This window comes from Schistocerca gregaria, chromosome 7, assembly GCF_023897955.1.
Source record: "Schistocerca gregaria isolate iqSchGreg1 chromosome 7, iqSchGreg1.2, whole genome shotgun sequence".
NCBI lineage: Eukaryota > Metazoa > Arthropoda > Insecta > Orthoptera > Acrididae > Schistocerca > Schistocerca gregaria.
The window spans coordinates 210,495,005-210,639,183 of record NC_064926.1 but is presented as its reverse complement, the minus strand read 5'-3'; positions in this window follow the sequence as shown (position 1 = coordinate 210,639,183).

The window sequence follows — 144,179 nt, the reverse complement described above, 5'->3', positions numbered from 1 at the left end:
TAGCGGATATGCCCCAAAGAACAGGCACCTCACGTACAATTGTAACAACATACTCTTCATACACAATAAATAATAGGTTTTCAACATGTAATTGTTTTGCATTGTGGACAGACTCGCTACACGAAACGCAAATTTAGCGATAGTCCGACAGATCTAAAATCTAACGGCCAAGCCCAGAAACACTTTAACGGTCCCTTACAAGACTTAAACTGATCTCACCGCCTGCGAGATCGCTCACCCCCCAACCCCCTCCGTTGCTCGAAGGGAATCGTTCGTAACAATATGACAATGCATTAAGTAACTGGGGTTGTTCATAACTTTCTCAACTTTTATGTGTTAGTGTTAGATTACTTTCGTTTATTTTGACAAGTAATAAGCACTCATCTTATGATTTGGTCCACATGGAGCACCCCAAAAACCAATCAGAGTGTAAGAATGCAAGGCCAGGAGTGTGACAGACAGAATCCCAGTTTCGAATCAATGGGAGATATCTTCCAATCCCGGCATTCACTTGATAATCAAGGGAAACCTCTCTAAATACTTCGTGGGAATGGGGTGATTAGGACTATTTTATTTGTTGGACAATTTCGTGTACTGATCCAGATAAAGTTCAAATTTCGCGCGCGCGCGCGCGTGTGTGTGTGTGTGTGTGTGTGTGAAGAGTTTTGTTTGTCATCATTTCTTGTGAAGAACGCCATTTTTAATGGAATAAAAATTGTGTAATACTGTTCACTATCTGATTTACAAATAATATTACTATATCTATTTATAGTATCTGTAACAGTGAGCTGTAGAAAAAGTAAAAAGTAAATGGAATCAGTTGCCTGACCCGTAAATCATGGAGAAGCTGTTGTCAGTAGTCTGCTGCTTTGTTTCACAGCAGCCGATCGCAGCCTAAATACGGCCTTAACCTGACTGTTTATTATTTAATTATATTTTTCAAGTTTCAGACAAAGGATTCCATAAATTTTAAAACTGAAATCAGTGTGTGATAGAAAGAAGTTCAAGAATGTGTAAGTTCAATTCTTATGGAAGTAGTGTTCACATTTAATGCATGAATAAAGGTTTTTAAAAATTATTGTAACTGTTGTCACATTGTTATTATATACCCGTATAAAGAACAGACATTCAGCTTCAACACGAATCCTAGTTCACTAAAAGCCGATATAAGGTTCTTGAGTTACATGGCAGACAAATTGTCGCGATCAGAAATATTCGCAAAATTTACCGAGATTTAACGTGCTAACTAGTAAATTTGAAAGAGATTCGTTTGTGAAAGTTGTTTCTTTTACTCTTTTACAGTGCTTGACGGAAGAAAAAAATATTAATAATTTTAAAAAAGAAGACGTCAGTTTTGTATTTTTCGTCCGATTTGAAATGGGACAACTCGTATCTGCTGTTTGTTGTCGCGCTTGTGTGTGTGTGTGTGTGTGAGAGAGAGAGAGAGAGAGAGAGAGAGAGAGAGAGAGAGAGGGTGGGAGGGAGGGATGGAAGGACAGACAGACCACTGCTACAGCACGTAGGATTCTTTGAAAAGAAATGAAATACTCATGGTTGCAAGAGCCGGAAAGCGCAGCTCCCGTTGTTCATCAGGCAGTTGACGCAAGGAACGTGTCTGTCGAGAACAACACAGTTGCCAGCGACGCGAGAAACGCCTCCGCTAGAGCGCCCTCGTCCACACCGCTGCGCGTGATTCATTTAGCACCGGCGACGGCCGTTTCGCTGGCGGAACACGGCTCGCGGGTCTTTTTAAACGCCCGCAACCGTTCGATCGCAGGTGCGCAAGCTCGCTTTCTAAACGTCGTGTTTCATTCTCTCGATAAATAAATTGCGCGGCGCCAAAGCTTACGTGCGTGCCTTGTCTAAAGCCGTCGGCACACGGACCGTGCTGTCGAACGTCAACGTTGGGCGTGCTAAGTTCAACGTGCTGCTGAACTTTCCGAAACGATGCGACTTGTGCATACGGTACGTGGGTCCCAACTTGGTACACGTGATCGCAACGCACTCCGGCAGCAGTTTCGGGAAGTTTCTAGTTCGTAAATCACACTGTTCACTAAACTGGCGCGTGTAAAATTCCCACGTAAGCTCTATTAAAACGCACATTTTCTCCATTGTCTACGAAAAGGCAAGTACCATGCCCAATCAATAAGGACAAGCTGTCCTATAGATTAAGCCATTTGAACAGTCACCCCTCAAAAAGAGGTAAACTTATATTTACATAACATCAAATCTTATAGTACATACTTATATTAAGCTAATAATAAAGTATCAAAACCTACTAAAAACACCAATGTTACGAAAAAATTGACAGTCACAAGACGCGAACCATTGTCGTGACATTCTCTTGACGCTTAAAGCCATCGGCACACGAACCGTGCATCCGAAAGTTGAGTGTGCCGAGTTACTAACGTCATAGCGTGGAATTGCACGTTCGGGAGTCTTCCCGAACGTACAGAGCAATATCTGCCATGTCAGATATCCTGAGCGTGGGTGTGAGCGTAGACCAATGAGATGGGTCAACGCCACCTACGTCACACGCACGCCGTCTCCCTTCAGTACAAAGTTGTGAGGCGCCGTATTGGACTTCACTTCAAGCCTATACATATATATGCCGTTTCTGAGCACCAGTAAATTGAAAATCACTGAAAAACCGGTTGTTAATTGTGAAATTCGTTCCAATACAATAATGAGAAACATCAGATTAATGGCAAAAGAATTATTGTAACTTGTGTATTATGAGAGAAGGCTATTTGAAGGCAGCGACACACTGACGATCCACGCAAAACGCATTGTTCTTGGTACAATTTGTTATAATTAAATTTCAATTAGTAACATAATTATCTACGAATAACCTTTTTAGGAAGGGGTAATACAATATGAATAAGAGCAACACCTGCGATGTTGGTTTAGCGTAATGAGTAGTGTTTCTGCCCAGTGTTGGGTTTTTTTTTGTTAGGGTGGTTGTTCGCTTCTTAGCACTTCCAATTTTTTTTTCCTAACATTCACGTATCATTAGGTTCTGTTACTTTATTATTAGTTTAATATAAGTATACGTTATAAAATTTGATGATATGTAAATATAAGCTCACCTTTTTTTGAGGGGTGACTTCCTTCGATTGGCTTAATCTACAGGACAGCTTGCGCTACTTCTATAAAGATATTTTGCACCTTTTTCTTTTACGCTTCGTAATTCACATGTTGCAAAGAATCAGCTACTGGGTAGAAGCAGTGATCAAGTAAGACTGACCTTGGGGTTTTACTGACATGTGGGAATGATGAAATAATGATTTTCTTATGTGGAGAAGTATTCAAAATTTGTACCGCACTGTTTGTAATGGAACTTTTATAAGCCTGTGTCCTTATTGACTGGACATGGTACTTTCCGTTTCGTGGAAGATGAAGGAAATGTGCATTTTAATAGAGCTAACGTGGGAATTTTACGCGCTCAACGTTGACGTTCAACAGCACGTGTGCCGACGGCTTAAAGCTAGGTCTTACGTGACTGACAAACGAGATCTAATCCAGGAATGCTTCAACGTACGGCTTGCAGACAGCACTACCAGTCGACATGGTTAGTTCGTTGGTTCATTCGAGGGCCGAGACCAAATAACGAGATCGTCGCTACCACTGGGTTAGGGAAGGACGGAGAAGGAAGTCGGCCGTTCGCTTTCAAAGGAACCATCCCGGCACTTTCCTGAAGCGATTTAGGGAAAACACGAAAAACTTAAATCAGGGATGGCCGAAGGCAGAATTGAATCACTGTCCTCTCGAATGCGAGTCTAGTGTGCTAACCCCTGTGCCACCTTGCTCAGTCCAGTCGACCTGTTTTGATGTCCTACGTGCGAGAGAAAAACTCTTGTTGCCAGCTGACTGGCAATTATAAAATGTAAACCATTTAACAGGGTCTTGGATTGAATTCTACATGAGATGTGCAACAGTGAAATTCCTATACAGTTATTAGGATCTGTTTAGTCTTGTTTCATGTCGTCCACCTTTACAAGTGTCCTCGTCAGACTGACTAATATGTAGACCATTTAACAGGGTTTTGGACTGAATTGTACTTGAGATGTGCAACAGTGAAATTCCTCTATAGTTATTAGGAAGCCGGCCGCGGTGGTCTCGCGGTTCTAGGAGCGGTCCGGAACCGTGCGACTGCTACGGTCGCAGGTTCGAATCCTGCCTCGGGCATGGATGTGTGTGATGTCCTTAGGTTAGTTAGGTATAAGTAGTTCTAGGGGACTGATGACCACAGCAGTTGAGTCCCATAGTGCTCAGAGCCATTTGAACAACTTTTTTGTTATTTTTTTTAGTTATTAGGATCTGTTTATTCTCGTTTCATATCGACGGGATACATTAGGGACGAATTACATTCGTTTGGTACCTTTCCTTTTGCTGAGATGTTTTCGATGAATGTGTGTCTTTTGGAGGTAATGATTTTGTGATATAATTTTCTGATGTCCGTATTTAATGCACGTCAACCAGATATATATTGCAGATTAACAGTGTTGCTCCAGTAGGAGGTAGCATTGATATTCTAAATTGGAAGTGCGAAATTGTCATCCTGTTTCGCCAATATAGACGTCGCCAAAGTCACAGCGAAATTCGTAGACATCTGCAGCCTGGAGGACGTCTACGGAAACCTTCGTGGACCTTGGTAGTTCCTGTATCTTGTGGCATTTCAGAAACATTGTCTTAGTTTCTCCGGAGTGTGGCACGCTGTCTACTCGCTCACTTACGCCTATAACTTGAGTTTAGCGAACAACAACACAGTTTTTCTTTGTCCCTTGGTGAGTTTGGTCTTCACTGTACACCATACATCATTGCATGTTTCCGTCTGTCTATAAGCCTCATTTGACGAATCTTGTTATTCGAGACTACGGGAGGAAACTTAACTTTAAACAAGAGAATGAGGTGCCCTGGACGTGAAATATATCTTCGATGACAGTTTTACAGTTTACATACGCAACAAAGACCACCATCACACACACACACACACACACACACACACACACAGAGAGAGAGAGAGAGAGAGAGAGAAATTCGCTCACTCGGCCTTTGCAATTCCTCACATGTGCGAGCAACATAAAACTGTCACAAAAATCGTCTTGCGCATATTTCGGACAGCAGATGGGAGTTAAAGATTGACAATCAGGCAACACTGTAATCATGAGTACTGTAACTATCTCTGTCAAAATACACCGGCACTGCTGTGCAGCTGGCGCAGTTCATACCGTTTTAGGTTAGTATGCAGGAAGTCGAGGGTTCGCTGCTGTGTTGAGGCTTGTTTCTTTTTGCTTGCTATAAGTAATCTGCGTGGTATGGTATTTGGCGTCTTAATTGTCATACAGCGATTACTGTGGGTCTTCTACACAACATTTGCAGCTGCACACTACGAACACTGAAATGGAAGCACAACCGTTTTCGTTGATCAGCTACTGAAAAAACTACAGCGATACAACAAGCACCAATACAGCCACCTAAGTAAAAGATTCTAACAACTGTAGGCTGTAACTACTAATAGGCATGTGGTTAGCCCAGGAAAGTGGTATTTAGCCAATTTATCTTAATAATGTGACATCCAGTCGAAAGAAATTATATAATTGTCCGTGACATTCAGTTAAAAAAACTATATAATCATCAACAATCTTACATTTCCATGATGGACACACGTCCAGACCGTCCGCTCTCGCCAACACTTCAAACCTCTAACCTTAATCGCTTACTATTAACATCCAGCCTCCATCACTGCTGGCTATTCACCTCCTACTGCCACCACTGTTAACTATTCACCTCCAACTGCGAGTCCGACCAGCCACAGAGCCTCTTACAGAGGGGCACACAGTGCTGTCGGCGTTATTAATGCAGCCTATCGTGGTGCCAACATACACACACATAAACAGGCTACTTACAAAGAGACTGAAGTCAAAATTACTCTGACGGGGTGAGTGTTAGGAAGAGTGTGGTCTGTGCTAATCAGGGAGGTGAATGGTAGACAAGAGCGGATCGGCACCTTGTGGTGATTCCCTGAAGAGAGACTTTAATGTTGCAAGACAGTTCTCTTGTGACCACTTGCTTATACTGTGCAACCCGGGTCTTGTGGAGCCGGTGAATTCATGCGCCCCTTTCGACTGAGATTGCTACAGCTAGGCCGTCGGCAACCGCATGCTAACGCTGTTGGAGCGTCTCATTACTTCAGTAGCCTTGTCACGATGGGCGTTAAATAAGTGTTGAAACGCCTTGTTTCTCAGCCAGTTATGGTTGAAAAAACGCAGAATTTGTAGCAGCACATCGTGGAAAATTCCCGCTAACCTATAGTTCCAAGAAGTTCCGATAGGTGGCGGCGCTGTACGTGGCCTTCAAAATGGCACCTTTAATGGGGGGTCCAGGCAGAGCACTGTCATTGCATTTCTTTTGGATGAAAACCAGAGCTTCGCAGATATTTAGAGGCGCTTTCAGGATGTATACGGGGACCTCGCAGCGAACATAAGCACGGTGAGTCGTTGGGCGAGGCGTCCTTCATCATAGCAACAATGTAGTGCAAACCGGTACGATCTCCCGCATGCCGGTCGGCCACACAACTTATGACTTCTGCAATATTGGAACGTGAAGACACTCTCAGTGGAGGTGACTGACGGATGACAATGAAACACCCCATTGCCCAGCAGGACGTCTCTGTTGGTAGTTCTGACACTCTCTTTCACCAGTTGGTGCTCGATGGTGTGTGTCCAAGGATTCCTCGGCGCCTAACAGAAGGCGATAAAAAGCAACAAAGGACCATCTGTTCGGAATTCCTTGCGCGTTATGAGGCTGATGGAGACGATATTTTTGCCTGACATGGTGACAGGCGATGAAATATGTGTTCATCACTTCGAACCGGAAGCAAAAGGGCAATCCATGGAGTGATGCTACGCCACCTCTCCTCCACAGAAGAAGGTCAAAGCCGCACCCTCACCCAGTAAAATCATGGTTGGAGTCTTCTGAGAGTTTTAAAGAGTTGTTTTTTTTATGTCCTCCCTCATTGAGCGCTGATCTATGAATTGTATTTTGCTACCCCTAGTAAACTCAAGAAACGAATTCGTCGCTACAAAAATGTAAAGGAACTTCTCCTTCAGCCCCTCAACGCGAGGCCTAACACGAGTCTGTGGACCCGAGAGAGGAGCTCACAGAACTTTATTGGGTTATCCTGCTCCATCACCCTACAGCCTGGATCACACCTTCCGACTTCCATCTGTTTGGCCTGACGGAGAATGCACTGCGCGGGAAGCAGTGGGTGGATGGTTGAGAAGTTATTGTTGCAGCAAGACGTTGGATCCGAAGAGGATCTGTAGAGTGATACCAAGCTGGCATACGGATACTTCCAGTAACATGACCTACGGCCGTAACATTGAACGGAGATTAGTCTGAAAATAGGGTTTCATATTCAGAAGTGTAGTGAATAAAATGGTGTATTGGAATCCTGAAAAAAGAACCTGATTTCAGAAAAAAATAATGCATTACATGTTAAACGCCCCTCGTATTTTGCACTGCTGCGTCCATAGCTGCCATCCAAGAACGAGAGGTTCTTTAAATTTAATAGATAAGGCATAGTCCACGTGGCGCTCTGATGTTGCCGATTAGCTGGGTTGCTACAGTCACAAGTGGCTTTCATATCGTGCAACGAGAGTGCTAATCAATCACCCTTTTTCATCAATATAGACGTTGCCGAATTCACAGCGAAGTGCGTAGACGTCTGCAGTGTGGGCGGCATCTACGGAATCGTGCGTGGGCCTCAGCAGATCTCAGATCTTTTGGATACTCTAAAACATAGTCTTACAAAGCAACAAAACCAACTTGACACCATATTTTAAGGGAAAAAAAGCTCAACTGCGAGATATCAGCCTCGATAATCGATCCTGAGCGAAAATTTTGTCCATAATTTTGGTAGTACCCGGTTACGACCGTCTGAATGTACACGTTTCAGATTTCACGCACACCGCTTGTTTGTCACTGGCCCCCTGCAGTGCAGCCTCTTGAATCCCGAGCGCGAAGTTTTTTACGGTGGAGTAAGAGGTTCGTGGAAGCATGCTTTGTTCATTAGGTGAAAGTGCTTGTTTTCAAACCCTCAGCTTTTGCCAGGGATTTCTTGGCTCTGAACATTTTCGTGTTGCAATTCACGAACGCTGTCCATATGAATAAAATGAATGACTGTGTCATTAAAGAAGTAAGGGAGGACTAATTTAATTATTAACATCAACGTTATGCTTTATTTTCCTTGGATTTTATAGCTGTCAATGGTAAAGTGAACTACATTTGCAGCAGATGCAGTATCCCTGAACGTGACTGGCATGATTAAACTGCTCATCGAAAATTATTACCTAGCTCTTTAGACACACAAGGTGCAGAATGTCAGTTCGAGAGTATTGTTAAACTGAACATATATGTGCTCAGGTTGATACATAAATTAATCGAAAATCCAGTTCACCATAGAAATGGAAAATGATAATAAAATATCTTTCTTGGATACTTTAGTTATGAGACGATCCGATGGAAGTTTGGGACATAAAGTTTTTCGGATAGTAACACATACCGACAGATACTTGCAGAAAAACTCGAATCACCATCCACAGCAAAAGAGAGGTGACATTAAAAGTCTTGTCGATAGAGCCTAGCAGATATACACGTGGACGCTGAAATAAAACATTCGAAGCAAGCCTTCGAGAAAAATGGCTAGTCAGGGAGAGAGGTAAAGAGAATTTTACGACGAAGAAACAGAAGCCCGAAGGACAAGGATGAACCAAAGCAACGGAAAATACGGTTTCTCTCCCTTTTCTTAAAAAAGTAACGGATCAGACCGGTAAGGTTTTGCACAAACATAATATCAGGCCGGTCTTTAGACCAACAAAGAAAATAAGTCAAGTACTACGATCTGCGAAAGATAAACTCCTTCCCCCGTCGACAAGTTGTGTATACAAAATTCCGTGTACGTGTGGTAAAGTTTATACTGGAACTACCAAGATGAGCCTAAATACACTGCTAAAACAGCACAAAAGTCTTTGAGGACTAGGAAAAATAGAAACATCAGCTGTAGCAGAGCATGCTCTGCAGTCAGCAAACCACGAAGTGAAGTTTTCTGAAACAGATATTTTATCTACAACGTCAAATTGTTATCCACGACTATGCAGAGAAGTCATAGAAATTTATAAGCACCAGGATAATTTTAACGGAAAAGCTGAGGCAATGAAACTAAGCGACATATGGACAGTAGCTCTGCAGAATCTCTAACCAGTTTTATCTTTGACAAGACGACAATCGATAGTAAAGTTTTAACTTTGACAAGACAATCGATAGTTAAGTTTTATCTTTGACAAGGATTATCTTTCCTTATCACGTGGTATTTCGACCATGCTCCCTTTTTCTACAATATACACTCCTGGAAATTGAAATAAGAACACCGTGAATTCATTGTCCCAGGAAGGGGAAACTTTATTGACACATTCCTGGGGTCAGACACATCACATGATCACACTGACAGAACCACGAGCACATAGACAAAGGCAACAGAGCATGCACAATGTCGACACTAGTACAGTGTATATCCACCTTTCGCAGCAATGCAGGCTGCTATTCTCCCATGGAGACGATCGTAGAGATGCTGGATGTAGTCCTGTGGAACGGCTTGCCATGCCATTTCCACCTGGCGCCTCAGTTGGACCAGCGTTCGTGCTGGACGTGCAGACCGCGTGAGACGACGCTTCATCCAGTCCCAAACATGCTCAATGGGGGACAGATCCGGAGATCTTGCTGGCCAGGGTAGTTGACTTACACCTTCTAGAGCACGTTGGGTGGCACGGGATACATGCGGACGTGCATTGTCCTGTTGGAACAGCAAGTTCCCTTGCCGGTCTAGGAATAGTAGAACGATGGGTTTGATGACGGTTTTGATGTACCGTGCACTATTCAGTGTCCCCTCGACGTTCACCAGAGGTGTACGGCCAGTGTAGGAGATCGCTCCCCACACCATGATGCCGGATGTTGGCCCTGTGTGCCTCGGTCGTATGCAGTCCTAATTGTGGCGCTCACCTGCACGGCGCCAAACACGCATACGACCATCATTGGCACCAAGGCAGAAGCGACTCTCATCGCTGAAGACGAAACGTCTCCATTCGTCCCTCCATTCACGCCTGTCGCGACACCACTGGAGGCGGGCTGCACGATGTTGGGGCGTGAGCGGAAGGCGGCCTAACGGTGTGCGGGACCGTAGCCCAGCTTCATGGAGACGGTTGCGGATGGTCCTCGCCGATACCCCAGGAGCAACAGTGTCCCTAATTTGCTGGGAAGTGGCGGTGCGGTCCCCTACGGCACTGCGTAGGATCCTACGGTCTTGGCGTGCATCCGTGCGTCGCTGCGGTCCGTTCCCAGGTCGACGGGCACGTGCACCTTCCGCCGACCACTGGCGACAACATTGATGTACTGTGGAGACCTCACGCCCCACGTGTTGAGCAATTCGGCGGTACGTCCACCCGGCCTCCCGCATGCCCCCTATACGCCCTTGCTCAAAGTCCGTCAACTGCACATACGGTTCACGTCCACGCTGTCGCGGCATGTTACCAGTGTTAAAGACTGCGATGGAGCTCCGTATGCCACGGCAAACTGGCTGACACTGACGGCGGCGGTGCACAAATGCTGCGCAGCTAGCGCCATTCGACGGCCAGCACCGCGGTTCCTCGTGTGTCCGCTGTGCCGTGCGTGTGATCATTGCTTCTACAGCCCTCTCGCAGTGTCCGGAGCAAGTATGGTGGGTCTGACACACCGGTGTCAATGTGTTCTTTTCTCCATTTCCAGGAGTGTATGTGTCGCTCTCGGACATCCGACCAGTCAGTTGGCAAGAGTGGAATAGCGTCTCTGAAGATGTCCAGCGCAGTCCTGGACGAAACGTCAGAAACGGAAGAGTTTCCTGGACCACGACCTCGCATCCCGAGAGGCTTAACAGCACCTATGTTATCTGTGATTTCATAGCTGTTTGGGAACACGAAGTCCGTGAATGACTGCCAATGGGCTCCAAGTAGCCGAACATAACCATTTCCATTCCACGATCAGTTCATCACGGCCAGAGGACCAGGTCGAGTCCACGTAAACGCAGCCCACGCCAGTATGGAGCCATCACCAGCATGCACACTGCCTTGTTGACAACTTGCGTCCATTGCTTTGTGGGGTCTGCACCACATTGGAACCTTACCATGAGCTCTTTCCAACTGAAATAGGGACTCATCTGATAAGACTACGGTTTGCCAGTCGTCTAAGGTCCAATCTATATGGTCACGAGCCGAGGAGAAGCGTTGCAAGTGATGTCGTGCTCTTAACAAAGGCACTCGCCTCTGTCACCTGCTGCCATAGCCCATTAACGCCAAATTGTGCCGCACTGTCCTAACGGATATGTTTGTCGTACGTCTCACATTGATTTCTGCGGTTATTTCATGTAATGTGGCTTGTCTGTTAGTACTGACAACTCTAAGAAAAAACTGCTGCCCTCTGTCGATATGACCGTCGGGTACCTTGTTGTCCGTGGTGAGAGGTAATGCCTGAAATTTGGTATTCTCAGCACACTCCTGATACTGTGGATCTAGGAATACTGAATTCACTAACGATTTCAGAAATGGAATGCGTCTAGCTCCAACTAAAGTTCTGCGTTCTAAGACTGTTAATTCACGTTGTGCGGCTGTAATCACGTGGGAAACATTTTCACGTGAGTAACCTGAGTATAAATGACAGTTCCTCCAATGCCTGCCCTTTTATATCTGGTGTAAGCGTTAGTACAGTCACCTATATATGGGCATATGGCTGTCCCATGATTTTTTGTCACCTCAGTGTAATATAGACCTTTTGCACCGTCTGCTGTTAGTGATTGGCTGGAGGTGCGTCACGCGATGTATCCGACCTTGCTGCGTCATACTTACACGTATGTGGCATAGGAAGCATTATGGGTGGTTGTTTAGCGAAGAGACCAAACAGCGAGGTCATCGGTCTCATCGGATTGGGGAAGGCCGGGGAAGGAAGACAGCCGTACCCTTTCAAAGGAACCATCTCGGAATTTGCCTGGAGCGATTTAGGGGAATTGCGGAAAACCTAAATAAGGATGGTCGGACGCGGCATTGAACCGTCGTCCTTCCGAATGCGAGTCCAGTGTGCTAACCACTGCACCGCATCGCTCGGTGAACCGTTATGTATTTTCGGCTGTACGTTTCGTGGTCAGAAGGAAGGGAACACTAAAGGATTCCTGCGAGATGAACAGATGCCCCAAGGAAAGATGAATTATAACCTAGGCAACACCACTGATTATCATTTCGTAGTTAATGAGAAATTCTTGGAGACTGTCACATGCTTTTCTCAGACTTTTACTTGAGTCATGTATCGTTACACCAAATAAACAAGTAAAATATGAAAACGCGAACATCAGTACATGCAAATGTAATCGGAATGGTAGAGTAGAAATTTTGATTCCTCGGTATTTTACGGCTGTTTATACCATATGCTAAAAAGGCTCGAACACAAATTCTAGGTACAAAGATCAATTTATTTTTTGAGAGAACTGTATAAGGGGTACTGTTCCTTGCATACCCATTATCCCTGGGGCATTAATATTTTTCATCATACATTGTGTCGGTAACAATTCATTGATAAAAATTTAGCGTTGTTGCTACAAACAAAATATATAAAGAATTGAGTTTGGTTATACAATAAACGTTTTCTGCTACAAGCTGCGATTTCCTTTTTATTTATATGTTGCACAACCGACTTTAGGAAATGATTCACATGTTCCAGCGAGACTTTGATGTGCTAAACCCTTTATTTCTGATGTTTCGCATTTGTAAGGTTCTACATTTTTCTGTTGTCTTCACCGTAATATACAAAGATGCAAGCAATTTTGATTTATGATCTAGCTCTCATAGAGTCAGTGACTAATTTGGAAATGATCTCTACTTATGATGTTCTCATGGCACACTCTTACTCACAGGCGCATCTTGTCTGTTATAAGGAGCATTCATATGAGAAAGGCATGGGTGGAAGGAAAGTACATAAACTGTTCTTTTTTTTCATTTTAAAAGTATTCGCCATATTTGTTACTACATTTATCGCACTGTGGGACAAGACAATCTGTGCATTCAAGGAATTAAGTTTGTGGTTGCCTGGCAAATTATGATTGCACCCAGGTGTACATCCCCTCGTCCACAGCAAATCGATGTTCACCAGTCTCTTCCTTCAGGGCTCCAACAATACGGAAACCGCATGGCGAGAATTGTGGAAGGTACCGAGGACGTGTAAGGTCTTACCAACGAAACTTCGGCAGCGTACGCGAAACAAATTTCGCAGTACGCCTCCTAAGTTTCGCTGCGGTCCCCTAACACTTATTCCACACTTTCCTGATTTCTTCACATGCTAACGAAACACTTTCGTGGCCTTAGATTTGCTTTGGAAAAAGTAGTGTACGCCTGGATACCATCATGGTTCCGTCAGCAACTACAAACAACTTTGAACGTAATGAGACCCTCGTCTCACGGTGGGATAAATGTTTTAACAGTTATAACGACAGCATCTGAAATAATAAACAATTTCTTTACTTTACTCCGTGTGTCTCGTTTCCGTTTGACTACCCCTTACATTTAGCGATATAAATTTTCAAGTGGATTCGTTATTTGGCATCTTAACTCTGTATCTGTCCTTGATGATGCCAAACCCATTCTGGACGGGTAAATAAAGTTCCGATATTACCTCTTCAGCAAAATGTTCTATTTTATACATCGTATCATTTTCTGAAAACTTTGATTCGGTCTGTTGATAAGTTTGTGTAATAAGAGTTAACGTTCTGTATAAGCTATGGCTGTGACATGTTGCGGCACGCCCAATCGCCTCTAAATAAATTAATCTAATGAATATGACACAGGGGGAGAGAACTCTCCATCCTGGTCTCAAATATTTTTCCATATATTTGCTCCATTTCGAACACAAAAGCGCATGATTTAAAGGACGCCGAATGACAAAGTTCCAGCAATCTCGTGGTACGCTGAAAATTCTATAAATGACTTTTGGTGATCCATTTAATCTCAGTGTGGAGAAGTAAGCGTGCACAGTATCGAAAAGATAGCCAGTTCATCAATGCGCCGTGATTTGAAATTATGAGATGATAAAATATCAGTTTCTCTTGCCGTTTAGTTTGCTTAAAAATTGGTTTTGAAAGACGGCATAACGACAAAACATATGAATACGAAGACCGGGGCATTTAATAACGTCTACAGAAAGAAAATCATTTCACGAAAGAACAGACCAAACAAATGTACGTCGTCGTGTTTTATCTGCATTGAGTGGTTTTTGTAACAAAGCAGCAGGTTGCACATCTTTCGACACTCCTTCCGCGTAGCAACCTCGCAATACCACGTGGTCGCCATTCTGAAGGCTTGATGCATTCGTGATGTCGTCGTTAGAGGAACATTCACAATTAGTTCATCATTAGGATATCCTGTACGTGATTGTCTACATGATGGTGAGAACGACCAAAAGATTGAATAATCAACACTCGTAACACGCAATGTCAACAACCTCAATGTGATAGGGAAGATAGAAAATCTGAACTGCGAAATGCAAGGACTGAATATAAATGTACTAAAATCAATCATATCGAATGAGGAGAAAGCTGACATTTCAGAAAAACGAATTTATTTTAATGTTAGCAGCAGTAGACCGTTCGCCGGGTGCAAGTTCAAAAATGGTTCAAAAGGCTCTGAGCACTATGGGACTTAACGTCTGAGGTCGTCAGTCCCCTAGAACTTAGAACTACTTAAACCTAACTAACCTAAGGACATCACACACATCCATGCTCGAGGCAGGATTCGAACCTGCGACCGTAGCGGTCGCGTGGTTCCAGACTATAGCGCCTAGAACCGCTCGGGCACTCCAGCCAGCCGGGTGCAAGTCTTTCGATTTGACGGCACTTCGGTGACTTGCTCGTCGATGGAGATGAAAGGATGATTATTAGGACTACACCACACCCGCTCCGTAAGCGGAAAAAAATCTCCGACCCAGCCGGGAATCGAACTCGGGCCCTTAGGATTCACATTCTGTCGTGCTGACAACTCATCCACCGGAGACGGACCGTAGTTCAGTTATAAACCTATTCTCATCGGAATCGACAGCAAACCGACGTCCAGGACAGCAGTTCAGTTTTAAACGCGAACTCGGGACCTGCAGATTCGCAGGAGAGCTTCTGTAAAGTTTGGAAGGTAGGAGACGAGGTACTGGCAGAAGTAAAGCTGTGAGGACCGGGCGTGGTCGTGCTTCGGTATCTCAGTTGGTAGAGCACTTGCCCGCGAAACGCAAAGGTCCCGAGTTCGAGTCTCGGTCGGCGCACACAGTTTTAATCTGCCAGGAAGTTTCATTTCAGCGCACACTCCGCTGCAGAGTGAAATTCTCATTGTGGGAGGGGAGGTTTATTTGAGAAAGACCAGGGAACAAAACCAGATACCAGCAGCATCACATACTTGTGTGCCAGAGATCATGAAAACAGATGTCAGACTGTAAAGTGTACGGAGGAGCATTTATACTGACAGATCACCATTTTGTAATGATGAAGAGAAGACACAGAGAATCGTCCAAAAGAATGAATATGGGAAATGTACTGTGATTCTGAACAACGAAGTAGATACTTGAGCTTAGGAGCCGTGCACGTCTCTAAAAAGGATATTCGCAGATGAGAGAAAGAAAAATATTGTTAACGGTTGGGACTGGGTGTGGGCGAGTGTTTCTCTGGTGGAGGTGGAGAATAGGAGCAGTAGACGAAGGCAGCCAGTCGTGACGCATAATTTATTGACGTCTACACTGAAGAACGAGGAAACTGATACACCTGCCTAATATCGTGTAGGACCCCAGTAAGCGCGAAGAAGTTCCGTAATACGACGGCATGGACTCGATTAATGTCTGAAGTAGTGTTGGGTAAACGGACACCATGAATCCTGCAGGGCCGCGCGGGATTAGCCGAGCGGTCTGGGCGCTGCAGACATGGACCGAGCGGCTGGTCCCGGCGGAGGTTCGAGTCCTCCGTCGGGCATGGGTGTGTGTGTGTTTGTCCTTAGGATAATTTAACTTAAGTAGTGGGTAAGCTTAGGGACAGATGACATTAGCAGTTAAGTCTCATAAGATTTCACACACATTTGTACAATCTTGCAGGGCTGCCCGTAAATCCGTAACAGCAGGAGGGGTTGAAGATATTTTCTCACTACCACGTCGCAAGGCATCCCAGATTTACTCAATAATTTTCATCTCTGTGGAGTCTGGTGGAGAGCGGAAGCGTTTCAATTTTTAAGAGTGTTCCTGGAGCCACTCTGTAGCAATTCTAGACGTGTGGGGTGTTGCATTGTCCTGTTGGAGTTGCCCAAGTCCTTCGGACTGCACAATCGACATGAATGAGTGCAGGTGATCGAGTAGGACGTTTACATATGTGTCACTTGTCACAGTCGTATCTAGGCGTCCCATATAACTCCAGCTGCACACGCCCCACACGATTACAGAACCTCCACCCGTTTCAACAGTCCCCTGCTCACATGCATGGTCGATGGATTCACGAGGTTGTCTCCATACCCATACACGTCCATCCGCTCGATACAATTTGAAAAGAGTATCGTCCGACCATGCAACATGTTTCCACCGATCAACAGTGCAACGTCGGTGTTGACGGGCCCAGGCGAGGCGTAAAGCTTTGTGTCGTGCAGTCATCAAGGGTACACGAGTGGCACTTCGGCTCCGAAAGCCCATATCGTTGATGTTTCGTTGAATGGTTCGCACGCTGCCACTTGTTGATGGCCCACCATTAAAATCTGTAGAAATTCGCGGAAGAGTTGCAATTCTGTCCCGTTGAATGATACTCTACAGACGTCGTTGGCCCCGTTCATGCAGAATCTTTTTCCAGCCGCAGCCATGTCGGAGATTTGATGATGTACCGGATTCCGGATATTCACGGTGCTCTCGTGAAATGGTCGCACGGGAAAATCCCAATCCATCTCTCATGTGGCGATTATAACACAATGTCCAAACTCACTTAAATCTTGATAACATGCCATTTTACCAGCATTAACCGATCTAACAACTGCGCAAGACAATTATATAAGCGTTGCCGATCACAGCGTCGTATTCTCCTTGTTTATAAATCTACGTATTTGAATACGCATACCTATACCAGTTCCTTTGGCACTTCAGTGTATTTGGACAGGCGTAGATATAGCATTCACGGCAGGTGGGCATCATTGGTTAGGCGTTAAAGCCAGGCCATGATGGGCGACGGCCTTGCTAGCTGCACATCGTTCGGCGTCAGGAGACAATACACCTGCTCTTGTAGTTCCGGTCCAGCTGAGCCAAAACCCAGCCGAGTGGCAGATAGCTACATTGCCAAGGTTCAAATCGCGGACTGATGCCTGGAGGGTTATGGCTGCAGCTTGCGAGTACCGTTGGTTTGGAGCTGAGAGGAAACACGAAATAAAATATGTTCAAAGTAGAAAGTAATACAGCAATATAAGCCAGTTGTAAATGAAATGAACAGGAACTGCTGGTAATTGTTGAAGGACCTTGTCAATAAATCGAAAAGGAAGGTAAAATTCAGCATACCATAGCAATGGCGAAATTGAAGAATCATTTGGTAGTAAATCCTCATAAATAGGTGTATCCGTGAAAGATAAACGCTGGTAACATACTACGTTCACAGTAACAAAAACGAATCATTAAAAATAGAAAACTGAGAGACGAAAAGGTCATAAATGTGGGATGTATTCCTACTCGTGTACTGTCGAATATATTAAAGAAGAAATAGTAAAACGGTGGGAAACGAAGGAGATGGGGCCTGGATAAATTGTACGATCCAGAGATTGTTGACAATTTCAGATTGAGCATTAGGCAGTGACTGAATGAAGCAGTGGTAAGGAATACAAGAGAAGAGAGACGATATACAAGAGGAACCAGACGCTCAGATAATGAAAAAGATTAGGCCAAATAAATATTCTCGCTATACGAAAATTAAAGAGCCATACGAATATCAAGGCTGACATGGCAAATCAGTACTAAACAAGGAACGGAAAGTTGAAAGGTGGACATACATAGAAGGGCTACGATTATGAGAGAAGAATGTGAGACATCACTTAACGCACTTAACGACATAAATCGAAACAAGGCCCCTGGTGCGGAATTACTCAGAACCTTGGACAACCCAACCATGACAAAATTATTCCACGTAGCCTGCAGGAAATATGATACAAACGAAATACCCTCATACTTAAAAAAGAATGCGATAATTCAGTTCCGATGAAAGCAGATGTTGATAGATGCAGCAGTTTAACAGGCTGTGGTCGGAAACTACTGACACGAATTATCTGAAATAAAAATAACAATAGGCATAAGCCAAACTCAGGGAAGAATAGTTTGGTTTCTGCTGAAATGTATAAACAGAGTGGGCAGTACATGCTCTACGACTTATCCTAGAACGCAAGATGAAGAAAGATACAGAGAACGTATTTGACGACGTTCACTGAACTACACACGCTGAAATTTCGAAGCTGTCAGGAATAAAATACAGGCCACAAAAGTTATTTACAACTTGACAGAAACCAGACTGCAGAGTCGAAGAACATGGTAGGGAAGCAATAGTTGAGAATGGAGTGAGGGTTAGACTTTGTCTCCGATGTTATTCAATGTGTACATTGAATAAACTTTGAAGGAGACAAAGAAAATACTTTGAAAGGGAAATAATATTCAAGGAGAACAAATAAAAACTTTAAGTTTGCCAGTGACATTGCAGCTTTATCAGTGATGGCAAAATCTTGGAAGAGCAGCTGGCCCAAATGGATAGAGTCCTGAAGAGCTGCTATAAGATGAATATCAACAAACTTAAATCAGATGGTTATAAAATGTATTCGATTTAAATCACAAGACACTGAGGGATGTAGATGAAGAATTGAGGCATTTGAAAGTGGTAGATTGGTTTAGCTGTTTGGGCAGTATAGTAATTCATGATGACCTGAGGGGATATAAGATGCAAACTGGGAGTAAGAAGAACAGAATTTCTGAAAAAGAGGAGTTTATTAACATCTAACATACATTTAAGGGTTACGACGATTTTTCTGAAGGTATTTGTTAGGAGTTAGCCTTGTATGGATGTAAAACATGGACGATTAGTACTTCAGACAAGAAGAGAATAGAACCTTTTGAAATATGGCGGTAGAGATAAATGCAGAAAAGTAAATGGGACCATCAAGTACCTAATGAAAAGGTATGAATCGAATTGTGAATAAATACATTTACGTCATAACTTGAATAAAAGAAGGATCAATTGATAGGAAATATCTTGAGTCATCAGGTAATCGGTGCTTCAATCAGCGCGATAATGAAAGTGTGTGAGAGGGAGGAGGGGGATGAGATTTGCAGAGTGTGACCAAGGCATCAATAAAGTGAACATATTCAAATTAATGCTGGTTGCAATAGTTATACAGGGATGAAATTACTTGCATGGTATAGACTGATGTGGAGAGCTGTATCAAACGATTGTTGGACAGAAGATCACAGCAAAAACATAACAAAATTCGTTTCTGAAAATCGTATACCAAGGATTAGTTGGCTCTATGCTGTGCAGTGGTGGCTATAACCCTTTCGATGATTTTGGACGTGAAAGGTGTAGGTGAAATGCAATGCTGAAATAAGCTATATTCCTGTAGACCAACTTACACTCCGTAATCTGGGTAACTCTCCTAGCTTCTGCTATGCACTTACACCCACGCCTCCACCACCCAAGTCCCCCCCCCCCCCCAACCACACACACACACACACACACACACACACTTATCTCAGCTTGGAAGGTTCAGGTCTTAAGCCCTGTCACGTGTAATTTCAGCTGACTTAAGAGACATTTCGAAGCAACCAGGTGTAATCCTCACTTTCCCATTCAGTGTTTCTTAAACATAAAAGTATTGGGTTTGACCCATGACGTATAATTTTCTTAAAATTCTTTGAAGTTCAACGCGCTTGCTATTAAAAAGTTTCGAACAAGGTGATTTTTAAGATATGTCAGGGGCCACAACGTTCAGAGTTGGACACCTATAATGTTAAATGTTCTTAAAATTCATCGAATTTCGAATATAATAGGGCCATTGGATTACTTTTGCATGTGTACATCAATGTCACGAGGGTCCAGCCCTATAGCCTGAAAGTCCCACCAGGTTCAATACTGAATTTTTGCAAGTGCTCACAAAATGGCCCTGGTCCTACGGCCCCTTCAAACATAGTGCGTCCACCCACACCCTACCGCCATTGTGACCCAGGACCCATCGCCCCTATAATTCACCAGTGCAAATCCCCCATCACCAGGTCCTGTATAATCCCAATGGTCCCTGTGATCCCATAACCCTAAGCTGCTCCCATGACCTCTGACGTCATATAAACCTTCCACAACCCTCATCCAACCTATTCAACTGCAGTCCTCTGTTGCCGCTATGCAACTTCGGCACATAATGTATGCAAATTCAGCACACAGTCCTCAGCTAGAATGTTTGAGGTATGTGTCACAGTATTTGTAAATTTTTTTTTTAAATTGAAATAAAATTTTGTACAGCAAATAGTGGAACATCTGTGAACACCACCACCACAAACGCACCACCACCATCACCACCTCTTAATCATCTCCACCATGGTCATGGAAGTTGCATCGTGTGATAAATAATTATTTCAGTGGAAGAGAGAGTAATGAGACATCAACATGAAACCATCTGTATGCTATATTCAACCAACATCCTCTAAGAACTGGATTTCTATGGGCACTCAACCAACATTTTCTAATGATGTTACATAAAAATTGTTAGTTGCTTATATCCTTGCAAGTTATGTCGTGGAATATCTGCTGGAAAAGTGGCAGATAGGCCAATTACAGAGCTAGTTCTACATGCCATCATCCACAGTATCAAAAAGTAACTTGAAATGTAGTGAAATTAGAACATCGTACAGGGTGTGTAGGTGACCTTCCACACACTGTTAAATTTTGTAATAATAAATAAAACATACATAAGCCAATGGAAATATTTAAGAATTACATTCCTACACGTTAGGCCACATAAAGGGCTATCGATCAAAGGAGCAGCTGGACATCATATGTGATGAATATATGTGAAAATTTAATGGAGAATGTGACAGAGGTTGCATAATGTATATTTCAACCGAGATAGGAATCTATTATCAGACATTATGATAGCTGCTGTTAACTAACATCGGATAGTATACATAAATCCATCATGCCAGACAGGAATAGAATTAGATCTTATGTAAAATGGTTTATACACCATTCTATATAAAAAGGTGTGAAAATAAATAAAGAATGAACTATTCTGGTATATTCCTTACAAAATCACCTACATACTATTGTAATCCTTTACTCACCAATATATTGGTTTGGAAGGAACCACCTTTTTACGAAGAACTTGTTGTAACTGATTGGCAGTGACATACGATTAAAAAGCAGAAGCTAAATAGAAGTGGCACTTTCCTACACAACAATATACACACTATCATTGTAGGTCTCTCAGATTATGACACCATTTACCGATTCCGACAGGCTCTGCTTCTGATATGTATATATATTTTCATGTAAACTACTTCAACCCCAATATCAACTATAGAAAGGTATGTATTAGATATTGAAAGTTTAACATATATTGATATGTCTGTACTACCACCAGATAAGCTGAAACAGAAATCAGTGAGAACCAAGACCAGATAAGAAATTCCTTCTGCGTTGATGGACATATCTCGAACTAATTTAGGAAGCCCTAAACAGTTTGTGAGTGATAACACAGATATCACTATTTATTTTTCCCGACAAAGCGTGTGAAAAACTAGACCAGGTAAGAAATTACTTCAGCTTTGGTAGACATTACGCAAACAAATTCACCAATCCCTAAATAGTTGGTGCATGATGACACAAATCTTAATACGACTTTTGAACATAATAAGATGAATATGAAACACATTTATGAAGGCCCTGTTGGTAAAGGATAAAGTTGTGTTTTTCAACGAATTTAAGAGCATTTGTGCAGACTGCTTAAATCACTGTAAAAATTTATTTCCATTTATGGAAGAAAAATGAGTGACCAACAATACAGAAGAAATTTTTGGGAGTTTCTTGAAAGATGAGGTAGTGATTTATAAGTATGTAGGTACATAGACCGATGATGATAAATACAGATGTATGCTACATGTACGTAACTGAGCTGGAGTTGAGGGAATGATATGCTGAAAGAGTATGAAGCCATAATTCATAAACGGAAGCAGTTTATTAGATGAAAGAATTAAAATGAACGTGCATACAATGAAACTCAAAGCTCACAATTGCACATATCTGAGATCATCATAGGAAATCATTGAGCACATATTTTGCTTGAGGGTAAGTTTTATAACAACTTGCAGTTTGTAATATATAGTAGTCACTACACAAAATACGCCATTAAACAGACCACAATCGTTAAGTTTATAAGAACACCCCATATTCAGTCGAAGTGAGTACATTGACAGAATTTAGATCTATATGATGATGTGGAGATTGCAATAGTTGAAAGTATTACAAATCTTAGTATGAGGATTGGTAAAATGCAAGGGGTATTCAACACAAAACTCGATAGAACTGTCGCTTCTATTAAAGAACAAACTAAAAGAATATGAAAGGCATTCGTTACATTTATCACATGATTAATGAAATGGAGACCGCTTCGAGAAACTCGGCACAACTAGTTTGAAAATGCATATGTAACCAGCATGCACTCTCCAGGCAAGTTTAATATACAGCAACATGTCGACAAAATGGAACAGCATTGAACCACATCAGACTATTAAAAAAATTACTATTACTGAGAACAGGGCAGCTGAACAGTGAGAAGCATCACAAAAAGAAATTTAAACCTGTTATATAAATCGTTGAATAGCTCTTACAAGGCGCAATTAAAACCACTTACATGGAATATGATGATACGATTGATGATGTTATTAAACGACACAGAACAGAAGATTAACATGGAATATATGGTGTTAGCAGTGAAAAACCATATAGACTTAGTGCAGGCCCAGTAAAATAGGTAGTGCAGACAGCAAATTGGAGTCAAAACCTGGTTTACTAGACAGATAGCAACAGTTACTTAACCAATATATATATATATATATATATATATATATATATATATATATATATATATATTAGGAAACAAAATACAGGATGTCACTTCCAAAGATCGTCAGGCGCTTTTCTCTCGTGATTTTGCAGATATTTGCAATTCCGTTTTTCGTTATGTAACTAGAATCAGCCCGAACAATCAGTGCTTATGAAGTCTCTCATACGATACCCGGCATCGACGGAAAATGCGTTTGTTTCACGTTTCAAAGTAAATGACTTTTACAGCGGAATTTTACGTGCTCATTTGATGGACCGGTCGCAAATTAGCCTAAGGCGATATTCGTGTTGTCAGGTGCAGTGTTGAGATTTCTTACTGCTTCTGTCATACACACTCTAAGTATTGGGAGTCTGATATACAATGGACATTAAATTTGATTAATTGTTCCTGATTACTGTCGTCGTATCAGAAAATTAACTCTCAACTAAGAGTATGAACTTGTATATTATAAACCGAGATGGCTCGTAAAAATAGATGTACTTTTAGTCCTGGTGTGATGAACATTCTTTTTTTAAAATGTAACCTGTCCAACTTGATATTTATTCGTTTACATTTGTTACCGATTACTGCATGCGGGTAATGCCCCTGGCTGCCAGCACTTCAAAGTCCGTATGTCTAGAAATTTCCCTCTCTAATTCTTCATTAACTACACAAACGTATCACTACTTACGAAGACGGTCACTTCTTTTCCTTCAACATTAGTTTCAGTGTTGAATGTGTTACTAATTTTCACTTTGTCCATAAAGTTAAAAAAAGCGGACATTCACTTATCACCACATCCTGCTTCATTGTCTAATCATGTACCCACTGCTCTAGTGCTGAAATCTTCCTAACGACTACACCAGATTGATGTGGTTGGATTGCTGATAACTATTAAGTTCCGGCATATAGTCCCTGTCCATCTTTTTGAAATACTAATGGTAGTTGTTGTATGATTGATGACTATACTTTTCTATCACCCATTTACTTTTGGCATGAAACTGACCTTGGTGATCAAGCTTACCAGACTCGGTGTGTAGATTTTCTTTAGATATAATCTGTCCGTAATTAACGCTATATTGCGGTTTTGTTATTGTCCTCCCCTTTACTAACACTGAGTGGTTAAGGTTCTCGCTCCTGTTTATAGTGTAGCCCATAATGCTGTAATATTCAAGTAACGTAGCATATCGAAATGTACAAGTGAGTTTTGAGGACCCTCCAAAGAGCGGAAAACTTAGCTCTGTCTAACTTCACAAGGTCAACGACGTAAAACAACTGCCACTAAGCGTTCCTTTCATACAGGATCGTCCAAATGTTAGGGCTGCTCGAGGTGCCATTCAGTATAATCTCACAGACTGCCCCAAAAATCAGAAAGTGGCTCTGGTCCTAATAAGTGTGGTCGCATAACTTTTTGCTCCCTTGAGACCAAAACTTAGATCTGGAACATAGTTTCTAGAATGCAAGGAACTCGAAACGGTGTAAGTGTAGAGTTTCGTAAGTGGTTTGCTCTTAAACGTATGCTTCTGTGTTCGTCCCAAGAACTTGTCAGAGGATTTTGAATGGCTTTAAAAAATTATACTGGTTAAGACTAACCTGTTTAATATAACTAGGAAAATTTCTGTGGCACTCCTTTATATATTTCAAAGAGGAACTCGTAGTACAGCTGTCTCTTTGAGAGGGAAAGTGCTCTCTTCCGTCATTAGTGCTACTGTTTATTGGTGTATGATTGTTCCTGTGTTCCTCGCCATGACTATGGCGAACATAAACGCATCCCCAGTTCCGTTCTTAGTCTACTGGTAAAATGTATTCACTGTATGGTGTCTTTTTTCATGAATGCTGATATCCCGTTTCTCATGAGATCTGAAGTATTCCTGAACTTCAGTACTCTTTACACTTACGCTGTCCACACTTAACTGATAGTCACGCATTTTTTCCACAACCAGTCCCTGGACATCAGAAGTATCTTGTGTACAGTGCATATCAACTGGTATAGTATTCCTTCACAGAATTGTTGGTTTTTTTAACATCTTCAACAAGTCTCTGAATTTTTTTTCTGTTTTCAACGTCTGATAAATGACGATTTCATGAAAATTGTCTGCAATTCGTGGTCTACAACTTCATTTTACTCCCTAAATCAGATTACGGAGCATGGCGAATGGTACTTATGGTACCATAAGTGGTCCCCTCCCTTCCCTGTTTCACTCGCGAATAACCCGTGGGATCAATGACTATCAGTAAGCCTCTGTATTACTTCTAATTTCCCGAATTTTCTCGTTGTGGACATTTCACGAAAGGTACGTGGGAGGAAGGTGTATGTTTCCGACTCTGCCCAGAAAGTGTTTTCTCTAAATTTTGATAGTTAACCTCTCCATGATGTGAGATGCCTGTTTTGTACCGTCGGTCACAGTAATTTGCTGAGTATCACTTTATCGCTCTCACGTCGACTAAACATTCTTGTGACAAATAGCACCGCTCTTCGTTGGATCTTCTCCGACTCTTCCATCAGCCGTACCTGGGAAGGACCCCAAGTTGATGAACAGTACTCAGGAACCGGTCAAAGTAGAGCCTTGTAAGCCACTTTCTCCGTGGATGAGTTATAGTTCCTTAAGATTCTCCCGGTGAATCTTAGCGTATCATCTGCTTTGCCTACTATTTGTTTTACTTGATCATTACGCTTAAGACCAGTCTGGATAGTTGCTCTTAGATATTTTGCGGTAAATACAGCCTCCAAAAATTTGTCATCAGTGGTGAAGTGGTACAACAATGAGTTTCTTTTCCTGATTACGCGCAATACGTTGCATTCCTTTACGTTCGAGGTCAGCTGCCAGAACATACACCATTCACCAATCCTCTGCAGGTCATTCTGCAAATCGATCCTGCATTATGATCTTGCTATTTTCTTGTAGACAACTGCATCCTCTGCAAACAGTATAAAAGATCTTCAGACGCTTTCTATTAGATCATTTATAAGCACTGTAAACAGTAACGGTACTACCGCACTTCCTTGGGGTTCTCCTTTACGCCTGTCGAAGGTGATGAATTGGTTAACGTCGTTGTCTCTAGGCTGCAAGCTCCTGGGTTCAAATCCGGCTCTGTTGGAGATTTTTTCGCTTGCTCACTGGATGTTAGTGTTGTCCTTATAAATTCATCTCTTCTTCATCACAAGAACGTGCAAGCCGTGTAAGTGGCATCTAAAAGGAAGACATGTACCCGGCGCCTGAACAACCCCAGACAGGGACTCCTGGTCAATAATGAGATGAGATCATCATGTTTTTCATAGAAGTTCTGTAAAGTAATTTGTACAGTTGGAACCAGAGTTTTATAATTTGTTCTCTGATTAAAGTATGGGATTTGTCTAGTTTTTTCTGCTAAGCACTTTCTCCTCTTTATTCTCCTATCTTCTCTTTGCCTGAGTTGATAACTAACTTTGTCTTATTTCTTCCCGTACCAACCGTTTCTGCATTTTTCGTTCTTCTTCACCTAACTGCTCCAGTTATTTGCTGTCTTTTACAGGTGAACTCTCCTGTTCTTTACTTTAATTTTTAGCCAGTTTTAGAAACAAGGTCCTCAAATGATAGTTAACCTTCCTAACAGTATCTATACCTTTCTTCTAGATAGCAGAGGAATAATCATTTGAAAATTAGAAGAGTGTATGTAATTCTTTAGTTGTGATCATTTCACTTCAGTTTCTTCAAAATCATAGAAAAACGTTAATGTTAATTTGAATTAGCAGACAGTAAACATATCTTACAGGTCTGTTGTCAGCTATTTTATATCACCCCTAACTCTCTTAGTGGACATCCAGTTACCTACACTACAAACCACCACCACTAATGATTCGTATTCACATGCTGCCCTTCAGTTAATAAACAAAAAACGCACATAAGCAAATGTTAGTTTTCGTTTTAACGTGATTCACCGCATTTAAACGGGGTGTTCTGTCACTAGTTGTTTAGACTGCCTGGACTGCTAAATGGATTAGTGTTACTCATTAAACAGTGGCTGCTACTGACAGTTGGGGTTTCGCGCTGTAAATACGTTAAACTCAGCAACACTTCCGTACATATATTCCTGATTACATACCACAGTATATAACTGTTACAGTATTCAACTGAATGACATGCAACAAGAACAGAAGTTAGTACTCTCTATCAAATAACGTTTCAAAATTATATGTCACTATGTTCGTGGTCAGAAACCAAGATAAACTATCTATGTCTGAGGCCATCAATCCTTGTTTCAAACGACTTATACGATTTCCAGACGGTAGCCAGAATCGACTCTGAATGATTAGGGCAGTTTATTCATACACATTTTAAGATATTTTTATAAACTTTGCACAGAGCTGCTCCTGCTTCGCTGTGGATGATACTTCAAAATACAATAATTTTTTGGCCTGACAATGGAACCGCACGATGCCACGAGTTTATTTGATGACCGTGTGCAACTGCAGGCACTGATGGCGACATAAAATAATTTTGAAAGACGTTTGGTAAACTGCTCAATACGCTGGAACTATTCTTCAAGAAGTAATTAAATTGGAAATGCTATATACACTCATCTAATTACGATGGTGGTGATGTTTGGTTTGTGCGGCGCTCAACTGCGCGGTCATCAGTGGCCGTACAAAGACCTTTTGTTTTTTTCACAGTCCAGTTTCGCCCTTGTCACGAATGAGGATGATGGAGATGATCAGGAAAATACAAACACTCAGTCCTCGGACAGAGAAAATCCCCAACCCTGCCGGAAATCGAACCCGGGACCCCGTGATCCAGAGACAACAACGCTAGCCACTAGAGCGCGAGCTATGGGCTTAATTTAATTATGGTTAAAATTTTCGTTCTTTTAAAAAAAAGGAACATTTCTTACCCTTCAAATTAGAACTATTGCTTAGGAACTTAGGGCTTCCTTATCTTATCACATTAATGTTTTTGAGTCTGATGTCGGCTGATCGCCCTCTTACATACTTGACAAATGTTTGTTACACATTTGTCAAAACTGAACCAAATGATTGATTAATTGTTGTCATGTTTCAATAACTCTATTGACTAATATGATTACAATGACGATTAATTGCATTCTTCTGTCCAGTTGATAAAAAATGATAATTTACTCACAGTTGAGTGACACATCAAAACATTGATCACTCAGATTACCCATGAGAAACGCACAAATGAAGTATGAATAACATATTTTACAAGAGAAAGCAAACAATTGGAGACTGTGAACACTACAAGATATAGATTATTACTTTCAGAATATGCTCATTGCCTTTTTTTGGAACATTTAGCTGGCAATAAAAGAACTGATAGATAAATATCTCCCTCATAAGTACAATCCTTAACATTGTTACAGACCACGTTAAGTTGTTGCCTTTAAGACAAAAGTCAACAGGTACGAAATTTGTATCATATCTTTTTTAGTATAAAGTAGTCGACTTTAGTTTTCGGTGACATTATATAAGACACATGCCGTGTAGGAACACAATCTGGCTGTAGTATACGTGTAACAAGTAGTTCGACTGTTCTCTACAACATCTCACTCAGGGCAACGCATCTCCTTCTGTTAAAAGCAACATTGAAACAAGAAAGAAACGAAAGGGTTAATATCGCTTTCTTATCTTGAATACACTGTAAATTAATAGTGATGTTGTTAAATGGAGTAATGAAAATGTTGATTCGCTATTCTCCATACATATTCGTCAGCATAAGGGAAATGGGGATGATGATGATAATTAAATGAAACACATATGCTCTGCTCCTGCTCCTTCCTCATCATCATCATCTCAGCCTTTTCCCACATCATGTGGAGTCGGCGTTGCTTTGCTGGAACCTTCCCTTCCATAAAATGCCTATCCAGTGCTTCTTCTCTGAGCCATCCTTTCTCCTGTAGGTCCCCAGCTACCTTGTCTTTCCATCTCAGTTTCGGTCTTCCTCTTGTCCTTGGTCAGTTTCTAGGTCTTCAACTCTTCTCCCCACGTACTACACCCCTCTTTTCTGTTCATACCAATACCATATTAGCCTACTTTCTCGGATTTTCTTATCTATGGGTTCCACTTTCATTGCTCCGTTCATGTACTCATTCCTTACTCTCTTCTTTCGTGTCAGTCCACTCATCCACCTTAACATTCTCATTTCTGCCACTTTCACCTTTTTCTCTTGGTCATTTGCAATTGGCCAAGTTTCTGCTCTATACGGCATCGCAGGCCTCACTACAGACTTGTCAAGCTTTCCTTTCATTCTGCAGCTAACCTTCTTATCACACAGTACTCCGCTCAGTTTCCTCTAGTTCGTCCATCCATAATTTATCCTGTGCTGTATTTCGGTCTCCAGTCCTCCTTCACTTTGCGTGTAAGAGTCTAGACATTTACATTTCTTGACCAGCGTCAATTGTTCTCCTTGCAAGTTAATATACATTATCTTTGACATCCTTCTACACATATACTCCGTTTTCACCCTGCCAATTCTCGTTCCCCTTTCCTCTACACAATGGCAAGCCACCTCCGGTAGGACCTTGCCTAGTAAGACGGGGGGTGTTTCCCGCATCGTCCACCATGCCCTTTGGAGTATGGGACCTCATCATCATCATCATCATTTCCTCTACAACTTTTCTCCACTGTTCAAGCTTGTACTGAAGTGCTTCCTGGGTGATTTCACAGATTACAACACCATCGCCAAACATCGTGCTCCAAGGTGCCTCTTTTTTCACATCTTTGACTAGTAGATCCATAACAAGGTCAAAGAGATATGGTCTGATGTAGTCCTACTCTCACTGGAAATGCCATTGTTGCACCTGCACTGCTCCTGACTCGTCTCATTCCTCCTTTCTTTGTATGCTGTCCTCAGTGGAAAATGAATAGAACTGCTACTTTGACGGTAAATCTATAGCCAGCGTCTGCTGGCACCATACTGTATCTCTCTCACAGACTGGTTCGTTACAACACAAAGCAATTAGTGATAACTAGCTGTACCCAGACATGTGTTGAAGTGACTCAGTCTGGTTAAGTGGAAAAGTAAGGCAAGGGAAAGCACATCTTTCCAATATGTGTGAGACTTAAATATACACACTAATCTCCTTCTCCCCCCTGCCGCTCTCTTTGTCCATTTCCTCCTCCTTCCCATTCTCTCTGGCCATTACCTTCTCCCTCCCTCTCTCAATCTGCGTCTCCTCCCCCTTCTTTCCTTATTCCCCTTCATACTCTCTCTGCCCATCTCCTCCTTTCTGCTCTCCACGTGCAATACCTCCCACCTCTCTGCCCATCTCTTCTTTCCCTCCCCTCCCCCCACCCCCTCAATTCCTTGCCCTACTCTCTGACCTCGACTCTTGTTTGTTGTCACTGTAACTTCATATTCATATTCTATAGCAGTGTTCCAATTATAAGCCGATAAGCCAGAAATACAACTTTACAACTTTCCTGCTTTCTGCGAAAACCGTCTGTGACAACAGAAACAAAACAGCACATAGTTGCGTACATATATATATATATATATATATATATATATATATATATATATATATATATATATATATATATATGTGTGTGTGTGTGTGTGTGTGTGTGTATGTATATATCCTCCCCCCATGAACCATGAACCTTGGTGGGGAGGCTTGCATGTCTCAACGATACAGATAGCCGTACCGTAGGTGCAACCACAACCGAGGGGTATCTGTTGAGAGGTCAGACAAACGTGTGGTTCCTGAAGAGGGGCAGCAGTCTTTTCAGTAGTTGCAGGGGCAACAGTCTGGATGATTGACTGATCTGGCCTTGTAACACTAACCAAAACGGCCTTGCTGTTATGGTACTGCGAACAGCTGAAAGCAAGGAGAAACTACAGCCATAATTTTTTCCAAGGCATGCAGCTTTACTGTGTGGTTAAATGATGATGGCGTCCTCTTGGGTAAAATAGTCCCCCATTCGGATCTCCGGGCGGGGACTACTCAAGAGGACATCGTTATCAGGAGAAAGAAAACTGGCATTCTACGGATTGGAGCGTGGAATGTCAGATCCCTTAATCGGGCAGGTAGGTTAGAAAATTTAAAAAGGGAAATCGATAGGTTAAAGTTAGATATAGTGGGAATTAGTGAAGTTCGTTGGCAGGAGGAACAAGACTTCTTGTCAGGTGAATACAGGGTTATAAATAAAAAATCAAATAGGGGTAATGCAGGAGTAGGTTTAATAATGAATAAAAAAAGATACTACAGACAGCATAGTGAACGCATTATTGTGGCCAAGATAGACACGAAGCACTTGCCTACTACAGTAGTATAAGTTTATATGCCGACTAGATCTGCAGATGACGAAGAAATTGAAGAAATGTATGAGGAAATAAAATAAATTATTCAGATAGTGAAGGGACACCAAAATTTAATAGTCATGGGTGACTCGAATTCGGTAGGAGGAAAGGGGAGAGAAGGAAACGAAGTAGGTGAATATGGATTGAGGCTAAGAAATGAAAGATGAAGCTGTCTGGTAGAATTTTACACAGAGCATAACTTAATCATAGCTAACACTTGGTTCAAAAATCATAAAAGAAGGTTGTATACATGGAAGAATCCTGGAGATACTAAAAGGTATCAGGTAGATTACATAACGGTAAGACAGAGATTTAGGAACCAAGTTTTAAATTGTAGGACATTTCCAGAGGCAGATGTGGACTCTGACCACAAACTATTGGTTATGAACTGTAGATTAAAACTGAAGAAATTGCAAAAAGGTGGGAATGGGTAGCTCTGAAGGATGAAGTAGTGAAGACAGCAGAGGATCAAATAGGTAAAAAGACGAGGGCTAGTAGAAATCCTTGGGTAACAGAAGATATATTGAATTTAATTGATGAAAGGAGAAAATATAAAAATGCAGTAAATGAAGCCGGCAAAAAGGAATACAAACGTCTCAAAAATGAGATCGTCAGGAAGTGCAAAATGGCTAAGCAGGCATGGCTAGAGGACAAATGTAAGTATGTAGAGGTTTATCTCACTAGGGGTAAGATAGATACAGCCTACAGGAAAATTAAAGAGACCTTTGGAGAAAAGAGAGCCACTTCTATGAATATCAAGAGCTCAGATGGAAACCTAGCCCTAAGCAAAGAACGGAAAGCAGAAATGTGGAAGGAGTATATAGAGGGTCTACACAAGGGCGGTACTTGAGGACAATATTATGCAAATGGAAGAGGCTGTAGATGAAGAAAAAATGGGAGATACGATACTGCGTGAAGAATTTGATAGAGCACTGAAAGACCTGAGTCGAAACAAGGCTCCGGGAGTAGACAACATTCAATTAGAACTACTGACGTTCTTGGGAGAGCCAGTCCTGACAAAACTCTATCATCTGGTGAGCAAGATGTACGAGACAGGCGAAATATCCTCAGACTTCAAGAAGAATACAATAATTCCAATCGCAAAGAAAGCAGGTGTTGACACATGTGAAAATTACCGAATTATCAGTTTAATAAGTCACAGCTGCAAAATACTAACGCGAATTCTTTACAGACGTATGGAAAAACTAGTATAAGCCGATCTCGGGGAAGATCACTTTGGATTCCGTAGAAATGTTGGAACACGTGAGGCAATACTGACCTTACGACTAATCTTAGAAGAAAGATTAAGGAAAGGCAAACCTACGTTTCTAGCATTTGTAGACTTGGAGAAAGCTTTTGACAATGTTGACTGGAATACGCTCTTTCCAATTCTAAAGGTGGCAGGGTTAAAATACAGGGAGCGAAAGGCTATTTATAATATGTACAAAAACCAGATGGCAGTTGTAAGAGTCGAGGGGCATGAAAGGCAAGCAGTGGTTGGGAAGGGAGTGAGACAGGGTTGTAGCCTCTCCCCGATGTTATTCTATCTGTATATTGAGCAAGCAGTAAAGGAAACAAAAGAAAAATTTGGAGTAGGTATTAAAATCCAGGGAGAAGAACTAAAAACTTTAAGGTTCGCAGATGACATTGTAATTCTGTCGGATCGGACAGTGTGTTGAAATGGAGGGTATAAGATGAACATCAACAAAAGCAAAACGACGATAATGGAATGTAGTAGAATTAATTTTGGTGATGCTGAGGGAATTAGATTAGGAAATGAGTCACTTAAAGTACTAAAGGAGTTTTGCTATTTGGGGAGCAAAATAACTGACGATGGTCGAAGTAGAGAGGATATAAAATGTAGACTGGCAATGGCAAGGAAAGCGTTTCTGAAGAAGAGAAATTTGTTAACATCGAGTACAGATTTAAATGATTTAAATGTCAGGAATTCGTTTCTGGAAGTATTTGTATGGAGCGTAGCCATGTATGGAAGTGAAACATGGACAATAAATAGTTTGGACAAGAAGAGAACAGGAGCTTTCGAAATGTGGTGCTACAGAAGAATGCTGAAGTTTAGATGGGCAGATCACGTAACTAATGAGGAGGTGTTGAATAGGATTGGGGAGAAGAAAAGTTTGTGGCACAACTTGACTAGAAGAGATGAATACACTAAGCAGATTGAAAAAGATCTATGTTGCAGTAGGTATTGGGAGATGAAGGAGCTTGCACAGGATAGACTAGCATGGAGAGCTGCATCAAACCTGTCTCAGGACTGAAGACCATAACAATAACATATAAGCGTAAGGGGAAAGAATACAAAGAGTGTTTGGAAACTTCTAGAACTTGTATAGGGGAGTGAGGACATGATGTTTTGAAGGGGACCCATAACCCTGCTACAGACTTTTGAAAACATGTTTGCTAGGTATGTATAGAACCGGGTAATCATTGTGAGGTGTGTGTCTGTCATAATCTACATTAGAGTACCGTGTAAAAATCTGAACCATATCGATGAAGGAATCTTTGAGATTGTTGGTAATAACATCTCCACTTTATATGTCACATATTTATTTATATATTGTATATATTAAAATTGTTACTTACAACAGGCATGTACACTCCTGGAAATTGAAATAAGAACACCGTGAATTCATTGTCCCAGGAAGGGGAATCTTTATTGACACATTCCTGGGGTCAGATACATCACATGATCACACTGACAGAACCACAGGCACATAGACACAGGCAACAGAGCATGCACAATGTCGGCACTAGTACAGTGTATATCCACCTTTCGCAGCAATGAAGGCTGCTATTCTCCCATGGAGACGATCGTAGGGATGCTGGATGTAGTCCTGTGGAACGGCTTGCCATTCCATTTCCACCTGGCGCCTCAGTTGGACCAGCGTTCGTGCTGGACGTGCAGACCGCGTGAGACGACGCTTCATCCAGTCCCAAACATGCTCAATGGGAGACAGATCCGGAAATCTTGCTGGCCAGGGTAGTTGACTTACACCTTCTAGAGCACGTTGGGTGGCACGGGACACATGCGGACGTGCATTGTCCTGTTGGAACAGCAAGTTCCCTTGCCGGTCTAGGAATGGTAGAACGATGGGCTCGATGAGGATTTGGATGTACCGTGCACTATTCAGTGTCCCCTCGACGATCACCAGAGGTGTATGGCCAGTGTAGGAGATCGCTCCCCACACCATGATGCCGGGTGTTGGCCCTGTGTGCCTCGGTCGTATGCAGTCCTGATTGTGGCGCTCACCTGCACGGCGCCAAACACGCATACGACCATCATTGGCACCAAGGCAGAAGCGACTCTCATCGCTGAAGACAACACGTCTCCATTCGTCCCTGCATTCACGCCTGTCGCGACACCACTGGAGGCGGGTTGCACGATGTTGGGGCGTGAGCAGAAGACGGCCTAACGGTTTGCGGGACCGTAGCCAAGCTTCATGGAGACGGTTGCGAATGGTCCTCGCCGATACCCCAGGAGCAACAGTGTCCCTAATTTGCTGGGAAGTGGCGGTGCGGTCCCCTACGGCACTGCGTAGGATCCTATGATCTTGGCGTGCATCCGTGCGTCGCTGCGGTCCGGTCCTATGTCGACGGGCACGTGCACCTTCCGCCGACCACTGGCGACAACATCGATGTACTGTGGAGACCTCACGCCCCACGTGTTGAGCAATTCGGCGGTACGTCCCCCCGGCCTCCCGCATGCCCACTATACGCCCTCGCTCAAAGTCCATCCACTGCACATACGGTTCACGTCCACGCTGTCCCGGCATGCTACCAGTGTTAAAGACTGCGATGGAGCTCCGTATGCCACGGCAAACTGGCTGACACTGACGGCGGCGGTGCACAAATGCTGCGCAGCTAGCGCCATTCGACGGCCAACACCGCGGTTCCTGGTGTGTCCGCTGTGCCGTGCGTGTGATCATTGCTTGTACAGCCCTCTCGCAGTGTCCGGAGCAAGTATGGTGGGTCTGACGCACCGGTGTCAATATGTTCTTTTTTCCATTTCCAGGAGTGTATTTAGATAGAATGTTTTCCCAAAATTTCACGTCAATTGACCAGCTACTTTTCTAGATTTGAGAGCACAAATAAAGGTTCTTAGGAAATTCCCGGTACAGGCTTCTAGAACTTGTAGTTGGGAGTGAGTTTCGATGGCCTAACCATTTGAATACGTTTTGGTAATGCGACCACTTTTACAAGTAATTGGTTAGGTTTGTCCCAGTACATCTCTTGTTTTGCAGTTACACTCAGTAACAGTAGAAGAAATTGCTCGTGTACTCTTTGCCGGGTTCTCTTCAACGTTATGCAGTACGGCCTCTTCCAGTTCGGGTGTGTGGAGTCTCCTTGGAACACCACAGCCACACCTGCTGATCTACATCTACATCTGCGTGATTACTCTGCAGTTCACCCTTAAGTGTCTGGCAGAGGGTTCATCGAGCTGAACGTACTCCTTGTCAAAGCCGTAGCGTAATTGTGGCGAAGAGGATATGTAATGAAGTCGGACGTGTGGAGAACGATCTTGATGAAGGCGACGAACTTCTCTTCCATTACTGTACGTTTAGCCACTGGGAACGACCATGTCGGTGTATTCTGCAAACGTGTAGTCAATCATGTTGCTCTAACACGCACAGGCACGAGAATGAAGCTCCGACCAGGTCAGAAGTCAAATGAAGTCAGCCAATCTGATGTGGCCATCCACCAAAGTGACTACATTGTTGTATACCTATCTGTTTTCATACGGCTGCGGCAGGGAAACGGGACGTTTCCGGACATGGGCTCCTATTCTTAATATCATATATTCAGCACACTGTAAAAGTCCTAGAAGTCTCAAACGGGAATTTCCGAACACCCTGTACAACTTAAGCAGGCTGAATTTTTATATATACTGGTGTACAAAATTAAAGCAACAAACCGAAATGTTTGCCACAAAACCGTATAAACATGTGACAGTATAGTAGAAACAATATAAAAGGGTACAGAACGTAAACAACTGCAGATTGCATAACGGAAGACAAAAATGTCCTTCTTTTCTCACAACCTAAAGTATTTACGCACAGATTCGAACAACTGGTTAATGTGCTCAGCATGGGGTGTGACCACCTGTGGCAGCAATACAGACACGACAACGACGGGGCATGCTGTGAATGAAGTCATCAATTTTATGTTGAGGCAACAACGCCTATTCTTCCTGCAACGCTGCTCGCAGGTCTTGGAGAGTGGTAAGTGGATGATGACGTATGGTTGACGACATATGGAAGTTTGCGTTTGGCCGTGAGTCGTGCACCGATATCCGAGTTCGTGTCCCGGCCCGGCACAATTTTTCATAGTCTTCAGTACAATCTACTGCTGACGGTAATCAATATTCGCAACCGCGAATTCGTCAGGTTTAGTAACGGTTGTGGTCGCTGCAGTGCATCGTCATTAGAATAACACCGGCACTGCAACATCGTATGATGCAACCCATGATCCTAGTGCATTCCAGACGTGTTCCATGTGATTCGAAACTGGAGAGTGAGTAGGCCAGGCCACATATGCAATATGTTCCGTTTCCAAGAAAACATCAATCATACCTGCTCTATGAGATCGAGCGTTATCGTCACACAGCACCTCCGATGTCGATCTCTTTCCACAACCGATCCGAAATCGTGTTTTACGTTCCCCCCAGATACGAATCCGTCGAGAATCATTTTCCAGACCAATCAGGACATTTTGTGAAAAGAACATTGGCTCAGTGTCCGATTGTCAAGGTGGCACGTTGACGGCTCTACTCTAGACGCGTCAGAGATACACACACAGCAGGTCTTCGACAATATAGCCCACTCTACCGAAGCCATCTGTACACCGTCTGCCTCGACACACGACGTCCAGTGGGTGCTGCGAGGTCAGATGCCAGTTGCTGTACAGTACTAATGTTGTACCGACATGCCTTTACGGCCAAATAACGGATCTGTCTTCATGATGTTACATATGGTCGGTTCAAAATGGCTCTGAGCACTATGAGACTTAACTACTGCGGTCATCAGTCCCCTAGAACGTAGAACTACTTAAACCTAAGTAACGTAAGGAGATCACACACATCCATGCCCGAGGCAGGATTCGAACTTGCAACCGTAGCAGTCGCGCGTTTTCAGACTGTAGCGCCTAGAACCGCTCGACCACCCCGGTCGGTCACATGGTCGGTTCCGCCCTGGTCTTCGGGATACGGCTTCGATCTCTATAAACTGTCGCTCATCCGAGAAATAACAGGACGATTCACATTAAGCCACCGGACCACATCAGTCTGAGACTGTCCTGCTTCCATTCTTCCTATGGCCCTCCACCGCAAAGCGCCTCGTAGGCGCCAGTGCCGTACAACACCGTTTGTGACTGTGTACACCTTGATTGTGGATGTGGAAGTATCCAGCAAACTCTCTCCCGTTCGGTAGGTGCTCTGGCGTCATCTTTGGCACGGATGTACATTCATCGGAATGCCATCTACCGTGCAGGACACGATCGTACGGGCATCTTTTGACATTTGTATCATTATTTCCTGAATTAAACACAGAACAGGGAAGTAGTGGTTTGTTGCTTTAATTTTGGTCACCAGTGAATCAAAGTATAACATACACTATTGGCCTTTAAAAATGCTACACCACCAAGATGACGTGCTACAGACGTGAAATTTAACTGACAGTAAGAAGATGCTGTGATATACAAATGATTAGCTTTTCAGAGCATTCACACAATGTTGGCGCCAGTGGCGACACCTACAACGTGCTGACATGAGGAAAGTTTACGACCGATTTCTCATACACAAACAGCAGTTGACCGGCGTTGCCTGGTGATACGTTCTTGTGATGCCTCGTGTAAGGAGGAGAAATGCGTACCATCACGTTTCCGACTTTGATAAAGGTCGGATTGTAGCCTATCGCGATTCCGGTTTATCGTATCGCGACATTACTGCTCACGTTGGCCGAGATCCAGTGACTGTTAACAGAATATGGTATCGGTGGGTTCACGAGGGTAATACGGAACGCCGTACTAGATCCCAACGGCCACGTATCACTAGCAGTCGAGATGACAGGCATCTTTTCCGCATGGCAGTAACGGATCGTGCAGCCACGTCTCGATCCCTGAGTCGACAGGTGGGGACGTTTGCAAGACATCAACCATCTGCACGAACAATTCGATGACGTCTGCAGCAACATGGACTATCAGCTCGAAGACCATGGCTGCGGTTACCCTTGACGCTGCATCACAGACAGGAGCGCCTGCGACTGTGTACTCAACGACTAACCTGGGTGCACATATGGCAAAACGTCATTTTTCGGGTGAATCCAGGTTCTGTTTACAGCGTCATGATGGTCGCATCCGTGTATGGCGACATCGCGGTGAACACACATTGGAAGCGTGTATACGTCATCGCCATATCGGCGTATCGCCCGGCTTGATGTTATGGGGTGCCATTGGTTACACGTCTCAGTCACCTTTTGTTCGCAATGACGGCACTGTGAACAGTAGACGTTACATTTCAGATGTGTTACGACCCGTGTCTCTACCCTTCATTCGATCCCTCCGAACCCTACATTTCATCAGGATAATGCACGACAGCATGTTACAGGTCCTGTACGGGCCTTTATGGACACAGAAAATGTGCGACTCTTGCCCTGGCCAGCACATTCTCCGGATCTCTCACAATTTGAAAACGTCTGGTCAATGGTGGCCGAGCAACACACAATACGCCAGTCACTACTCTTGATGAACTGTGGTATCGTGCTGAAGCTGCATGGGCAGCTGTACCTGTACACGCCATCTAAGTTATGTTTGACTCAATGCCCAGGCGTATCAAGGCCGTTATTACGGCCAGAGGTGGTTGTTCTGAGTACTGATTTCTCAGGATCTACGCACCCAAATTGCGTGCAAATGTAATCACATGCCAGTTCTTGTATAATATATTTGTGCAATGAATAACCGTTTATCATCTGTATTGGTTCTTGGTGTAGAAATTTTAATGGCCAGTAGTGCAGTTACTGCCGAAGCTGGACACTGGTGCGTCGGACGAAGGCAATTCGTAGACAGAAGAACCTCTTCATTGCTGTTTGTTTACGTCGATAAGACTCCGATATTGACAGCGTCGTTGGTGAGCGAAGCAAACAAGCCGACATGGCATCGATCAGTGTGCCGACCTCTGATCCGATCCTGAAGGTGATACTGTTGAGCAAGCGCCCTGGCAGCGGCTGTGTTGGAGAACTCTCAGTTTACCGCCTGCAACGTGGACGGCACGCTGCGGCTGCTTTGCTGTAAATACGGCAGACTGCCTCCCGCCCCAGTGGCCCAGGGCGGAGGAGTCCTTCGCTGGTACCGTGACAGAGAAAGGGGTGGCTCGATGCCGTATAATAATTCCATGCCGGTGGCATGTTGCTGAGGTACATTTTCACCTATGTGTTAAGGCAATGCACAGGGACTCGAGACCTGCTAACAGTAGAGACAGATGCAGCATCGCTGTGGCATTGTAAAGTGCATACTGGACGTCACATTGCTGCCGAGCTATTCGATAGTGATGGCTGATCTGGGACGTAGATGTAGCTGATCACAGCTGACTTTACTAAAGTCTACCATTCAGTATTACTCTTGAATAGAGGCAATGACACAACTTCAGCTGCCATCATGCAGGAGTCAGTCAAATCGCTTGAAGCTTCTGTAGGCTGTTGCAGTCTGAAGCCAGTGGCGGGTGGAAATCTCTGGTCATGGGAATGGTGATTTTTGTGGTATGCTGAAAATGCGAGTCGATGGTCGGCAGTGGACAATGCCCAGCTCTTTGACTTTCACAATGGAATGGCTAAAATGGCTCTGAGTACTATGGGACTCAACATCTGAGGTCATCAGTCCCCTAGAACTTAGAACTACTTAAACCTAACTAACCTAAGGTCATCACACACATCCATGCCCGAGGTAGGACTCGAACCTGAGACAGTAGCAGCCTCATAACCGCAAGACCACGAGCTGCGGACTTTATATAAATGAATGTCAGATTGAGAAAATGTTACTATAGCCAGCCACTGTTAGAAGTACCGAGACATCTAGTACTTTAGATGCAGCCTGTTTATTTCCTGCAGTAGCTTTTGTGCAGGCAGAGTTTCTCGTAAAATGTAACTGTTCTTACATCCATTTTCAAGGAGAATTTTAGTTCTGTTTTAAGACCTAATAGACCTTATGATCTTATGCTGTAGTGAGAACTCTGCACAGCAAATTTTAGTTTTTGTTTTCCTCGTCAATATTTTGCTTCATTATTTGTTTACTACTAGCTACAAAAATGGTTCAAATCGCTCTAAGCACTATTGGACTTAACATTCGAGGTCATCAGTCCCCTTGAACATAGAACTACTTAAACCTAACCAACCCAAGGACATCACACACATCCATGCCCGAGGTAGGATTCGAACCTGCGACCGTAGCAGTCGCGCGGTTCCTGACTGAAGCGCTTAGAACTGCCTGGCCACAGCTGCTGGCTTCACAAAGGAAACTCCCCATCGCATCGCCTCAGATTTAGTGATTTACTCGTATGAGGACTCAATGGACAGCACGTCAAAACCTGAACATAGATAAAGCATGAAAGCCGGAAGAAAAGGAAAAACAAAACAAAATAAAAACAGGAAACCGTCCAACAACAAGGACTAAGCGTGTTCGCTCAGTGTTACCTACCCTCTGCAGGAAAAAAAAAAAGGAGTGGATGGATGAACGACGAACTTGAACGGTTATCATGGGACTTCCGCTCCAAACAAATGCAACCAATAATAGCGACAAAAATGACTAAAAAAAAAATGGTGACGGTGTCGGGCTGCCAAGTGGCCGAGCCTTGTTCAATCATACCTTGTACAATTTCTTATTTTTTATTTTTTCCGCTGTTCGCTGTGACAAATTTGTGTTTGTGTCGAGGTGTGAAGTCCGACTGCGACAGTAAGGGATAAAGAAAGGACCTATTATGACACTTGATTCCATACAACTGCTCTGTTTGCAGCCGAAAGGAAATGGCTTTCGAACAGGAAACGCAAACAGCCACTTTCCCGAATGATTTTCGCAATTCCGGTGGAATATTGGCATTACGTTGTGCCTCACTTCATCTCATGCCTTCCACAGCTCTTTTAAATTCTGACACTAATGCTGCATTATGCACATCGACTCCAGTTTTTTTTTCCTCTCACGTCATCAGACAAGTCTACTTTCTCACAGAGTACTCTTTCCACATACGCGCTTCTCCCTCTCTTCTGCATTTAAGAGTGGAGTTCCCATATAACTCTTGAAGGATATAATAAAGCCTCATGGTTATTTTAACACTTATGCAGCATTTACAAACCTTGAAAACGATCTTTAAAATCTGGTGATTCATTAAGTCAAGTAGCTTACTTTTCGAGTCCTTTCTCTCAAAAAATGATTTACTTGGCTTGTTCCTCTTTTGTTCGGAATCCTCAAGTTGTGACAGAGGCCATCTAATACAGAAACATGGTAACCCTAATCCACAAGCAAAACAAGGGAGCGTTAAAATACAGACATCTATGTTGTATTGTAAGTTTATACTGTCAGGATCCGTGTGCGTAATTACTTTTGGAAAAAAGCGGGACGCTACAGAGTGATACAAAGCACATTGCTGGGCACGTGACAGGAAGCGTTGCCCTGGGAATATAAAATCAAGCGTAGCGTGCGCTGGCTGTGACGTCAGCTGCGTTCCATGTTAGCCACCCAATCAGAAGCGGCTTTATGGCTCAACCAGCGAGGCGTTCCATTGTACTCCTGATCGCTCAACCTCTCAGCTGCGGTGTACAGCGATCCCGTATCGTGAAGCAGTGACTACAGCTGCAAAACCTTCTTGAAAAGACAGTACATGTCGCAAAAAGAGCACTTCCTCGCATTAATGTTGACACCGATTCAGACGATGAGTCAGACTGGGCTTCAAACCCAAATTGGCTGAACTCAATGTGTGTTTATATCTCTTGCTCCTCTTTAGACTCCACGACAATCTTTACAGTGATGATAGTCTAGGGAAGAATGAAAACCAAAAAGTCACATATAGTGACTATAACAAGTATTGCTCTGACCAAAGCGTGTAGAATATAACAAGCACAATTACAAAAACATAGCTAAGAAACACACGATAACTATTTCCTTACCTAGGTTATCAGCTACATTTAGAAATCCAACACTAGTTTCTTAGTTGGTTAATAAATCCACTTTATTTAAGATCGTGCCCCAGTTGATGTCTAATAAATATTCGTCTACTTAACAAGATACCACATATTTCTCTGTTGTACTTTCCTTTTCACTGATCAATAAATAGGTCCAAGTCTCTATTGCACTTCATCCTGACAGTTTTAAACTAAGGCTTTGAACATAAATCCAAGTATTAGACGCACTTAGAGTCACCCCTCTTTGTGTTTGATCCACGGTATTAGAAAGCTACAGCTGCGTTTTCAAAACCTTTGAATCGTATTTATGTAATATACTTTGCAAATGTCAGCTAAAGTACAAAACAAGAGAAAGAAATCTGTATCAGGTTGCCTCTACAAGAAAAATTTTAAGGAGAAGTCAGAGAAACCATTCGCAGGTTTGCTAGTACGATGAAGACTGCTGGCCAGTGTGGCCGCGCGGTTCTAGGCGCTACAGTCTGGAACCGCGCGACCTCTACGGTCGCAGGTTCGAATCCTGCCTCTGGAATGGATGTGTGTGATGTCCTTAGGTTAGTCAGGTTTAAGTAGGTCTAAGTTGTAGGGGACTGATGATCTCAGATGTTAAGTCCCACAGTGCTCAGAGCCATTTGAACCATTTTTGATGAAGACTGATGTAAACATACTTTAAGGAGAACAAAACGTACGAAAACAAATCAAGGAGCGATCGTCCTGCAGTCCTATCCGAGCTGGGAAAACGACAGCTACTTAGAAACGTTAAGAAAAATCCAAAACTGATCGCTTCAGAACTTGCTTCTGCACTTCAGATGCATACAGGACTGTCTGTTTCACCACACACTGTCAGAAATGTGCTGGATATGGAGCTCTTAAAAAAACCACAAATCTGTAAAATCAACAGAAGGAAGCGAGTGGTACTGGCAAGAGAACACAAATCCGATGGACTTTCATTTCTGAAACAAGCTTTTATTTGCTAACCAGAGTAGATTTGAGCTATTTAAGACAAGTAGGCGAGTAATGGGGTCGAGAAAAGAAATTGAAGTTGAAGAAGGAAATGCACTGAAGCACCAAAGAAACTGGTATAGGCAAACGTATTCAAATAAAGATATATGTTAACAGGCAGAATATGGCGTTGCGATCGGCAACGCCTATATAAGACAAGGGTCTAACGCAATTGTTAGATCTGTTACTGCTGCTACAATGGCAGGTTATCAAGATTTAAATTTGTTTGAATGTGGTGTTACTGTTGGCGCATTAGCGATGGGACACAGCATCTCCGAGGTAGCGATGAAGTGGGGATTTTCCTGTATGACTATTTCACAAGTCGATTTGCCGACATCGCTACGACACGAAAAAAAAAAAAAATCTTCCAAGAACGGGACCAGCGACTTCTGAAGAGAATAGTAAAACGTGACAGAAGTACAACCCTTCCGGAAATTGCTGCAGATTTCAGTGCTAGGCCGTCAACAAGTGTGAGCGTACGAACCATTCAACGAAACATCATCGATAAGGGCTTTTGGAGCCGACGGCGCAATCGTGTAACCTTGATGATTGCACGACACAAAGCTTTACGCCTCGCCTGGGCCTGTCAACACCGACATTGGACTGTTGATGATTGTAAACGTGTTGCCTTGTAAGACGAGTGTAGTTTCTAATTGTATAGAGCGGATGGACGTATACCAGTATGGAGACAATCTCATGAACTGTGGAAGCTCATGGAGACTCTGCAATAGTGTGGAGCGTGTAAAGTAGGAGTGATATGGGACTCCTGTTAGGTCTACATACTACTCTGACAGGTGACACGTACGTAAGCATTCTGTGTCATCCCCTGCATCCGTTCATGACAATTGTGCATTCCGACGGGCTTGGGCAATTCCAGCAGGACAATGTGGCAACCCAAACGTCCAGAACTGCTACAGAGCAGCTCCAGGAAAACTCTTCTGAGTTCAAACACTTCCGATGCGAGCCGAACTCCGCAGACATAAACATTATTGAGCATATCTAGGATGCCTTACAACGTGCTTTTCATAAGAGATCTCGACCCCCTCGTACTCTTACGGATTTCTGGACAGCCCTGCAGGATTCATGGAGTCGATTCCCTCCAGCACTATTTCAGATATTAGTCGATTCCATGCCACGTCGTGTTGCGGCACTTCTGCGTGCTCGCGGGGGCGCTACACGATATTAGGCTGGTGTACCAGTTTCTTTGGCTCTTAGGTGTATAACAGCCTCAGTTAAACGTGGAGAAAATTAAATATTTGTGTGAGGCTGCCTGAGTGCCAATGGTGTGAGAGATTTGTATTTTATTGATGGATTATGGACTACACGGTTTACATAAACATCCTTAAAACACATATATCCAGGAGATGGGATGATATGGGTTTTTCTGCGTCTCATATTTTCATACAACGTAATGACCCATACCATACGACTCTACATGCAAGGCTGTGGCTGCTGTGTAACACTCCCTGCTCGATGACGACACGACAACAATCCCAGACATAAATCCAATACAAAATTTGTGGAATGTACTGGACAAAAATAAGAGGTGTCATAGAAATTATCTAAAAAAAACATTCTATTAGAGGAATAGCGTAAAACTATAGTACAAACGACATAATCTTCGGTGAAATCCATCCCAATTAAATTGGAAGGAATTATTCGGAGGTAAAGAGCATGGAGTTCTTACAAGGGTACTCACCATGACATTCTATGTTCGGGGTATTATTGTCATTATTACACATAAATACTTACTTTGCATCCCAGAAATTGCCTATCTTTACTTTTTAATGTTTAACGATGTTTATGTAAATAGAAATCTCTATTTGTTTATTGTACCTCCCTTTTCACTAGTTGATAAACAAGTCCATGTGTCTGTTGCACTAAATTCTGATAGTTTTCCACGAAAACTTTGAACATAAGTTCATGTATCAGACTAATACCTTCACAAGTTGTGCAGTTAATATAACGAAACATTTCAGAGAGCATATCTCCTATATTCTTTTGAACAATATTCTAATCTACAACTTCTCTATTAATGGAAATACTTGTAAAAATTTCTTCTACCCAATCTCAAAAATACGTTCACCAGAGTGACAAACGTACACTAGCAGCTTAGTAGAGAGCTCTTTGTCAGCCGGTGCAACTCGCGTTGAACAACCACTGAATAGACTGCCTACCATTAGCCTTCAAATCATAAACTTCGTCTTCATCCCCCGTGAAGACAGGGAAAGTGACAGCCTTAGATTCGAGACGTTGCGCCACGCAGCTTCTTTCATACTGTTCGAGAAGAATAGGCTTTGTTCGTGCTCCCTCTTTCATCTAATCGATTTCATTATAGCCGTTAAAACGAAAATATGGTAGTATACTGGACGACAGGTCACGATCCACTTAATTTTTAACGGATTGTCCACAGGAAAGACAAGGAATAGCCTTCAGTTTTTCATCGTGTCCAAAGAAAACCAATGGACTGGTCTCAAAATTCTCAATTCGAACTGATGTCGAGTACTCTTATATCAGAGATGGTGGCTGAATATAGCTTCGTTCGATCTGTGCGGAGTCTGAACACAAAACAAATGGCAGAGAACTCATTTGACTATGAAACGTCGCGTAATAGTGCACATTAAATGAAATTAATCTCTTAGGACAGGGAAAGAGTATTTAAGGACATACCCTATCGGTCAACCAGCAAAATATATCGTCGGCCTTCACATGATTCTGTAATTAACAACTCATGCACAAGTAACAGTTGGGAACATAATTACGCCAGCATGCTGCCAAAACGCGTGTAAACACCGGAAAGAAATCGTAAGCCGCGAAACCGCTATATTTTATACCGTCGCAAACCTCTACCACTACCATCCAACATGGACAAATTTAATCTTAACGCAATGGTTATATCTGCGTTGATTTTCATTTTGATATTCTAGATTTTTTGTCCATGCCTCTCACTTAGTGTTTGTATTCCTCTGTTTTAAAGCTGCTGAAGAGGTGCACTGTTCAAGAGCTGTCTCGTGTGTTAATGGAACGTTATTGGTGACGACGTTGTACCCTGAGGAAGCCCGACTTTATTTTTCCTATATCAAGCTGTCTAGCCTGCTCTTTCCTGTTTTTTTCTTCTTCTTCTTATTTCTTCCTCATATTGGTAAAAAAGCAGAAACCATGGTTTTCTTTGTCTTAGGGAATTAAGCAATGCCATCTAATCATCGTTTCGCGTTTAGCCTTACACGTTTTAACTCACAATGCCCAAAGCATTCTACTTGAGCTGGTCCATCAAATATATCAGTTCTGGGTTTTCCTAAGCAAGTTTTTTATAGTTTGGATAACGTCTTTCCAAATTAGAATTTTTTGCTGTTACGTTAGTCTCTCTCGCGGTATAGATATTGAAATGACCTACCACGTTAGTCCAAATCGCGAACAGATACTCGTCTTGTGGCTGTCGACCACGAGCGAGTCAATTACACAACTGGTCGGAAGAAATTTTCGTCCCAGGATTTTGGCGACATATAGAGAATATTTTTGTGCTAACAATGCCTGACACTACGTTGAAGGAATATGTTGTAGTTGTGAGATTTATGTTGTAGTTCTAACACAGCGGGAACTGTCGATCTCATTTTAGATAGAGTAAAAAAACTTTGTACTCCAGAGGTGGCCTAACGTGGTTATCTTACACTGAATGAACTTAAGTGTGTTAGTTAACAGTCATTAAATTTACTTGTGGAATTACAAGGTAAATAGAAGAAATTAAGTTTACTGTGTGTCCTATAAATACTCATATACTCGACCTGTAACTTTATTCAAACGTACAGGAAGTAGGATAGACATGAATAAACATCATTCTCGGCCAACAAATAAAATTTTCGCAAGCGCAGTTTATTATGGTGCCATAGTTACTGAATAATGATTGAGGCGCGCAATCCATTCAACTCGAGCAATATTGTGAACAAAGCAGTCCAAAATACGTGGACGCCGTCTTCCTGAATCAAATACCGCTCGAGTTGCGGTTCACGGGCAATCAGAACAAAGCAAATATTTACGATGGGCTCGCGCCCACGCCCCACAATGGCGGTTAGCAAATATGCTCATTCCAGGGAAATATTCGTTTACTACGTCACAAATCAGAATTAGCGTAACATGGTCAATACGCAAAATAAATGGGAGCATGTGTGAGTTATCTTTTAGAAATAACCAGGAAAAATGCAGGTAGGAATTTGGAGCAAATGGTGCATTTACGAGTTGGTACTTTTGCAGGGGATGTGTTTCCTAAATCGGCAAATTACTGTTTTACGACTAGAACAACAATTTATTTTGAAGAGAAAGCTGTTACTGCTTTTACTTTAGCAGTTCAGAACCTGATCTTTTTGCAGTTAATTCAAAAACATCCGCTTTGGTCGCACCTCATCTACTTGCAGCATTCCGAAACAGTGGCGCGACGATGACGGGCCATGAACATTTAAACATTGGTTAAGGCGTGGCACTGTCTTTTGAATTCCAGCATCAAAGAACTTCGCCGCACAACCGTTTAAGTTGCTTTCAACATCTCACCTTTTCCAGTTGCTTTCCACTAAGAAATTCCTTCATTGTTGGAAGCATTGCTAAGGCAGGGCTGTGTACTGGCTGATCCAGTTTCTCTATGAAACTTGTCCAGTTACGTCTTTGTTCTTGCCGCAACGTAGGGCCGAGCATTGTCGTGAAGCGGAACAACGCAGTTAGAGAGCGGTCTCCGCCTGCGATTTTGAATAGCGCGCCTAAGCTTTAACAATGTTTCACAGTACCTCTTAGCCTTTGTTATTCCTCTTGGCACAAAGTGTAACAGAAGAATGGCTTTCCGATTCCAAAAAGCCGTAACCGTTATTTTCTGTGTTGAAAGTTCTTGTTTGAATTTTCGCGGTTTCGTCGGGAACTTTGGAATGATGCTACTCAATGGACTGGCGTTTATTCTCTGGAGTGCAGTGCGCAATCCACGTTTCATCACCGGTCACAGCGTGACTCAAGAACTCCTCACCTTCCTTGTGGCAGAGGCCCAAAACGGACAAAGAATGTGCCATTCGCTGTTTTTTGTGTTCTTCTGTCAATATTTTCGGTACCCATGTGGCATGTATTTTTTGTAGTGAAGTTTGTCAGCAACAATGTGGAAAACTACTGATCTTGAAACGTGTGGAAATTTCTGATGCATCTCGTCAATAATGGAGAGCATGATTTGACGAACTGCCTCATCAACGTTTCGTGTTAAGTCTTTATTCATGCCAATAGGCCGTTCAGGTCGTTCTTCACCACAAACATTTGTCCTTCCTTCATTAAGTAGCCTACACCATTTACGCAAATTTCCGACATTCGTTACAACTGCACCATAACCTTCAACAAGTTGTCTGTGAATTTCACTAGGGCGAAGTTGTTTTGCATTTAAAAACCAAATAACGGAAAGCGCTTCACAATCTGCGGGATTACTGATTAACATGGAACAAACGAAGCAGTGTAACCCTATAAGCAACACCGGCAGATAAGCGAAACGTAATGGCGGCATAGTGAGAGACTGGTCAGGAGTGGCCGACCGTGAACTGACGTCACGTGACAGGATGCGGAGACACAATGTGCTATCGGATCTTACTTAAAAAATGACGTGCGTTTTTAGCGATTCTGCTCTGAAAAAAATGATCGAGAATCGTTATACATCTTTTGCCGCTAATGATAAGTCTTGTGTACAGTGGCAGCTGTCTTCAGCCTGATGACACGGAATTGCCGTTCCAGAGTGCGCACAATTTGAAATATGCGGTACTGCCGTATCTACGTAGCATTTTTTCTATGCAGTGTCCTAATCCGGGACACCAGCGAAATCGTTTCAGTTCAATGAGTGATACGACACAGTTCAAGGCACAGTCCACGAAATTTTCAAACCTTATATCGTTCACACTCATCGCTCCACCAACAAACAATCCATCGACCTGTATCGATTAAAACGTAAACAACTTCCACCGAGCCTATTGGGCGTTTCAGTACCGACCGAGCACGTATCATCCTTTGCCAATAGTCAATGGATGCGGATGGAGGGGCGTGAGGTCAACACATCCTTCTTCCGGCCGTTGTCTATGTGCGTGATCTGAAGCCGGTGCTGCTCGGTCAAGTAGCTCCTCAGCTGAAATCATGAGGCTGAGTGAAAAAAAAGGAGAAGAAGAAAGAAAGAAAGAAAAAGCCCCTGGAAGTACAGAGAATCAAAACTGGGTCCTCTGCATGGCAATCATCAGCGCTGATCACTCTTTCTCTCACTTCGTTATCTTTGTCTTCCGAGATTCTGTGCGGATGTCGCATCGCATCTTTCAAATCCTGGCGCTAAGAAACTTCAGCCGCAGTCTTTTTATTAATTTTATATTTATTTTTTTTCGTACAAAGGGTGTCCAGTCCCCTGACCGAATTCGATGAGCTACCGTCCTGGCATCTGCGTCTACATCTAAATCTGTACCTTGCAAACAACCGTGAGGTGCATAGAACAGGGTACGTCCGATATAGGGTTTCTTCCTACTCCATTCACGTATGGAGCGCGGGAAGAATGACTGTGTGACTGCCTCTGTGCATGCAGTAATTATTCGTATCTTATTCTCACGATCCCTCTGTGAGCGATATGTAGGGTATTGTAGTCTAACCTTGAGCAATCATTTAAATCCGGTTTTTGAAACTTTGTTATTAAACTTTCTTGGGATAGTTTACGTCTGTTTCAAGAGTCTGCCATTTCAGTTCCTTCACTGTCTTCTGTGACACTCTCCAATGGATTAAAAAACATGTCACCGTTCGTACTGCCCTTCTCTGTATATGTTCAATATCCCCTCTTAGTCATATCTTGTACGGGTCCCATACATCTGAGCGACATTCTAGGATGGGACGCACGAGTGATTAGTAAGCAATCTCGCCTATAGACTGACTGCACTTCTCCAGTATTCTACTAATAAACCGAAGTCTACCACCTGTTTTACCCACAACTGAAACTATGTGATCATACCATTTCATATCCCTACGAAGTGTTACACACTGGTATTTGTATAAGATGGTCGATTCGAACTGTGACAATCTGAAATTATAGTCACAGGTTATTACGTCTTTTCGTTTTGTCAAATGTAAAATTGTACATTTCTGAACATTTGGAGCAAGTTGCCAATCTTTGCACCACGTTGAAATCTTATCAAGATCTGACTGAATATTTATGTAGTTTCTTTCAGATAGTACTTCATTATAGATGACTGCATCATCCGCAAAAGTCCTGATTTTACTATTAACATTGGCTGCAAGGTCATTAATACACAACATGAACAGCAAGGATACCAGCAAACTTCTCTGGCGCAAATCAGAAGTTACTTCTATATCTGACGGTGACTCACCATCCAAGATAACATGTTGTGTCCCCCCTACCAAAAGGTCCGCAATCTAGTGGCAAATTTCCCTTGATAAACCGTATGGTGGTTAGTGTTTAACGTAACGTCGACAACGAGGTCATTAGAGACGGAGCGAAAGCTCGGGTTAGGGAAGGAAATCGGCCGTGCCCTTTCAAAGGAACCATCCCGGCATGTGCCTGAAGCGATTTAGGGAAATCACGGAAAACCCAAATCAGGATGGCCAGAGACGGGATTGAACCGTCGTCCTCCCGAATGCGAGTCCAGTGTGCTAACCACTGCGCCACCTCGCTCGGTGATAAACCGTATGATCGTACTTTTGACAATAAGCATAGGTGCGGTACTGAGTGAAATGCTGTTCGGAAATCAAGAAACACTGCATCTACCTGGTTGCCTTCATCCAAACTTTCAGTATGCCACGAGAGTGAAGGGAGAGCTAGGTTTCACAAGATCGATGTTTTCGATAACCATGCAGGTTGACATTGATGAGGTCATTTTGTTCAAGATACGTCTTTATGTTGGAGGTCAGTATATATTCGACGATTCTACAACAAATCGATGTCAAGGGTACTGGACGGTAGTTTGGTGAATCACTTCTACAATCCTTCTTGGAGACGGCGTCACAATTACAGTACGAGGAACAGACAACCATTCAGCTACTGAGGCGGCATTTTCATCCACGGCACACGCGAAAACTGTCGTAGCCAATCCACAAATAAAGGCGCGGCGTACATTTTACATTTCACTTAATATTATATTTTATCTTTCTGCTGATCATATCAGTACGGCGTACATATTTATTAAATATCTGATCCCTCTCTTTTGCACCCAGTGGCGCCTGTGGACTGAGGATGAGATGGCTGCCGGCCGGTGGCGTTGGGTCTTCTTGGATTGTTCGGGCGGAGTTTAGTTTTTATTTATTTATTTATTTTATCCCTGTCTTTGTTCACGCAACGGGACACCAGCCACCCCGTAGCGTCGACAATCAGCGTTCTCTGCATCGTCATCTCTCTGCTACTACTCGGTTCTTCAGTTTCAGCCGGCCGGGGTGACCGAGCGGCTCTAGGCGCTACAGTCTGGAACCGCGCGACCGCTACGGTCGCTGGTTCGAATCCTGCCTCGGGCATGGGTGTGTGTGATGTCCTTAGATTAGTTAGGTTTAAGTAGTTCTAAGTTCTAGGGGACTGATGACCTCAGAAGTTAAGTCCCATAGTCCTCAGAGCCATTTCTTCTTCAGTTTCGATAGTCGGTGACAGGCTGCTTCATGACAGAAATACATACAAACACACTGAAACATTCAGATTCCGTAATTATTGAAAGTTCTGTCATTCATTGTTAAACACACTGAATAAAACAAAAAATACATGGAATAACATTTTTTTATAAGCCCCTTTTACGTAATTTACCTCAGTATTTCACTACTGACTGACAAAAAGGACATTGCACGGGCATTCATTCTATCTATTTCATGTTAGAAAAGTAAACAAAAAATGAAATGTTTTTGTAGTGTAACATCGAAAAAATTAGTTACATGTATGCCTCAAAAATCTTTGAAATTATGAAACGGTTATACAAAGAGCCAAGCAACGCATAAGTTGTAGCCGACCGCCCGCATCTCGTGGTCGTGCGGTAGCGTTCTCGCTTCCCACGCCCGGGTTCCCGGGTTCGATTCCCGGCGGGCTCAGGGATTTTCTCTGACTCGTGATGGCTGGGTGTTGTGTGATGTCCTTAGGTTAGTTAGGTTTAAGTAGTTCTAAGTTCTAGGGGACTGATGACCTAAGATGTTAGGTCCCATACTGCTCAGAGCCATTTGAACCACTGACGTATAAGTAGTAGCCGACCACAATACTATTGCATCTGAGCCGGGAGGGCACTTTAGTCGTTCTTCTACGTGTGTTCTTAAATCCAATCAGAATGTGCTCTACTGTTCTAACGACCAGACACCTTGCGCAAGAAACTGTGCGGTCACCTACAGAATATATGAGAACAAAAACAAAAAAACAAAAAAAAACTGACACCATTTTGATTTAATGTAAAGTCACTGCGCCTTTCCGATGACAGCCACGGGAGGCCAAGTGGAATAATATCGTGGTTTGGTAGTACAGCTGCTTCGCGTTCTACAACGTCAATTTGCAAACGTCTCTATGACAACACTTTGTAGCTCTATAGACGGCTGTTGTTGTCGCATACAGGCGTGTGAACTTCGCAGTTGAAAGTTGTAAAAATCACTACCAGGTATCAGGGATTGCCTTAAGTTGACTCCCTCTACGAGTGTCTTAGTAGTAGAGAATAAATGTATTAAAAGTTTGTGCATGAAGTGGCATTTTTTCACGCATCTCATTATTTATGTCGTCATATCTCTTGCATTATCTGCGGTACAATGGCACAATGTGTGCGAAATTTGTTTGCAAATAAACTGAATAGCACAGTAGCAATAAATTTAAAGATAGCCCCTCATGATACATTTTTTCACGTATCTCATTGTTTATTACGTTATATCCCTTAACTATGACAGGTAGGTTGCTCTTACGCACGCACACACACACACACACACACACACACACACACACACACACACACACACACACGCATACACAGATATGGGCACGCACACAATCCATTGAATAATATTTATGGATGTACGGAGAACACCTGTAAAACGAGGCCACAGCTTTCGGCATTAAAGTACCCAATACGGATATACGTACAATGAAATACTATGAGTACTTGTACTGTAATAACATTTCTGGAAACTGAACCGTCAGAACAATAAATGGGCATTCATTTGGTTCGAAAAAACTGGTAGTAAATGCTTACAGTGACTTGACAGCCATTGTAAGAACGAACATTCTTGTAAGTTACGACATAACATCACTGTCAGTAATTAAGTGCTTTGAGGATGTCAGGCGATACATATCTGGTCTCAACCATATGTTGTGTGTCCATCAAAAACCGTTACTTCTACGTGGCTGCGATACATCTCAAAATATTATTTCTGCCTCAGAAAACATTTTCACCTGAGAGGCAAAACTTATTATTGCTTAACGTGCTAGAGAACAATGCGGCAAGTTTTTCTAAGGCCCTCGAAAACTTTTACATTTCTTTGCTACTGTTTCAGAACGTCTGTAACAACTAATCCAATTAAGGCGCCGAAGCCAGTCGTGGTAATCAACAGGCTCGCTCTCTCATTTTCGCAATAAGGAGAAGCGGATCTGTGTTACATCGAAATAAAAGATATTTCTTTGCAAATATCACTTACATGTTGCTGTATTTAATCGCAGGTGTAGAAAGCAAGAACTATAAAGCGTAATAATTCACAATACTGCCATTGTATTATCATGAATAGAGGTTTCACAGACTTATTTGTAGACATTCTTTTGAAAACGCCTATCAGCACCCGAAACGTTCAGTACTTGGTGCTATTATTTCAAAATATAAAGATGTATTCTTGAGTGTCCATAAATGAGGGGTCCTTATTCCCTTGGAGTCTCCATTATTTCAGTGGAGCCTTCATTAACGTGAACGAAATTTGCAGCCGAATAAGACGCATTTATCGCCTAACTACCTAAGCAAATTTTTATTTCCAAAGCATTCTAGAAAACAATGCATTCAAGAACTTTGTGAAATTTATGTAGAAGTAGTATGTTTCATATCTGAGTTGGAACGAGTATGTGTTAATGAGTCATATCCGAATCGCCTTAATTTTGGCAAAGGCTGTTCGATTAGCCTTTAGAGCGGGTAGGATTGAATAGGAAATTAAATAAATTAATACAATTTGGAAAGTAGGGCTGAAATTCAGATATAATAATATTAAAATAATATATAACTAAGATATCGAAAAGAAAACGGTACAAGTGAACAATCCTGTCGTAGGAGCAGTGGATTTAATTCCTTATTTGGGGCACCTGAAGACAACTACATGAACAACGAAGGAAGTAAGTAGAAGAACTAAAACCGGCTGGGGTTCTTCTGGTTTATCGTCATCAACTTCACTGTATGACATTAAAGAATTTTCCTATTTTTCTCTAGGTTTTCAATGTTGTTATGCCAACCGGTATCTCATTTGTAGTGTTTTGAGGATCCTTGCCTTTATTTAACCTTTGAAGCGCATTTACATTCTCTGCTACAGCCGGCGTTACATGTTTACGTTTAGTTGATGTCTTAATTTAGTTTTACACATTTTAATACTGTATGTGGAAAGAACACTCTGACTAATTTATAAAACAAATGCGTGCCAAGTAATACTTACTGAACGAGTTAGAAAGAAGTTTTTTCACGCTAAAACTGATCTAAGTACCGCACTCATCAATAGTCAACTATCTACTGACCAAATCCCAAACGATTAACCATTTACGTAAACAAACACCGGGAACAGGATGGTCAGACTAAGCGGGAAGTCGGATCATCTGAACTAGATATACATTAAACGCATTCGCAATTGCGAATCAAATGAGTCTTCAGCTGTAGAATGGAATGAAGATAATAACCAGGAATCTAACCCTCATTTCCCGCTCATCGCGAGTGTTCGCCTTACCTTTTAGTTATCCCCGCACGGCTCACGGTAAGACCTAAACTTCCATATGTCGTCAGCCATGCATCTACGATCCGAATTCGTGCATCCATTATGTATATTTCTGTAAAGGTCACACTTTGTACTTGAAAGCCGCTTGTCCAGTGTCAGCAGATAAATATGATATTGCAGTCCCTGTGCTTTTCTGATCAAGTTGCAAAGTTCCTTTGGACTTGCATGCATGGTGATGAGGACTGGGGACTGGTAAGAGGTGGTGACGAGACAGGAATAGCTATGGAAGACAAGGAGAGAGGTGTAGCTGGTATTGAAATCCGTAAATATCAAAGGAAATATGGGTATGGTGACAGGGAAGGGGATAAGAAGGTGTGGTGTGGGAAGAGGACAAGGAAGGAGTCCTTGGGGGCGAAGGATGGACAGCATGGGATGCTACTGTCAAAATAAAGATCTTCGTTTGCATAGGGTCAGCATTAATAAATCTGACAAATTGCAGGGACGGATTTCTGACTGGAAATGAGGAAAGGTCACACTTTGTACTTGAAAGCCGCTTGTCCAGTATCAGCAGATAAATATGATATTGCAGTGCCTGTGCTTTTCTGATCAAGATGCAAAGTTCCTTTGGACTTGCATGCATGGTGATGAGGACTGGGGACTGGTAAGAGGTGGTGACGAGACAGGAATAGCTATGGAAGACAAGGAGAGAGGTGTAGCTGGTATTGAAATCCGTAAATATCAAAGGAAATATGGGTATGGTGACAGGGAAGGGGATAAGAAGGTGTGGTGTGGGAAGAGGACAAGGAAGGAGTCCTTGGGGGCGAAGGATGGACAGCATGGGATGCTACTGTCAAAATAAAGATCTTCGTTTGCATAGGGTCAGCATTAATAAATCTGACAAATTGCAGGGACGGTTTTCTGACTGGAAATGAGGAAAAAATGCTCCTATGAACATGTGTCTGGAAATAGATGGCGTGCGTGAAACGACGACAAATCGTTCTAGAACACAGCAAGCAACTGCTTCGTGTCCACGTCACAACAGATGTTCAGAGTGGTCTCCGTGGAATGCAGTGCACGCGTTCGTACATCACATCATGGAATCGAAAACTAACCGGTGCAAGTATGTGTTCACCAAGAAGCCCTGCCCACTCACTGATGCTGTACCAATGCTGACGACGCATCAACCATTACCTGAGAATTATCTGTAACCCACAGGTGTCTATTATGCCTCTTCATGATGCCAGTTCTGGTAAAGATTGCTTCGTTGGTAAAGAAGACTAATGCCGGCATCTCGTAATCGGCTTCCCGCGCCCGGCTTCCCGGGTTCGATTCCCGACGGGGTCAGGGATTTTCTCTGCCTCGTGATGGCTGGGTGTTGTGTGTTGTCCCTAGGTTAGTTAGGTTTAAGTAGTTCTAAGTTCTAGGGGACTGATGACCATAGATGTTAAGTCCCATAGTGCTCAGAGCCATTTGATCCATTTTTTTGACAAAAAACTAATGACAGACTGGATGCAAAAAACCATGAAAAAAAATCCTTCCCGCAGAGAGAAATCCGCTGCCGATAATCCGTGCACTCGAGGCAGCAGGTGATACGGATAGTAGCGATTGTCATGCAGAACAGAAGTAATCGTACTTTGGTTGAAACAGCGTTGTCGACTCTCTTGCTTGGAGATTGTACCAGGGTTCGTCTCAGTATACTGTAGAACCCAGTCCTCCTAATCTGCTGTACGCAGCACAGGCCACCGCCTGAGTCTGAAAAGAACCAATATCACACAAACGCCCAAAAAGGGCTTGAAATTTTGGATGATGTCGTTGGTGTCTGTGAGGGTATTCGTTTTGGTACAGTCATGCTGCTTCGCAACCGTTTCTGTCTGAAGGGTCATACACAAACACCATCTTGGTTTGATTCAAATGGCTCGGAACACTATGGGACTTAACTTCTGAGGTCATCAGTCCCCTAGAACTGAGAACTACTTAAACCTAACTAACCTAAGGACATCACACCCATCCATGCCCGAGGCAGGATTCGAACCTGAGACTGTAGCGGTCGCGCAGTTCCAGACTGTAGCGCCTAGAACCACTCGACCACTCTCGCTGGCCCTCTTCAGGAGGGCTGTTCCCTCTACACTAAGAGGACATAAGCCTGGCCGAGGCCCAGTTCTACGAGAAGTGTCTAGACAGCGATCTGGATAGAAGCATTCACCGTATTACTTCTCTTCTATGACGAATTGTATATACTGAAGAGATTTCTTATTTGTCTGTCGCCCTTTGCTCGCGAAACTTCTGTATTTCTCAAAGTTAAATATTGTCATTTATTTTCTGTGAATAAAATTCATTAATACCATTTGCTTGAATTTTTGTCTAGCGATCCGAGAAAGCAGCTTTCCTATGTATCCCATATTTAACGAGTAGGCAGTATACAACAAATGAAAGCATACTGGCAAATGTAATTAGGCAAGGCAAATCCGAGCTGCCTTTTTTAAAATTTCAACTGAAAATGTAAATGATTTTCTCATATTTCGAAATCGGAACACGTTATTTCGATTGGATGAGCCCCAAAGTAAATGCCATCTGTAGTACCTGCCATCACTCACCCATCGGCAAACAGCGGCGGACGTCAACACACGAAAAGCGCGGCCAGCCGCACAGCTGCAAAGTTAACACATGCGGACCAGGCATATAGATTCGCCGTCCGGTCCATAGTCCACTTAGAGATGACCGCTAGAGGGCCGATGTCGCAAGGTGGAAGCGAGTCTCCATTCGGCCGCTGGCGCCACCACACGCCGTATTCCCGGACTACCAGGACGGTATATAGGCCACTGCAGCAGCACCGTACAGCCATTCCTGTGCCAGCCTTCGCTTGTGCTTGAGACTGGTGAAAGCATATGCTAGGAACCTTGTGGAACTTAGGATATTGTTTCAACTATCTCGGATGTGAACTGGAGTGCCCTGAACTCGTGTAATTGCAACGGATTGTGAAGTTCTATTGTGAACCAGTATCGTTATGAATAAGTCATTTAAGTACTTTGGATTTTATTGTGTTATTCTGATATAACACAATAAAATGGCGACGAGTCAACACGAACCGACGTCTCTGGAAACGCTCATTACGCCGTTAATCCACTAAAGGCGGAGAACCAGCAACTACTCATGGTCAGTCTACAACCTCTTCTCGCCAACGTGCTGCATCAGCAGTCAATTCATCAAATTCCGGCCTTCCCTTCTTTTGATGAAGCCCTTGAGCAGTGGGAATCGCATGAAACAAGATTGAAGGGACACTCCCAGGCATTCCAGGTAACTGACATCAGGCTCATGATATCTCCGTTTCTTTTCTGGTCTATCATTTGCTGTGGAAGTTGGCTCCATTATCCACTCCTTCCGAATTATCAATTCCGGAGATATGTGCCTTGTTGACGGAATTTTACCAGCACCACGAGCACATTATTTCCTGGCGAGTGGCTTTCTTCCAATTGAAAAAGCAGGCGTCACAATCATATCGCGAGTGGGCAGCTGAATTACAAGGTCTCAGCAGCAAATTCTATTTTGTCACTGCGAATGTAAGGAATCTTAGGCTGAGGAAATGATTCGTGATATGGTTATTCGTGGTGTTCTAGACAGAGAATTCCAGCATGACGGCCTACAGCTCGAGGATCCCTTGTTAGACAAAGTAGTAGAACTGGCCCATACGTTCGAAGTCTCGCGCGCTGCAGGCCAAAAATTGGAGACTTGGGCAGAGATTGCAGCTGTCCACGCCACTCCCCTCGTCGTCCCGACGGTCCCTATACACTCACTGACGGCGCGGAGGCTGCCGCTGTTCATCCCGATCGGCGTCCTGCACGCCCGTCCCGATCTCGGAAGAAGCCCAGCGCTTTTCTCACCAGGTGACCCCTTCTCTCTTGCCCAGACTGCTACAAACAATATGACAGAGATGACTGCCCAGATTGCAGGGCCAACTGCTCTCTCTACACCTTACAAGGTCATTTGTCGTCAGGGTGTCGTTCTGTTAAATTCAGGCCCAAGAAAACACTCTGAAGGACGTTCATCAGATTTCCATTACTGATGTCCATGACACTTCCAACAAATTGTTCCTGGCCGTGTCTATTCAAAACAGGTCACTAAATTTGCAGCGGAGCAGAGGCTAGCATGATCAGTTATGCAGCTTATGTACATCTTGGAATACACTCGTTCCACACTATCTCTCGCCGGCTATTGGCGTACAACGAACTCAGCATTCCTCTCCTTGGCCAGGTCGATCTTCCTACAACTTATCGTGGCGCAATATGGATTGTCGCATATTTGGTAGTCAACAGCGGTACTAACGCCAATCTTTTTGGCCTTGACATCTTTCGTGCCTTTGGATTTCCCATCAAGGACTCTGTCCATCTGATTTCTGACGAAGTTCCATATGCCAGCCTGGAAGACCTTCGTCATGAATCCAAGATATCTTCTTTCACGAATAGGGTAAAGCGCGCAGTTTTCTGGCACATGTTTCCATGATGCCTCGTGCACATCGTCGTTATTTTCGTGCTCGTCTGGTCCCTTTCGCTCTTTGTGATCTCGTCAAGGAAGAACTAGATCCTCTCACTGCAGCCAATATCCTCCAGTCCATGGGCCACACCTGTCGTCATTATCAGGAAACCATCCGGAAAAAATCGTTTGTGTTGCGACTTTAAAGTGACCATCAACTCCCAATTGGAAACAGACACATACCCCTACCTAATACAGAAGAAATATTAGCGAAACTCCACGATGTCAAATATTTTCTCCAAGACTGATTTAGCAGAGGGATATCTGCATTTACCATAGGATGATGCTTCTCAGAAATATCTCACACTCAATACTACACACGGCCTGTATCGCCTAAAGCGCCGGCATTGCTAGCACACTGGCCACTTTCCAGCGCTTTCTCGAACAATTGGTCAAGGCTCTGTGAACTACCTTGATTATGTGATTGTTACAGGACGCACAATGAACGACCACCTCCAGAATCTTCGATAACTCTTCCAGATTATCTGTAACAATAATCTCCACTGTCGCAAAGACAAATGCTGCTTTTTCCAGCGGGAAATTGAATAATTGTGAAACAAGATCTCCAGCAGAGGAATTAAGCCACTACATCGTCACATACAAGCAATCGTCCAGTGGCCTAGACCCACCAATCTCAAGCAACTGTGGTCCGTTTTGGATAAAGTGTCATACTGCCGGAAGTTCCTTACTGCAGCAGCGATAGCGACGGCTCCATTTCCCACCTTTATAAGAAAGGGATGCCTTTCACTTGGTCTCAGTCTTGTGAAACTGCGTTCCAGACCTGGAAATCAGAACTGCTTACAGCCCCGTGCCTCGCCCACTTTGACCCAAGACAGCAACTCCTCCTGGCCACAGATGCATCGGAGGCAGGTGTTGGGGCAGTATTGGCGCATCGATTCCCTGATGGCTCTGAGAGCCCTATCGCCTATGCCTCTAAATCGTTTTCGGACACTCAGAAAAAATATTTCCACATCGAAAAAGAGGCTCCTGCCATTGTTTTTGCAAATTTCACAAGTTTCCTCTTAATAATGGATCAGAAACCTGTCATCGCTTTGTTCAATCCTGCCTGCAAAATTCGGGATTGGATGGCTCATCATTTGCAGCGCTGGGCGCTGTTCCTGGCCCCTTATCAATATTACATTTACTTTCAGCATACTTTAGAACGTGGTAATGCTGATGCCTTCTCGCACCTTCCCTGTGGCCCCGATTCTGAATTTGACGAAGAAGAGCTTCTATGTTTTCAGATGAATGACGCAGCCCAAGCGGCAGTGAACTCTTTCCTGCTGACTAATTCCACAGCTGCTGAGGCCACAGGTCTCTGATCTCTGGTGAGTCTGCAGTAGCATTCTCCATGGCTGGCCAGAGAGGCAGCCGCCTCACACTTCTCCCACCTGTTGGCACTACTGTGCCATGCGCCACCAGCTCATCAATAGAGATTGAGTAGAGCTCCTGCTCCCTGAGGATGGACAACTGTGGGTGGTCTTGCAGATGCACTACACTCTAAGGTCCTGCAGCTCCTTCACGAGGGCCATTGGGGCATCACCCACTCCAAGCTCCTGGGTCGCCGTTATTTACACAGGCCTGGCACGTTTATGTATTTTGAACTGATTTTACAAGTGAGGGGTGGAAAGCAAACCGATACAAGTCATCTTCTCAAAATTTTCAGGAAAATGAAGTTAAAGCTCACAAGCTTTCAGAATCGTGTCGAGATTGGAAAATGGAATTTCAATATTTTGTATGTATTTAACTTAAAAATACTTTGTGGTAGTTCACTTTTGCGTGTTGGTATAACAAGCCAATATAAATGGTTAGTTTTATATAACAATTTTTAAAAATATTGTTAGGTAATTTGCATTGTTATAGCATTAAAAATCCGCGTAACCCTGCATGGATATAATGGACCTTCTTCATACTGCAATTAAAATAGTACTACAGAACAAGAAACGCTCTATTCATAATCTGATCCAGAAAGACTTTCCATCATTGGTTTAAGTTCTTCACATGGGCTATCCCTAGTTGTTCCTGATTTTCCTTTTTCATGGGGAATAAATATGTTGTATCACATACTGATAGCCGGCCGCGGTGGTCTAGCGGTTCTAAGCGCTCAGTCCGGAGCCGCGAGTCTACTACGGTCGCAGGTTCGAATCCTGCCTCGGGCATGGATGTGTGTGATGTCCTAAGGTTAGTTAGGTTTAAGTAGTTCTAAGTTCTAGGGGACTTATGACCTCAGCAGATGAGTCCCATAGTGCTCAGAGCCATTTGAACCATTTGAGCCACATATTGATATCACCCCACACGCTTCAAAGTTGGCAACGGAATTGCCAGTTTCTTTCGGACGTCGGGAGGGGTCGTGCAGGGTGTGGCGGACCCAGTGGAGCACACCTGCTGCGCCACACTTCCAGCGCCTCTGGACTGTGAGCATCCTCTGCCGCAGCAGTATAGGACACCCGGCGGCAGCCATACGTCGGACCTACCCTTAAAGCCAGTTCTCTAAGGAATGCTACAAGGACGCTCTTAGTGGCAACTCTGACACCATCGTTCTTGCTTTAGTTCAGAGAGCCTCATTCCTGTTGAGATTGTGTTAGCTGAACTCTGTTTCTCGCTGAATTATTTAGAATGAGTTTTTGTTCACTTGGACAGATCCATCTACATCTACATCTACATCCATACTCCGCAAGCCACCTGACGGTGTGTGGCGGAAAGTACCTTGAGTACCTCTATCGTTTCTCCCTTCTATTCCAGTCTCGTATTGTTCGTGGAAAGAAGGATTGTCGGTATGCCTCTGTGTGGGCCGTAATCTCTCTGATTTTATCCTCATGGTCTCTTCGCGAGATATACGTAGGAGGGAGCAATATACTGCTTGACTCTTCGGTGAAGGTATGTTCTCGAAGCTTCAACAGAAGCCCGTACCGAGCTATGGAGCGTCTCTCCTGGAGAATTTTCCACTGGAGCTTATCTATCATCTCCCTAACACTTTCGCGATTACTAAATGATCCTGTAACGAATCGCGCTGCACTCCGTTGGATCTTCTCTATCTCTTCTATCAACCCCATGTGGTACGGATCCCACACCGCTGAGCAGCATTCAAGCAGTGGGCGAACAAGCGTAGTGTAACCTACTTCCTTTGTTTTCGTATTGCATTTCCTTAGGATTCTTCCAATGAATTTCAGTCTGGCATCCTCTTTACCGACGATCAACTTTATATGATCATTCCATTTTAAATCACTCCTAATGCGAACTCCCAGATAATTTATGGATACAAGTAAATCTTGTATTTGCTGTGTAAACTTGTTCTCATTTCTGCTCCTTTCCTATGACTACAGCTACCACATCACTCTGTAGCCCTCCTCTCTTTGCTCTTGTGTACAAAGCTGTACACAAGAGCACAGGTGATTTCGAATTCTTAACTGATTTATGTAAGATCAAAACTCCTTAGAGATATTACTCATATCGATTGACTAAATTTTCCTTACGAAGTCATTGACGCTTGTCTCGTTGCTCTTCTTCCTATCATTTCCACCTCGTTCACCATTCTTATGCCTGCTAGGTTTTGACTTCTCTTCAATCTGTGAAGATGCTCTGGAGCAGTTTTCTAAAGGACTGTTAAACCACACTGGGTCTGGAACCGCGCGCCCGCTACGGTCGCATGTTCGAATCCTGCCTTGGGCATGGATATGTGTACTGTCCTTTGGTTAACTAGGTTTGAGTAGTTCTAAGTTCTGAGGGACTGATGACCTTAGACGTTAAGTCCCATAGTGCTCAGAGCCATTTGAACCAAACCACACTGGGTCTTCCACATCTCTTGAGACCTCTGCTCAGAACAATTATTCTAAGGTATATCGAACGGTGCTTCTGTATTTTTTCATTTATGCTCCACATATTGGTCCTCAGAACTGAATATTTGATAGCGATTATTCAGATTCTCTGAAAATTGTATCCTGTCACTCTGGTTAGGTAAAAATATTTACCTAGCTTTCTTAACACACGTTAAGTCTTGCTATCCTCTACGTTAACTGATTTGATAAGTTCAGATGTGATTGCTGGGAGGTCGAAGAGGTTACGTTCACAGCTTAGTTTTCTAATTATATGCTTGAAGTAATTTTCGGACAGGCCATTCAGAATGACATCACACGAACCCATGTCTCTGGCACCAGCATGATCAAGAAAATTATTAACGATATTCTGTATGTGCCATCTGAAGCGCTCTAGTACTACAGCTCTAAATCCATGCACTTTATAAAGGCGTCCCATTATCATTTTTAACGACCTTTGATGCTTAGCTTCTCCCAGATTAATTCAAACCCGGAAGGTGTTACAACCTCGCTGGACATCATCGACTTCCTTACAGCAAATACGCCGCCACCCCTGGCGACTAGCCTATCCTTAGGATAAATATTCCAATCTGAAATACAAATTTCTTTGCTATTCACTACCGTTTCAAGCAACTATCTGTACTGTTGTAGCCCCTTCCTGGGTGTAGTACACGCCTGACCTTTTAACGCGACCCCTAGAATTCAGCACCAGTAAGCTGAAGCCGAGAAATTCGCACCTGATACCGCCACGGAGTAATACGAGCCTGTGTGTTAGACTTTCCACTCTACTCCAAACCAGAGAATCGATATGAGTAGTAGTGGGACAGACTTCATATAGGCACAAAGTATGGTTATCCAAGATGGCGGCCATCACATCAAGGACAGTTGCGGCCAAAATGTATCGTTATCCAATATGGCGGCCATGACACAAGTACATGACGTCTGCCGATGACGCATTTGACGCCATCTGATGACGCATGTACCGTTATCCAGGATGGCAGCTGTTGGTGGGCTACCACTAATAACCAAAGAAAGTGCCACACCCCCATGGCGGCAAGCTGGAATTTTGGAGAGAAGATAGCTCAATTGTGCTACCTCAACTAACCTAATAAAATGGCTGGGAAGAAAGGGTACTTGGGCTACCGCTAATAATCTAAGTCATTCGACCGCCACCTCTTCCTAGGAACTGGCACGAAGTTTGAGTTTTGGCGAGGAAAGAAAGGGCACTTGGGCTACCTCCATTAACCTAAGAAAATTGCAGGAAAGAAAGGTCAGTTAGGTTACCTCCACTAACCTAACTCACCTGACCCCCACTGGTGGGAAGTTTGAATTTTGGAGGGGGAAGATAGGTCAGTTGGGCTACTTCCACTAACCTAAGAAAACAGCAGGAAAGAAGGGCACTTGGGTTACCTCCACTAACATAAGTAACCTCTTCCTAGGAACTGGACATAAGTATTTATATAAACAATTACAACCAGTACCACAATAAAGTGTGTTCCCCATCCTCTTGCAAAATGGACTTTAATTTTGCTCTAAGAAATTACTTTTGTAGCTGATGGAGGTTAGTATTGTGTTGCCTCCACTACACACAACTCATTCAATTCCAATATTATTTGTTTAAATTTATTACCTAGCTACGGCATTAGTGTCGTGTTACCATCACAAAAGGCTGAGATATCGGTTGTCAGTGTTTTAATAGCTGTGATACATGCGCTCATTCAGCTCTGAACATACGAATTTATTTAAACAATTAGAGCCACTACCACCATCAAGTGAAGTGTTTTTGCCATCCTCTTGGAAAATGTGTCCGAATTTTGCTGTAAGTACTTACCTCTGCAGCTGAGGAGAGTTAGTATCGTCTTGTCCCCCCACTAGAGCCTGCTCATACTGTCAATCAATTCGAATATAATTTGTTTATTTTTCTTTAAATTTGTTTAAATTTTTATAAGTTCTTTTAAATTTATCATGTACCTACAGCAACAGTGGCTTACTTCGATGTTACCACCGCCACAAGAGGCTTAGATATCAGTTGTCAGTGTTCAATTCGCGAGCTGTTGGTACCACACAGTGTGGGTTTTAATAGCTGTATTAAATGCGCCCATTCAGCATGCCTGAACATGTGATGAGGAAGAATACGGTCCTGAGAATACATTCTACAATACATCCTACACATAACATTGAAACATTTGTCTCTGCTTGAATTGTCTGTCAGTACAAAAAAAAAAAAAAAAAAAAAAAAATACGTATAAGCTCCTACCACACAAGATACAACGGCCTTCGATCCACCAGGCCAAAGAACTGACCTAGCTCACTGCTAGAGGGCACTTCGATGGATCACATTTTCGTGCAGTTCAATCCATAGGAGCATGATGATGTCACATGTTTTCCTCAGCTGCAAGTCTCCCCATCAGTCTAGAGGGAGAATACTGGTAGGAAATGGATTCAGCCTGTTCTGGGCTGCTGGAGAGAGGGACGAGTTTACTTTATCTATTTCTTTAACACTTTATTTAAGTACAGATCTCAGCTATATTATTTATAACGCTGATACAAAACACTCACACTGCCTGCACTCAGAAGTGGGAAAAATGTTGTTAGAAAGGAATCAGCTTGTCTTGGGTTGTTGGAGAGTTAAACGAGATTGTTTTATTTGTTCCACAATTTATTAGCCACAGATTTCACCTAATTTATGTATCACGCTAATGCAAAACACCCATATGTGCCCTGGGTCATAATACACAGTTTACAGAACTGGAAACTACTCCTAAGTAACGCATTACGCTGATGTGCAGGGATGCAAACAACTCCCAAATTACCCAAAAATAACTCAGTGCACAAACACTCAGTCCATGCAAAAAACTCAACTTATCAGCGAACTGAACCCTCATTCTACTGGATGCAAACCCTAAGGGCACCCCCCCCCCCCAACCCCCACACATGGAAACTGTCCAAAAGGTGGAGAGGAAGGTGAGGTTAGAGTACTTTATTTATTTTGCTCGGCTCACTGACTTAATTATCTATCCTACACACTTAATTGATCACAAAGATCGGTCATAATTTCACTACTATATGCATAGTGCTGTACAAGAACGGCTTAAAATCGGAAAAACTGTCAACTAGTTTTATACCGTTGGGGGAAAAAATTATACCACTAGAAACCATTGACAGAATCACACAAACTCTACCTTATGCCAACAAGCTAGAGGGTAAAACGTTCTTCTGACTAGGTCCTGGTGTTGGACAGAGATGAGTTAAAAAAATTGTATTAACTGCACGCATATAGCATCTATCCCTGTTTGAAGCCAGAGTTCACTACACACGCCTAGCAAAAATCAACTTACCCTAAACAAATACACGCTATCACAGATGATGGAAAAAATGCATCACAATACTGGGGCAAATCCTCGTTTAAAAGACTCCGTTCTCACCATTGTCCAATCACAAACTAGGTCGTCGAGCTACTGGGTCAACTGTCTCGTGGTCCCATGTGGCCCCGTGCTGGCCAGCGAGAGAAAGCACTGCGGACCGTCCCAGCCGACCGCCATCTGAATCAATACGCCAATACAATAACAGTACGGCTCTCCAGCCGAAATGTATTTGCTCTTCTAAAAGTATACTCGTGCATCCGGCCCTAGTAGCTACGAAGCGGCCAGCGCCTATCGTTCTGTGACTTTCTTTGACGTCACGTCAGACACTCTGGCAGGGAACCTTTCCACCGTACTGCACTAGATTTTTCATTTAACATGACTTCGACCCCTATAATAAAACAACTATTAAAAAATTTTCCACCATAATAAATGTCCTATTTCTGCAGTAACTGACAAAGACCAGTTTAATGATCAAAATCGGTATAATTATTTTACACCTGCAAAGACATTTACTTGGGAACCAATATTTTTTCCAGATGTCAGTGATTTGGTGGATTTCAAATCACATCTATAATTTACAAAGTCAAATAAGTTCCTTCTCATATCCGGAGAACCGGCGAATGTGTCATCCACCTGCTAGATGCATGCACCACAACTTATCTTCCCTCAACTAAATGTGGTTGTTGTTGTTGTTGTTGTTGTTGTGGTCTTCAGACCTGAGACTGGTTTGATGCAGCTCTCCATGCTACTCTATCCTGTGCCAGCTTCTTCATCTCCCAGTACTTACTGCAACCTACATCCTACCCCCATGAACCATGGACCTTGGCGTTGGTGGGGAGGCTTGCGTGCCTCAGCGATACAGATGGCCGTACCGTAGCTGCAACCACAACGGAGAGGTATCTGTTGAGAGGCCAGACAAACGTGTGGTTTCTGAAGATGGGCAGCAGCCTTTTCAGTAGTTGCAAGGGCGACACTCTGGATGATTGCCTAATCTGGCCTTGTTGTGCTGGTACTGTGAACGGCTGAAAGCAAGGGGAAACTACAACCCTAATTTTTCTCGAGGACATGCAGCTTTATTGTATGGTTAAATAATCAAGGCGTCTTCTTGGGTAAAATATTTCTGAGGTGAAATAGTCCCCCATGGGGATCTCCGGGCGGGAACTACTCAAGAGGACGTCGTTATCAGGAGAAAGAAAAATGGCGTTCTAAGTATCGGAGAGTGGAATGTCAGATCCCTTAATCGGGAAGGTAGATTAGAAAATTTAAAAAGGGAAATGGATAGGTTGAAGTTAGATATAGTGAGAATTAGTGAGGTTCGGTGGCAGGGGGAACAAGACTTTTGGTCAGGTAAATAGAGGGTTATAAATACAAAATAAAATAGGGGTAACGCAGGAGTAGGTTTAATAATGAATAAAAAAGTAAGCGTACCGGTTAGCTACTGCAAACAGCTTGGTGGACGCATTATTGTGGCCAAGATAGACTCGACGCCCATGCCTACTACGGTAGTTCAAGTTTATATGGCAACTGGCTCTGCAGATGACGAAGAAATTGAACAAATGTATGATGAGATAAAAGAAATTATTCAGGTAGTGAAGGGAGACGAAAATTTAATAGTCATGCGCGACTGCAATTCGAGAGTAGGAAAAGGGAGAGAAGGAAACGTAGTGGGTGAATATGGATTGGGAGAGAGAAATGAAAGAGGTAGAATTTTGCACAGAGCATGAATAAATCATAGCTAATTCAAGAGTCATGAAAGAAGGTTGTATTCATGGAAGAATCCTGGAGATACTAAAAGGTATCAGATAGATTATGTAATGGTAAGACAATGATGTGGGAACCAGGTTTTAAATTGTAATACACTTCCAGGGGCAGATGTGGACCCTGACCACAATCTATTGAATATGAACTGTAGATTAAAACTGAAGAAACTGCAAAAAGGTGGGAATTTAAGGAGATGGGACATAGATAACCTGAAAGAATCAGAGGTTGAACAGTGTTTCAGGAAGAGCATAAGGGAACAATTGGCAGGAATGAGGGAAAGAAATACAGTAGAAGAGGAATGGGTAGCTCTGAGGGATGAAGTAGTGAAGGTAGCAGAGGATCAAGTAGGTAAAAAGACGAGGGCTAGTTGAAATCCTTGGGTAACAGAAGAAATATTGAACTTAATTGATGAAAGGAGAAAGTATAAAAAACAGTAAATGAAGCAGGCAAAAAGGAATACAAACGTCTCAAAAATGAGATCGATAGGAAGTTTAAATGGCTAAGCAGAGATGGATAGAGGACAAATGTAAGGATGTAGAGGCTTATCTCACGAGCGGTAAGATAAATACTGCCTACAGGAAAATTAAAGAGACCTTTGGAGAAAGGAGAACCACCTCTATGAATATCAAGAGCTCAGATGGAAACCCAGTTCTAAGCAAAGAAGGGAAAACAGAAAGGTCGAAGGAGTATATAGAGTGTCTATACAAAGGCGATGTACTTGAGGACAATTTTATGGAAATGGAAGAGGATGTAGATGAAGATGAAATGGGAGATACGATTCTGCGTGAAGAGTTTGACAGATCACTGACAGACCTGAGTCGAAACAAGGCCCCGGGAGTAGAAAACATTCCATATGAACTACTGACGGCCTCGGGAAATCGGGTCCTGATAAAACTTTACCATCTTGTGACCAAGATGTATGAGACAGGTGAAATACCCTCAGACTTCCAGAAGAATGTAATAATTCTAATTCCAAAGAAAGCAGGTTTTCACAGATGTGAAAATTACCGAATTATCAGTTTAATTCGATACAGCTGCAAAATACTAACGCGAATTCTTTGCAGACGATTGGAAAAACTAGTAGAAGCCGACCTCGGGGAAGGTAAGTTTGGATTCCGCAGAAATGTTGGCACACGTGAGGCAATACTGACCCTACGACTTATCTTAGAAGAAAGAGTACGAAAAGGCAAACCGACGAAGGGAGTGAGACAGGGTTGTAGCCTCTCCCCGACGTCATTCAATCTGTATATTGAGCAAGCAGTAAAGGAATCAAAAGAAAAATTCTGATTAGGTACTAAAATCCATGGAGAAGAAATAAAAACTTTGAGATTCGCCGGTGACTCTAATTCTGTCAGAGACAGCAAAGGACTTGGAAGGGGAGTTGACTGGAATGGACAGTGTCTTGAAAGGAGGATATAAGATTAACATCTTCAAAAGCAAAACAAGGATAATGGAATGTAGTCGAATTAAGTCGGGTGATGCTGAGGGAATTAGACTGGGAAATGAGACACTAAAAATAGTGAAGGAGTTTTGCTATTTGGGGAGCAAAATAACTCATGATGGTAAAGTAGAGAGGATATAAAATGTAGACTGGCAACGTCAAGCTAAGCGTTTCTGTAGGAGAGAAATTTGTTAACATCGAGTATAGATTTAATTGTCAGGAAGTCGTTTCTGAAAGTATTTGTATGGAGTGTAGCCATGTATGGAAGTGAAACATGGACGATAAATAGTTTGGACAAGAAGAGAATAGAAGCTTTCGAAATGTGGTTCTACAGAAGAATGCTGAAGATTAGATGAGTAGATCACATAACTAATGAGAAAGTATAGAATAGGATTGGGAGAAGAGAAGTTTGTGGCACTACTTGACCAGAAGAAGGTATCGCTTGGTAGAACATATTCTGAGGCATCAAGGGATCACCAATTTAGTATTGGAGGGCAGCGTGGAGTGTAAAAATCGTAGAGAGAGACCAAGAGATGAATACACTAAGCAGATTCAGAAGGATGTAAGTTGAAGTAGGTACTGGGAGATGAAGAAGCTTGCACAGGATAGAGTAGCAGGAGAGATGCATCAAACCATTCTCAGGACTGAAGACCACAACAACAACAAAGGGCGATGCTTGATTGAAAAGGATCAAAAACAGTGGGTGAAGTGCTGATTGAGGTCGTAAGAAATATTCGCTAGCTTTTCATATTTCTAGTGCTACGCTATCCGCTAGAAATGCTGTCAGGGATTTGGAATCAAGTCCTCCCTTTCAAGCACATACCTGCATAGGATGCTATGGAGAAGTCCATTAGTTATTACAGCCACTAATGAATCATGTTTCAATACTCTGATATTGCGAAACGATTCACCTTTCTCGAACCGATTTGCTGCAGTAAAATTCATACTTCGCTTTAGCTAACCCCCGTCCATCTTTCAACTGATGCCATTTCTCCAGCTGTATGCGTGTGATAGTTCCTAATCCGAACTGATTAGGAGTCAGGGGAAAATAAATCTACCACCTTCTGCAACCAATATAGAAACAGGCTAAGCTGCAACAGGACTGTGTTTTGACCATTCGATGGAAACGGTAAATACGAGAAGGACAAGGATTTTTGCTACCGCACTGTATGTGCGTCCCCAAACGACATACAACTATTACAGAATCGCGTCCACTCACATCTATCTTCGTTATTTACCACCCAACAGAGAAAAAATACCAACTAAAAAAACACCATTACTTCATCCGATAGAGAACTCGATAAGATTTTTACCCCATCTCTCTCCTTCCATATATCGAAAACAAATACCGCCTGTGTGCCGACATCGTGCACATGTCACGATCTCATTAAATATGTACAGGTATTGAACAACTGCACACCACAGTTTAAAATTTCATCACCAGTACTGTAGGAGGATGATCGTATCCCGGTAACTATGCTTCAGGTCGCAAGAGACACTTCCTGTGACCCTGTCTCGTCTGAAATTTTTTTTTTCTGCTCTAACGTCCTTTGTACACTGCCAAACATGTTGGTTACCCGCCACGACTCCGAGGTCCGTGTCAGGTTCTTAACTGACATGAACACGTTCTGGTCCACGTCCTCTCACAGAAAACTAGACGTCGCACGGTGACGTGGTTGACGTCATTCAAGATGGCTGCCGTGACGTCAGTAGATGACGTGAGTACCGCTATCCAAGATCGTGGAAATGTGCTACGCCTCCCTGCCAAGCTCCACATGGTGGAGAGTTTGAATTCTGGCGGGAGGATAGGTCATTTGGGCTACCTCTAGACGTTGTACAGTCTAAATGGTGTTCTTTTTGCTGTTAGCGTAACACCTCACACACACTGGAACATTTTACATAAAAACTCAGTTACAACATAAAGAAATTGGAACAGTTTTCCCGTATTGGTCTGAGTTTGCAAACTACAGTCCGAATGTGACTCACGAGATTTACATTTAAACTCAACTGTCACCGAATAGCTGATGACTCTGCGTTCCGTTTCGATTCCTCATATCACAGTCACGTATGAAAACACTGTTTCGGTCCTAGCCATGCCCAGAATGCCAGTGGACGGAAAGACACCGTTGATGTACGGATTTCTGCGGACTCCTTGTGAAACTATGGCGGGTGGGTTCGACGCCTGAGTCAGATGCTTGGGGAGCTTGGGGACCGCCTTACAATTTGCCTTTACATAAACAACCTGTTTCTAGGAACTGTCCATGCCAGCGTCTACTGCTCTGTGCGATAGCAGTTTCCATACCATAACTAGTACGAAAGTCACAATGAACAGTTAATACTTACCCGCACTGAGCAAAACGTAGAATACAAGACGCTTTCTGTTGTTCCGGCACCATTTTTACTAGAACTGAAGACGGGGCACACTGTTGCTATCTAACGTGAACCATGTAGAACATGAGAGATTGCTCTTTCCAACAATACACTGTTCACACACATATATCATAAAACGTAATAGTTATGATTTTTTAGAAATCAGATGATTCTTTTTGATAATCCCTGTATTATCAAAAGTGAGTAGCACCAGGTAGCAATTTTACCTGTTGATAGGGCGTAAGAAGCCACTCGTTTGGCCTCTGCAATATTATGCCCTCCATCCAGCGATAGGCGACCTCACCACTGTCCGGCACAGACTCTCGAAGACCAACTGATCAGATGCATAGTGTCACAAGCCGTAGCGACAACCAGGTCACCAAGCTGTCGCAGATCTCATCGCTGGCGCCGTCATATACACTACTAGCCATTAAAATTGCTACACCAAGGATTAATGCAGAAGATAAACGGGTATTCATTGGAGAAATATATATACTAGACCTGACATGTGATTACACTTTCATGCATTTGGGTGCATAGATCCTGAGAAATCAGTACCCAAAACAACCACCTCTGGCCGTAATAACGGCCTTGATACGCCTGGGCATTGAGTCAAACAGAGCTTAGATGGCGTGTACAGGTACAGCTGCCCATTCAGCTTCATCACGATACCACAGTTCATCAAGAGTAGTGACTTGCGTATTGTGTGTTGCTCGGCCACCATTGACCAGACGTTTTCAAATTGTGAGAGGTCCGGAGAATGTGCTGGCCAGGGCAAGAGTCGCACATTTTCTGTATCCAGAAAGGCCCGTACAGGACCTGTAACATGCAGTCGTGCATTATCCTGCTGAAATGCAGTGTTATGCAGGGATCGAATGAAGGGTAGAGCCACGGGTCGTAACACATCTGAAATGTAACGTCCGCTGTTCAAAGTGCCGTCAATGCGAACAAGAGGTGACCGAGACGAGTAACCAATGGCACCCCATACCATGACACCGGGTGATACGCCAGTATGGCGATGACGAATACACGCTTCCAATGTGCTTTCACAGCGATGTCGCCAAACACGGATGCGATCATTATGGTGCTGTAAACAGTACCTGGATTCATCCGAAAAGATGACGTTTTGCCATTCGTGCACCCAGGTTCATCGTTGAGTACTCCATCGCAGGTGCTCCTGTCTGTGATGCAGCGTCAAGGGTAACCACAGTCATTGTCTCCATGCTGATAGTCCGTGCTGCTGCAAACGTCGTCGAACTGTTCGTTGTTGTCTTGCAAACGTCCCCATCTGTTGACTCAGGGATCGAGACTGGCTGCACGATCCGTTTTAGCCATGCGGATAAGATGGCTGTCGTCTCGACTGCTAGTGACGCGAGGCCGTTGCGATCCAGCACAAGGTTCCGTATTACCCTCCTGAACCCACCGATTCCATATTCTGCTAACAGTCACTGGATCTCAACCAAAGCGAGCAGCAATGTCGCGATACGGTAAACCGCAATCGCGATAGGCTACAATCCAACCTCTATCAAAGTCGGAAACGTGATGGTATGTATTTCTCCTCCTTACACGAGACATCACAACAACGTTTCACCAGGCAACGCCGGTCAACTGCTGTTTGTGTATGAGAAATCGGTTGGAAAATTTCCTCATATCAGCACGTTGTAGATGTCTCCACCGGCGCCAATCTTGTGTGAATGCTCTGAAAAGCTAATCATTTGCATATCACGGCATCTTCTTCCTGTTGGTTAAATTTCGCGTCTGTAGCACGTCATCTTCGTGGTGTAGCAATTTTAATGGCTAGTTGTGTAATCTGAGCCTTGAGCAGTAGTCACATGTCTGCCGATACTGTCTAACGCAGCAGCCAGCTGTTTACAGCCTATTGCTCTTGTGTCCACTCACAACAAACATAGTCGGTATACATATCGTACTGTGTAAGAGAAAACCGAATAAGATTTCAAAAATACAAACATAACAGTGAGGAATAACTGAGGAAATACAAAGAGACCACCCACAACAGAGAATATTTAACCGGTTGTGGCGCTACTGAGGTTGGAATTAACGCAAAATATAAACAAGGAAAACAGACATTGAAATCCTCTGTGCAGAGTGCTCAGTTCAGCTTAAGATCGCAAGCTCTGTTACCTCTTAAAACAGAATTAAAATTCTCGTCTGAAAAAGAATGTAATAACAGCTGCTTTTTTGCGACAAACTCTGCTCTCACGAAAGCTACTGCAGGAAAAATATACGCTACATCGAAAGCACGATTCTGAACTATGCAGTGTGTACTAACACTGTATTTAGAGTCACGCGACGCGGCATTTTTGGCAGTGGTCGCCTCACACAAATATCCGCTAAAATTTATGCAAAGGAAAAAAACTCTGACTAAATTAGTAAACTTCCGACTACGCAATAGTAAACACACAATTAACGTCCGTGAGAAAATATGTGAGAAACAGAAAGTGAATTAAATTACTGTTTATAAGGCAGCTCAGGCATGTCACCTCTGTTTCTCAATTATCACTGCACTGAGCGTACAAGCGCTGTATGAAACAAGCTCTGTGCAACACCCACCTCATTAGGAATATGTTGGTTCTTACCCCCAGAGACTTCTTTCGAGACAGTGAGTAATACTGTACCAACTGTGGTTGAAATCGATCCAGTGGGATTGCGAGGAATTTTCTCCGTACACTTTAGTCCACATACGCAAATTTCACATGTATTTCGCATATATTTGTATATATGTTTCACTTGTATCTCCTGCGAATTTTGAGCTTCAGTTTTGTTTGCACGCACTCAAAGTTTATGATGTCGTATCCCCTGAACTATCTGTTGTACAATGATATGATTTAACATACATATGCAGAGCTATATGTGATTATTGTGTGCAAAATGTGTAGCGAATGTAGCTAGTAGGTGGCCACTGTGGCCGAGCGTCTCTAGCCACTTCAGTCTGTAACCATGCGGCAGCTACTGTCGCAGGTTCGAATCCTACCTCGGGCATGGATGTGTGTGGTGTCTTTAGTTTGCTTAGGTTTAAGTAGTTCTAAGTCTAGGGGACTGATGACCTCAGATGTTAAGTCCCATAGTGCCTGAACCATTTTTGTAGTTAGTAATAAACAAGTAATGAAGGAAAATATAGACGAGGAAAACATCGACTAAAATTTGCTGTGCAGTTCTCACAACAGCCTAAGATCGTAAGGTCTTTTAGGTGCTAAAACAGAATTAAAATTCTCTACTGAAAATGGATGTAATAACAGTTACATTTTGCGAGAAACTCTGACTGCACAAAAGCTACTACAGGAAATAAACACGCTACTTCTAAAGCACTAGATGTACCGGTAGTACAAACAGTGGCTGCCTATAGTAACATTTTCTCAATCTGACTTTCATTTATATAAAAACTTAAATGTCTTTTTCAAAATGCACTTAAGTTTCCCACTATCACAGTAATTTCAAATCTACTTCCAAATAGTAATAATACATAATATCAGAGATGGTTTAAGTGATACATATTAAAAATTTTCCAACTTCGAATTTTGGTTCATATAGACAGGATGACATACCGACTGAGTGAAAAATCAAAATGTACCCAGAGTGTTTTACATATGTGAAGTTTCTTATTCGGAAGCATAATTAAATCCTTTATTCAGCTTTACAGTTCCCCAAAGACGTTTTTAATCGAGCACTGTTAATAATTGTGCGATTACTAGGCTACTATATACATAAATGTCTTTTGTATTGAAACAAAATGTGTGTGATGAATAGTACAATACACTCGCATCAAAATAAGTTTTGCATTGCCTCGGTTCTGAGAGTTTAGGAACCTGTACAGAAAATAGGAATAGAGATCAACATAAACATCATTTCCGCCCTTTTTATTGCTCATGAAAATCACACATTGCATGTTGTACCTCCAAACAGCGAGACCTTCAGAAGTGGTGGTCCAGATTGCTGTACACACCGGTACCTCTATTACGCATTAGCACGTCCCCTTGCACTCATGCATGCTTGTCTTCGTCCTGGCATACTATCCACAAGTTCATCAAGGTATGGTTGGTCAAGACTGAGCCACTCCTCAACGGCGATTCGGCGTGGATCCCTCAGAGTGGTTGGTGGGTCACGTCGTCCATAAACAGCTCTTTTCAATCTATCCCTCGCATATTGGATAGGGTTTACGTCTGGAGAACGTCCTGGACACTCTAGACGAGCGATGTCGTCATCCTGAAGGAAGTCATTCACAAGATGTCTACGATGTGGGCGCGAATTGTAGTCAATGAAGTCACCTCAGTGTATATCAATAACTACATGATTTATCTGCAATTCGCAACTAAGTGCCTGGCAGAGTGTTAGTCGAACCACCTGCAAGCTTTTTCTCTACCGTTACATCTCGAACAGCATGCAGGAGGACGGTAAATTGAATCTTTCTATGCAGCTATGATTGCACTTATTTTATTATGAAGGTCATAGCTACCAATGTAGGTGGACGCCAACGAAATATTTTCGTATTTGGATAAGAAAGATGGTACTTGTATTTTCATGAGAAGATCGTGTAGCAACGAAAAACGTCTTTGTTTCAATGACTCCCTCCCCCTCCCCCCCCCCTCCCCCCCCCCCTCCCCCCGTTGACCTAACTCCGCTACTCGGCAATAACACAAAACGAGTTTTCCTTCTTTGAAGTTTTTCGATGTTCTCCATCAGTATTATCTGATGCAGATCACCCACTGCCTATCAACACACCTTAAGAGGACAGACAAATGTAGTGCAGGCCGTCTCTATAGTAAATCTGTTGCATTTTCTAGAGTGTTCCACTAGTAAAGCACAGTCTTCGATTCGCTTTGCCCGCAATAATCAGACGTTACTAATTCTGCTGAATGTTTTATGAAGCATTTGCTAAATTAAGAAATTCTACTTATTATGGGTTATCTAATACAGCGTAACTAACAGGGAAGTATGAAACGTCATTGTGAATACATTTAATTCTGCTATCGCAACTACTTTGTGTGCCCTTATTGGGAACGATACATCATGACGGTCAAAATAAAATAAAAATATTTTATTGAATGCTTAGAAATGAGTAACACGAGAAACACAAATGTATTACTGTACTCAACCCCTAATCAAAGTGCAAACAATGATCAACTCTGAAGTTTTCCAAGACGCTCAATAAAGCAATTAGGAAGCTATTCTCAATGCCTCCACGCAGCACCCGTATCTCTTCACACACTGATCAGAGTTAAAAAAAAACTACATAAATAAACAATACAGATTTACGTAATTAAATTTTCCTTGAAACATTTGAGTCTCCTCATTATATACTATAATGATGAAAGCTGAAAAATAAATTAAAATTTCTGCCACAGCTGGGACGATGAACCTGGGTCTTCTTGTTTAATAGGCACATGTGACACCCGTTACACCATCACAGCAGTATAGAAAAATAGCTGCATGTAGTACTTTCCTCCACACCCTCCCTCACACAAACTTCAGTTCATGTCTTCAGCTACTTTCCCCTTCTTAGATCGAAACTGTTGCTTAAGACACGAATCGAAATTTATGTTAGAGGGTTCACTGGACTAGGGTGGTCCATGCAGTTGTTTCAGCTTTACTGCTGCGGGAATGTCACGGATAGCACACGTGCCTAGTTATCAAGTCCTGGCTGTCGCTAAAAATTTAATTCCTTTCTTTAGATTCCATCATTTTGTATATATAAATTGAGTTAATTGATATACAAAGGAACATAGACAAACAACCCATTTTTTCATTCTACAGTTACATATATTGTAGTTCAAATATGCAAATAACGAAAACAGCACAAGTAAATCAATCGTCTATAACGTAAACATGACAAATAATTTTTACTTTAGAAGGATTTTTTAAATATACCAAGAAAATGGAATTTATTTGCACATGCTATTTATTGGCTGTTCAGGGAGATAAGTCGAAAAATATGTTAAAGTGCTATGTGTGTTTCATTGCCTTCACGCAATGTGGCGTCGAATGTAATAAAACCTGACCCATGCTATTTATTGGCTGTACTGGGAGATAAGTCGAAAAATGTATTAAAGTTCTATGTGTGTTTCATTGTCTTCGCGTAACGTGGCGTCCAATGTAATAAGACCTGTACCAAGGCGGCCGGACCTGCCCCGTAAGGGGCCTCACGGCCAATGACGCCAAACTATAATTTCCATTTCCATTGCCTCCACAGTCAGTTTGTTATTCCCACTTACCAGTTTTCATTTAATTCTACATTAATTATTATTATAAGGCGTTTGAGCCGTACTGTTGAGATCTTACTTCCAAAGAACGGGTTCACGTAGCTGTCCTTAATAGTTAAACTGTTCTAGTCTTCACAACTGTGTCCTACATATGAAGGGCGACCAAAACTTTTCCATTCCGAAGGCTTACAGTCCATAATCGCTATACCAAGGAGCAAAATAGCCTTGAGCATTGAGGCAGTCAGCCCACCGACACAGGAGTTTGTAATACCCTCTTGTTAAAGCACCGTCTCCTGCTGTGTGAAGCCGCGCGGGATTAGCCGAGCGGTCCGGGGCGCTGCAGTCATCGACTGTGCGGTTGGTCCCGGCGGAGGTTCGAGTCCTCCCTCGGGCATGGGTATGTGTGTGTGCCCTTAGGACAACTAAGGTTAAGTAGTGTGTAAGGCTAGGGACTGATGATCTTAGCAGTTAAGTCCCATAAGATTAAACACACATTTGAACATTTTTTGCTGCGTGAAGGAGTTTGTACCTACCTGGTGTACATGTGCCTCTGACAGTCATCGTCGATCCATCAAGGCCTGTTTTAAGGGAGTGAAGGCGTGATAATCGCAAGGGGAGGGATTACGATTATAGGTTGGTTGTTCGAGTGTCTGCCATTTGAGTTGGCATAACGTCTGCGTTACGACATTTGCGATATGTCAAAGTTCGTTCTCATGAAGCAACAGCACTTCTTGGTACACCATTCTACAACGGTGGTTTCCGACAGACAAGCTGCCGCCTACACCTCTGATGTACCTGTACCGGTGTTCGTCCATCGGTAGCCAGGAAAGAAATAAGAGAAAGTTGTTCCTGTCAGGACCCATTTGGTAACAAGGTCACCGTACTTCACGTTTCTCCATTTACTGTACGAAAGTCGGATAGACACGAATGCCACACTCATCCATTGCCTATATGTCGGTGCTTACATATCCGCTTCGTAATAGCGCTACCTTGCATAATCGCTGCAGCAAAGCCCTCAGACCGAAACTTCTTGATCGCCCCTTCCAGAGAAATGGAGGAATAGCCCAGTGGTGATCCTACGATTTATCCTACAAGGTAGACTGAAGAAAGACAAACACGTTAGTAGCAATTACAGATTTAGAGGAATCTTTCGACACCGTTAAGTGGGAGACACTATAGCTTAGAAGGTTGGGTGAATAAAATAGAGGAGCAAATGGTATCTACAACTTGTACAGAAACTACACTGCTGTTATAAGAGTTGGAAGGTATAAAAGGGATGCAGTGGTTGAGGACGGAGTGAGATAAGGTAGTAGCCTAATCCAGATTTCATTCAATCTGTGCATTTAACTAGCTGTAAGGAAACATAGCAGAAATTCTGAAAGGGTATTAAAGTTGAGTGACAAGAAATAAAAGCCTTAACAGTGAGAATGACACTGTTGTTCTCTTAGAGACAGAAAAAGACGTTGAAAAGTAACTGAAGGAAACGGACAGTGTCTTGAAACGAGGCTGTAACATAAATAACAAAAAAAGTAAGACAGGGTAACGGAATGTAATCGAATAACATCAAGCGATGCTATTGGAGTTAGATTATGAGATGAGACACTAAAAGATGTATATCAGCTTCTTTCATTTGGTCAGTAAAGTAACTTATAATGTCTGAATTAGACAGCATATAAAATGCATACTTTCAGTAACAAGAGAACCATTTCTGGAAAAGGTGAATTTGTTTACATCTAACAGTGTAAGTGTACGGACGTCTTTTCCGTCTGTTGTGTAGCCAAGTACGGAATTTCAGACAAAAGGGAACAGAAACATAAGGTATGTAGTTCTATAAGGAATGTTGAAGATTAGATCGGTAGATGGAATAACAAATGAGTAAGTACTGAATCAAACTGAGTAAAAAGAAATTTATGGCACAACTAGACTGATAGAAGAGATTAGTTGACAGAACACGTCATGAGATATCAAAGAGGTGACAAGGAATATTGTCAGCAGGTTCAGACGGATGTTGATTGAAGCAGGAATGCAGCTATGAAGACGCTTGTGCAGGACAGACAAGCACTGAAGAGCACAATGACAAAAAACGTCAGCCACACCATCAAGAAGAGCGTAAACCACTCGTAACATTAATATGAGAATGTTAGTGTGTTTGTTTTGTGTGTCTGTTTACGTTTTAGCGGTTACCTGTCACATAATATTGTAATAATCTTACTTGGTAGTAATGATGGCGACTGCAAGCAGTGGTGTTATGACACGGATAGGCAGCATAAGTAACATGACAAAAACTTTTTCATTATAACTGTAAAGGTTTTATATTTCATCACTACAAGTATTTCGCCTTCTGATAGTCGCTGCGAAAGTTTGCAAGTATTTATGATAAAGACAATCTATATGTGGAAATTTTCTGTCAAACACTTCACATAATATACTACGTTATGTTTTCTCCATGGTCGTAGCTCTGCCACCTTCAAGGGAATATTTCTAAGTGAGCATAAACGATCTTGGCTCGTGTGTAGAGGGGACAACATAACGTAATACATGTTTTTCTATTTGTGTCCATTTTCCATTTTAAAGGTAAAACATACCCCAAAAGTAAACTGGCGTGTTAGGTTTACACGGAGTACCTTCGAAATGATAAAATATTAAAAAAAGTTTCAGAAATAAATGTTGGTATGTAATTAACGTTCTTGAAAACTATATAATCAACTTCTATAGTAAGTCGAAACTTTGGATAATACCCGCATCGTAAATAAAATAAGCTTTCTAAGCATAATAAGTGTAGTGTAATAAAGGTGATTCTTTAAATACCATTTCTGGAAAATGACCTGGACACATTATTCTGTCAGATTATTTTCGATATAACTAATTAAAATATCTACACATTTATTATTGTTATAATTATTTATTTTATTTGTATTTGTTTTGTTTTACGCTGTACATTCACGGTTTTTTTTCCTTTTAGTTCACCGTTTCACATACAAGTCTTCTGACTACTGAAAATAATATTTTTTTTTTTACACCAAACACGTAAAATAAAATAAATGTCTTTACATAATATACACGACGGAGAACATAATACAAAACAAAATTCAGTATGATTTCAAATTGTCACGGGCGATCGTCTAAATATCCTAATTTGTATCAGGCACGTATCACTGCATTGGTAAGATTTGGCAGAGGGAATTTATTGTGCACTAATAACTGCAACGTGATTATATTGATACTCAAGTAGAGACTGACATCATCATCATTCAACAGAACTAGATCTGAAAATCTTCTCACAAAGGTCTTCCAACATCGAGAGCCGTATTCGTCCCACGGCTCTACACGTGCCGCCGAGCCGTTTGGAATCTCCAGTTTCTCGTTCTAGGTTATTTTGTTCTAAAATAACATTTCGTAGGAACAACTATCAGATCAGTAGTGAGAGAGGCGATGCCCAAAGTTAAACAAGGGCACAAAAACTATTTTATTTGTCAGACTGAGACACTTGTCCACGCCAAGGTCACTAAATGATATCGGTAATTAAGCTGCATATGAACGCATGCAGTTTACTAAAAGTCCTATCGCTATGAAGATAAATGCTCGGGCTGCCAACCCCATCCTCAGCTGATGAATATTGTTCCTCGGCGATTCTAAACGTGTCACAGGCGCTATGCTCGGCATGATTGTCTTGTACCGCTCCCACGCTCATCGTCATTTGCATAACGGTTTGGCGACGAGAGCTATTGATGTCACTGCCGTACGCTGTAGGCGTATTCAGTTGCGTCGTGGTATGTCATGCAGCTGACAATTCTCCGGTGGTCACAACAAGGACCGTAGAGTGAATACGCTCACAGGAAGTACACGACCACAACACATATCGCCGCTTTCAGTCTCTGCGTCAGAAACACTACTCATGTCATTTCCTCGTAAAATAACGCTGAACGTTAACTAACGTCACATTATTCATCCCTACTTACTTTACAGGGTCTGAATGAAAGGACACAGTATTTATCACGAATCCCTGTTTGAGCTTCCTTTGTTTCGCCCGTAACAGAGATTAATCAACACACATTAGCACATTCCCAGTTCAGCAAATTCCCTAAGCCGGACGTAGAATTATTTAACCGTTAATACGATTGTGGAGTCATCGAACTAAACTGTAAAACTGCTGACAAATTTTTACTTGCTATGGCATACAGCACTCAAATTAACGTGGCATCTAAATTCTAATGAGGAACAATGTTCGACAGATATAGTATATCAGTCCTACTATAATTACATACTGGAATATTTGTAAATTATATACTGGTCTTGAACTTTTAAACAAAACTGTAAACTGTTGCGCCAGTGATACAAAGATAAATTAAAAGGATGCGATAATGAACAATGGAAGAAACAAGCTAAGACTAATACAAAGAGTAGTAACAGTGACTGACTCTTGGCAGAATATTTCATACAGTATGAATCACAAAACACACAACACTGGTGTAATACCTTACATGATTTATAATTTATTTGACCAACCGGTTTTCAGCTATTACGCCATCATCAGGTACAAGACCTTTGAACCTGACGATATTGTAACAGCCAAAAACCAGTATGTCATATAAATAATAAATATTGTAGAATATTACACCAGCATTGTGTATATGTTTAATCATAATACAAACAGTAGTCTCCATTGCTTGATTTATTTGCATATCTGAAGAAATTTCATGCCAGCGTTTACAAAGTCTGTTTCCCTAAATTTAGGTGGGGAATTGATTCAGGGAAATACAAGACGTGTCATGAGCTTTGCTGTGATCGCAACAGAAGCATCACGCAAAACTCAAAAGTGATAAGCTCAAGACCGCTGCGTATTATTTTCCCAGCTAATGAGTCGATGTTTTGAGTGTCATAGGGTTAGAGAAGTCTATATACCAAGTGTAGTCATTTGGTTTTCATTGGTTGGTCCGAAGACTTGTTCGATGTAGCTCTCCATCTTGAGTAAGGCTCTTCATCTCCGAAAGAAGCACTGAAATCTACATTCTTCGCAACCTGCTTACTGTATTTCATCTCTTAGTCTGCCTCGAAACACTTCACACTTACCTCCAATTCTAAACTGGTGATCACTTGATGTCGCAGAATCTGTCCTGTCAACCTGTCCCTTCTTCTAGCCATATTGTGCCACAAATTTCGTTTCTCTCCAGTTCTGTTCGGTGCCTACTTCTTAATTATGTGATCAACCCATCAAATCTTAAGCTTTATTCTGTAGCGTAACATTTCAAAAGCTTCTATTCTTTCCTTGTCGTAATTCCTTATCGCCCATGTTACTCCATACAAAACTTTCTGATCGGGCTTCCAGCACTTAAATCTGTATCAGACGTTAACAAATTTCTCTTCTTCAGTAACAATTTTCATGCCATTGTCAATCTGCATTTCATATGCTTTCTACTTTGGCCATCATCACCTTTTTGCTGCACAAATAACAAAACTCATTTACGACTTTTAATGTCTCGTTTCCTCATCCATTTCCCTCAAAATCGCCTGATTTAATTGGACTACGTTCCATTACCCTTGTTCTGCTTTTGTTGTTGTTCATCTTATATCCTCCTTTGAAGACAGTGCACATCCGTCCAACTGCCCTTCCATGACCTTTGCTGTCTCTGACAGAATTACAATGTCATCGGAAAACCTCAAACTTTTTAGTTCCTCTCCATGGACTTTAATTCCTACTCCAAATTGTGCTTTGTTTTCCTATGCTGCTTGCTCAGTGTACAGATTGAACAACATCGGGGACACAATACAAACCTGTCTCACTCCCTTCCCAACTGCTGCTTCCCTTTCATGCCCCTCCACTCTTATAACAGACATTCCTTTTATGCCCCCAAATCTTGTAAGTGCCCTTTCGTTTCTGTACAAGACGTACACAGCCTTTCGATCTCAGTATGTTATTCCTGCTACCTTCAGAATTTCAAAGAGAGTACTACGGTCAATAATGTGAAAACTTTTATTTAAGTCTACAGATACTAGAAAAATAGGTTTGCCTTTTCTTAACTTATCTTCTAAGAGAAGTCGTAGGGTAAGTACTAACTTGCACGCTCCTACATTTCTCCGAAATGCAATCGGAACTTCCCTGTCGTCGGCTTTTTCAAGTTTTTCCGTTCTTATGTAAATAATTCGTGTAAGTATTTTGCAACCATGGCTTATTAAACTGATAGTTCGGTAATATTCACACCTGTCAGCACATGCTTTATTTGAAGTTGGAATTATTATAGTGTTCTTGACGTCTGAGGGTATTTCGCCCGTCGTATGCATCTTGCACACCAGATGGAAGAATTTTGTCATCGCTGGTTCTCCCTATGCTACCATTAAATATGACGGAATCTCGTCCACTCCAGGGACCTTGTTTCGACTTACGTCTTTCAATGCTCCCTCATATTCTTCTCGCAGCATCGTATCTCCCATCTCACATCATCAACAGCCCCTTTCATTCCTATAACACTGCACTCACGTACATCTCCCTCGCGTAGGCCCTCTATATACTCCTTCCACATTTCAGCTTTCACTTGTTTGTTTATGACTGATTTTCCACCTGTGCTCTTGATATTCATACAGCTGCCACTCTTTTCTCCAAAGACCTCTTCAATATTCCTGACAGCGGTTTCGATCTTTCCGCTACTGAAATATGCTTCTAAACCCTTCTATTTGCCGTCTAGCAATTCCTGCTTAGCCATTTTGCACTTCCGGTTAATTTCGTTTCTAGGCATTTGTATTCCCTTTCGCTTGCTTCATTTCCTGCATTTTTATTTTTTATCCTTTCATCAATTGAATTCAATCTCTCCTGTATTATCCAACGATTTCTACTAGGTCTCCTCTTTTTACGTATTTGATCCTCTGCAGCCTTCACTGTTACATCTCTGAAAGCTACACATTCCTCTTCTACTGTATTCCTTTTCTCTGTTCTTGTAAATCGTTGCCTAATGCTCCTTCTGAAAGTTTCTACAACCTATGTGGCTTTCATGTTATCAATTTCCCATTTCCTTAATTTCCTACATTTCTGTAATTTCTTCAGTTTTAATCTACAGTTCAGAAGTAGTGAATTGTGGTCTGAATTGACATGTTACCCTGGAAAAGTCTTATACTTTAAAATCTGATTCCTATATCTCTGTATTTCCATAATATAACCAATCTGAAATCTTCCTGTGGCTCCAGGTCTCTTTCACGTGTACAACCTTCTTTCATGATTCTTAAATCAAGTATTAGTGATGGTTAAATTACTCTCTGTGCACAATTCTACCAGGCGGCTTCATCTTATATTCCTCTCCCCCTGTTGAAATTTAGCTAATATTTTGCATTCTCGTTCTTTTCCTGCTATAGAATTTCAGTCGCACATCACAATTAACTTTTCATCTCCCTCAGCTATCTGAATAATTTCTTTTATCTCGTCATACATCTCTTCAAACTCTTCATGACCTACGGAGCTGGTTGGCATAGAGACTGGTACTAACGTGGTGGGTGTCGTGTCTATCTTGGCTGCAAAAATTTGTTCACAATGCTGTTCATAGTAGGGTACTCGCATTCCTGTTGGCTTACTCATTATTATACGCACTCCAGCATTACGCGTATTTGATTTTGTACTTACAACGGTAGATTCACCTACCCAGGTGTCCTGTTCCTCCCACGACGAGCTTCACTAATTCACATAATATTTAAATTTAATCTAATGATTTCCATTTTAACTTTTTAACGTACCTGACCATTTAACTGATCCAACATTCCACGATCCGATTTGTAGAACGCCACTTCAGTTTTTCTTGATAACATGTCTTGGATAGTCCCTATCCGGAGATCCGAATGGGGCTATTTTATTTCTGGAAGGTTGCTGTCGTCATACAGTGGAGTTGCATGCCCTCGGGAATAATTACTGCTGTAGTTTCCCCTTGCTTCCAACCGTTCGCAGTACCAGCACACCATGTACGTTTTGTTTGATCTTACAATGCCAGATACGTCAATCATCCAAACTGTTACTCCGCAGTAAACAAAAATGCTACTACCCTTCTTCAGGACCCTCTGCCCTCTCAACAGACACCCCTCCATTGTGGTTGCACCTATGGTACGGCTAGCCTCACCAAGGTCCATGGTTCATTAGTGGGCGGGGGGGGGGGGGCTGGAGGGGGGGGAGGAGTCTCACTAACACGTCGGAAAAACTCTGCAACGGAGTGTGCGCTGATATGAAACTCCCAGGCAAATTAAAACCGTGTGCCGGACCGAAAACCGAACTCGTCACCTTCGCCTTATAGGGGCAAGTGCTCTACAGATAACTACCCAAGCACGGCTCACTACCCTTCGTCAAGAGACTAGGAGAGGTTCTGTGAAGTTTGGAAGGTAGGATATGAGGTACTGGCGAAAATAAAACTTGAAGAAGGGTCGTGAGTCGAGCCTGGGTAGATGTCTGTAGAGCACAAGCGTGTGGAAGGCAAAGGTTCTGAGTTCCACTTTCGGTCCAGCACAAAGATTTAATCTTCCAGGAAGTTCGAAAGATTTCATAATTAATTTTTATTTGTTTGCAAGTAACTATATGTAGGTCTGGTACGCAACGAAATAATCACACCACCTCACTATAGCATGTCTGCCACTGAGACACCAAGACAAAGAAGTGAAGTACGGAGTGGTTACTCATCATTTGAATGTGAAAGAAAACTGCGCTGCAGCAGTCCATGATCAGGTGGTGGAGGTGTATGATAGGTCAGTGATGGCAGTGTGTCGGACTCTCGGCTACCCTTGGTCAGGTGTTTTCAGTTGGTGAGACACCTGTAGATCTCTGTATGATATGACAAATGCAACCTGCAAATATTCGTTTCCCGCAGAAGCTCCACACACCGAAAAGGACACGTCCGCCGTGATACTATACGTGGAACTAAGACTAATCTTAGGGACGCGATGTCTCTCTAGTGTTCGCTGATGTGACTGGGTTCACCTCTGACTGTCCTGCGCTTCTGTCCCTGATATCGCGTCAAGGAAAGTCGCAACATCGGTCGCTGTGTTGACGATACGTGCTGGTGCAGGCGTCGTTGCACTGGACGCGCTGCAGGCAACACTGGGGCCGTGCCTACTTGTCATCATCGATTTCGTCCAAATTCATGATGCATGCAGAGTTTGGCTGGAAATGATAGTGTCAGATATAGTGCCTCAAGATGGCCGAGCGCTTGATAAAAATAACGTTCTTGGCACGGCTCATGAGCCATTTACGTTAGCTTTGCCGCAGCGGAAAGAGTGCAGAACGATAAAACGACGGACGTTGGGTCGACCTCCTTCGTGGAAAGACTTGTTTATTTTTTAATTTCAATTGTTTCGTTACTTTCACTACAAATTAAGCGAAATAATGCTCAGTATACTGTATTTATTAATATGTTCATAAAAGGCTGGTTCGTTGGTTTGCGAGAGGGAACCAAACAGCGAGGTTATCAGCCCGGCTTTGGAAAAGAGGGAAAGGAAGTATGCCCTTTCGAACGAAAATTATGTGATAATGCTGTGTGCTCCCTCCACGGATGTTAATAAACTGTGTCTGAATCGAAGCTGGTTGGTATATGAAGCACAGACAGCCACTACTTACAATATTACTGATACCGTAGACAAGCCGCCTAGCCGTAGATACTGTACTTACAAGGGAACCTCCGCATCGCACCCCCCTCAGATTTAGTTATAAGTTGGCACAGTGGATAGGACTTGAAAAACTGAACACAGATCAACCGAGGAAACAGGAAGACGTTGTGTGGAACTATGAAAAAAATAAGCAAAATATGCAAACTGAGTAGTCCATGTGCAAGATAGGCAACATCAAGGATAATTTGAACTCAGGAGCGCCGTGAACCCGTGGTTAGCGTCGCAGCTGCGGAATGAGAGGACCTTGGTTTAAGTCTTCCCGCGAGTGAAAAGTATAATTTTTTTTATTTTCAGACAAGTATTATCTGTCCGTCCGTCCGTGCGATGCGAGGTAAAAACATATGTTTTGACACAGCACAGCGAAAACTGTTCGACTGTGAAATTGTTGCATTCATTTGTTGCAGCTTATGTGAAAAACACTTATGTTTTCATCACTTTTTTGGGAGTGATTATCACACCCACAAGAAAACCTAAATCGGGCAAGGTAGAAGAATCGTTTTACCCCTTTCGCCAAGTGTACAAATTAGGTGGGCCGACAACATATTCCTATTATGTGACGCACATGCCGTCACCAGTGTCGTATAGAATATATCAGACGTGTTTTCCTATGGATGAATCGTTTCACCTATGACTTTGCGATCAAATATTTTCGATTGCCATTGGAGAGGCACTTCCTTTAGTCTACTGATCGCACGGTTTTGTGGTGCGGTCGCAAAACAAAGACACTAAACTTATTACAGTGAACAGAGACGTCAATGAACGAACGGACTGTTCATAACTTTGCGAAGATAAAGAAAGTAAACATTTCACTCGAGGGAAGACTGGAACCAAGGGCCTCTCATTCCGCAGCTGTTCACGCTAATCACGGGACCACGGTGCTCCTTAGTTTACACTATCCTTGATGTTTCCTATCTTGCACATGGACTACTCAGTTTGTATATTTTGCTCATTTTCTTCATAGTTCCACACATCTTCTTCCTGTTTTCTCGATTGATCTGTGTTCAGTTTTTCAAGGCCTATCCACTGTGCCACTTTATAACTAAATCTGAGGGGGGTGCGATGGGGATGTTCCCTTGTTAGCACTATAAGTGGATAGCCGGGGCAGCTTGCTAGTTTACTCCTGTTTGCATCGCTCTCATTCCTAACAAATTCAGATAGGTACATCTCGGAAGTTACTGAGATGAAGGAATAAATTTAATGCGGCACTCTCTCCAGAAAGATGCATACGACTTAACTTATGACCGTTTCTCCCTCAATCACTGTTTAGTAGATCCCGTGCATAGCTATAACACCAGGAGAAAGGATGATCTTCACTATGCAGGTTTAAATCTGACTTTGGCACAGAAGGGGGTAAATTATGCTGCCATAAAAGTCGTTGGTCACCTACCAAACAGCATCAAAAGCCTGACAGATAGTCAACCAACATTTAAAAATAAATTAAAAGAATTTCTAGATGACAACTCCTTCTACTCATTGGCTGAATTTTTAGATATAAATTAAGGGAGGGAAAAAAACTAACTTAAGCATTAGTATCATGCAATATTTTGTGTAATGTAATATCTTGTACAGACATCTTTCATTAACCTGACACGTTACACATCATTACGAAGTGTCGTATTCATGATCTATGGAACAAGTATTAATCTAATCTAATCTAATCTAATCCTTGCGCGACGTTCATTGCGCGAAAATTGTTATGTGCACAACTATCCGAAATACATTAAGTTTCACAGCTAATCACGAAGTGGAAAGGAACTAACGTTTCGAGTCGATGTATTCTGCTCGTTATTTATCGCTGCTCAGCATCTTCGTGTGCTTGGCATGGGCGTCCGAGAGGTCACGGATGTAGCGCGGGTTGCTACACGGACTCAAGGGAACGGTCGCCGCAGCAAAGACAGGCGTGCAGCAAAAAGCGTAGCCGAACCGCATCACCAATTTACTTCTCCTCCCAGCTTGTCGTGGCCGTGGCGTCGACGACTCCGTCCCTTCCCCCTGACGGCACCGGGGCTGATACTGCTGCGATGAAACCTTGCAAAAACCTCCGCTGCTCCGCCAACGTCATCACTCAGGTTGACTCCTCGGTAGCCGGCCACGGGCTTCCTTTTTGCCTTTTTGTGTTCCGAAAACTATCACTGCTTTATTTCGCTCCCCTGGAAAAGGTTCTTATCACATGCTTTTCTCCTGTGTGGCGAATGAGATTTAGTTATTCACAGGACAGTCAATATCCACTGTTGTCTACCAAACCTGCAAGCTACTTAGCTTAACTAGTAATCTGCAGATTGTCCTACGTGTAAGTGTTACAAAAAAGTACGGCCAAACTTTCAGGAAACATTCCTCACACACAAAGAAGGAAAATATGTTATTTGGACATGTGTCCGGAAACGCTTACTTTCCATGTTAGAGCTCATTTTATTACTTCTCTTCAAATCACATTAATCATGGAATGGAAACACACAGCAACAGAACGTACCAGCGTGACTTCAAACACTTTGTTACAGGAAATGTTCAAAATGTCCTCCGTTAGCGAGGATACATGCATCCACCCTCCGTCGCATGGAATCCCTGATGCGCTGACGCAGCCCTGGAGAATGGCGTATTGTATCACAGCCGTCCACAATACGAGCACGAAGAGTCTCTACATTTGGTACCTGGGTTGCGTGGACAAGAGCTTTCAAATGCCCCCGTAAATTAAAGTCAAGAGGGTTGAGGTCAGGAGGGCGTGGAGGCCATGGAATTGGTCCGCCTCTACCAATCCATCGGTCACCGAATCGGTTGTTGAGAAGCGTACGAACACTTCGACTGAAATGTGCAGGAGCCCCATCGTGCATGAACCACATGTCGTGTCATACTTGTAAAGGCACATGTTCTAGCAGCACAGGTAGTGTATCCCGTATGAAAGCGTGATAACGTGCTCCATTGAGCGTAGATGGAAGAACATGGGGCCCAATAAAGACATCACCAACAATGCCTGCCCAAACGTTCACAGAAAATCTGTGTTGATTACGTGATTGCACAATTGCGTGTGGATTCTCGTCAACCCACGCATGTTGATTGTGAAAATTTACAATTCCATCACCTTGAAATGAAGCCTCATCCGTAAAGAGAACATTTGCACTGAAATGAGGATTGATACATTGTTGGATGAACCATTCGCAGATGTGTACCAGTGGAGGCCAATCAGCTGCTGATAGTGCCTGCACATGCTGTACATGGTACGGAAACAACTGGTTCTCCCGCAGAACTCTCCATACAGTGACGTGGGCAACGTTACCTTGCACAGCAGCAACTTCTGTGACGCTGACCTTAGGGTTATCGTCAAATGCACGAAGAATTGCCTCATCCATTGCAGCTGTCCTCGTCGTTTTAGGTCTTCCCCAGTCGCCAGTCATAGGCTGGAATGTTCCGTGCTCCCTAAGACGCCGATCAATTGCTTCGAACGCCTTCCTGTCGGGGCACCTTAGTTCTGGAAATCTGTCTCGATGCAAACGTACCGCGCCACGGCTATTGCCCCGTGCTAATTCATACATCAAATGGGCATCTGCCAACTTCGCGTTTGTAAACATTGCACTGAATGCAAAACCACGTTCGTGATGAACACTAACCTGTTGATGCTACGTACTAATGTGCGTGATGCTAGTACTATAGAGCAATGAGTCGCATGTCAACACAAGCACCGAAGTCAACATTACCTTCCTTCAATTGGGCCAACTGGCGGTGAATCGAGGCAGTACAGTACATACTCACGAAACTAAAATGAGCTCCAACATGGAAATTAAGGGTTTCCGGACACATGTCCACGTAACATCTTTTCTTTATTTGTGTGTGAGGAATGTTTCCTGAAAGTTTGTCCGTACCTTTTTGTAACACCAGGTGAACCAAAATTCACGCAGTCAGACGTCACAATGCGATTCCTTGCATGTTAGCAGTACAAAAATCTCTCTAATAAAATTTCGGTAGAATATGTGCATCACAGGCCGGCGATCTGGTAAAACGGTGATCACATGTATGGCAAGTATCTTTATTCAGGCCGGCCGCTGTGGCTGAACCGCTCCAGGCGCTTCGGTCCGGAACCACGCTGCTGCTAGGGTCGCAGGCTCGAATCCTGCATAGGGTATGGATATGTGTGACGTCCTTAGGTTATTTAGCTTTAAGTAGTTCTAAGTCTAGGGGGCTGAAGACCTCAGATGTTAAGTCCCATAGTGCGTAGAGCCATTTGAAGCATTCGAACCTTTATTCAGTTCTGTACACTGAGTTTACAAAAGTTATGGGGTACATTCTAATATCGTGTCGGACCTCCTTTTGCGCAGCGTAGGGCATCAACACAAAGTGGAATGGACTCAACTAGTCGTTGGAAGTCCCCTGAAGAAATATTGAACCATACTGCCTCTAGAGCCGTCCATTACTACTAAAGTGTTACCGGTGCTGGATTGTGTACACGATCTGATCTCTCCACTATGTCCTACAAATGTTTCATGGACTCCATTTCGGGTGATCTGGGTAGCAAATCATTCCCTCTAGCTGTTCAGAATGTACTTCAAACCAGTCGCGAACATTTGTGGCCCAGTCACATGATGCATCTTTGTTTGGGAAGATGAACTCCATGAATGGCTGCATATGGTCTTCTGGTTTCCGAATATAACCACTTCTAGTCAGTTATCGTTTCAGTTGGACTGCAGGACGCAGTTCTTTCCATGTAAACACAGCCCACCCGCTATCAAGATTGCACAGTGCCTTGTTGACAACGTGCGTCCATTGCTTCGTGAGGTTAGTGCCACACTCGAACCTTACCAACCGATATAAGGACTCATCTGACCAGGCCATGGTTGTACATTCGTCTAAGGTCCAACCGATATGGTCACGAGCCCAGGAGAGGCGCTGCAGGTGATGTCGTACTGTTAGGAGAGGTACCCGCGACAGTTGACTCCTACCATAGCCCATTATCGCCATTTTTCTTCGCACTGTCTTACTGGATACGTTCGTCGTATGTCACGCATTTGCTTCTGCGGTTCATCCTAGCGGTGTTGCTTGTCTGCTAGCACTGACAACTCTAAGCAACCGCTGCTGCTCTCGGTCGTTAAGTGAAGGCTGTCGGCCACTGCGTTGTTCGTGGTGAGAGGTAACGTCTGAAATTTGGCATTCGCGGCTCACTCTTGACACTGTGGATCTCGGAATATTGAATTCCTTAACGATTTCCGAAATGGAATGAGGTGTCTGAATGTCTGTGGTGGAGTAGCAGCCCATAATTTTTCAAGAGCCAAAACCATAGATTGTAGTGATGTTCTGTGCTAGGGCATGAAGCAAATTCGACGCTTTAAATCACCTCGAAGTATTCAATTTATCTCAAATCGGAACTTTGGACAGTGAGCCGAGCATGGTTTGCGTTGTCCCATTTATTGTTTGCCATCTTCTATTACGGTACTGCCGTCTCGTTTTCTTATTCCATTTACTTGCGTCACTAACTTCCTGTTTACTTGCCCGTGAGCTGCAGCAGCAGCGTGTATTGGTAAGTGCACTGTCGTACGATCTCTGGAGCGACTGATAATATTTCCGTGTCATCGTGTGTCTGGCAGTCATTTCGGGACGGAGAAAAGTGCAGTTGGGACGCAGCAACAGTGAAGTCTGGGACGGAGCGCCAGTGAAGTGCCGACAGCCAGTGCTCGCCGACCGCTGGCGATACACATGAACTGTCTGAAGGAGGGAGATTGGAGCGGGACGACCGTTGGTTGGTCGTTCGGTTGGAAGTCTCACCGGCCCACGTACACTCCTGGAAATGGAAATAAGAACACCGTGAATTCATTGTCCCAGGAAGGGGAAACTTTATTGACACATTCCTGGGGTCAGATACATCACATGATCACACTGACAGAACCACAGGCACATAGACACAGGCAACAGAGCATGCACAATGTCGGCACTAGTACAGTGTATATCCACCTTTCGCAGCAATGCAGGCTGCTATTCTCCCATGGAGACGATCGTAGGGATGCTGGATGTAGTCCTGTGGAACGGCTTGCCATGCCATTTCCACCTGGCGCCTCAGTTGGACCAGCCTTCGTGCTGGACGTGCAGACCGCGTGAGACGACGCTTCATCCAGTCCCAAACATGCTTAATGGGGGACAGATCCGGAGATCTTGCTGGCCAGGGTAGTTGACTTACACCTTCTAGAGCACGTTGGGTGGCACGGGATACATGCGGACGTGCATTGTCTTGTTGGAACAGCAAGTTCCCTTGCCGGTCTAGGAATGGTAGAACGATGGGTTCGATGACGGTTTGGATGTACCGTGCACTATTCAGTGTCCCCTCGACGATCACCAGAGCTGTACGGCCAGTGTAGGAGATCGCTCCTCACACCATGATGCCGGGTGTTGGCCCTGTGTGCCTCGGTCGTATGCAGTCCTGATTGTAACGCTCACCTGCACGGCGCCAAACACGCATACGACCATCATTGGCACCAAGGCAGAAGCGACTCTCATCGCTGAAGACGACACGTCTCCATTCGTCCCTCCATTCACGCCTGTCGCGACACCACTGGAGGCGGGCTGCACGATGATGGGGCGTGAGCGGAAGACGGCCTAACGGTGTGCGGGACCGTAGCCCAGCTTCATGGAGATGGTTGCGAATGGTCCTCGCCGATACCCCAGGAGCAACAGTGTCCCTAATTTGCTGGGAAGTGGTGGTGCGGTCCCCTACGGCACTGCGTAGGATCCTACGGTCTTGGCGTGCATCCGTGCATCCGTGCGTCGCTGCGGTCCGATCCTACGTCAACGGGCACGTGCACCTTCCCCCGACCACTGGCGACAACATCGATGTACTGTGGAGACCTCCCGCCCCACGTGTTGAGCAATTCGGCGGTACGTCCACCCGGCCTCCCGCATGCCCGCTATACGCCCTCGCTCAAAGTCCGTCAACTGCACATACGGTTCACGTGCACGCTGTCCCGGCATGCTACCAGTGTTAAAGACTGCGATGGAGCTCCGTTTGCCACGGCAAACTGGCTGACACTGACGGCGGCGGTGCACAAATGCTGCGCAGCTAGCGCCATTCGACGGCCAACACAGCGGTTCCTGGTGTGTTCGCTGTTCCGTGCGTGTGATCATTGCTTGTACAGCCCTCTCGCAGTGTCCGGAGCAAGTATGGTGGGTCTGACACACCGGTGTCAATGTGTTCTCTTTTCCATTTCCAGGAGTGTATATTTGGTCCTTTTACCATTTCCGGGCCTGGGCAGTTGGTTGATTGGCGTGGAAAAGCGAGAAAGTCTCGGTGGCGCGAGTCAGGTCGGAGCCTCGCGGCGTCCACGAGCGGTCAGAAGGTGAAGGGTTGCTCCCACTGCTACGAGGTCCGTGGCTCACCGATTCAGGACACGAAAGTTCAGTAAATAAAAAGGTTTTCTTGTCGGTGGGTCCGTTGACTGTCGGTCGTTGGGTTGTCGTGTGGTCGTGAATGTTTGGCCCGACCGCCTGTCTCACCAAACCGAGCGTTAGTGTTTGAATTCCAGGCCGACCCTCGAACATCTGATCGCCCTTGGCTGTACTTCCTTTTTTTATTTGTTCTTGTTGTTTGTACTTGTATTTCTTCTAGCTGACTTGTTTAAATTAAGGTTTTTTTGTCCTTAAGGCGTAAGATTCTTTAGGCCTTCATTCTAATTTAAAGAACTGTTCCACGTAAGACCTTTGGCATTTTAAAGGTTTTAATGTTGTTGAATTTTAAGTGTTGGACCTTCAGCCGATTTTCAATTCAAATTTTTTGCTCTGAAAATCTCAGATTCTTTGGGTCTTCAGCCTAAATAAATAACTGGTAAGATAAGGCTTCCCTTCTAAATTTCTGATTATGCTTGCGTTTTAGGTTATTGACCTTTAGCCGTTTTGAAATGAAAGCGGTTTTCAGATGGTAATTATGTCCCAAAGATGAAATCTGTGTGTTTAAGAAAAATTGGGCTTTTGCAATGTTTGATCAAACAATAAAGTTGTATGTTCGAGTATAACTGACAGTCCCTTATTTTGGCCCCTTTCCACAATTTAAACTACCTGTCCTGTCCTGCTGGTTAAGTGGGGCGTCTCAAGCAGATCAGTCCATTTCAGGAATGTTATTGTCCGCAAATAATATCTCACAGATTCTACCTTATGTCAGGGTCCATTGTTATGCTGATACAGTGATAGTTTCCGATGTGTTCCCCTATTGTACGCAGTACACAATGCTCTAAAATCTGTTCACATCTTTCTACATTCATCGGCTATTAAGTGCAACTAGGGGCCACCATATAACAACGAAAAAGACCCTCATGTTGTAACACCGCCTCTTTTGTACTTCAGTTTGGGCACTATACATAATAGTGTGTATCATCTCCAGGCATCCGGCAAACCCAAACCCTTCCAACGGATTGCCACAGGCTGTAGCATAATTTTTCGTTCAAGATCACTCATTTCCTGTCATCCACTGTCCAGTAGCTACGCCCTTCACACCGCCTCAGGTGTCGGTTACTACTAATTACAGAAATGTGTGGATTCGAAGCGGCTGTTCGACCGTTGTACCCCATTCTTTTTAAGACCCTGCGCACAGCCACCGTGCTGGTTGGATTGCTGGTAGCGCTTCGGAATTCTCGAGTGATTCTGTCCACTGCATAGACGCGTTTGGTTACAATCACAATCCTCAGCGCTCGATGATCCCTGTCCATCGGTAAATGAGGTCTGCTTAGTCTAATTTAGCTGTGGTTGCTCCTTCACGTTTGCACTTCAAAATCATATAACTAATAGTCGAGCTTCAGAATGGTTGAAGTTTCTCTGCTGTATTTGTTACTGCTGTTCCCTGCCTCCTTTTGTCCTGGCGGTACTCCTCTCGTGACATCTAGTAGTCAATTCCACATTAGATAGGAGTTTCTGAATACTTTTGATCAGAGAGTGTAATTTATGATTAATTATTAGTTAAAAGTAAATTACCTGGCATAGGATAGAAAAGCTACAAAAACCGTAATGTGGAGATGTTACACATTCATAATATATTCAATAATAGAATAAGCTGTAAATCTGTAGCCGGCCGCGGTGGTCTCGCGGTTCTAGGCGCGCAGTCCGGAACCGTGCGACTACTACGGCCGCAGGTTCGAATCCTGCCTCGGGCATGGATGTGTGCGATGTCCTTAGGTTAGTTAGGTTAAGTAGTTCTAAGTTCTAGGGGACTAATGACCACAGCAGTTGAGTCCCATAGTGCTCAGAGCCATTTGAACCATTTTTTTGTAAATCTGTAAATACACCATCAGTGAAAGCTTCTCTTTCACAGTGAAACATACGCTTCAGAGAAGATGCTCAACGACATCTCACTGAGTTTCCAAACATTCAGCGACTCACTGGATCGTGGTTCTGTTGCGGGGCATCAATAGTCGAACCTGGGACTCCAGATGGCCGAGCTGAAGCCGGGGCCCATCGGGCCGTATTTCATCAGGAGGATGAGCAAGTTCAATAGCGTCAAGGGACATTGCAGAGTGATACAGCAATATTCGGTAGCATTGCTTTATTCACATAATTTACAGTATTACAATGGGTGCAGCATAGTGTCGCGTGCCGCCCGCAGCGCTGTTCCACGAGTGCAGCCGGTTCATCAACTCCTGGTATGCCGACGCCATTGATATGTCATAAAGGCCGCTCATGTGGAATCTCAGCCACACTCTGCCCGGTCGCCACCTGCATTGCGTAGCTGCCGCGATTTCTGAGACTCTTACAGTCCCTGGTCCCCACCACCCTCCCCCCCATTTGGCTTGCTCTGTCTACATCTACATGTACATGACTACTCTGCAATTCACATTTAAGTGCTTGACATAGGTTTCATCGAACCACAATCATACTATCTCTCTACTATTCCACTCCCGAACAGCGAGCGGGAAAAACGAACACCTAAACCTTTCTGTTCGAGCTCTGATTTCTCGTATTTTATTTTGATGATCATTACTACCTATGTAGGCTGGGCCCAACAAAATATTTTCGCATTCGGAAAGGAAAGTTAGCGACTGAAATTTCGTAAAAAGATCTCGCCGCGACGAAGAACGTCTTTGCTGTAATGACTTCCATCCCAAATCGCGTATCATATCTGCCACACTCTCTCCCCTACTACAAGATAATACAAAACGACCTGCCATTTTTGCACCCTTCTCTGTCCTCTGTCAATCCGACCTGGTAAGGATCCCACACCGCGCAGCAATATTCTAACACTATGTGGTCTTTCCAACTGAAGTTGTTCGTAATTTTAACACCCAGGTACTTAGTTGAATTGACAGCCTTGAGAATTGTACTATTTATCGAGTAATCGAATTCCAACGGATTTCTTTTGGAACTCATGTTGATCATCTCACACTTTTCGTTATTTAGCGTCAACTGCCACCTGACACACCATACAGCAATGTTTTCTAAATCGCTTTGCAACTGATACTGGTCTTCGGATGACCTTACTAGACGGTAAATTACAGCATCATCTGCGAACAACCTAAGAGAACTGCTCAGATTGTCATCCAGGTCATTTATATAGATCAGGAACAGCAGAGGTCCCAGGACACTTCCCTGGGGAACACCTGATATCACTTCAGTTTTACTCGATGATTTGCCGTCTATTACTACGAACTGCGACCTTCCTGACAGGAAATCACGAATCCAGTCGCACAACTGAGATGATACCCTATAGGCCCGCAGCTTGATTAGAAGTTGCTTGTGAGGAACGGTGTCAAAAGCTTTCCGGAAATCTAGAAATACGGAATCAACTTGAGATCCCCTGTCGATAGAGGCCATTACTTCGTGCGAATAAAGAGCTAGGTGCGTTGCACAAGACCGATGTTTTCTGAAACCATGCTGATTACGCATCAATAGATCGTTTCCTTCGAGGTGATTCACAATGTCTGAATACAGTATATGCTCCAAAACCCTACTGCAAACCGACATCAATGATATAGGTCTCTACTTAGATGGGTTACCCCTACTATCCTTCTTAAACACTCGTGCGACCTGCGCAGTTTTCCAATCTGTAGGTACAGATCTATAGGTGAGCGAGAGGTTGTATATGAGTGCTAAGTAGGGAGCTATAGTATCAGCATAATCTGAAAGGAACCTAATCGGTATACAATCTTGACCTGAAGACTTGCCCGTATCAGGCGATTTGAGTTGCTTCGCCACCCCTAAGGTATCTACTTCTAAGAAACTCATGCTAGCAGCTGTTCGTGTTTCAAATTCTGGAATATTTCATTCGTCTTCCTTGGTGAAGGAATTTCGGAAAACTGCGTTCAATAACTCCGCTTTAGCGGCACAGTCGTCGGTAACAGTACCATCGGCACTGCGCAGCGAAGGTATTGGCTGCGTCTTGCCGCTTGTGTACTTTACATAAGACCAGAATTTCTTCGGGTTTTCTACCAAGTTTCGAGACTATGTTTCATTGTGGATCCTATTAAAGGCATCTCGCATTGGAGTCCGTGCCAAATTTCGCGCGTCTGTAAATTTTAGCCAATCTTCGGGATTTTGCGTTCTTTTGAACTTCGCATGCTTTTTCCGTTGCCTCTGCTACAGCGTTCTGACCGTGGGATGAAGGTGGTTGTACTGGTCACCCATGCCCCTCAGCCGCTGCAGCTCCCAGGCCAGGACCGGACTCGAACCCACGCCCTCCCGTATACTGCCATGTCGCAACTTGCCGCTAGTAGTGCTTGCCAGATGGCAGCACCACCGCTGACTCTGGCGCTGCTGCAGCACCCCCAAGCCCCCTGCAGCGTATGCCTTGCCCGGACCCCGGTATGCCAGGCGGAGAGTGAACATGGCCCGTCCTGGACCCACTGCAGACCGTTGTTACTGCCCTTCTTCAGGCAGACCATGCAATCTCCAAGTACCCACCTGCTGTTCCGTCCCGCCCTGGTGTTGTGTCCCCGGAGGCAGAGTACAACCCGAACAAGTACATGAAAACCAAGTACGGGTTTACATAGAATATTTACAACATCGCTGCCTGACTGGCCCCTATAAGCTTACACCAGCACAGGTCCAACACGATTCTCGACTCACGTGGCACACACCCTTCAAGCTAAAAATGCCTATTTGTACTCCTTTTCCCATCGCTTCTGACATAGTGTCTGAGAGAGACAGAAACTGTGGCAGGGGTAAATTCCCATACATCAGCCACTTATACATCGCCACTCCGGGCTCTGACCTACTGCCCTGCCTCACACATCGCAATAAAGCAGCGGCTCAGTCCCCAGCCTCGCTGTTGCTTCATTCCAAAGAAATCGTACGTGCAATAAGCCACTGCAGCTCCGTACCATTTTTACTCTGCTTGGCCTACTGGCTTCCGACTATTGCCACACACTGCCAGTTGCCCCAGACCTCATCGCACAACCACGCCTTTACTGAATTATTACAAAAATCCCCTTTCCTACGACTAAGACTAACACTAGCGCAGCTGCTCTCTAAAATCTTCGCAGTATAATTGCATCCACAGTGAAGTATGATAAGTGCACAGCCAGTTGTTCCGCATTCATTGGCGAAATAGGAGTAAAATAAAGAAACTAACTAGACTGTCCACACAGGTAGCAGTGCATGGGATTTAGCTCAAGCGAACGTGGAGACTATAAAACGTACGACCAACCCATTTTCCAGAAGCAATTCTGCTTACATATCGCCACACATTTCTTTCAAAGTGTGCAGGTGTCCCAACATATTTGAAAAATGGCTCAGATTGCTCTAAGCACTGTGTCACTGAACATCTGAGGTCATCAGTCCCCTAGGCTTAGAACTACATAAACCTAACTAACCTAAGGACATCACAAAAATCCATGCCCAAGACAGGATTCGAAGCTGAGACCGTAGCAGCCGCGTGGTTCCGGACTGAAAAGCCTAGAGCCGCTCGGCCACAGCGGCCGGCAACATATTTGAACCAAAACCCCGTAACGAACATAAAGTGAAATATGTTGTAGTACTTCCAGAAATTTCTTTACGACAGTCCGACAGCAGATTATGACCCTAGGTACTGTAACCTCCCCACAAAATAAAATAATATGAATAATACTCTCATTTAGCGTAACTATCCAACAGTGAAAATATAATACAATGTGACGAACCTATAACCTTTCAATAATTGACATTCAAGTTAACATGGTAAATTTTGGACGTTAGCAATGCTGCGTCATGGCCCTAATATATCATTCTGAAAAAGCTGAAAAATCTTACCTTAATTACGTCGCCGGATAACGCGTATATATTTGCTCCTGTAAGAAATTTTCGTGGCGCAGCTAAGTGCAATGCTGGCCGATAGATTTGTCTTATAAAAAAGGAAAGAACTGACTTTTCTTTTCAATAATCGGGATTGCCAAGGATTGGAGAAATTAGTTAATTCTTTAAATTGCGATAAGTGTCAAAAGTTACTTTTTATGAGAAAGATTATTATTAACAGATTTTTTTAAAAAAAAAACATTTACATGAGACTTGATGTAACAATACTACATATGCGCGAGGCTGCTTTTACCTTATCCTACAACGCTCAGGCTCCGCCATCGCTGCACACGACCGGCACAGCCAACACGATACACCAGACAAGACTGCTCGCTAGCAACAACATACTGCTAGTAACACACAGTTCTTACTGCAGTCAATACTGCTCTTTGGTCTCAGATTCTCTTCTAGCTTACATATCGCAGGCAGCGCGTGAGCAATACATCGAAATTACATCAGCTCGAGTGCGCTAGCAACAAGTTCTCTAATTATGGACCTCTTACATAACCCTCCACTGGGGGGCGAAAATTTGGCAGCGATGGTGAGTCAATTGGACTTGCCATGAGCAACAAATTTTTCTATAATCTATTTAGTTTACCAAGGCTACAATCACAGAGTATATACATCATTGATAAGTGCAGAACATATTAAGAAATTAAATAAAGTGCACATGCACTGAGTACAAAACATATTCAGAAATGACAAAGTATATACGCAATGAGTACAAAATATATTAACAAAATAGAGTGCACACGCACTGAGTACAAAACATATTCAAAAATGACAAAGTATATACGCAATGAGTACAAAATATATTAACAAAATAGAGTGCACACGCACGATAAAAGTTTTCATAATTTTACAAGAATTTAAATGCACTGTATAAGCTTTTACTATTTTACAGGAACTAGGAAAGGAATGGGAAGGATTGCATCATTGTTGTAGCACAGTAGGTTGCACGTAGCTGCACTGAAAGTCCATATCTTTCTACAGAACCACAACACCAAGTGAGACAATCTGAAGTTCTCTTCCCTGAAGTGTTTATCAGTGTAGCCTAGACACTGAAATGTTGTATTAATATTCAATGTTATCATTTTGGTAGTACATTAGGTACACCAAACAGTGGGACCATAATAACATCTCCATCGTTCAAGGTTGTGGACAGCTTGATATGTGAACACCATATTCTTGTAGAATCCATACTCTTACAGCAACGTAGAATTAGTGCAAAAACCAATATAGTGCTCCATGATCATGAGGATGGACAGGATAAACGGATATTGCAGTAATTAGGTCAGAAGGTGAAGGACACATTAAGTCTTATGCTAGTCATCATAGAATTACACTAGTGTATCAACCGATATGAACAATATTGAGTATTACGAAACACTATTCATAACTCATCTGACTGAATCAGTGGCATTCATTGGCAAGTTACGAAGTATTCATATTGCGTTAGAAAACATTATTCAGTGTTATTCACAAGTCAATCAGTGGCATTCATTGGCCAGTTTCAAAGTATTCATATAGTGTTACAAAACATTATTCAGTGTTATTAATAAGTCATCATTTAAAACAGGAGTTATTGACATTCATTGGCTGGTTACAAAGTATTCATACAGTGTTACAAAACATTATTCAGTGTTATTCACAAGTCATCATTTAAAACAGGAGCTATTGAGTTATTGACATTCATTGGCTAGTCACAAAGTATTCATATAGTGTTACAAAATATTATTCAGTGTTATTCACAAGTCATCATTTAAAACAGGAGTTAATCAGTGTAGCATCTAGTTACTGGTGTTTATATACGATATCATGTATGTGACATAGGACATATTTAAAATGTAAGACATTGGAACTATTACTCAAGGTCGGTAGTCCAATAATACATAGACATAATGGAATCAATACACAGAAAATTTGCATTATCTTTAGGACTAAAAATATATCTTAAACTGGTAGCATTATTTAGTTGTATACTGGTAATAGTTGGGACTCGTATTTTTCTTCTTTTTAGCAATGCATTGCACTGGGATCGATAATTAATTGCTGGGGCATGAAAATATTTGCTTTTGACTTATTGCTGGAAATAAGGATTATTAACGTCATTCGGCATGATTCAGCTGTAGCAAGGTTATGAAACAAGTACAGTATATGTGATCACATTCATAAATGATAGACACAACTAGGTAAAACAATGCAAGTACTAGAACAGGTTTAATAAGTAACAGGTTTAGTAAGTATCATGAAAAGCTTCTCCTGGAAAAAATACAAAGTGGATTATTGAGCTGAAAGAAGAAATGCTTGTTATGCTGAAAAGTAGTGAACTTCGAATTAACAGGTAATGAAACGTGTACTTAATATGTATGTGCTCTAGCTGTCCTTCGCAAAACATTCAGTCATTATACTATGCGACATAAGACATACTGTCAAAAGGAACTGCATCAAATACTTAATTAACTACATAGCATTTCTTAACTAACAATAAATATATAAACTTCATCATTATCATCATCTGCAAAGAAAAACTTCATTATTCATATCACCATAACTTCATCACTATAATCACCTGCAAATAAAAACTTCATTATTCGTATAAGCATATTCTTCATATAACTATTCATCATCATTTATTATCATCTGCAAAAAATAGACACTTCATTATACATATTCATATTACCATTTACTTCATACAACTATTCATTATCATTCATTACTTCATATAGTATAGAGTTTCTTACTTCTAGCATATTTCATCACTAAAATTAACATCTGTAGTTCTGTCTGACAGTCTGCATCAATCGCCTTGTATCCTGAAAGAAAAATAATTAGTCAAGACTGCTATCATACGATGTGTACAGTACATTCTGGTTAATGCTTGTTAATTCTGATCCATTTACTCTTCATGACAAGATATTGCATTTTCTTTCCTTTATTCTGACGGTAAAATTTCCATTTCATAGTAAACCACCTTGGTTGTTTAATTCATTTCTTTTACACGGTATTGCTTTCTGAAAAATGATGAATAAGGATTAATATCTTGCATTTAATCACATACCCATTAAATAAAAACTTCTTCCTAGTAATATAATTAAGCATACAGCATAGCATGACAGAAAACGTATTAGGTCATAAACATAGACAGTTTTCAAGTGCAAAAAATGTACACACAGTATCATAATGTAGTAGCAAAAAATGTAAAATAGTCAAGATGTTGAGAGAACATAATGTAAAATGTCAATGTCAACTGGTGTTTGTTACATCTTAAACATTTCATAGTGCATACAGACAAAAATTCTACTTTCGACAGGAAAACAATCATACATACACAAAAAAATTGAAAATGTGCACGGTCTGATATATAACAACAAGAAAAGCGACCTGCTAACCTTACTGTGCCGGGCACTTGCCAGGAAAAAAATATGATAATCATCAGTAAAGAGTCACATAAATATAATTGCGTGAGTGGTCATATAAATATCAGGAAATGGCGGTACAGTGTGATAGATCGTAAAGTATGTTCATTCAATAAAGGGTTTAATATTGGAAATATGGTGATTGCCCTTGCTTTTTCTGGTTCTCAAAGTTTCAACATGTACCACATTGGGATGAGGAATGCTGCGAATTCTCTTATAGACCTGCATAATGAAGTTCAAATTTACTGCATCTACTCTTTCCTCTGTTGGATAAATAATGCGTGCGTACTAATATCTTCTGTCCAATGTGGAAGTCACGGCGCGTACAAACCTGTTTGTGCTGTCGCCTCCGGCGCTCTGCGGCACGTTTGATGTTGTTGAGCGGAATGTCAATTATTTCATGGTGACGTAGTCGACGAGATGTAGGAAAAGATACTAATTCTTTAATTTTGTTAGGTGGTTCAACATTATTCAATATAACAGTCGGAGATAGCATAGTAGATTCATTTGGTATGGAGTTAATTACATCCTGGAATGAGAGTTTATTTGTATCCCAATCAATATGTCTCTTATGGCAGTACATTCTACACAGTTTACCAATTTCTTTCATCAGTCGTTCACAAGGGTTCGAAGAAGCGTGATACTTATATATATAGATCGGAGAAATGTTTCTAGCTCGTAACATACGTGTCCATATCGCAGATCGAAATTGTGGTCCATTGTCGGAAATTACTTTCAATACATGCCCTACATGAAATAAAAAATGTTTTACAAATGCATTCGAAATAGATTTAGCAGTAGCTTTGCGCAACGGAGTGAAGGTAACATATTTCGAAGTGAGTTCAACAGCGACAAAGATGTAGCAAAAACCTCTATTAGTTCTGGGAATCGGTCCCAAAATGTCTACAGCGGCAATGTGTCTCAATTTAACAGGTACAATAGGATGTAACGGAGGAATATGTGAAGTCGTGTCTGATTTAGCTTTCTGGCAGATTTTACATGAAGCTAAAACTCGTCGAATACGTTTCTCCATGTTGGCAAAATAACAGTTCTGTCTCAGTATAAGAAAACATTTTCTGGCTCCATAATGTGCGTAACTTAAATGAGTATACCAAATCATTTTGTTAACAAGCTCGTCAGGAATGCATAATAACCAGTTGTTGCCGTCAGGGTGAGAGCGGCGGAACAGAATGTTATTGCGTACAGTGTAATGGTTTCTAATGGTAACGTTATTCTTATCTTGCCAAAGGTGTTTAATTTCTTTCCATACGTTGTCTTTACTCTGCTCCTGTGCTATGTCTCGTAATGACGATGAAATGAAATTTTCAAATGCGACTTGTTGAATATACATGAGGCTACAATTTGCTTGGCAGAAGTTGGTTGCGATGTCTTGCTGCTTGTTGCTGAGAGAACGGCATAGTGCGTCTGCTAGAATATTTTGTGTACCGGGAATGTGAACAATTGTAAAATTAAATTCCTGTAAATACAGTTTCCATCTGCTTAATCTGTCATGTGTAAATTTAGCTGAAAGTAAAAACTGGATAGCTCTATGGTCTGTGTAAACGGTAGTATTTCTTCCATAAAAAATGCCTAAATCGGGTAAATGCCCATACACCACACAATGTTTAAAGTTCTGTAACGGAATAATTGCGTTCAGCAGGTGACAGAACGCGACTTGCAAAAGCGATATTTTTAATTACTGTATTACCGTCTTCTTCAATTTCGTGAAAAATGTGTACGCCTAAAGCTGTGTTAGAGCTATCGGTGGCAATGGAAAAATTTCTAGTGAGATCTGGGTGTGATAAAAGTGGTGCATTCAACTACGCTTGTTTCAGATTGACAAATTCAGACTGCGCTTGGCTATCCCAGGACCAAATAGCGTTTTTACCCGTCATCTGGCACAATCTAGGGGTGTCTAAAGCAGAGTAATGAATTAATTTACGGAAAAAGTTAATTAAACCCAGAAAGCTGCGTAGTTGTTTCTTCGTCGTTGGAACAGTAATGTCACGTAAAGCTTGAAGTTTTTCCGGGTCAGGCACAATGCCTTCTGCTGAAATTACATGTCCAAGAATTTTTATGGAAGTTCTGCCAAAGTGCGATTTGTTAAGATTAACTGTGAGTCCTTGTGCACGAACAGTTTGCAACAGTTGTTCCAGAATCAAATTGTGTTCAGACCAGTTAGCTTCAGCAATAAGAATGTCGTCTACATACGTTGTGATTCTGTCTTTAAGTTCTGTCGGAAGTATAGTATTCAAACCGCAAATAAACGCTGCTGAAGAAATTGTTAAACCGAATGGTAATTTACAATATTGATAACAGTCACCAAAACAGAGAAATGCTGTGTACTTTCTGCAGTTCGGATGGAGCTGAATTTGCCAAAATCCCGATCTCAAATCTAATGAGGAATAAATAGCAGTACCATGAAATTTCTGTAGAACTTCTTCTAGTGTTTGTGGGCGATCTGTTTCATTAATAATAATGTCGTTGATGTGACGTGAATCAAGTACGAGGCGAAGTGAGCCATCCTTTTTCTTAACAATATGGAGCGGGTTTATGTACAGACTACCTGCCGGTTCAATAATTCCTTGGTCTAGCATAGCTTGTAATTCTTTCTTAACTTGTTCTCTGTAGATATACGGAATGGGATAATGTTTGGCTTTAAACGTGTCGTGCCGTTTAACTTGAAATTTATACATGAAACCGGACATAGTACCAGGGATGTTGTCAAAAACTGGAGCTAGCTGTAAAAGGATTTTGCGTAGTTGCGTACGTTCGTCGTTTGTATTTGCACTGCTCTGTTTAACCTTATCCGAAATCATTTGTATAACGTCAGAGTCGGCTTCGTCTGGTGTATTGTAGTTGTGAACATACGTATCTGTGAACAAAGTGGAATGACAGTTTATGTTACGTGATGCAGAAATGATCTCTGTCCGATTAATTGTTTGTTCTGCAGATAAAGAGTGCTGAAATTCTAATGCCAGTTGTACATTTTCATCCTTTAACATTAAATAGGAATTTTGAAAGTCAATAATTGCGTCGTGTTCTACCAAAAAATTCGTACCTAAAATAACGTCTGTTGTCAATAAGGGAACAATCCAAAAATTTGAGTGGAACGTATGACCTGCAATACAAAATGATAAGTGTGTGTCTAATTTTGCATCTACTCCTTTACCAGATACTGCTCCTTTTACTTTAGTTTTGCATAATGGTAACGTAGGATAAATATCCTCTTCGTTACATTCGTTGAAAGTTTCCTCATTTATAAATGACATAGGTGATCCAGAGTCGATTACTGCTGAAAATGTGGATGATCCAATCTTTACTTCAATGACAGGGTGGGAAAAGATTTTTTGAATAACTGGTTTTTCCTGCAAAAGGGTGTCTCGGATGTCGTCAAAAGTAATAACATTTTCGTGAACATGAATCTGTGTATCAAAAGTATTGCTTACATCGCTGGAAGGTTCTATCTGTGCTGTATCTAGTCATATTCTGTCTGACGTGCTGTTATTTGCGGGAGGATGCTGTGGCATTTCCACCATTTGTACTGTTCTGTTATTTCTCCCTGACGTATTACGTTCGGGATGATACCTACTATCTGGTTCATTCATGATAATCTGTTGTTGCGGATGATTCTGTTGCTGGTAAGACCGACTGTTACGCTGAAAACTGTGCTCATTACTTTTACGTCTGTTATAATACTCATTGCTATACGGCGCATTGCGATATGAGTTGAAATAGTGTGTTTTCTGTACGTAGTGATTTCCTTGTTGCTGTGCGTTACTATTTGGTGGAGCCGACGCTATACGTGTAGGCGGCGAAACATTAAAGCTTGGTTGACCTTGCAGACTGCATTGTTGGTTAGGTATGCTAACCGGCTGCTTTTGATGCTGTTGCGGTGAAAACCCTCTATTGTTCCCAAAATGTGTTTGCGATTGCTGATAATTTTGCATATACTGATGATTAAAATTTTACCACTTATTAAAATTACGCTGGTAGTTCTTATCATTTCGGAAGTGTCTAACGAAAACTGTCACTTTCGGTAAAACTTGTCAAAAAAGGTTTTCTTTACTCATTCCTAATTCTAGTTAGATGGATAGTTGAAGAGCTGTTTTGATAGATATAAAGGATAGTAGAAGAGAAGGCAGCAGTGCAGAAAACTAAAGATGAAATAGCACTACTACGGCTCCGGGCCCTGTGCACGCTACGGCACATATTCATCGAAGTGTAATGAATCCCCTGAGGTCACTTAGGCGCTGCAAATAAATTTTAGTTTCTGTATTACAGGCACTGTCGGTGAGAATTCAAAAGCAAATTGTTGTATCCAGTCCAATTCTAGTTTCTGCATTAAAGGCCAATCTGATGAAAATACAAAAGCAAATTGGCGTATCCAGTCCAAAGGATGTATTTGTGTTGTGTCATTTTTAAATACCTTAGATTTTTTACGGATAAAAATTGCTTATAATCAACGTTATTGTCTCTGAATGTGTGAACTGGTTCAGGATTGTATGATAATCCGTTTGTCTGTGTATGCCCGGAATCCAAGTCACGTACTCTCTGTAAATTACGTAAATTATTCTGGCTGTGTGAGTGTGGCAAATGTTTGGAATGTGGCGTATGCTGTCTCGTGTTAGAGGCTGTAACATTTTTCATCTCTGTCACTTCTTGCTGTAAACATATGACAATTTTCTTCGTAACATATTATTGGACGAATGTATCTCGCTGATTGCTGTATGTTTTGGAATTCTGGTGTTTGATTGTACGAAACTGGTGACGTATCGTCTGATTTGGCATCATTATTATTTTCGATAACGTCAATACTGCTGGCCAATTCATCAAATTTTTCAGTCAATGCCTTAACCTGATCATCATTTTTAGTATCACAAGCATTAATAAGTTTTTGGATTTTACGGGTAGTTTTGTTCAATTTCTTAACGTCTGCTTTAATGGCATCGGGATCCTGTATTAATTCTAATTGTTCAAGTCTGTTGGTCACTGACTGAAAGTCTACTGTGTGTGTGTGTCTGTTTTTGATTTAAGATCGGAAATTTCATCATGCAATTCGGTGTTCAACTGTTTAATAGTATTGATTTCGTCTGATACTGTAGCAATGTTATTGTCTACATATGTTTTTGCTTTCGTAAATAATTTACGCTTATCTTCCTGTCTCTGTGCAGTAATTGTTTCCATGACTTGTTTCTCTACTTTGTTCTGTTCCTGTATGAATTTACGGTAACGCGTTTCACTGTTTTGTAGGTGGTGATTAAAACGATCGTCAGTTAGGCTGTTCTGTTGTTCGAATTTCTTGTCTACTTTCGCATCCAGTGTGCGTGAAAGTTCTGCTGATGTTAATTTAAACTCGTCGCGTAACTGTGATACGTTTGCAGAACATTGCTTAGCGACTGCACTAATTTCATCTCTAAATAATTTAGTTGTGGCTGCATGTGTATTACTTAATTATTGTGCAACGGATCTAATTTCTTCACTACTATTCCTCGCACAAGCCTTAATTTCCTCACGTAATTGTTCTTTAGTATCATGACATTGCACGGCAACGGCTGCAATCTGTTCATTATTCTGTTTAAAGTTCTCGTCGTGTTTTTCATTCGACTGTTTCAAACTTTCATTAAGTAGTTTGAAATTGTCGTCTTGATCTTTCTTCGACTGTTTGGAATTGTTGTCTAGTTTTTCATTAAGTTGTTTGTAATTATTGTCTTGTTTTTCATTGAATTGTAGCAGTAGTGCTACAACTTGATTTAAGCCAAAATTACCGACTCTATTCTCTGTACTGTGTGATGGTGTGTCTGCATTTGTCACGTTTTGTGAAACCATTTGGTCATTGTCTGATTCACGAAAAGCTTTGCTAATTGGACGTGCACTGTGGATCACTACCTCGGAATCAAATAAATGTGACGTATTTTGACTACATTGTTCATCTACGTGAGAAAAATTTATCTGTTCACTGTGTAAATTTTGCAAATCAGGTGTGTTAAACTGGGCAGCGTTCATTGTAACGGAAAGTACCGCGTCATCAATTGTCGTTAAATTAACAGAGGACACAATTGAATTTCTTTGCTCATCATTAGCATTAAAATCATTACTAGTGATCGGTACGCACTGATTGTCTGTAACTGGAGGATTATCATCAAGACACTGAGTGTCGCTAGTATTATCAGTCAAATTATTAAAGTCGGCTTTTTCACTCATTACGACTCGCGATGTACTGTTAGCAGCTTTTCGCGGAATTTTCACAACTCAAAGTTAAGCACAAAATCAAACAAAGACGAAGCAAAAATGGAACAAATACAGTTACAACAAAGAGCAATAAATTGCCGATGATCTGTGAAAGAAAAAGTGACAAATTAGTAAATGCGTTGCGCCAGATGCAAACTACTTTTAATATTAAGTAAAAAGGAGCAGATATATAGCTGACCACTTCTCAGATATTCACAAAAATACGATCATGGCCGGTTGTCGCCAAGTGTAACCTCCCCACAAAATAAAATATTATGAATAATACTCTCATTTAGCGTAACTATCCAACAGTGAAAATATAATACAATGTGACAAACCTATAACCTTTCAATAATTGACAGTCAAGTTAACCTGGTAAATTTTGGACGTCAGCAATGCTGCGACATGGCCCTGATACATCATTCTGAATAAGCTGAAAAATCTTACCTTAATTACGTCGCCGGATAACGCGTATATATCTGCTCCTATAAGAAATTTTCTTGGCTCAGTTAAGTGCAATGCTGGCCGATAGATTTGTCTTATAAAAAAGGAAAGAATTGACTTTTCTTTTCAATAATCGGGATTGCCAAGGATTGGAGAAATTAGTGAATTCTTTAAATTGCGATAAATGTCAAAAGTTACTTTTTATGAGAAAGATTATTCTTAACAGATTTTTTTTTAAACATTTACATGGGACTTGATGTAACAATACTACATATGCGCGAGGCTGCTTTTACCTTATCCTACAACGCTCAGGCTCCGCCATCGCTGCACACGACCAGCACAGCCAACACGATACACCAGAACAGACTGCTCGCTAGCAACAACATACTGCTACTAACACACAGTTCTTACTGCAGTCAATACTGCTCTTTGGTCTCAGATTCTCTTCTAGCTTACATATCGTATGCAGCGCGTGAGCAATACATCGAAGTTACATCAGCTCGAGTGCGCTAGCAACAAGTTCTCTAATTATGGACCTCTTACAGTACCACGTGAACGCAGTTTCACTATACGTCTTTAAAAGTGGAACAAGAACATCGATTGTTCTCTCGGTTCTGTATTATAACTTTCAGTTGCAAGTAACATAACTCTATGAAACTCGAACCACACGTAGAAATAACTGCCACAGTGTAGTACTGTCCGGCGTAGTACATTACAGAAGGCAGCAGAAAGAAATACACAACAGAACGAACGGAAATGACACTTTATTAAAAGACAGTAATTATACTGAAGTCACCAAGATTTATGGTGATTTCCTGGACACTACGAAAAGCGGGATATGGTTCTTAACAGTTCGCGTGATCACCACGGTTGGCTATACATCTACATCTATATGTACCGCTTACCCCTTTTCGGTCCGCGAGAAGAACTATTGCTGTGTCCGCTCCAATTTTCATGGTCTCCCTGCAATATGCACATGAAAGAAACCATTATATTGGTTACCCCTTCTAGGAACGCACGCTTCCGGAACTTTGACAGTAGACCATACCGTGATTCACAAACCCTCTCTTGCAGCCCCCAGCACTGGATTTTGCTGAGCATCTGTGTAATGCTTTCACTCTTACTAAATCAACCTGTAATATAATGTGCTGCTCTTCTTTCGATGTTCTTTACTTCCTCTATCAGTCCTATCTCAGACGGATCAGAGACCGACTAACGATATTCAAGTATCGGTCTAACGATTATTTGTAACCTACTTTCTTTTCTGATGGACTACATTTCCAGAAAGTTCTTCCAGTGAATCTCAGTCTCGATTCCATCTTCAATGTGATTAATATTATGTGGTTGCTCCATTTGACATCCCTCAGTTCGCATTCTCTCGGATGTTTTGTGGGAGTAACTGCTTCCACTAATTGTTCTTCCATTTTGTAATCATACAATAACGAACCTTTGTTTCTATGTAGCCACAGTACATGAAATTTGTTTATGTTGAGAGTCAATTTCAACTCGCTGCACATGGTGTCAATCTTCTGTCGATCTTCCTAAATTTCGGAGCAGTTTTATACCTTTGTGACTTCTCTGTACATAACAGCATAATCCGCGGAACGCCTCACGAAATTTACGTCGTCGGGAGACTTCTCTCCATTGAGAATGACATGCTGTGTTCTGTTTGCTAGAAACTCTTCAGTCCAGTCTCACAGTTGATCTGACATTCTGAACCCTCTTATTTTGTTCATTAGGCGGCAGGGAATCTATCTGGAGTCCAATATCAACTACTTTATTGAACTCGTGGACGAACGGAGGGAGTGGGTTTCGTTCCAGAAACGTCAAAATACACGAACATAGAACCTGTATCAAAATTACACAACAGATTGTTGTCAAAGTTGTAGGCCTATAGTTTTGTGCTTCTTTCCACGACCCTTCTTGAAAATGGGAACGACCTTTGCTTTCTTCCAGCCTTTAGGAATGCTTTGCTCGTCCAGAGACCTATGGCATACTGCTGCTAAAAAGAGGGGCAATTTTGTTTACACTATGTAGATTGGAAGTTGTATGCCAACAGGTCAAATAGCCTTTCTTCTCTTGATTAATTTCAGTATCTTCTCTATCCCATTATAACTTTTTTTGATATCTTTTATTTTGTCATCCATGTGGTGATTTACACTCCTGGAAATTGAAATAAGAACACCGTGAATTCATTGTCCCAGGAAGGGGAAACTTTATCGACACATCCTGGGGTCAGATACATCACATGATCACACTGACAGAACCACAGGCACATAGACACAGGCAACAGAGCATGCACAATGTTGGCACTAGTACAGTGTATATCCACCTTTCGCAGCAATGCAGGCTGCTATTCTCCCATGGAGACGATCGTAGAGATGCTGGATGTAGTCCTGTGGAACGGCTTGCCATGCCATTTCCACCTGTTGGACCAGCGTTCGTGCTGGACGTGCATACCGCGTGAGACGACGCTTCATCCAGTCCCAAACATGCTCAATGGGGGACAGATCCGGAGATCTTGCTGGCCAGGGTAGCTGACTTACACCTTCTAGAGCACGTTGGATGGCACGAGATACATGCGGACGTGCATTGTCCTGTTGGAACAGCAAGTTCCCTTGCCGGTCTAGGAATGGTAGAACGATGGGTTCGATGACGGTTTGGATGTACCGTGCACTATTCAGTGTCCCCTCGACGATCACCAGACGTGTACGGCCAGTGTAGTAGATCGCTCCCCACACCATGACGCCGGGTGTTGGCCCTGTGTGCCTCGGTCGTATGCAGTCCTGATTGTGGCGCTCACCTGCACGGCCCCAAACACGCATACGACCATCATTGACACCAAGGCAGAAGCGACTCTCATCGCTGAAGACGACACGTCTCCATTCGTCCCTCCATTCACGCCTGTCGCGACACCACTGGAGGTGGGCTGCACGATGTTGGGGCGTGAGCGGAAGACGGCCTAACGGTGTGCGGGACCGTAGCCCAGCTTCATGGAGACGGTTGCGAATGGTCCTCGCCGATACCCCAGGAGCAACAGTGTCCCTAATTTGCTGGGAAGTGGCGGTGCGGTCCCCTACGGCACTGCGTAGGATCCTACGGTCTTGGTGTGCATCCGTGCGTCGCTGCGGTCCGGTCCCAGGTCGACGGGCACGTGCACCTTCCGCCGATCACTGGCGACAACATCGATGTACTGTGGAGACCTCACGCCCCACGTGTTGAGCAATTCGGTGGTACGTCCACCCGGCCTCCCGCATGCCCACTATACGCCCTCGCTCAAAGTCCGTCAACTGCACATACAGTTCACGTCCACGCTGTCGTTCACGTCCACGCTGTCGCGGTATGCTACCAATGTTGTTAAAGACTGCGATGGAGCTCCGTATGCCACGGCAAACTGGCTGACACTGACGGCGGCGGTGCACAAATGCTGCGCATCTAGCGCCATTCGACGGCCAACACCGCGGTTCCTGGTGTGTCCGCTCTGCCATGCGTGTGATCATTGCTTGTACAGCCCTATCGCTGTGTCCGGAGCAAGTATGGTGGGTCTGACACACCGGTGTCAATGTGTTCTTTTTTCCATTTCCAGGAGTGTAAAAGAGGAACTATTATGCGATGTACCTTCTTGAGTGTTCAAGAAAGACGTTTTATATTTCGGCCTTTTCTACGTCCCTTTCCATTTCGATGCCTTTGAGGTCACAGAGTGTCTCGGTACATAGCTTCGATCTGTTAACTAATTTAACATAAGATTAAAGCTTCTTAGCACTATAGATTTATATAGGACATTTAGATAGGACATTAATTTCGAATCGTTGAACTGATCACACTTGTGCGACCCTACATTGATTTTGGCTAAATTTAGGTAATGTTTGTCTCTGAGGCCTTTGCCTCGTTTAAATTTGTAGTGAAGTTCACTTTGCTTTCATAGCAGTTTTCCAATACTGTTGTCGAACCATCGCGGTTCGTTTCGTTCCTAACATCTTTGCTCAGCACGTAACTTGTAGTGTCCCTCCCAATCTGCATCTACCTCAGTCTTCTTTTAAAGTTTTAAATGTATACAATCAGTAAAATATTTAAACTTTTCATAATATTGTTTAACACCAAATGTTTAGATAATTTTGGATATGATAACATGCGTTTACCGAATATACTCAGCTGGTGGAAATCTAGTCCAGTAATTAAAGAATAGTGTTTACCGTTTAGTTCGTGGCGTACATGGCGACTTTTTGTTCTTCACAGTGGTAAAGATCCCCCAAAATGTCCTATTTAATTCAATTAGTTATCAGCTTATATTCGCCCAATGGTGGCTCATTTAAATCAGATCACACACGTCAGTTCACGATCTTGCAGTGCCTGTGTTGCTCAAAAGTACAATGCAATGTTCCTTCGGACGTGCATGTGTGTTATGCATGCATTTATGTGCATCTTCATAATTATTATTTAAGGGATTACACAGTTCAGCAACGTCAAAGATCTCATCTGGCACATCATTACTTATCACAACCTCTTTCGCCATAGCCAGTCCAACCATATAACTGAGAGTCTTCTTCACAACTTACAGCATTTCTTTCTTTGTCACTATCATCGTCACTATACCATCCCTATCCTTCCAGCTCTCTTCAGTTATTTCATATTATCTTCCTCTTTTACTGTTTCATGTAATCTTTCTTATACTTTGTTCTTATTTCATTCCATTCTAATATCGTCCATCCTACCATATTTGAACCTATCACACATGTCAGCTAATTCCTTGGTACATTCATCTATTATTACTTCCATTTCGTCAGAACTACTGTACATTGTCACCCTTGGATGTTCAGAAGCAACAACCCTTCTTCGCCAACTACGTCTATTGCTTTGCACTTGTGCTGAAAGACTATTTCTTTAAATATGCTGAATAACATTACAGTTGGGTCCTCTATGTGGATCACGTTACTATGAATGGACCCTTCTTGAAGTGAAGCGTCATTTCTCTCTCTGGAGTCCTGCATAACTTGATTGTATCCTCCTCTGTAGGACCAAAGACCTATGGTATCTCTACCTCTGTAGTTATTAAGTCGCATCATATTTGTGTCTCCTGTTTCGTAGCTACCTTCGTTCTGCCTCAAATTATCTACATCCCATCAGTTACCTTCACTCAATGCTTTCAGAAAAATCGTCAATTTTTCTATCACTTGGTAGCAAGTCACCCATCTTGCTCGCTGGTAATTTTACCATCAAACTTTCTATCGAATCACTACCATCACATGGTTGATACAAATGCTTTAATCATTTGATTAGAAGTTCACAATATTCTTTCATCGAGTTTGCAGACTGCCTGCTGTAATGCGGTGCACTTGTAAATGACCTCATCATGTCCTTTTACTTTTATCAGACCAATACTTATTATTCATATGCAAAATGAGGTGCGTAACGTCAGCCTGAGTCGTGCGTACTCAACTCCGGCGTTAATTTTGTGCTGTGCTGGCTAATAGGTTGTCGTGCATCTCACCGAGTGTCCAAGGACGTGTCCATGATTCAGCCATCTTCGTTTGCCACATTGATGTCCACGTCGACCTGCTCCCATTACGTCATCAGATACCAAGCTTCTGTCAGTGACCCAGATGCTGACGTAAGTCAGTGGTTCCCGTTACGAAAGCAAGCAGACACCACCTGCCTGCCCGCCTCGCTTCCACCACCAGTGTGACTTCAGTACGGCAGAGCGGGGAGGCTCGGTTAATTGCGTCACTGGCCCGCAGATGGACTGCCCATGCATTTCACCGCCACCGACGGCTCACACGCGAAGTCGCTCGTGCACCAATCTTGCCGACCTCACAGCAAGGGAGAAAACTGCACTCTCCCTCGGCCAACTGCTTGCTTCCTTTCGTCTGTACAATTTTAACACATAAAATGTAGTCCTACGCGCACCTACATAAACCTACAAAAACACATACTTCTTTAACACTAATCCTCCCCTGTTTACGTTATAAAGGAAATTCTGCCTGTTCTAATTCACAGAAATCATAATGTTTTTACACGGTAAACAAAGCCACTACAACTATGAGATACTCCTATAAATTTGTTTAGTAAGTGGGAATCTACTCATTATTTATTTTAGATAGGAGTTTCACGTATTGTAGCACACATCAGTCACTTAAAATCGATTTATAACGCACATCTCCCTGTAACTTCTGCTATCCCACAACCGTCTATACTCGACAGTGTTCAGGTGTTATCTTCGCCTTGTCATATCATTCCCCCCAGCTACTGATCTAATTACCAGTTCATGCAGTAACATACAATTAATAATTATGGGGCGCGCCCACATTTTTACTTTCATCGAATCCACATATAGATAAATGCGATTCGTTTCCTCATCTGAGGAGAAATAAAACATCTAACAAGTAAAGGACATTGTAATAAAAATAAAAGAAGCTGTAAATAAACTGCGTTCTTCCACTGGAATTTTACTCCCTCTTCATACCACAGTTCCTTTTATGAGTTATCTTTCATCATCTGAGGGATTCCGGCTTTTTTTACTCTCTTTATTATTCACTTCATTCCGTTTTGTCATTACGCTCCCTTCTGTTACTTGTAACCCAGAAATCACGTTAGGAAATTTATTCTACCAACGAAAGGAAAACTTACTACAAATCTAGCTCGTATACTAACATTTCAAGTAAAGAAAATCTACATACATGTCATACGGGCTGTTCAAAAAGTCTCTCCGCAGCGCCGTATGATTGATAGCCGCGCGCGCTGTATGCCGCAGGGAATATACCGAAATGAAGCTCTGTGAAATACAAGGTATTAATTTATTGAGTATTCATTTTTACTCAGAAATTTTCATATTAATGTTGAAAACGTCCCCCCTGTTGTTGAATACAGAATTCAATTCTTTTAATTATGTTTCCAAACCTAAGCTCTACAATTTCTGCTGTAACAGAAGCAGTGAAAGTGTATATTGCAGTTTTCAATTCATCGATGAATTTTGGACGGTTTTTATAGACAGTTGCTTTCGCTGTACGCCAGAAGAAAAAGTCAGATGGAGTTCGGTCAGGCGATCGTGGAGCCAAAGTCCCTGTGAAATTATGCTATCACCAAAAACATCACCAAGCAGTGACATTGAAACGCGAGCTGTATGCGCGGGCCGGCCTGTGTGCCCGAGCGGTTCTGGGCGCTGCAGTCTGGAACCGCGCGACCGCTACGGTCACAGGTCCGAATCCTGCCTCGGACACGGATGTGTGTGATGTTCTTAGGTTAGTTAGGTTTAAGTAGTTCTAAGTTCTAGGGGACTGATGACCTCACGTGTTAAGTCACATAGTGCTCAGATCCATTTGAACCATTTTGTATGCGCGGGTGCACCAACTTGTTGAAAATAACCTTTCAGTATTTCACTTAACACAATTTCTCCTATAAATGGGTACGGAATATCACTGCAGTATCGTTGTGCGTTTATTGTTTCGTTGAAAAATATGGGACCCAAAATCCGACGCCGAGACATGGCAACCCAAACTGCTATTTTAACGGAATGAAGTGGATCCTCATGAATACACAATGGATTTGCAGTACTCCACATACGAGAATTTTGCGAGTTCATGTAACCGGATAAATGAAAACAACGCCACATCAGTGAAAATCGTTTCATTAAGAATGTCCCTTCCATTTTTTTAACGAAATTTTTGAACCATTGACAATAATGCAGTCTGCTGCCATGATCGGTATTTTTCAGTTCTTGCACGACTGTCACTTTGTATGGGAAAAGTTATAATTTTATCCTTACAGCTGTGTGGGCCGTCCCGACACTAACATAGATTAACTGGACGAGGTTTCTTACTGACTTGTTTGGAATCATGGACATTTTATCGTAAATATCGAGTAGTTTATCCTCAGACAAAACGCTTGGAAGACCACTTCTTGGTGCATCTGTCACTTAAAGCGTACTTCGATATCATTTAATCAAATCTCGCACAGTAACGCGATGTGGGAGTGTTGCCTCCAGGAAAACTAAATTAAATGTTTGACGAACTGAAACTGTGTACTTACCTCCAGCTTTGAACACTTATTAGACTAAAAACACACGTCCTTCAATGGTTAGCATTTTAACACTGACTAAAACGAAACAAACGAACAAAGGAACTAAAACGTTCACTTCAACACGTAACGACACACACCAACGACACTACTGACGCTGGGTGCGAAACGATACAGTGGAATGTTGGGAGAGAACACTTGAAGGGAAATAATCCAGGCAGGTGAACAATCACACGGCACGCGCTGCTAACAATCATACGGCACTGTGGAGAGGCTTTTTGAACGCTCCGTACTTCAGTAACAGAACTAACTTGTATCTACTCTTTACTTCCGTATTTACATTCAATGGCGGTCCTGTCTCACTCTATCTTTAACGTTTCGCTCCATCCATGGAAACTGCTCCCTTGTATTTTTACACACATACACACACACCTACACACACACACACACACACACACACACACACACACTCTTGGTCTCACATAGACAATACTTGACTTTTTATTCTGAGTTTTAATTACGTGACATAGGATCTTTAGGTGAAATGATGGTAACCAGCAGTCCAGTAATCCCATATCTTCGTCTCCATTATGATAGCCGTGCTTACTTGGAGGCAGTATATTTCAGTTTTCCTCTAATGTCCTTCAATAAACACAATATAAAAGGACGTCCTTCTGAAAATCAAATGACATTGACATATCTTCATTTACAGCTGCATAAAAGTCAACGTCTCATCAACGACTAGCCCAAATAGTGGGTTTGTCATCGTTCGTAGATACCTAGCCGCTGTAATGCTTCTTACACTAGCGTGTAATCTGAATCGACAACAATGGCCACGTTCCTCTGATTCATGCAGGCACAACGACTCATTTGTCAGATAGGTCGTGTAACATCCACGAGATAAATTTTTGGCCACAGTGCGACGAGAGGTTCAAAATTTCTTCAAATGGCTCTGAGCACTATGGGACGTAACATCTGTGGTCATTAGTCCCCTAGAACTTAGAACTACTTAAACCTAACGACATCACACACATCCATGACCGAGGTAGGATTCGAACCTGCGGCCGTAGCAGTCGCGCAGTGCCAGACTCAGCGCCTGAACCGTTAGACCACCGCGGCTGGCGCGACGAGAGGAAATTATGCCTCTAACAGTTATAAACATTATCTATTCGACATATGAAAAAATAGTGAACTAATTATTTATATAATATTCTATGATATAACTGGACATATCGATGTGTATTATACAAAGACAATGATAATTTTAAATTCCTTTTATGATCTGCGTTTGTCTTCCTTTGTTTTTCCCTTTTGTTGGGTGGCTTTTGTAGGTTCAGCACGCAAGAAGCTTATCAAACTGAGGTCTGTTAAGAATTTGTAGTTATTTGTTAATTATTAGTTGAAATTAGAGTTCATTATTATTATAAATATGAGTGAATAATTATTTGTAACTTTAATTCCTCTCTCAGAAAGCATTATCTATGTTAATTATTTCTTACCGCTGCAACGAGCGCAGCCATTGATGATAGCGATTTGTACCGCGTGTTTGTCTGTGTTTTCCTTAGAAACATATCAAATATTTGCTTGATGAAGTCTAAATAGTGCACAATACGAAAGTAGAGTTTCTGTAAAGTTCAATAAGCAATTAAAATACTTATTTGCTCTAACAATGGAAAGTCTCTATCAATTGTCTGCCGCCATCTTAACAATTATCACAGTGGCAAATTCAAATTACGCAAATCTGCAGATATAATTGTCGAACGTAATACAAATGTGTAAAAATAAATGTGCACCGGTGGTTCCGAACTCATTTTAATGAAAACAATTAGAATCAGATTGGTTGTTTAAAAACAGTGCTCATAGCACGATGGTTATAACAAACTTTTCTAGCTGATGTATGGAGCCGAAATTAATTACGCACGAGTTGCGAAGAATATTGTTTCAGGTACGTCAGTGTTGTGCGCGGCTGATATTCGGTGGTTTTTAATTATCATTTTGCTGAAGATAACTGTTTCCATCATAATCCATAGTTGTATAGAATCCGTTGTATGAACTGTGATTTAGTGACACTTACCCAACTTACAGACAACACTTTAAAATGACGTTAACTTGGGGTTCTTTAGCAACTTGATCAAATCCTTAGCCGGGAGAAAAAATATTTAGTAATTACTCAATGTAATAAAATAAGATTATCATTTCCATTTGCAAATTAGTTAAATACCAAACCACTGAATAACACACGAACGCCACAGTCGCTTGCGTAAGGACAGCCTTCTCATTTCAGGCACGAAAATCATCAATTCTAACTCACAATAAAATCTTGAACAAGTATAGGTAGTATGGACATCTTCCTATTCACTGCCCAACTATATTCACTAATCGTACTTTGAAAAACGACTCCCTCTGCATCAAGAAGAAATCAACAAGCTCAAATAACTCAATCGTTAGAACACTGACATAGCTATCAGAGACACAGTGCCACCCTCACTAAGAGCGAATCAATAAAACTTCGCCTGCCATTGTGGCTGTGCGGTTCTAGGCGCTTCAGTCCGAAACCGCGCTGCTGCTACGGTCGCAGGTTCGAATGTGTGTGACGTCCTTAGGTTAGTTAGGCTTAAGTAGTTCTAAGTCTAGGAGACTGATGACCTCAGATGTTAAGTCCCATGGTGGTTAGAGCCATATTTTTTTAAATAAAACTTCAGAATCACAATGTCATCTTCAGTAAGACGGAATCAAACACACATCTCTTAGAATCATGATTCAGTATCAACACGGTCTGCCTGGAAATAACTATACCACAAAAAACACTGAAAAATACTACCTTTCCTAAATTAGCATTTTAGAAATCCACAACATTAGTATTGAAACTAATTTATCCATTAAATTTCTCAATTACATTGAAACGTCCCCTTAGAAAAATTAATGACTGACTGTGCTGATAAACCTCACATTATTTGCTTTTCAAACAGCTGAGCAAAACTGAACGTACTCAGACATTACTCTCTTTACTTATTCTGATCAACACTAAACTGACACACAATATTTTTAGCGCAACGCAATCTGACTTTCAAAAATCACTACAAATAACCTATACCTTTCATGAATCACTTACCTCACAAAAATCTTCGTTACTCGAACTACCGCAATACAGCGAGCGGCACTACTGCTAGCTAAATAAAACATTCAAACTACAAAAGGCACTAACTACTGGTAGGCATAGTTAGCAAATGAAAGATTTTGATTGAGAACAAGCATTGTATTTACCTTAATAGTGTTCAAAAGTCATAGTATATATCAGTTCATGACATCCACTCATACAAATTTACCGTCTCTGATGGACACACGTCCAGGTCATTTGCTCTCAAAACCCCGCCATCTCTCCCCCCACATCCACCACTGTTGGCGGCTCACCTCCAACTGCGCAACGCTACGCGCTGTTAACAGCCAACTGCCCAACACTACAATAGTAAACAACAATGAAGACCAGCGACAGACTGCACTTAACACAGCCAGTGATTTTCATACAGAGCGCTACGTGGCGTTACCAATATAAAAACCTAAACAGCCTACTTACAACATGACGCATTCTTCAGAAACCCAGAAATTTCGAAACAATCTGAACACTCACATGGACGCATACTTTGTTACGGGACGATAAACTTCTCATTACTTTCACACCATGCACACCGATAGTAAAAGATTCACGCTCGTACAGATAGAACAGAATGAGAATAGGAAACAGTGCAGAAATATAAAAATGAAGAACTCTCTATCTCAGCTAGGCCCCTGATAACGATTACATGTGTCGCCGTGAGGGTTTCTCACCTTCAGAAAATATATGAAAATAAAATCAGCTCCTCCCAGCATTGGAGCAATTAACAATAACATCGTCCTGCATACTTTGGTCATACTGACCAAACAGCAGATAAGTGACAAATGCAAAGCCTTCCTGGCTAAATTCAAAATTAGATCAACAATCTCACTCAAAGCAGAAAATTGTAGGAAAAAAATCTTAAGCGGACTTAGCCACAAATTCCCTTCATCCTGTCAGATCATGTCAACATCTCATACGCACAAGTAAGTCGAACAGAATACTACGCAAAATCAGTCCCTATTTCTATTCCATTTATAACTACATCCACACAAAATAACGACCTAAAGAATTACTTAACTAACCGACAGAGCGGAACTGTGACAGAATTACGTACATGACCATCACAGTACTGCCCTAAAAGAATGTCACTCCATGTGCATTCAAGAATCATCAAAACTGCATCATCGCATTGCATAAATACCTTTGAAAGTAATCATACAGAATGAAAACAAATTAAACTGGTCGTATAAGATGTAAGATACATATTTACATTTATCATGACTTCGTTACTCACAGTTGCACTATCACTTTCTGGTTCAATATGCTAATCAAACAAAGTTCCTTACAGTTTGTCGTTGTCATCCTCACACTCTCCTCCATCCATACTATTACCAAACATGACCTCACACGGGCTCAACCAATTCGTACTTGGCACTACTAATACTCTGTCAACAAATTCTCTCCAGAGTGGACTCAGTGACTCAGGCTCTTCTTCGCAAGTAAAACTGCAGAGTGGAAAGTCATGCTCCTTAAATTTTGAATCATCGCAGTCCAAGTCTTTCAATTCTTCACCGTCATCACCATCATCGTTTTTATCATTCTCATCGTCTTACACAAGCATTTCTCTTGGTTCTCCACCGTTTGTTGTTTAACCGCCCTGTACATTTACTACCTCAGTCTTCTCATCAAATAAATTTCCAAAAGTTTCGTCTCTTTCCGCGGCATTGTTTTACTTGTTTTTCTTATGCACTTGGCCCAGCTGTCCGTCGTCTATTGTAGAAATCCCCTGTACATTTCCTATCATAGTCATCTCATCAATCATATTTCCCAACGATTCGCCGCCTTCATCATCTTTATCATTATTTTCCAAATTCACTTGCCTCAGCTCTCCATCGTTGATTGTGAACGCCTTGCACATTTTCTATTTCTCAGTTTCTTGGAACTTCATTACTTCCTCCAGCGAGGGCATCACTCCCGAGGTTCCACAGCTAACTTCGACCCGTAGTGGACTTACAGATCTGTTGTCAATTCTTGCTTCGTTTCCAAATCGATTTTCGTTCCCGTAAGCGGGCCTATTGAAATTCCAAGCTATCCCGAAGATGATCATCTGTACGCTCATAACTCTACTTATTTTGTCTACCCCATCCATTCTGACGACAGGAATGTTGTCCCCTATTAGTTTTGTCATTTCCACATGCGCTATTGCACCTGTTACATGGGTTCCTGCTGTGCCCTCTATTACATGGTAGTCCGTTATAACAATTCAGACCATATTGACCACCTCGCATCACGTTTTCTCCCGCATCGAATTCCAGTTCCTGCAGTAGGCTTTTAAAAGCATTGCATGTCCTACCTAAAATTACACTCCTGGAAATTGAAATAAGAACTCCGTGAATTCATTGTCCCAGGAAGGGGAAACTTTATTGACACATTCCTGGGGTCAGATACATTACATGATCACACTGACAGAACCACAGGAACATAGACACAGGCAACAGAGCATGCACAATGTCAGCACTAGTACAGTGTATATCCACCTTTCGCAGCAATGCAGGCTGCTATTCTCCCATGGAGACGATCGTAGAGATGCTGGATGTAGTCCTGTGGAACGGCTTGCCATGCCATTTCCACCTGGCGCCTCAGGTGGACCAGCGTTCGTGCTGGACGTGCATACCGCGTGAGACGACGCTTCATCCAGTCCCAAACATGCTCAATGGGGGACAGATCCGGAGATCTTACTGGCCAGGGTAGTTGACTTACACCTTCTAGAGCACGTTGGGTGGCACGGGATACATGCGGACGTGCATTGTCCTGTTGGAACAGCAAGATCCCTTGCCGGTCTAGGAATAGTAGAACGATGGGTTCGATGACGCTTTGGATGTACCGTGCACTATTCAGTGTCCCCTCGACGATCATCAGAGGTGTACGGCCAGTGTAGGAGATCGCTCCCCACAAAATGATGCCGGGTGTTGGCCCTGTGTGCGTCGGTCGTATGCAGTCCTGATTGTGGCGCTCACCTGCACGGCGCCAAACACGCATACGACCATCATTGGCACCAAGGCAGAAGCGACTCTCATCGCTGAAGACGACACGTCTCCATTCGTCCCTCAATTCACGCCTGTCGCGACACCACTGGAGACAGGCTGCACGATGTTGGGGCGTGAGCGGAAGACGGCCTAACGGTGTGTGGGACCGCAGCCCAGCTTCATGGAGACAGTTGCGAATGGTCCTTGTCGATACCCCAGGAGCAAAAGTGTCCCTAATTTGCTGGGAAGTGGCGGTGCGGTCCCCTACGGCACTCCGTAGGATCCTACGGTCTTGGCGTGCATCCATGCGTCGCTGCGGTCCGGTCCCAGGTCGACGGGCACGTGCACCTTTCGCCGACCACTGGCGACAACATCGATGTACTGTGGACCCCCTCACGCCCCACGTGTTGAGCAATTCGGCGGTACGTCCACCCGGCCTCCCTCATGCCCACTATACGCCCTCGCTCAAAGTCCGTCAGCTGCACATACGGTTCACGTCCACGCTGTCGCGGCATGCTACCAGTGTTAAAGACTGCGATGGAGCTCCGTATGCCACGACAAACTGGCTGACACTGACGGCGGGGGTGCACAAATGCTGCGCAGCTAGCGCCATTCGACGGCCAACACCGCGGTTCCTGGTGTGTCCGCTGTGCCGTGCGTGTGATCATTGCTTGTACAGCCCTCTCGCAGTGTCCGGAGCAAGTATGGTGGGTCTGACACACCGGTGTCAATGTGTTCTTTTTTCCATTTCCAGGAGTGTATATGCCTCAGATTCACCGGTGACTAGTTCAGCGGGGTTGTATAGATTGTAAGAACCTCATTCTTCTGAGCTATATGTTCAAAGAATTTCCGTAGACTTGTGAGTCCTGACTAATGATAATCTGGTAATATTATGAAGCTGTGCTTGCCATGATTAATGAGCTCTTCTGTAATCTCTGACCATTTTTTTTACAACGACGCTTGGCGAAATTCTCAGTACGTGCGACATTCTCATAAAATTGCTTTTATACTGACAGGTGGTTCTTGTTCTAAATAACAGCACAGATACTCTGTTTGCATGCATTAGGCAATGTGGAAGACAGTGAATAACGGAATTGTTCCAGCAAAGCGCTGGGATGAATGTCATCGTTGAATTACAGAAGAGTTCAAACTTCCGGACGGACAAGACATGCTTAAAATCAAAGCCGCCCTTTTCTCATTGCTGGGAAAATCCTCGGACATTTTTCACCTCATGTAGGGGGGTACATTTCTAGTTGGCACTGCCACTAGTCTTCGACATTGAAATCTACCCATCAACGGTTTTTACCACACATTTCCCTCTTTTGTGGCTGTGAACAAATTTTCTTTCAGATGCACCCACTATGCACCTGATTATTTTCATTCTGCCATTCTTTAAACTTCAACAAGGAGTTAACGGCTCTGTCGACCAACTGGTGCCGCATCAGCACTGCTTTTATCCACAAACGTTCATGCCTTCACACCCTCGACGATGTACCTCACCCTTCGGCACATAACTTGTCTCCCACAACTTGTATGGAAGTACAGTGGGCGGTAATTTGTGCCTGATATTTCGTCCCTTGTGCTCCATATCTTTCTTGCTGTTTCAACATGCTCTTTAACCTTGAAATGTCCCCTTAGAAAAATTATACATGACTGTGCTTAAACTGACACACAATATTTTTAGCGCAACGCAATCTGACTTTCAAAAATCCCTACAAAAGAATGGCCCTGACTAACATTAACCTATACGTTTCACAAATCACTTACCTCACAAAAATGTTCGTTACTCGAACTACTGTAATACAGCGAGCGCCACTACTGCCAGCTAAATAAAAGATTCAAACTACTGAAGGCACTAACTACTGATAGGCACAGTTAGCAAAAGAAAGATTTTTATAGAGAACAAACAGTGTATTTACCTTAATAGTCAAAATATATATGGTAGTTCATGACATCCAGTCTTACAAATTACAAAACTCCGCCATTTCTCTCCTCACATCCACCACTGCTGGCGGCTCGCTTCCAACTGCGCAACGCTACGTGCTGTTAACAGCCAACTGCCCAACACTACAATGGCAGACAACAATGCAAACCAGCCGCAGACTGCACATGGCACAGCCAGTGCTTTTCATACAGAGCGCTACGTGGCGGAGGCGCTACCAATATAATATCATAAACAGCCTACTTACAACCTCCGTTCTTTATTTAATTATTTAATCTGTTCAGCTTCAGCTTTCAGCGAACCTTGTAAAATTCGCGTCTTGTTCAGTCTCGAATTTTTCTCTCATCTGAAGGCTAAGCGTTTGGAACCGTTCACCTGTACTGAAACTGATATCCTCGATTTCTAAAGTCAGTTTCTCTGCCACTTCGTGGCATTCCTTCAGACGTCATTTTTGTAGCTAACTTAGCACGTTTAACTGTTCATCCCGACGTTTGCTTTGTTCATCAATCTTTTCCTGTAATCTTGTCTCTATACAGGGTGTTCAAAAATAAGTGTCGAATGCTTCGCTGAGTATTAATAATCTTCAAAACAAGACAAATAAGACCAATAAACGCAGATCTAAAATACATACTGTCTAAGATAAGTCCATTGATTTGGGACTGGAAACGAGTACGGCTGTGCGGGACTAGCCGAGCGGTCTGCGGCGCTGCAGTCATGGACTGTGCGGCTGGTCCCGGCGGAGGTTCGAGTCCTCTCTCGGGCATGGGTGTGTGTGTTTGCCCTTAGGATAATTTAGGTTAAGTATTGTGTAAGCTTAGGGACTGACGACCTTAGGAGTTAAGTCCCATAAGATTTCACACACACAAACGCGTACTTCCTGCGATAAACACGGGTTTACAAGAGGTTTTCAATGTGGTGTTGATTCATGACAATGCACCCCTCTGCCGTCCAACGTAAGGAATGACGCAGCCTTTGAAGTATACCCATTTGTTGTTTTACCTGCTGGCACACACTGAAGACGCGACCCTGTAGTGTCCACAAATCGTTGGCTGGCTTGGCGTAAACCAATTCCTTCAAGTGTCTCCATGGCCAAAATTTTGGGGGACTGGCGTCTGGGGGACGAGCAGGCCGAGGTCCTGAAATGTCTGCGTCTGATGTTCGCGCACATTGTGACGAAAGTGTGCTGATGCGCCATCATGCATGAACCACATTTGTATTCGTTGCTGCAATGGAACAGCGTCCATCAAGGTACACAATACATTACTGAGAAATTACAGACTTTGCGCCCCTGTTAACCTCTGCAGGAACACATATGGCCCGATTAATCTATCGTCTGCCCATACGTTGATTGAGAATTAGTGTTGATACCCTCTTTCCTGAATTGCTTGGGGATTTACATCTACCCACACATGCTGGAGAAGTAAATTGATAACACCATCTGTTGTGAACCCTGCCTCAACGGTAAATAAAATCTTGGATGTGACCAGTGGATCTGCTCTGCACTTAGAAACAGCCATTGACAGAACCGCCGTCTGCCATGATGGTCATGTTGTCTTAGGACATGAACGCGTTGTAGATGATACGGGTGCAGCAACTGTACGTGAAGAACCCCGCAGATAAGAGAGTGCGACACGCCTTCTGCTGCCGCTGCTAATCGTCAGACCATGGTCCCAAGGGTTTCTTCCACTGAACGTAGCACACACTCATCCATGTCAGGAGTGCGGACACTTCCAAAGTGAAAGGGTACCTGTGTCTCCTAGACGATGAAAAAGTCTACCGAATAGCTTAACAGATGGAACTCTGCGCTATGGATACTTTTTCATGTAAAGGGCACTTGACTCGCAGGCGACATTCATTTGCTAATCAAAATGGTTCAAATGGCTATGAGCACTATGCAACTTCCGAGGTCATCAGTCGCCTAGAACTTAGAACCAATTAAATCTAATTAACCTAACGACATCACACACATCCATGGTCGAGACAGAATTCGAACCTGCGACCGTAGCGGTCGCTCGGTTCCAGACTGTAGAACCGCCTCTCTGGCCGGCGCTAATGAAAAATAGGATGCCATGTCCACCATTTCACTTGTTGAGAAGTAGGCCTCCATTGAAAACAGGTGATAGAAGAGAGAAAATGTAAATGTACTACACCATTCATATGTACAAACAACGTAGAAATAGCAAATACATAAGAAAATCCGTGTTTGGAAGAAAATAAAACAGCATGTACGTGCCCAGTGTTGACAGTACTGTACACTAAGTCACACATACACTAATGGTAGGTACTGTGAGTGAGACATCACAATACCCTGCCGCCACATTTGACGGAGCGCCAATGCACCGACTGTACTAACATCTGCTGGCCTGTGTGGCCGTGCAGTTCTAGGCGCTTCAGTCTGGTACCGCGTGACTGCTACGGTCACAGGTTCGAATCCTGCCTCAGGCATGGGTGTGTGTGATGTCCTTAGGTTAGTTAGGTGTAAGTAGTTCTAAGTTCTAGGGGACTGATGACCACAGCAGTTGAGTCCCATAGTGCTCAGAGCCATTTGAACCATTTTTGATTTTACTAACATCCGCAGCCAAGCGTAGCGCTGTCTTTCCTATAACCATGTGTTTATCTCGGTAAGTAGGCGTGTCCGGATCCATGTTTAATGGACTCATTTTCTTTGTTTCGAGGAGTACCACCACCTCGCAAAGTATTCAGCTCTTTTCTTAATGCTATGTATATCTGCATTCCCACCTTAATCTTGGCTTGATTTGTTGAAACACTCTAGAAACCATTCTGGACTCATAGCTACCGCTTTTTATTTTTCCTTCTCATGCATTTACGTATTATTGGATTCAGGGCTGTGTGATTCGTCTTGTGTATGATTAATATATCTCATTCTGCTGCTACGGTCGCAGGTTCGAATCCTGCCTCGGGCATGGATGTGTGTGATGTCCTTAGGTTAGTTAGGTTTAAGTAGTTCTAAGTTCTCGGGGACTGATGACCACACATGTTAAGTCCCATAGTTCTCAGAGCCATTTGAACCATTTTCATTCTACAATCGCTTGGTGTTTTAACTTCACCATTAACAATCGCAGTATCTTGCGCACTAGAGAAATAAAGCAGTTTCCTGTGCACAGTTTACATTCTCTAACCATTATATTTGCTAATACATCTATTTGATATTCACATGCATTTCATACATCTTATTCTGTCGACCCTTCCTCCTGATCACCATTCACTCACCTTGAATTACTCTTAGTGAAACGTCCCCTTAGAAAAATTATGCACGACTGTGGTTAAACTGACACACAATAGTTTTTAGCGCAACGGAATCTGACTTTCAATAATCCCTATAAGAGAATGGCCCTGACTAACATTAACCTATATGTTTCACAAATCACTTACCTCACAAAAATCTTCATTACTCGAACTACTGCAATACAGCGAGTGACACTACTGCCAGCTAACTAAAAGATTCACACTACAGAAGTCACTAACTACTGATAGGCACAGTTAGCAAATGAAAGATTTTAATAGAGAACAAACAGTGTATTTACCTTAATAGTCAAAATATATATGGTAGTTCATGACACCAATTCTTACAAATTTCAAAACTCCGCCATCTCTCTCCCCACGTCCACCACTGCTGGCGGCTCACCTCCAACTGCGCAACGCTACGCGCTGTTAGCATCCAGCCGCCCAACACTACAATGGCGAGAATTACAACAATGCCAACCAGCCACAGGCTGCACACGGCACAGCCAGTGATTTTCATACAGAGCGCTACGTGGCGGCGGCGTTACCAATAAAAAATCCTAAACAGCCTACTTACATAGCCCCCATGCTCCCCACAAAAAAATTTACAAATTGTTTTGGGCAGTGGCCTATACAGATTTGAAAAATTTTTTCATAATTACAATAACAAAGAAATGAAATGCTCACACATATTGATACGATGTTGGTCAAAAGCTAAAATTTTCTCACAGTCCATAAAGACAGTCCTGATCATTCATCAAAGTAAAATTGCAGTGTTTTTCTCAAAGTCTGAGTAGTAAAAGAAAATGCACATGGAAGTAGTTTATTTCCATGCAGTCTTGAAGAAGTAGTGTTGTCCTTCCAATGGAAAGACAGTGCTGACTCTTGATATGCAGACAGGTAATGGGCCACAACAGAGCAAACCCACATCAGAGTCAGTCGAAGTTTTCTAGAATATTGGTAGGTAGGTCGTCACAGAGTAGACCCATTGTAGTCCTGGTAGAGATTATGGCATCGGTGGGCCACCAGAGGTGCAGACCCACTGCAGTCCTTGTAGAAATAATGGTATCGGTGGGTCATCAAAAGTATAGACCCACTGTAGTCCTTGTAGAGATGGCCAGCAGCCATGTGTTTGACTGTGCAGGCGCACAATCACCATTGAAGAGTGTTGCGGATAATATAGCAAGTCCATAACCACCACTTGTGCACTCACAAAAATTGTTTTTGAAATGTCCTTAGAACCAGCAATGCTGTTATCCAGTCCCTTGCTGAATTATTAACACACGTGCAAACACTATCAGTCCCTACTTCTCATATATTGTCCATATACTATGACCAACAGAAACGTGTGTAGTGAAATGTAACTTACAAGTTACTTAATTTGATGAACAGGTGTCAATTACAATTTTATAACATGAGAATACAATAACAAAGGTACACAATATATCATTAAAGAACATAATAGTACAGATAACATTTGCAGTAATACAGGCCTTACAAAAGAATCAAAATAACATATACATTAGTGTTACACGAATTATGACAGGAGCACATACATAAAAAATCAGAATAAATTTCGGAACATCAACTTCACTAATGAGCATTAAAACAAAATGGAATAAATGTCTAAACATCTTTACAAAGTAAATAACATATTATTGATGCAAATTATATTTGAGGATAACAGTGTTCCTCATCATAGTGAATGTAGCTCAGTATTAGAAAAATTCTGCAACATAAGTCTTATCAGATAAACATATAAAGACAGGAAGAACATAAATACACAAGGGTACACAAACACATAGCGGGATAACACAAGGAAAGGACAGGGTTTGTTTTCAGTGTAACATTTGGTACTGCAGTCCAACCCAAAACCTCATTTTGTAGATCTTTTGTCTTATCTCAACATTTGTTTCCACCAAAAATATTCTATCCAAGCATGCTTTCTGTATTTTGTTGACATCCTCTTTCAAAAATAGTTTTCCTACACTGTACACTACTTTTTGGCCAAATCATTTTCATATAGCTTCTCAATGAATTTCTTCCAATTCATCACAACTCGTTCTCTTTTATAGCCTACCCCATCTTAAGCTAACTTAAACTTACTGAGCTCAGATGATAAACTAAGGGGCGATGCAATGCAGCAGCACAAAACAAATTAACACAAACAGCAATGATAAAAAAATGGAAATTGGCCAAAAAAAGGCAGCAACATTACAACTAATATAAAGCAATGCGCAGCAAACAAGAAAAATAAATCAGTAATAAAATTGGCTTAACCTAGTAATACAAAGTGACATTCAGTAGCACTATGAATGACAAACAGCCGCAGCAAATGCTATAACTTATACCTAAACATGACAAAGCTCAATCTGAAAAAGTTTTATACTAAAGACAACAATGCAGATAAGGACAATGTCTATTCACATCTTAATGTCTATGCAATTAAAGTGGTGCACCACAAAAATTTATTGTAAAAAAATATTACCATGTACTTGAAAAGACAATTCTGTATGCAATTTCTGTGAAGGGAAATGTCTTTTTGTGCTACTTCGTTTTTTTTAAGTACATCATAAAGTTATTATTTACTGGATCTGTAGGCATAAAATATTTATATTAGTACATCCATAAAATTTATTTTAACCAATGCTTCAGTGCAGTTAGAAACTAGATATTAAACAAAATGAGTAAATAAATGCATAAAGCAAGCCACATGGCATTTCTCTCAACTAGCAGGACAATAGCCATGAAATATTTCTCGTCGTTTCATTAGGCATTTTAGTAAATATCATAAATTAAGAGCTACACAGTGTAATCATATGTTTTCAAGTTTGGGCGTGTAGTATTTGCGATGCCTTCTACAAAGGAATCTCAATAGCGAGGATAATGTCCTCCCTTTTTTTTTCTCTCCCCCTGTGCCTCTGACAGGCACACACTAATGGCTTTCTTTTGTCAGGTGGTTGTCGCGCAGCTGGGTGCCCACGATGCATTACGTGCAGGTGGTCACTTAACTGTCTTCTCGAAATATTTACGACACCAGTTTCCGCTACAGTGGCAGTCTCATATAAAAAAAAAATTCACAGGTCAAGAATTTGCGTTACAAATCTGTAGAAATAAAATCATTTAAATATAATTGTGTCCAAAAAATTTTCGCCAGCATAGTGATACATTCACGCATATACACTCATTTCATAACTCTTAAAGTACGATTCTCGGTTTCCAACATCCTTTTTCACAAATCAGAGTCCCTAACCACTACTCATTATTCCTTACCTTATTACACATATACATATTCGTCGACACTTCTTCAATATTTCATCATAACAGATACGTAGCATAACCAAATAACTCATGTAGCATCAGCTTAAACATACCTCAGCAGTATAATTCACATCGTCGTCGTAATAATAACATCATAACACCTCAGTCAAATCTCAAAAACGTCATAGCTTTCTGCAATAATTTCAAAACCTAAAAAAAATTCTCGGGTCATGTCAAAAGTGTCATCTACCTCAAACGTACTTTAAAAATCATGATCCCATACCAAATACATCATTCAAAGCTCTCATAATATCACAATGGTTCCGCAAAAATATGAACTGTTCACAAAGTACAGACAAAATACAATTTCGTAAGTGTGAAGTTATCCAACTGTGTAATTACGTAAACATCTGTCACTGATGTTGTATAGTAAATGGTTGTCTCTCTCAGTTAAATGATCAGATACCTGTGTAATTTATGTGTTAGAGAAATATGGTACCGATGTGTAAAGTTGTATAAGTAAATACCATAGTAGCTAGGGCTCCTTGTGCTTTCCATACACATGGTACACAAAGTAAGCGTGTACCCCCCTGAGGATTAATGTAATTATACCCTCAGGTGTTACAGATTACAGCAATGGAATGAAATGTATCACGAAAAACTTTCTTTGTGATTCAAAAATCTTGAAAAATAAATGGTTTAAATACAAAATTAATCACTCAAATGCGTGTGCTGTAGCGCTAAATGTGCGTCTTGCTGTAAGATAATTCTGTGGAACTGTCGTAGTTATCGTCCTCTGTAAGCAAAGTTCTGCTGAAGTCAATGTATTTACCTCATCATAAACGAAAGTGAAATGCTTTCCGTATAGATATCGTAGTTATTACGTACCTTACCGTGATCAAGAAAGTACTATAATGTAACGTATTGTTGTGCTACGATAAAGGCTGTCTCATTGTAGCTATACCACAAAAGCTACTACTAAAACATGTTTTACTTTCCAGAATAATACAGAAAAACTGTGCAGATATAAAACAGATACACCGCAAAAGCACAATATAAATTGTGTCACACATTGGTAGCGTCATGATATAATCGTGTAGCTATTAGAGAAACCAAATGCTAAGTCATCTTTAATCTCACCGAATGAACTTCAAATAAAGAATGTGTTTTCAAGTAAACCAAAATGTTGCATTAAAATCTCTTTAGCAGTACTGGTAAATGTTCTAAGTATGTAAGCCTTATAGTCGTTACATAATCGTGCAACTAACAAGCAAGAATGTACACACGAAATAACACAGTGATGTCTGTTCACTATAACAATGCACTCGTAAATACTGTCTAAATATGTTCCGTAGGTTCTAGACTGGATAGTGAACTTCAAAACATTGTTGCATGTTAACAATTTCTCAGTGTGACAAAGCATACTAGAAATGTGAAGTGAAATGTTTTATGGCAAAGACAAAGTTAAAAAGTTGATTATCTCTCAATAAACGATTTTACATGTAAAATGTGGTGCAAGCCTTTACTCTTCCTACTATGCAAAGCTCGAGCTTCAACGAAATTATCATGTCGTTTACGTCGGTAAAGAACGCAAAAATTTTTCTCAAGGCTAGTGTCTCTGTTATTTTTCTCTGAGCCAGCAGGCGCAGGTGGCTGCCTGCGGTGCGAGTCATTGTCTGTTCCTTTGTTGGCGCGCGCCGTTATTAGGATTAGGAGACCTAACTTCTACAAATTCACCTTGCCGAGAGGGCCCTGCTCTGTTTGAATCCCGCCAGTTCTGATGCAATTCAGGTCTGTCGTTACGATCATATAGTCTGTCGTCATGTCGGTAATTTCTGTAATTAATTTCTTGTCGGTTAAGTGGTGGAGAATTTCTCCCTGAATCATAACTGCGCGCTGGACCGTTGCGTCTGAAGTTATTCCGTCTCCCTTGGTAATAATTACTTTGGTTCCCGTATTGTCTGTTTCTCTGATTGCCTCTGTGATATTCATTACTGCTGAGAGGTGATCTTTCCCTGTAATTATTACTACTCTGACAACGGTAGTTATACAGGTGGTGTCTGTTTTGGTCACGATTTGTGTTGTGAGGATAGCCTTGTCGTGTCCAGTTATTATTTCGTTCATCGCGGAATTGCGACGGATGTGACCTGTAGTGATTGTTTTCCTGTTTTTTTCGCATCCCGCGACTGACTGTGTCTATTTGTAATTCTTGTAAGAGTCCCTGAAAAGCTTCAATGTCGTCTTTGCAACGCCCTGCCAAAATAATATTCCTTAAATGCTCAGGCAATTTCATTATGCAAATGCGGATGAGTTCTGAAGGGCTATATGGGTTTGAAAGATATTGATTCTTATGCAACATGTCTTCAAAATATTTGACAACACTGGAAAATTCAGATTGTTCGAAATGTTTCATCATTATGATGCTATGTTTTACTCGGTCTTGTGTGGCTTGGGACCAATATGCTGAGAGGAAGGCATGGTAAAATTCTCCTTCACTTTGGCAATCGTGAATGACCGATCGCATTCTTACAGCTGGTTCATTCTCTAAGTAGCCACACATAAATTCTAATCTGTGTTCTAATGACCAGTTGGGAGGAAAACAATGAGAGAATTGATGGAGCCACGCTTGTGGATGAATGTCGTTGCCAGAATTCTTAAATGTTTTGAATTTACGTGCAGTAATGAACAGCTTATAGTCAAAATCATCGTGTCGGCGGGTAGCATACCGGTCACTGTTACGTCGTGTCGGCGGTTCCATCTCACAATTCGGTGCACCTTGCCAATTTCTTTCACAATTTCCGAAATGCCCTATGTTGTTATTTAGTGGCTTTTCCGTATTTATATGTCCCTCTTCCCATGTTGGAGCGCGACTGTCCTCTGAAGTACGTAATTCTTGTATTACCTGTGTTAGCTGATCTTGCACTTCCCGGATTTCTCTTTGGTGTTGTGTATTAATTTGATTCTGATTTTGTTTGAATTTCCTAATTTGTTCGCCCTCTTCTGTATCATTCAGATCATCATCTACCTTTGTAGATAAGTTAGTGAACTGATCTGAAAGTTCGGCTACTTTCTCCGATAGTGAACACATTTCCTCAGTGTGTTTTTTTTGAACCAAGTTTCAGAGTGTCCATTTGTGTTGAAATCGAATCTACTGTGACCTTTACGTTTTCCTGAGTTCTTGCAAGTTGGGTAACCGAATCGGTGGATGCAACTGAGTCCATTTTAGCTTGCAAGGTGTCGTGATTTTCACGAACAATAGTTTGCAGTTCTTTTATGGCTCCTTCATGATTCTGTAATGCATTTTCATGCCGCGAAAACATAGGTTGAAAATGCTCACAAATTTGTGTTTTTACGTCATTACAGATTTTTTGGCATTTCGATTCACTGTTATGTAACTCAGTAGTTAAATCTTCACGTGTTTGTTCAAGTGTGGTGTCTAATTTCCGAAGATTTTGTTCCATTGTGTCTAACTTTTGAAGCTTTTGCTGTGTTTGTCTCTGATTTTGTTCCATTGTGTCTAACTTTGGAAGATTTTGTTCCATTGTGTCTAACTTTTGAAGCTTTTGCTGTGTTTGTCTCTGATTTTGTTCCATTGTGTCTAACTTTTGAAGATTTTGTTCCATTGTGTCTAACTGTTGCTGTGTTTGTCTCTGGTTTTGTTTCATTTGTTGCATTAATTGCAATAATAATGTATTAGTGTCTGGAATCTGATCCTCTATGCTTTTCGGCAGTGCATTTGCACCGGCAACATTCACAGTTTGACAAGCAGAAAATGTGTCTCGACTTATTTGAGAAAACGGTGAGGACGCAAAACCTGAATGTACAGTATTTGCAAGATTGTGTCCTGTCATATCGGATTCCTGACGCGAGCTGTTGCCGACTGATCGATCGATAATTGTTCGCTGTTCACTACTTGTTTCATTGTCTACACCATTATTTGCCGCCCGCTCCATTTCCCTACGCACAATTACCAAATTACTACTTCGAATGTCTGTTAATTCACTACACAGTGGTGCTGATAAACGACGCTCGTCGTCACTATTATTTCTCAGTTTACTTTGGAGCCTAGTGTTACGTTTTTCACACGCCATTATTGTCACAATATTTCACACGATAACACATACAAGCACAATTTGAAGAGCAATAATAAGAGAACACATTAACATAGGACTGAAAATAATATCTAGTTAATTGCAAGCGAAGCTGCGAAATACTTTGTGCAAATCTACATGCATTCCACAACTGTTTTACTGTACAACAATGAAAGACTGCAACTACAAAGGAAATTATCTCTATGATTACGCGCTAGCAATAAACAAAGGCTACACTAACTACACAAACTACAAGAAAAAAATCAGAAGATTCCAGTGAGGTATCCTTGGCTAAGGGTCGACATATGAAACGTCCCCTTAGAAAAATTATGCACGACTGTGGTTAAACTGACACACAATAGTTTTTAGCGCAACGGAATCTGACTTTCAATAATCCCTATAAGAGAATGGCCCTGACTAACATTAACCTATATGTTTCACAAATCACTTACCTCACAAAAATCTTCATTACTCGAACTACTGCAATACAGCGAGTGACACTACTGCCAGCTAACTAAAAGATTCACACTACAGAAGTCACTAACTACTGATAGGCACAGTTAGCAAATGAAAGATTTTAATAGAGAACAAACAATGTATTTACCTTTATAGTCATAATATATATAGCAGTTCATGACACCAATTCTTACAAATTTCAAAACTCCGCCATCTCTCTCCCCACGTCCACCACTGCTGGCGGCTCACCTCCAACTGCGCAACGCTACGCCCTGTTAGCATCCAGCACACGGCACAGCCAGTGATTTTCATACAGAGCGCTACGTGGCGGCGGCGTTACCAATAAAAAATCCTAAAGAGCCTACTTACATTAGGTCTGTTGCATGACTCCATTTCAAGTGAAATACTGATATGTATGCACAATTATAAAGATAATACCCATTGAAAAATTTGAGGCACACACCTCTCGATTTTCCTACAGTTGTATCTGTAAAAACATGATGCATTCAACGTTTCAGTCTGACTACTTACCAAACAATTCGCATCAATTCACAAATCCTGAGGCAGGGTTCACCAAAAGAAAGAAGTCTTTAAATTAATGAAAGAAGTCATTTATTGTCTTGGCAGGCTCGCCCAAATGAAAGAAGTCTTCACTGTCCTAGAGAAAAATTTTGGGCCTGGAGGGGGGGGGGGGGGGGTCGGGGGAAGCTATGTTGTCCTCTTGGAATGGTTAGTTAAATGAAAAAAGTATATTATGATCCTGGTAGGATGAGCTAAATGAAATCTGATCTTTACTATAAGAAGTGAAGGAGGAAACAACATGAGCAATTTCTGTTTAATTTTTCTAATTATTAAGTTCGAGCGTGGTCAGACGCTGAGCGTAATTGATTAAAACAAAAATGAAGTAGTATTTCCAATGGCCAGTAGGCTAATCGAAAGCTGAAAAAAGTTGTCCCCTATTGAGTATTCTCTCCATACTTTGTGAGGGGAAAACACAGGTGGAGTAGCCGGCTCGTGATCGATACCCTTTTTTTCATTACGCAATGCATACGATCTTGCCAACGCCTCCCTGTTATGCAGATTGCGCTGTTGTAATGGTAGCCTCTGCGTACCTGTTATCATTTCCTGCCGGAATTTACCCTCTGTTACAGAAAAATACCCTACAAAACCTACTTCAGTATGTATGCAAGAACAATGTAAACTGAGAATGGCCGCTTGCAGTATCAGTTACAACGACGAGCAAACTTTATTACCTCATCCAAAATAATGATTCAGAGGTTCTGTACTACTGAAATCTAACATTTGCTAATGGGTAACGAAGCTCTTTACTACTTCAAAGATGAAAAAGTACACCAAACAAATAATGAATTCAAAATATAATACAATAAGTGAATATAAACTTTGTGTAGAAGTAGTGTCAAATTACAAGTTGGCGATGGTGGAACGGGAACGGAATAACTCCCCTTATTTCCTGCGAATAGAAATTCGTATAACGTGATCTGACTGTAAATGAAATTCGTATGTTATCTGAGATTTCGAACCAATCAATATGTCCTAGCTACAATTATCTGCTCAAATCAAAAGCTGGTGTAAATATACTTTCCGCAAACAGTGAATCAGCACATGCATTTTCCTGACAGCCAAGTAGCGAATATTCTTGCCACGAACGGCAGGCTCCACGCTCGTCTTTACGATTCCAGCAGCTATAGTCGCTCGCTGCGGCCGAAATCAAACTCTAAATGATCATACCGTGTTCTGGGTGTTGCGCTCACGGGGCCAGCTCCCCACCATGGCGCCCAGCGACCGTCTTCCCGAAAGCAACATACGCCGCCATGCGCACGAATAATCCAAACAGCCTCTTTGACGACCGGCTCCGGTTTCTCAGTCTACACATTCTAACGGCCGGCACCGGAGTCCCCTTCTCCTCACTCGCAAAGCACTGCGCTGTTGTGTGGCGCGGTCTGGCTCGCGTCAAAACAACTCTTCAGCAAATCAGAAATTTCTCTGCTTTCACTGCACCAGTAAAATCACCGAGCACCTACACCTACACTCCGCCCATCATAATAGCAACAGAGAGTCAGCCAGTCGGAGCAATGCCAGCAAAAAAACCAGGGCCACTTTACGATTACTTCTGATGTTACTAAGCACACAGCCAATCAAACCTTGTTCCTCGCCGGCCGGGGTGGCCGAGCGGTTCAAGGCGCTACAGTCGGGAACCGCGCTACCGCTACGGTCGCAGGTTCGAATCCTGCCTCGGGCATGGATGTGTGTGATGCCCTTAGGTTGGTTAGGTTTAAGTAGTTCAAAGTTCTAGGGGGCCTCAGATGTTAAGTCCCATAGTGCTCAGAGCCATTTTAACCAGCCTTGTTCCTCCCGTATCCGGGGCAAACGGCTATCCTGCTTCTAGGAGGAAGGAAAAGAATTTCATATGACGTAATTTATATCCGTAGTGATTTGTTATTGCAGTTACCAGTGATTGGGGGTACATTCGGTTTTCCAGTAGATATTTCCATTTTATATTCTGATACCCAGCTGAAACTGCGGCTTTAAGACAGCAACCCGCTTATGATCACAAATAAAAAAGCTTAATCCCAGTATTTTGCAGTTTTCACTCGAGAAGATGTACATTCAGCTGCGGTGCCCTGAACACCAAGTTGTGTTGCCCTGAACACTAAATTATTCGCAAACAGTCAATCGTATAAACCTGGTTTAGTCAGTACTTTTCCATCTAATGAAAGCAGGTCCGCGTCATCAACCATAATGCTTGATATATATTATTCAGCATGTCACTATAACTCGTCACTGAAGCATCATTGTTTTTACTTCATTATGTCTCTCAGCATTAAACTGCTTCCCTGGAGGATAATCTAATAAGCAACCAAGAAGTATGCATTTGAGTGACTGTCAGTAGCTACCAGGACCGAACTGTTTCGTTTACTTGAAATAATCGGAACTATGAAATTAGGACACGTATTTTGGAATGATACAGTGAGTCCTCGGAGAACCCTTAACATATCATTACTGGGTCGCATTCACTCAGCTTATCCGCACTTCATATGCTCATAACACCACGTATAACGCACATGTTGGACAACAATAGCTCAATTACGTATTACATATACCCTTCATCAACAATGTACTAACACAGCTTTACTTAAGTGTCATTTTCTTCGATTTCTCGCCTACTAACAACATATAACACATAAATTGTCTTTATTCGTCGGCGTAACCCAGTTATAAACAATGGCCTTACTACTCTCTCCGAATAAATTAGTGATACTGTCGCGAGCTAGTTTCGCTGGGACGTACCTGACAGTCCTGTTGACTTACTCTGATAACATTCCCTGCTACTACCTCTGTTTGACTCACTTCTCCCTCGTCTTAGCGGCCTGCGGTAGTAATTACGCGCCTCATTTGCATCTTCTCGCGGCCTGTTTTCCCGTCCGTGACGTGAATAAAACGATACGCGACGTTTCGCCTTCGCCTTGACGTCTGCCTATCTCATTGACCTCATTATTTGGTATGCCACTCAATTTACAGTTAACTGATAACTGTAGCGTAGTTATTACGCTTGGAAGATTTCCTTTTAACTGTTACGGCACTTCTTTCAAAATGGCTTTCTCATAAACATGTCTTCTCACGCTGCTCAGCGTGCTACTCGACTAGGATTACAGCGCAAAATAATCATATTACATTGGAGGTCGTTTGTCATTGTTGACAGTACCGCGTCTCCTTCCAGTCTACTTATAACACCGTCAGTGTGAACATTTATCCAAGTCCCTCTGTTCTGATAGGATGCCCTCGAATTCTTTGGTGAAAACGACAAGGTGGATATTGTCCCTAGTCAAGATACCATGGAGTAGGCAAATCCTTAAAAAGTTATCAGAACTTTCACAGCTTTTGAGTTCGCCTTTCACCATTTCCTGCGGAAAGCAGATTTCAACGCATTGTTTGAGATTATTTCACTTTGATTTGCATAATGAGCCACTTCGCTTTTTTTTCACTGTTGAAAATTTCTTGTGAATATCTTTCCGTTACAGATGAATATCGTCTGCACTCTCGTTACATCTTACCTTGGACTATTTCTGAACACTGTGTTAAACAGTCCTTGAACTATTCACACAAATTAAAAATAACACGAACCTCAGTAGCCTATGCTCTAAACAAAATCATCCTAACTGAAATAGAATAACACCTTCACCAAATAGCACCATAAAGCTCTTATAAGAGAAAACCAGAGCGTGGCTTAGCAGTGGTTAGCACACTAGACTCGCATTCGGGAGGGCGACGGTTCAAACTCACTTTCGGCCATCCTGATTTAGGTTCTCCGTGATTTCCTTATACACTTCAGGCTATGTCGGGAGGGTTCCATTGCAAGGGAACGGCCGATTTCGTTCCCCATCCTCCCCTAGTTCGAGCTAAACTATTTAGGGCACTCACTCTCAGAATATCCCAGTATCCAATGTTTTTTGTTTAACATCTCCGTTAACAGTCTATAAGTGTCACTTAGAAATATTTATTTTTGAAATAAACTCTTTACGATGTTAGTATGAAAATTAAACTTCAACTGTAATAATGATCAAATGTCTTGATCTCCTCCCATCCTCCACTTTAACTAACTGACTTATTATAATGTATAATATACACATATCAAAAAAAAGTTTTGCATCATCCCAGTTCTCAGAACTCCTGAAGATAGGCGTTGCCTGTGCATAATGTATCACAGACACAGTCCCTTTGATTGTTGAGACATGTCACTAAACCCGCCCAAAGATGTAAACAACTAGACATCAGCAACGCCTATTAGACGGAGGGGGTCCTCAGCAGCCGACGGTCTATGCGTGTGCCAATGTTAACACCACGACATCGGCAACTACGACTGAAATGAGCACTTGACCATCGGCACTGGACGTTGGCGCGGTGGCAGAGCGTTGCGTGGTCTGATGAATACCGATACCTTCTTCGGGTATGCCACTGGGAAGGCACAAATCCGTCTTTTTCCAGTGGAGTAGCTCCTCGACACCTGTACTACGGGAAACAGACAAGCTAGCTGTGGCCTCATT